The sequence below is a fragment of the Microchirus variegatus genome (genome assembly GCF_963457635.1).
Source record: "Microchirus variegatus genome assembly, chromosome: 6".
NCBI lineage: Eukaryota > Metazoa > Chordata > Actinopteri > Pleuronectiformes > Soleidae > Microchirus > Microchirus variegatus.
In genome coordinates this window covers 9970152-10080440 of record NC_139807.1, presented here as the reverse complement: position 1 = coordinate 10080440, position 110289 = coordinate 9970152, and the positions used below count along the sequence as shown (strand labels likewise).

At 41.1% G+C, this 110289-nt stretch overlaps 9 protein-coding genes and 1 long non-coding RNA gene across 12 annotated transcripts; 5 read left to right on the top strand and 5 right to left on the bottom strand.

Moving 5' to 3' along the window:
• Positions 1-4727: 4727 nt before the first annotated feature.
• map1lc3cl (microtubule-associated protein 1 light chain 3 gamma, like) lies at positions 4728-6011 on the top strand. Its single transcript, XM_083890768.1, has 4 exons — positions 4728-4874; positions 4962-5017; positions 5122-5228; positions 5329-6011. The coding sequence occupies exons 1-4, from the start codon at positions 4817-4819 to the stop codon at positions 5516-5518; spliced, it is 411 nt and encodes a 136-aa protein (XP_083746894.1). The 5' UTR covers positions 4728-4816; the 3' UTR covers positions 5519-6011.
• Positions 6012-8364: 2353 nt separating this feature from the next.
• On the bottom strand, positions 8365-20653 carry ehd1a (EH-domain containing 1a). The gene is made up of 6 exons (XM_083890680.1): positions 19926-20653; positions 15624-15721; positions 11624-11865; positions 10792-10962; positions 9690-9854; positions 8365-9448 (listed from the first exon to the last, which is right to left on the bottom strand). The coding sequence occupies exons 1-6, from the start codon at positions 20312-20314 to the stop codon at positions 8915-8917; spliced, it is 1599 nt and encodes a 532-aa protein (XP_083746806.1). The 5' UTR covers positions 20315-20653; the 3' UTR covers positions 8365-8914.
• A 3975-nt stretch (positions 20654-24628) lies between these two features.
• On the top strand, positions 24629-29053 carry ubxn1 (UBX domain protein 1). 2 transcript variants are annotated; one of them, XM_083891083.1, is made up of 10 exons: positions 24629-24656; positions 25134-25198; positions 25415-25468; positions 26211-26338; positions 26737-26818; positions 26997-27188; positions 27448-27499; positions 27622-27744; positions 27903-28086; positions 28482-29053. In XM_083891083.1, exons 2-10 carry the CDS (start codon positions 25140-25142, stop codon positions 28520-28522), a joined length of 915 nt encoding a protein of 304 aa, XP_083747209.1. In that variant the 5' UTR covers positions 24629-24656; positions 25134-25139; the 3' UTR covers positions 28523-29053. The 2 variants fall into 2 exon arrangements, with proteins under 2 accessions (XP_083747209.1, XP_083747210.1); XM_083891084.1 differs by lacking the exon at positions 24629-24656 and adding an exon at positions 24927-25025.
• Positions 29054-30776: 1723 nt separating this feature from the next.
• On the bottom strand, positions 30777-39024 carry LOC310928218 (pre-mRNA-processing factor 39; the record flags this gene model as incomplete). The annotated part of the gene is made up of 15 exons (XM_083890722.1): positions 30777-31042; positions 31179-31350; positions 31563-31637; positions 31737-31921; positions 32721-32992; positions 33460-33586; positions 34016-34170; positions 34269-34386; positions 34501-34605; positions 34689-34869; positions 35029-35196; positions 35351-35469; positions 35576-35701; positions 35821-36071; positions 38967-39024. The coding sequence occupies 15 exons, from the start codon at positions 39022-39024 to the stop codon at positions 30968-30970; spliced, it is 2187 nt and encodes a 728-aa protein (XP_083746848.1). The 3' UTR covers positions 30777-30967.
• Positions 39025-39236: 212 nt separating this feature from the next.
• LOC310928476 lies at positions 39237-40631 on the top strand. The gene is made up of 3 exons (XR_014592856.1): positions 39237-39278; positions 39446-39599; positions 40114-40631. It is a non-coding gene; the product is annotated as an uncharacterized lncRNA (long non-coding RNA).
• A 1569-nt stretch (positions 40632-42200) lies between these two features.
• Positions 42201-54702, bottom strand: ganabb (glucosidase II alpha subunit b; the record flags this gene model as incomplete). Of its 2 annotated transcripts, XM_083891520.1 has the most annotated exons (25): positions 42201-42310; positions 42540-42640; positions 42889-42998; positions 43105-43218; positions 43343-43417; positions 43527-43603; positions 43814-43878; positions 44397-44640; positions 44949-45050; positions 45336-45432; positions 45663-45803; positions 45985-46064; positions 47586-47712; positions 48186-48421; positions 48764-48917; positions 49013-49193; positions 49314-49410; positions 49500-49581; positions 49667-49724; positions 51312-51377; positions 51539-51718; positions 52397-52524; positions 53139-53247; positions 53339-53440; positions 54683-54702. In XM_083891520.1, 25 exons carry the CDS (start codon positions 54700-54702, stop codon positions 42201-42203), a joined length of 2856 nt encoding a protein of 951 aa, XP_083747646.1. The 2 variants fall into 2 exon arrangements, with proteins under 2 accessions (XP_083747646.1, XP_083747647.1); XM_083891521.1 differs by lacking the exon at positions 51312-51377.
• A 1401-nt stretch (positions 54703-56103) lies between these two features.
• Positions 56104-60490, bottom strand: ints5 (integrator complex subunit 5; the record flags this gene model as incomplete). The annotated part of the gene is made up of 4 exons (XM_083891201.1): positions 60389-60490; positions 59274-59526; positions 57129-59102; positions 56104-56820 (listed from the first exon to the last, which is right to left on the bottom strand). Exons 1-4 carry the CDS (start codon positions 60463-60465, stop codon positions 56104-56106), a joined length of 3021 nt encoding a protein of 1006 aa, XP_083747327.1. The 5' UTR covers positions 60466-60490.
• A 1083-nt stretch (positions 60491-61573) lies between these two features.
• On the top strand, positions 61574-65349 carry LOC310928427 (phospholipase A and acyltransferase 3-like). The gene is made up of 5 exons (XM_083890965.1): positions 61574-61653; positions 62555-62626; positions 62750-62858; positions 63034-63302; positions 64100-65349. The coding sequence occupies exons 2-5, from the start codon at positions 62612-62614 to the stop codon at positions 64223-64225; spliced, it is 519 nt and encodes a 172-aa protein (XP_083747091.1). The 5' UTR covers positions 61574-61653; positions 62555-62611; the 3' UTR covers positions 64226-65349.
• Positions 65350-65892: 543 nt separating this feature from the next.
• On the top strand, positions 65893-68882 carry LOC310928260 (phospholipase A and acyltransferase 2-like). Its single transcript, XM_083890782.1, has 3 exons — positions 65893-66137; positions 66969-67231; positions 68567-68882. Exons 1-3 carry the CDS (start codon positions 66038-66040, stop codon positions 68855-68857), a joined length of 654 nt encoding a protein of 217 aa, XP_083746908.1. The 5' UTR covers positions 65893-66037; the 3' UTR covers positions 68858-68882.
• Positions 68883-79713: 10831 nt separating this feature from the next.
• On the bottom strand, positions 79714-93613 carry scyl1 (SCY1-like, kinase-like 1). The gene is made up of 18 exons (XM_083891782.1): positions 93495-93613; positions 91787-91927; positions 90780-90902; positions 90447-90673; positions 90230-90320; positions 89393-89548; positions 89113-89271; positions 88842-88949; positions 87602-87715; positions 87354-87509; positions 87084-87272; positions 86240-86315; positions 85930-86127; positions 85626-85777; positions 85031-85120; positions 84574-84894; positions 80342-80420; positions 79714-80262 (listed from the first exon to the last, which is right to left on the bottom strand). Exons 1-18 carry the CDS (start codon positions 93600-93602, stop codon positions 80138-80140), a joined length of 2613 nt encoding a protein of 870 aa, XP_083747908.1. The 5' UTR covers positions 93603-93613; the 3' UTR covers positions 79714-80137.
• Positions 93614-110289: the final 16676 nt, after the last annotated feature.

The window sequence follows — 110289 nt, the reverse complement described above, 5'->3', positions numbered from 1 at the left end:
CCATCCGTAAAAAAAAAAAAAAACGCGCCACGCAGCTTGCCAGGTTCAGACTGCGCCAGCACCAGGAGAAATGACCGCAGCGTTTGTAACGTGAGTGGACATTAACTGTCCATGTGTGTCATCAGCGCAGGCTTCATTTCCTGTTGACATTGTCTCGGCTAATAATGTCACTTTAAATGGAACCCGGCGCGCCGGAGTCGCCTCGATGCCTCTGCTGCTGCTGCTGCTGCGTCTGTTGCTCCGTGCGCAGCCTCCGTCTCCAGTGACTGAGACAATGCAACAAGAAGGAGGAGGAGGAGGAGGAGGGCGATAACGTTACATGTGGGAGCACAGAAGACAGTCAGCGGGGAGGAGGAGCCACTGCAACAGGCCTGCGCGCTGATTGGTGGGTGAAGTTTTTCGAACGGACTCACGACAGAAAAATCTTCCCCATGTCCAAGTTGGTGCCAGAGGACAAACAGTCCCAGTGTGGAGGAATGTGCGCAAGTGCGACTGTGAATCAAGTAGAGACAGTTACCATAAAATCACTGTAAAAGAGAATTCACATTCACTCACACTTTATATACATATATATATATGTTGTACTATAATATTATTATTGCATCATATACTAACCCTAACCTGGAACATCAGGTGTACATATTCCAATAATGATGGCCGAGTTCCATTTAGCTTCCTCAGTTTCAGGATGCACCAACACAACCAAAGGGAGGGTCTAGTTTGGACCAGTCAAGTGAAAAATAAGTCGATATAATAATAATAATAATATTTATGACGATATTTAACATCATTTCAAAATAAAAGTGTTGTTTTTAATTTGGAAGATAAATATAGATACTAGATATTAAGTAGAGCTGAAACAGTTAATCGATTATTAATCGATTACTAAATTAATAATTTTAATAATCAATTAATCGATTTGAAGCTATTTTTTCATGATTAAAACAAGATTTCTGGTTGTTTTAGCTTCTTAAATGATTAACAGATTCTTCGTTTCTTTGCTCCACATAACAAAGAAATCATTAAAAGTTTTAAAAACTGAATCATTTTGGTTTGTGGACAAAAGACATTCGAGAATGTCGTCATTTCCAGGTTTGACAAACACTTATCAATGTTTTTTAAACATTTTATGACATTTTATGAACCAAACGATTGATCGATTAATCGAGAAACTAATCAACAGATTAATCGATTACAAAAATAATCAATAGTTGCAGCTCTAATATTACTGCGGGCCACGAGTTTGAGCCCCCTGCTCTATGTGCTCAGTAACTCCCGTGCCTCTACTGCTGAAAGGTCAAAATGGCTGCTGTGCAAAGAGACAATTTCACTGTTTACAAAAGGGGGGAAAAGGCACAGGAGTAATATCAAATTAGGGGCTTAGTTCAATTAATCTGCCTCAGTGGATGTCAGGGTGCATGCTGGCTTATTACAACAGGACAGAGCCACTTTTAAAGGGGTCCTTCAGGTATTGTTCAAGTGTGGTTGTATGTGAGTATGCACTGACTTTGCTGAGCACACAAAAAACACAATTCAACCACTTTACAAAAGTAAAGGCTCACCCAATGACCAATCTACACCAGCTCAATTCAATGAGATCTTGATATATTCACATTTTGTTCCCATTAGAAAACCCTTTTCCAGCTGGACTTTGAAGTCCATAGAGAAAACCTGTGTTTAAAGCGGCCGGTCTACTGGTGCATCATTTGGTAAGTTTGTGTCACTATATGGGATGTCTAAATGTATTTTAAAAGAAAATACCAAATAATAAATGCATCAAAATAAACGACAAAATACAGCAGCCACACCATGCATCAAAATAAGTCCAGGCAAACACCATGACATCCAATTGGCAGCAGCACCTCATGTATTGTATTCTTATGAAATTCTATTGTATATTAGTATTTTACAGTATTTAGTGCACAAATACATGGCATTGAAGTATTTTTGATCATTTTGATCATCTCAATGAAATACAAAATACAACATAACATGTTGTATTTCAGGTTGCGATGACAGGTGCATCATACTTTGGTGTTAACTTTTAACTTTCGACCAGCAGAGGGAGACCTTCACCCATAGAACAACCATAATAGTCTCCCTCATATGCTTAACCAGGGTGTGTGCAAGTGATAATTGAGTCCATGTTATTGTCTCTGGAATGATCTTTAAATGACTTTGACATCTTAAACAGCAACATTTAAGTGACTTTATTATACAGTATGTACTAAATAAACTGTATAGCTGTAATAAGTTTATAGAATGAAAGAGACTGTGGACTTTCTATATTATTTCAGCGGACACAGAGGAAACACTGATAGACACGCAGCTATCTGTAAAACGCCTTTAAACAACGATAATGTTGGAACTCTAACCTTTCAACCCTCTGTTTTCCAGCTGACGAAACAGCTTCCTCTCACACTCTCAGAGGAATTACATGTTCTTCTCCAGCAGATGGAGTTTGCACTGTTCTTATCTGGTGCCAAGTATGAAAAGTGACCATGGGAAAAGAACATTTGGACACGTACTATCCAGTCACAGCTGAATATAGACGAAAGATGCTGGTTTGAGTCGTCAAGCAGAAGGAGCACACGTGACATAGTAATAGTACTGTATTAAAAAGAAATAAATCAGTCCTTTATCAGTCCCACAGGGGAAATTCCTTCTCTGCCTTTAACTTGTCCTCTACTAGAAACTTTCCTAGAATTAGGAGCAGCAGGCAGCCACTGAGCAGCGCCCAGGGAGCAATGGGGGTTGGGTATAGAGCTGCAACTAACGATTATTTTCGTAATCAATTAATCTGCTGATCATTTTCTCGATTAATCGATTAATGACGATGTTCTCAAATGTCTTGTTTCGTTTTGTCCACAAACCAAAATGATTCAGTTTGAATGATTTCTTTATGTGGAGCAAAGCAACGAAGGAAATATCCACATTTAAGAAGCTGAAACAATTAGAAATCTTGTTTTAATCAAAAGCTTCAAACCAATTAAAAGATCATCAACATAGTTGACGATTAATTTAGTAATCGATGAATCGATTAATTGTTTCAGCTCTAGTTGGGTGCCTTGCTCAGGGGTACCCCAAGCCAAGTTCTCTTTCCACTTGGCCATGGGGTGCCCTGTGTTTAACAACACATATACCCTGGATCTTCATTAAGTAAATGAAACTAAGGCATCCTTCAGTTATAATCACCAGCAAGTTGTGTAAAAATTTAAACGTAATCAGTCAATCACATGAGAAGACACGACGTCATGAATGTCAGGACCCAAGACTCAGAACGAAGGCTTGGTTGTTGTCAGGCGTGTTAGTCTGAGTGTTTCGCTGACCTACTGGGACTTTCTCTAGGGTTTACAGAGAATGGTCTAAAAAGGAAAATGAAACTATCCAGCTCTCTGGACAAAAATGCAGTAACTTATGACTGGTGCATCCAAGTGGAAAATTAAGAACGAAACTCGGCAACTTCCATTAAACTAAGTGATCTTGAAGAGCAGTTACTGTTATACATTATAGTAGCTAATGGAGATATTAATAATCCATTCATCCATCCATCGTTAACCACTTATCCAAGAGTAGCAGCTCTAGCAGAAGGCCCTAGGCTCCCCTTTCCCTGGTCACATCGTCCAACTGTGATTCAGGGATCCCCAGGTGCTCCCAGACCAGTGAGGAGATTATAATCTCTCCACCTCGAGTTGGCATCCTATTTTTTTTTATACTTCAACTGGCTCCTTTCCATGTAAAGGAGCGGCAACTCTACACCAACGCATCAGACACACTTGTAGAGACAGGCTCATGAAAAGGGAAAGCAAAGCCTTGGAGGTTTTACACCTCACCCTGAATGTCTGCAGATGAGCATCTCTGCAGATGAGCATCTCTGCATGCACAATTACAAGTAAATGTGCTACAGCAGCGGAAGACCTGAGCAGGAAGTTTGTGGCACCACAAACTTCTACTTTACTTCTACTGCATATACCGAGGTATATGTGATCAGAGCGGAGCAAGGAATTTAGACCAGAGTGCGTAGAAAACGAAACAAATACGAAACAATTTTGTTAAATGAATAATAATAATTAGAGTTGCTCCATCGTAATCTTATTTCACTATACCAGTGTGTGAAGTACATGTGATGATGATGAGATCATATCATATTGGGAAAAGCTGACTTTGCCTATTTACACTACTGTATTTTCGTCACTTTGAGAGCTCAATATTTTCTCCAGGTGGTGCTTGGTAGTAAAAGTTTGAGGTGCTCTAGGCCTTGGTGGTGCATGAAAATAAAATACAGTGGATGTAAGGCAGCAGCAGATTTAACACAAATAATGTGGCTTGCAAGAGCCCATCTCGACAGAGGCCCCAGCTGTGTTTTGGAGTCCTTGTCATGTGCTGTTTGTGCTCTTGGTTGGTGCTCTCACTGCCCTCATTACACTTGTGTCTTCATGTTTGTTCTGCTGTGTGTGAATGTGTATGTGTGTGTGACAGCAGCACCGATGTCTCAAGTGGACGCGAGAATGCTCTCCGTGAAATAACCAGTACGTGTGAGTCTGAAGCAGTCAGGAGGGATAGCACACACACACACACACACACACACACACACACAGCTGCATCCACATGCTACTCACCAGCATGAGGAGTGTGTTGTTGTTTGCTTGTGTCACATTCAGACTCCTCCCTGCGCTGCCTCCCTATAAAACACCATCGGTCACAGGCTTTCATTGGGGTTTACCGACTTCCAAGCCTGAGGGGACTTCACCGTCAGCCCAGCCACCACCAGCTCCACCAGCCTCCGTCTATCCACCCGCAACAAAGAACCGCACACATGGCTCCTTTTGAGAAATCCATGGAGATGATGCCCTTCAAGCAGAGGAAATGCCTCGGTGAGTGACATCTTCACTAGATTCTTTGGCGACTGTTTAAAACATGTGGCATGATGCAGCCTTTATTCATGTTAAATATCTCCTTAGCAACAAGAAGAGATGAAGTATGCAGCATTCGGTCTAAATTCCCCAACAAGTTACCCGTGAGTGTCTTATGAAATGTGTTATGAATGTGTTATTCTTTTTTTGTGGTGTGTGTGTGTGTGATTGCACCGTCAGCTGAACCCTGGTGTGTTTGTGTTGACAGGTAATTGTCGAACGTTACATCCAGGAAAAGACTCTCCCTTTGCTGGACAAAACAAAGTTCCTGGTTCCCTTTGAGCTGACCTTGGGTCAGTTCCTCTGCCTACTCAGGTAAATGAGTGTGTGATTCTGTCAACGGTTCTCTCTCAGCTTCTCTGCGCTCCCTCTTTGTGTCTCTCATCAACAACCATCTCTCTTTTTGTCTTCTCAGGAGTAAAATCAGCTTGGACTCCACCGAGGCTCTGTTCCTCCTGGTGGCAGAGAAGAGCATGTCCTGCATGTCCTCCAGCATGGGAGAGGTTTACTCCCTCTACAGAGACACAGACGGTTTCCTCTACATCACCTATGCCTCACAGGAGATGTTTGGAGCAGCACAGAAAGCAGCCAGCTCGCCCTGCTGAACCTGAAACACGCATAATGAACTGAACCCAGACCAAACCGAAGCCAGGCCAAGACTGTTTTGTCCAGCTAACTGCATCTCTGACTACCTCTTGAACCTTTATGGTGTTTTGAGCACAATACATTACAACAAACAGTCCCATCACAACAAACCAAAAATACACTTACACTGTTACAAGCAGATTGACTATTTGAATTACCGTTAAGTTATCTCTGATCATTTTACTGTTGCTTGAGCTTTGGTGCAAACATACCAATATTTTGACACAATTGCACTGCCAGTTCAGGTTTAAAAACCAAACTCCACTCTACAAAAATGGAGTCAGTGACTCCTTTTTTAGCACTTATCTCTCCTTCATCCTCTTCGTTTCTCATCCTCGCCTTCCCTTAAAAATGTGAATTTGTGCTCTTGATGCGCACAGATGATCACGGGGGACTTTTGAGGCTGTCGTTGCTGCTCCGATGTGTTCCATCCCCAGGTTTTCCCCCCAAAAAAAGAAACACTAAATAAACGACTTCTTGTCCTTTTAATTAATCGACTCTGTGTGGTGTTTTCTTATTTTGGGGAGTATGGGGTGCTGTTCATGGTATCATCGTCTGTACAAATGTTGATCCTCAGATGTGGGTCAATGTCACCGAACAGTTTTCATCAGCTTCAAAACATTCACAGAGACGATTTTGTCACTTTTAGCTTCGTCTAATAAGGACCTGCTGCAGAGGAGGTCATCCCCCTGCGCACTTACACTCATGTGTTTCGTACTTACGCACACAGGTGTCTCATTCCTCATCGGCCTTTGAGAAGAGACCCTCCCTCTGCACGATGGCGTTATATAAGCCTGGCCTGGTTTGTGCCGGGGTCACTGTGTCAGAGGGCTGTTATTTTTAGACAAATGTGACCCCCGAAACACACTAAGAGACACCAAGAGGGCGGGCGTAAAGAATAGAGTCGTGGGGAGTGATGGGAATAATACAGATGAAAAACAAAGAAACCCCAAGATGAAAAACCTGAGAGAGAACCTGCTCTCCAAAAACAGCAGAAGAAAAGGAAGGAAGAGGGACAAATAGCAACGTCCTAACAGAGGACGGAAGGAAAAAGGAAACAATGTAAAGGAGATATATATATATATATGTATGTATACACGAGGAGGAGGAGGAGGGCTGTCCAAACACAGTGTACAGAAACACAGGGACATGACATGTAGTCGTGCAGCCTTTCACTTCACACCACTGTGGTCATTCCAGCAGCTTTCTGTCAATACATTATCATCACCACAACAAGAGGGACACCCGAGCCACATGTAAATGATCTATTTTGAGTCGATCGAGATCAGGAGGTGATTTTACACTTTCAGCGTTTTGAGAGTCTAGAGGGTGAATCTTCATTTAATGTCGCCCAAATGTTAATTTTGCATTAATTTAGATGGTAACTATAATTTTAAACCTTTCCGTGTCATCCTTAAATACAGCGTAGTCTTCTTTTTAAAATCTCCTTTATTGTAGTATCCTGTATTACACATAATACGTGTATTTGATGGTGAAAATAACAACAAAACCTAACTTAAAAGGTGATTTTTCTTGATGGATGGAATCCTGTAATAGGTCATTTAAATTAACCAAGATGACAAAATGAAAGGCCACGTTCATAGGCGCTCTATTAAAATGTAGACCTATCTTTACTAATGATAATTATCAACGCCTTAATGAGCATTAAAATTATATGGAGTTTTGTAAAATGTAATGTGGATTAAATGCAATTGAATATTAAACAAAAAAACAACTGACCTCGAAAGCACAATCAGAATAGAAAATTCCCTCTGGTCTAACTTCTCACATCTCATGTTGGTGTAGATAGTAGGAGGCAAGAGGACTTCGGTCACCTATGGACAAAAAAACCCAAAAAACTGTTAAGATCACACAGCATTCAAAGGTCAAGGACAAACGATAAACATCATTACAGATGACAAGTTAAACTGCTTAAACTTAAAAAGGTCCATCGTCGTGTGCTCTCTCTCACCTGTCTGTGATTTGGCTGCGATCTCCAAAACCATGGATGATAGAATTGTGTTTAAGGACACATTGCAGTGTGTTGATTTAATTCTTGGCCTTCCATCACTCACCTGGCTGTTCTATCCATTAAATCACATTCATCACATGAGAAAAAATATCATATAATTATCTCAAATGTGTTGATGCAATATCGTACAAAGAGAAATTCACTCGTTTCAATGATTGCCAACTATTGCAGGTTTGAGCTGAATATAAATCATCTAAAAAGAAGCCAACTTCATTTTTGTTGAGACACAAATGAGTCTCACATGTGAGAGTTTCCTGTTTGATTTGTGCTCGTCTGGACTGAATTTAGTTGTCCACATCGTCTCCATGGGTCGTGTCCTCTAAAGTGTTGCACGCAATGTGACGAGAGTCTGTCTACAGCGCTGTTTTCCAAATATGCAGCCTGATGCCACTTTCATGGATTAATTGCTTTACATAACATGTTCTCCTGAGGCATCTGGTTGTTGTCTTCCTGTCCTACAGAGGGCAGTAGACCACATTAAAACCATCAAAATGGGGACATTAGAAAATAAAAGTCTGACTGAATGACCTCTGAGTGACACACAGTCTTTGGCATGACCCTGAATGGCAAACTACTACAAATTAAAAGGAAGTAAATTATGATTTCTTCACCACGTCATTGCTGTAGTAGCTGTAAACAGCTTCTTCCTGTCAGGCAAACCTGATAATATTAAAACATTATAGCATATGAAGAATCCATAAAAACCAACAAAAGCACGAGCCGTATTGTACTGTACTCCTTTTTATTTATCTGGCAAAATAATAAAAAGGGGAGCATTTGGAAAGAGTCAAATTGAACAGTCAGGAAATACAAAAATATAGATAAAATAATCCTAACAGTTGTTTTGATTTAATTCCTCTTTCTCTCTCCAAATGACAAAAAAAAAACTATATTTCTTTGGATCAACATGTAATAATAAGGACTGCACTATGCTTTTGAGACATCTTTTACACAGGATGCACATATCCATGTTCAGCCCCATCATGCAACCTCCTGCTGCCCTTCAGTTCAGAATACAATATTGTCCTTTTATCAGGTGGTACATCAAACCCCACTCCACTCATGATTATTTCTAATAGATACCTGAATGTTGTTCCCTAATGCATACAGATGGGCCTACCCCCCCCTCCCACCTCCCAAACAAACCCTCCAGTCTGTTTCTGGTGAAATAGATCACAGCGATACCTACTCACGGTGTGTCGGAAAGCCTAAAGACTCACAGCTTGATGGAGGATGTTGCTGTTCATGCTTGTGGTTGGACTTTTTGCCTTGAGTCCAAACTATGACGCAAAGTGCTGACAGCACTAGGTTGCTACTCCCTTCTCTAATCCTGCTCAACTAACCCACGTTTTGACGGAGGCACTAGGTGATTGGGTAGTGTGGGCGGCAGCTCGTGACCCTCCAGCTTGACCTTGATGAGGTGGTTGGCGAGGGCAAACTCCTCGTCATCAAGGAGGCCGTCTTTATCCACATCAGCCAGCTTCCAGATCTTTCCTAGCACAGAGTTTGGCAGCTTAGATTTCAGCATCTCCTTCTTGGCAGCACCACCACTCACTTTGTTGTCGATGGGAGAGAGGGTGTAGAAGATCTCATCGTATGTAGGCTTGTCGCGAGCCACTACCCACTCCAGCTCATCGATGCCTTCACCGGCACCTTCTCCGTAGCCATGACCAAAGGGACCACTCATGGTTCCTTCAAAGGCTCCGCCCTTGACAGTCTGGCTGGGCATGGCAGCCTCTTCCTGGCGCACCAGGGCCATGAGACGGGCGATGTCATTGGCGAGCATGTCCTCCACTGCCTCCAGCAGCTTAGGCTTCAACACGGCAAACTTGGAGAAATCTTGGGCATTCAGCAGCTCCTAAAGAGAAAAAAAACAGGAATTAGTGATAGAAATAGATCAGTCTTCAACAGCTACCAATGGGAGTAGCATTGAAGAAGCAGGATTTCCTGACAAACCAGGGAAAACAAAAAAAACCCTCCTGGCCCGTCCTGGAGGGCAAGAACAGGAAAGAAGGGAAGAGATGTGAAGAGAGTAAAAGTTGGAAGGTCATTCAACTCTGAACTAAGCACTCCATTATCTGGATTTATCCTCATCTCACCTGCATCTTGCTCAGCTTGGGGAAGTCTCCGGGTGAGATCTGGTGCTCCTTCTCAATCTTAAGGTAAATCTCTCCCAGGTTTGCGATCAACTCCTTTTTCTTGGAGTCCTTCCCAAACACACTGGGCATCTCTTTTTTCAGGGAGCTGATAATATAGGCTTGCACCTACAAACAAGAGAACGCAGGAGACATTTTTAACTTCAGACAAAATATTCACAGCAGATTCATTTGTCTTAAAACATGTCTAGAGGCTATTTCTTGAGACAGGGAGTCATTTGGTATAAATGGACAAGCACAAACAGAAAATAATGCCCTTTTCTCTTTTTGTAAATGTTACTTTATATATCCAACTGCTCTGATCATCAAAAAGTCTGGTGCTCACTTCTGCCAGAGGTTAGTTACTTCTACTACTTAACTTCCTCTTATGAGGAAGAAGGACAGGTGGGGGTAGTGACAACGAAAAGTGAAAATAAACAAACAGCGCAACAGTACATCAGTTCAGACCTGGCAATAAAATATGTCCGGATGTTTCTCCTGCAACTAATTGTGGTTGAATGTCACATCACTGCTCTATACACAAATGCAAGTAGGGCTGAATAGTTAAAAAAATTGAGACAAATAGCAAAATGTTATGCTCCTTCTTTAATTTTGACTGTTCTGTACTCTATTCAAATTAAAAAAAAAGTAACCCAAATGTACACCATTGCTGTTCTTTGTTAAACTGAAGCAGCTGATAGGAGGTCTTTTTTTTAATGGTCCCTGTAGATGCATTTGCGTTCACACATGTAAAAGAAAGAAGTCACATGAATTCTACAACCAAATCCAGATGTGGTGTAACTGGGTCAGATCACACACAGGGTCACACTGTGGACACACTTGGGTGTGATCTCACTTCACACCTGAACTCAGAGCTATGGGTTATCATATAGCATCACTCAGGACAGACGTTAACACCCAGGTCTATTTTTAGAAATGTGGTGAATATATCAAACTTGTGCAATTGTGAGCATGTTAGCCTGTTGGTGTTAGCCTTTAGCTCAAAGCAATGGTGTGTGCCTTAAAGAGCCACAAACATGCATGCCTGAGACTCATTAATACTGACCTTGGCGAGGCGTGCACGTTTGATGAGGTCATTGAGTTTACGTAGTGCTGCGTTACGTGGCAATGACTGGATATCCAAGAACAGGTCTTGCTCCTCCGCCTCAAACAACTTCCTGTTGTCTGGGACCAACAGGGGCTGTGCCCAAAATGAGCCAATGTACACCCGCACAACCTAGAAACAAGTTTGAACAAGTTAATCTCCGATAATCTTCACTGTCATTGTGGTTATACTTGAGAGAGGTATTTCTTACAAGTTACATACAAATCTGAGTAAAATGTGCAAAAAATAAACACACAGGATACACAGAAATGTAAGACAGTTCTGTGAGAATGAAAGCGAAGCAAAAACAAAACATTAAAACATGAATATTGTGTTTTCCTCATGCAGAAAGACAAAAGACAATGCACTCTCAACGTCAATGAATAATTGTCTCTGATCCAAAGGTTTCTCTGGGATTGGTTTATGAATATGGCCCTGAATCAAACATTAACAAGAGTCCGGGGGGGGGGGGGATCACGAGACAAGAAAAGTCAGATGAAATCATGGAGAACAGACACTGGATTTGAGACTTGAGACTGCGTTTCACTTTCGTTACATTCACACAAGACGTTTTTGTCTGCTGAGCTTTTTTTGTCGTGTCATGCTGAGTACATTAGCTGTAATTCTAGTCTTTGGGAACAAAATAGTGTCCTCGGATTTCTGTGCAGACCTGCTGAGGATGGCCACACCTATTATGTAATAATAAACAATAATGTGATGCAGGTTTTGTCAATTTAAGTTAATATATGCATTACAGAAAAAGCACAAGTGTGAAAGATAAATATTGTTTTACCTCAGGTGTGTTGATGATTTTGCCCAGAGACCACATCAGTGCTCCATAGACCCTCATGAGCTGCTGAGTGCTGATCTGGTCTGCCTTGTTCAGTACGACGCGCATTTTGTCCTCGTGGTTCTTCAGGGCGCGGATCACCTCAGAGAACTCGTCAGATATGTCCAGCTTGTGGGCGTCGAACAGGAGGATGATGCGATCCACGCGCTCGGCAAACCACTCCAGCACCGCAGCAAAGTCGTAACCTGGAAAGAGAAAAAAGTCAGAATGAAAAATCGGATGACTTTGAATTGATGTGTTTACAGCCGATTCAAAAATATTCCCCATGGTTTTAAATAATAGCTTTAGGCTGTTGACACTTTTGAACATTCTCAACACTGAGGTAGCAGCAGTGGGAGGCTCCTCTGGCTAATCATTTTTTCAAAAATATCTTATTTCTATACCTGAAAGGAGCAGGAATAACACAGTGGCAGACAAAATAACATCATTCCAATGTCCCCTGTTCCAGTGAATGTACACTCAAAATGTTCTCTGTGTTCATTTGTTATCTTCATACATTTTGTAAATCGATACTAGATCCACATAACAAATTTCACTTTGCCCCTTTCCCCTGAAATAAATATAAATAGATAAATATTAAGGTACCTTGAGTAATGCTCTCAATCTTGTACCCGTGCAAAATCTTTTCAAAACTGAAAGCATCCGACACATTTTCTGATATGCTCATAAATAATCTGTATATGACGTTTGACTTCACAAAGAGCACTACATTCATATTCCAAGTCAAGTTGTTCCAATAATGTTTAGATAAGGGCTTGGTTACTAAATAACTAGCTTTACTGAGAGAGCAGGAGGGAGGCATGTGGAGGTAAAGAACATTTGAAACTTAATTCTTTGGACAAAACTGAATTGTAGAACTGTGGCATCCGTTTGTTTTCGGGAATGAAATTACCTCTATCAAGGACAGTGTTCTTTAATAAGCTGACCAGGCAATTGAGTCAACCAGTATGTGACTGACTGGTATTAGAAACACAATGTTCTGCCTACGCAATCTGGGTTTACTCAAATTTCTTAAAGTGGGACTTTTCCTGAGCTGCCATTTGCCTTGAGGAACTGTACAGGCACGGAGGAAGAACAGAATCATGGTTTTGATTAGAGTCTGTGTGTCATCTGATCACAGAAGAATGCAGTTACCCTAAAAGCTCATCTCAGCTGCTGCACAACAATCACTGCCGATGCATTCTATGTATCTGAACAGGGATACAGTCAATATGTAGAGAGATAAAAAATAGAAGACAGAAGGAAAGAGAAACAGTGAAGGCAAGAGAAAGAGAAAGTCGGGGATAAGTAAAAGAAAAAGTAAGAGTCATGTAATAAGAGATGGTGTGTATAGAAGTTGTAGCTGTGCCCATGAAGTTTACATGGAGAGGGGATTAGAGTATTAATAGTGTTTTAGAGAATATTGAGATCCTTTTGGAACTCAGCTGCACACATTCTCTCTTAAATCTATTTTTAATCTCACAGACTAAAGAATCAGACTCAAAGACAGCTGCTCAGCTTAGACTTACTTAAAGCAAATAGCATTAACAACTGTCTCTAACCAAAGACATTGTGCAATACACACAGGCACTTGAGAGACATTTTGACAGAAATATATGGGTGGCTATGACGTGCATGAGAATTCAGTCCTAACAACTGAAATTTAATAAACCACACAAGGATATTTTAACATGTGTTAATGAGTGAGCTTTAAATGTGCTTTTAGTCGTTTAGATCAAGGCGGTTACAATTTGGTGCCACCTGTCAGTGAGCGGTGTGACTTTTTGACTAAAAAATGACCCAACACACGTTTTTTGAACTCAAGAAATATTGCACAGATAATGTGTAGAGCTCAAATATCAACAAACATGTCAAACTTGTTAATAACTATAATGATCCATGCTTTAGTTTTGGTACAGACTCGTGCTCTCAGAGCAACTTCTTGTTGATTTAGTGACGTGAATACAAAGTTGGTCTGGCCGCTTTCCCTTGTTTCCAGTAAGTGAAGATAAACAAAGCTGACTGTGACCTGTGACGTCATATTTAGTACAAAAAAATTGATGTTTTTTTTAACTTCACATAATTTGTCGAGCTATTTGTCTAGCTCTTTAAACAAATACCACAGAGATTCAACTTGGCTTCTTTTTTTATGCCTTATTTGCTAAAAGGCCTTTAACATGTAAAGACCCTGGCCACTTCTCTAAAGTAAATGCTGACCTAATCAAAACCAAATCCATAATCACAAGGTTATGCAATAAAAGTGCTCAGTGTCAGTGAAAACTGTCTGTCAGTGGAACTGTACTATTAATGTTAGTTGCTTTTTTCTGTCAAATCTGTTTTAAACCTTGGGTTAAATGCTGATCCGAGCGCTGTCCCTGACCGATGCTATTCTGTTCCCAGCTCTCGGCAAAAATGACACGAATGTTTGTCTATGATATTTAACAAGTCACATGATCTCATTCGGAGATTACAGAACTGAGGGAAAGTGTTGGATATATCAGCGTAGCTTCCTGTACACATGGACACGCACATATCCCCGCCACACCTCAGCTGCGGCAGCACTACCCATTCATTCTTGTTTATATATGACACAGTGAGTACAGTATGTGTGTGTAGTTGGTACAGTATTGTATCCGTGTTTATACAGCAACAGACCAGAGGATAATGTGTGTGTGAGAGAGTGTGTAACCACGAGAAAAGGAATAAATGTGGGTAGGAACATCTACGTCTATGTGTATATCATTTCATCTGACCCTTCTGTCTTTAAAAGAGGTCACCTCAACATTTTTCCCCATTCTCACACTCCCACACAAAAACTTCCCTTTGGTTTCTCAATCAAATGCAATCATAAATGCAAAAAATAAGCATGTCCAAAGACTTCTTCTTTAGAAACCCATTTAAATTAATAATCAATTACAAGAAGATGAATGTCACTGAATATCTACTTCCTTGTGTTTTTCTTTTGCTGTGACTTGTGAGAAATCACACAAAAAAAATGTATGTGTGTCAGCCTTCTGTGAATTATTAGCAGTAGTGACAGCGGGGGGTGTCTTGGGAAACTATGCTTTACTCCATTTCCGTTCCCGGAAGTACAAAAAAATGCAACTGCTTGTATCTGCGCTTCCTCTAAAAATGACTGAAATCAAGTGGAAAAAGCAGAAGCTATGTTGGGACGCACTGTTATCTTCTGCTCTTGTTCTGTAAGATCATCAAAAGTCAAAGGAAAAATGTGTATGTGGCAATTCTGAGATGACCCTACGGGTCCCAGCATTGTTGGAGCATGTGAAGAAACAGATAAAAATATGATTTGATATATTATTTTCACAGAGCACAAGGAAATGACTTGGATGCAAGTGATGGGTGATAAATGATAGATCATAGAGCAGAGGGGACAGAACATGACATAAAGCAGCTTCACAGAAAAAGTTTTTACAGGCACTGGTGTTCATTTGACCTTGTTGACGTATAAACTTAGCAGCAGGCTAATCAGAAAGCAGCGAAAAGGATAAACAAAAAAGAGGGAAGGAAGTGAAAGGGGCGGAAACCTAGAAAACCACAGGTACAGGAAATTAACATCATATTGCTTTTGCACCCTATCTGCAACTGTCAACCTCCGTTAATTTACAGGACCTGTTAGGTTGGGCTTTGACCTCAGGGCCTTCACAGGTAAATATAGGTTTGACATAAGCGAGACTGGTGTTGACGAGTAGAGCACATTCCAAGCACACCATATCACCATAGAGAGAAGTGAGAGAGTATGCAGTTTGTTAAAGCATGTTTCCTTTATGCATAAGAACGTGCAGCTTCCTGTTGGTCTATTTTATGTGTGTGTCTGATTACATTATTTCACAGTTTCTGAGATGAGAGGACGTGGCTATAGTGATGCAGCAGTACAAATAGAAAGTAAGCAAGTGACAAATGTCATGTGTGAGTGTGTCTTTGTGTATGTATGCGTGAAGCAAACCTCTGCTTATCCTTTGTTTCTCCCCAGACAGGATTCCAGGAGTATCAATGATACTGATGCTCTCTAGGACGGGGTTTGGCATTTGAGCACACATGAACCTGTCAAGAAAAAAACAGGAGATGAGCATGGGGACAGTATAGTGCACAGAGCAATAAATTGAAGTCTTGAGAGAGAGGCTGGAAAAACCAGTTGGTTGAGAGTATTTATACTAATAACAATATGAAAGCTCCCCATGTGTGATATTTAATGAATTTGATCACCAATTGTTTTTAAATGTTCTTAAATGTTAAGATTTCAGGTTTTCAAATGAGTTGAATCTCTTGGACTTTGATTGGACACATAAAATTGAACTGATGACATCATCTTGGCTTTAAAATGTCCTTAAAATGTGGGGAAACCTTTTCACTTTTGTAAACACATTTTATATAACATTCTTAAAACAACAAATCGATTAATTGAGAAAATAATCAACAGTTTCATCTGTGATTAAAAGTATTTAGTTGCTGCCCAACATAAATGTGATGAATGATGAAGTCTGTTTATTTTGTAATTAACATTTTAAGGCCACCATTGACATAGTAATGTTTGGGGAAACACTGGAACAATACTTTGAAGTTTTTAAATTGTAGGCCTGGGTCATTACCAATACAAAATAATACACAATACAGTGTAGTTAGTTTAAACTTTAAAGAGGAGTTCCACGCTGCAACAGAAATGAAGCCAAGACACAGCTATGCACACAAACACAGGCAGATTAAACACACTATAAGGCAGAAAAAGAAACAATAGTGGTTTTGCATAAACCCACAGTGTCCCACTCTGGACAAAGAAGGGAATTGTTTAGAGGCCACAGCCTGAGGCTGAGAGTACTACTGCTCTGCTGCCTTTTGAGTCAATCTGAACCAATACTCATAACATGAGCTCAGAGGCACAAGGTCATAAGACTGAGAAAATCATGCTTTTACATTCCTCTTACAACCGCACTACAGCTAGACACATCACAGACCTTTAACAGAGGTCTCATCCTGCACGCAGAGGGGAAAATGGAACATTCGGAGGACAATGAACAAGTAAAAAATAAGATCACTATTTCTTGCATGGGGATCCTATGGATGATATTATATTACAATAATAGTGTAAAAGGGACATCCAAAGATAACAAACATGCAGTGTTTCCCTTTCATAGTTGATGGTCGCGATATCCAGTTGGAATTTTTTCCATTTAACTATCCATCTCAACATTTTCCACACAGTGGGGGGGGGGGGGGATGCTCCAGTGAATTTGAGCTGGAATTCTTAGAATCAGAGCAGGACACTACCAGGCACAAGGGCCCCAAGAGCTAAGAGCTCTGTTTCATTACGTCTTTGAACAGGAGAAACCAACGCTCTCGGGTAGGGTATGAACCTGGTTTGATTTTTTAACATTCCGAGACCTGTACAGTGGTACTGGAAGTCTGGTTCTAGCTTTTAACAGAAGGTCTTCCTCTTCTGCCCCACTTTCTAATCTGGAAACCCCCCACATCATAACCTCTGCTTCCTACAGATAAGAAGAAACAGGGTGGCTGTCAGTAACACTTGGCTATGGATGGCCACTGGGATGTTACACTAGTGTCAGTTTTCCCACATCTGCTTCCTCTTTGTGTATTTGTGAGTAACTTGTGTACAATATGGACATCAAGACATACCTTTGAGTATATTTGTTTGTTGAGTGCCCTGCAGAGCCATGCATATGTCAGTCCCATTCTAAGCAAAACGCATAGTCAGTGTCCTGGAATAACATGCCATGAGCGGGACAGGACGGAGTAGGGCAACATGGGCTGGGGTGCGGAACTTCAACTTTGCTGACTCTGGTATAACTGCTAATGGCTTACAGAGAGCACAGGCACACTGAGGGCCTCTGCCTTCAGCTCAGTGACATTTTAACTAAAAGGGAACAAGAGCTTAAGAATGTGCAGGTTTAGAGGTGGAAGGGGAGTATCAAGTTACTTGTACGGAAACACTTGGTCCCAAAATCAATGTACAAACAGAGGGAGTCAACCCTAAAAACCTCAACACAAAATACAAATAATTGACAGTATAGCCATTAGCTGGTGTACTGAACTTTTTAGGTTTGTAAAAGAGCAAACAGTCAGTGTGAGAATCCCCTGACTGATTTCTGTTTACTATCAGCCTAAATGACTGGTTGCAGTGAGGGTAAAGTCAGTAAGTCCTATCTGAGTCTGGTAGTTAAGGACTAATCTGCAAGTTCAATGACTATGATTTAAGAAATGCACTGCGGAGCTGCCCTATCCCATTACCTCCAACTCAAAGTACCGTAGTCAGTACTCAACCGGACCATCTTCGTGTCCCCTTTCTGCATGTATGAGGAAAAACTTAGATTAATAGATCAATCCAATTAATTTTGGCCTTGTGAGTGGAATAATGGCCTGATCTAGGCAACAAGCTCCCAATTCCAAATGTCTGCTTGGACTTGGTACATGACAAAACATTTATAAACTGTAGGCCTGCTCTATGCTCCATACATGCCATTACAACTGATTAGCTACCCACTGACTCAGAGCTTTTTCAAACAGATCATATACCTCTGACCATCATAAACATACATCCTGTTACATATAATCATGTGAGCTTTCCCAGAGTCAGTGTAGGGCCACTCGAGCCTGAATATGCCTCTGAGACAGAGATACAGACTAATATCAAAGGGCACCGCATTACATGATCATATGCCTGTGTTCACCAGACGAGTTGGGCTATGATGGACAATAGCCTTTGTTTATACACAATCTTATCTGTTTTCCCCTCAAGTCTCTAATAAACTCCAGAGCAGTGAATTGTGGCTTGTGTCTAACACGCCCAAACACACGCACACACTCACTATTAAACTGTCATCTGGAATGTATTACTTCACTTCACGTTTGGCAAACGTTCGCACTCATGTGCGATAAGGCAAAACACTGTGCATAATTGAGAGAAAGGATTTCAATGGATAATAGGAAATGGAATTTATCAGGGGAAACAGCAACTTGGGTGTGAGTACTAGTGCATCACATGCTAACCTGAAGCTAAATGGAGTAAGAAAATGACAAACCCACAGTTTAGTAACTAGTTTGTGTGTTAATCGTCCACCTACTCAACCACAGTGGCTACCGGAAAGAGAAGGGTATATACCCATCATTTCCTCTGACGGAAGTGACAGCTTCCCTTGGTTGGAAGTGACAGAACGTCATCGCAGCTCCACACAAGCACACATAATTGAATGAAGATGTTTTCAATACTTCATGGATTCTTTCATATCTTTCTCCCTGTTCATTTCACTTCCCAATGTTTTATGTCATTTATGATTCATTGTCATTGACATCAGGCATTAATAGATAAATGAGTTGCCATATGGGAAATTATACTGACTCTGACTTTGTCATCAGAGTGAATAAGCCACTTGTCATCCTGAGTAATTCACAGAACATTTCATCCCAGGAACTCACTGGACAAGTGGGTCAAACCCCAATGAACTAAATATTTTAGAATTATAGTCTCACTTTCATGACGCACGTGCTGACTCAGTGTAACACATACTACAAGAAGATACGCCGTCATTCCAAATCCTTGAACTCCTCAAGATAAAATGTCGCAAGACTCACTCACAGGTACAGGTACTGAGTGAAATAAAGGCAGTGGCTTGTCGGCTTCCACTGATGTGGTAACGCCTAATATATGGCACAAAAGTCAGAGTACAGGGCAAAGTCCGCTTACTGCCTAGCAACATCAATCACAACTTTTGCTGTGTCCTAGAATACTTGCTGAAACGTCAGCATAAAACAATATCTGTCACGTGTGGCAGGTGGTTTTCAGTGTAAGAGGTGCATGGTGAAGGACATGTTAACTGTCAGAATTTAGGCTCAGTAATAAAGTGAAAGTGACTTGTGTAAAAGGTGCTGGCAAACACCTTCCAGTCTTTCCCTTTTGCATATACAAAGACTGGATCTTCCACATTATTGTTGACACTGGCTCAACACCTGTATTCTGTAAGGACGATCAAAGAGGGACAACCTTTGCAGGGAAGATTATGCAACAGGGTACACTGATTACTATCTTGAAATACAGGGTACATGCAAGGACTTGTGAGGGGGCATTTAAGCCACAGCTGGGCTGCTGTTATGACACGTGAGTAAACACACAGGGAAGCATGACATTGGCATTTACTTTTCAGTACTAAGTACTAATAAATAACCTCGAGGCTCATACAAACCAATCTCTAGAATCCTAGTGTGTTAAGTGGCCTAGGTAGCTTGGCAGTGGATTTACCTGTTGAGGAACGCGTTGCCAAAGGCGTTGAGTTTGCGGAAGGGCTTCTTGGGGTCGACAACCAGAGCATTACCCGGTATCACCCCATCTTGATCCCCGTGCATTACCGCGATGAAAGAGTCTGTGGTGGGCTCCGGGCCAATTCGCATTCCGGGGAAGTCCTGCTCCATAAGGTGCCGGATGAAGGTCGTCTTCCCGGTGGAGTACTGACCCACGAGGAGGACCATGGGCTTGTTGTCGAAGTCGGCATCCTCGAGTGCAGGGGAGTGGAAGTCGTGGAATCGATACGTGTCCTCCAAGGGGAATAGCTTGGTCCGATAGAGCCGTCGCAGCCCCTCTGACACGTTCTGGAACAGCTCGGGGTCCTTTTTTAAGTTTTTCCTGAACATGGTTACTGTTTCTACTAAGTTGAGACCGCCGTGTCAGTCTCCCCTCGATTAATTATCTGGTTTAGTGGTGTGTGTCGGTCCTTCACACCGTCAAGAGACTAGCTGCCTGCTGGAATGAAGCAACGACTGGGCGAGGTCTTGGAAGTTTTTTGTCCCCACCCCTCCTCTTTGCTAGCTAGTAGCCACACACTCAGTCATTCGCGGAGGACTCCCTCTGCAGCTGACGTTGGCTCCCCGGACACAGCGGCCACACCCCGGCACGAATATCTAGCTCGAGGTGGGGATATATAACCCGAAGCTAAACGAGTGACGCCGAAGTAACGTAACAACTCCTGCTGACGGTTGGCTAGCCGGCCGACTGTCAGTGGAAGCACTCCACGGAAGAATGCTGACGGGCACGCGCGCACCGGAAGTGGGACATTTCACAATAAAAGCCTCAAAGATTAACCTTCAAAGATCCAGTGCGTAGAATTGGCCTTTTATATGTACTTTAAGACATACTTGCTTCACATAAACTGTCATCTTGCGCCACTATGTTTTTACATCTTGCTATAACAGATAAACAAGATAGCATGGGTTTTGTATTTTGAACCTCAGACTTACTACACGTAACACAGAACGATATTCTTTCAGATGGAGGCTGCATGCTTGGTAAAGAAAGGGGTGAGTGGAAGATTCCTCTGCTTGTTTCCAACATAAACTGCATATAAAGTCTTTTAGATTGTTTAGATTGAACGGTGAACCCCAATATGTAAAATGGAAGTAGCAATTAACCACCAGGGGGCGACTGCTAGTTACAAACTGTTTAAATGGAAGTTTATGGGACAGTGGGTCCACTTCTCACTTTCCTGAGGATTTAATGGTCTCAATTGTAAGTTTCATGTCTTCTTCAATTACACATGATGTCAGTTTTGTAAATTATGTTAAACACCTAGAGGGAATATTAGGTTAAAGCACCACACCTGTGTCATGGCAACAGTCAAATCTCAAGGCTTCAAAACTGGAAGATCCATTGTAATATAGAGTCTATGTTTTCTCACACACACACACACACACACACACACACACACACACACACACACACACACACACACACACACACACACACACACACACACACACACACACACTTCATTTAATTGACTAATTGTACTGCCTATGAAACCGATTGCCTTAAAAAAGTCACTTGTGGAGTTTGTTGAATCCCCAGTTTAATTGAACTAATTTTGTCAATGTGGGTACAAAACAAAGTGCCCTATTAATTATCCTTAAATTGTTCAAATGCATCAAGATGAAGGAAGAAACTAAATTGCTATCATCATTTCTATTTGTTTCTTTTTTTATGACCTTAATTTTACCTTTTTTGTTTACCATTATCAAAAATGTTGCTTTCATTCCCACATGGTGGTTGATGTCATTTGTTTTATCTTGCCAAAGATGCAGTGTATAAGTCAAACTGGGTGACATTATTCATATATTCTGTTTGGGTGTATCACACTTGAACAGTCATTGGTGGAAACATTGCCTTTATTGTCACCCGATGTTGCACAGTTCAAAAAGAAAACAGAAAATGAAAGCGCTATGTGATTGACAGGATTAGCTTTATTTCATTACAAAGAGCAACATGCACGGAAATAACCTTGAAAGTGAAAGTAAATGGGGAAAAAAACAACCAAGTGGCAGAACTATAAGTACAGTAGAGTCCCAGCAGTATTTTGATGAGAAATGGTGTCCCTCCAGACATAACAGCAGCTCCACTGGAAGCCAGAGTTTTTTCCATATGGAGATGCTGTTACAGCTGGTTAGACCCACAGAAACAACATAGCTGACAACACTCCTGTAATTGTGGGATTCATTTTAACATAAGATTGCTTGTACTGTTTTCTACTGACACCTGAAGACACAGAGATGAAAGTTACTTGAAGTTCTTGGGAATAATTTGAGATGTTTTAATGTGATTAAAAGCATAGGTATTGAGCATATATTGTGTAAGATGTTCAACTCCCCAGCACAGGCTAGAATCATAGGATTCTTTTTTTTTTTTTACTATACTATCATATCCCAACAAAGTCTTTTAGAAGCTACATATGTCTTAAAGGTTTCACACATTTGAAATAATGCTGCCCTCTTTTGGTCAGGCATTGCTGACCCCACAAATTCAAATCATTTTACAACAGCTTGTATACCCAAGTCCTCATGTGATCATAAAAACCGTCACCTAATAAAGAGTTGGTTAAGTATCATTCAGCACAGCCTCGTGCCTCTTGATCTTAGTTTTTACTGCTTCTAAGGTTACATGTTGCCATTATGACTCCAATAAAATCAGGGTCATTCACTCAGTTAAAATGTGCTAGGAGTCAAGACCATCAAAATTAATCTTTTACAGATCGGTATTGATATGGCTTTGAGGACAAACAGTAAACAGGAGCATGCATCATTTCCTTGTGCATGCCTCATATCGTCCGAGAGTCTCTTAACTTATCCTGAGTGAACTTTGACACTTACCTCTCTCCTTCTGTAAAACAGAAAAAAACAGAGCCATAAAGCAGTTTAAGGTTAGACCTTCATCCCCTAAAGTGTCCTTTGACTTTACCCCTTGTTTAACCAGATGATTATATGGAGTGCATTTAGAGACCGCGTCTTCTTATCATCAGATTAAAATTCATGTTTTTTGCCTTTTTTAATTGAAAAAGACACAATTCTTGTGCTCGTCATTTTGCAACACCTGTTATGGGTTTTATCCTGAAATGACAGGTGCAATAAATTTTTGACCTTGTCTCGTATGTAACTGAAGCAAAACGTTAACATTCACAGTTGTGGACTATCATTTGTTTTGAATGATGACGTGTCTGGTAAATAATAACCCAATCAGGAGGAGGCATTTGGAGGAAAATCAACGTTTCTGTTTTGTTTTTCTGTTCATATGTCAGGTAATTTCAATGTGTTTTGAATGGATGATGCATGACTGTGGAGTTTAACTAATTAAAAACAGGATTAAACTATACAAAATACAAATGATTATGTACAAGTGTATAGACTGTCCCAATCTCAATGATTCATTAGCAATGATGAAATGTAAAAAAGTTTATACTCACCATGTAGACACTGCACACGGAGCTCATCTCATTGATTCTGAAACAAAAGAGGAGAATGATGAACACAATTGGAAAGTGTGAGGAAAAACAGCTCAGCAAACAGGAGGAGCAACAGATAAAAGATGTGGAGCCAAAGTGAGCAGGCAGAGATAGATACGAGTCAGTCGCCACCTGAGAAATGAAAGACCTTCGATTGCGGCCTGCTTAAGACTGTGTGGGGGAGCGAGAAAAATCAATCATTACACTTACTGTAAATATGTAACAGAGCTCTAACCTGCACCATAAAACTCAGCAGATTGCGTTCTGTTTGAACACGAGTGCGGAATCCACAATCAGACAAGATGTAAACCAGCAAATAAGTTCCGCCTCAATCCTCTACAAATCAGGACCTTCCCTCTGAGGACCCTCAGAGATGTGGGACACAAAAACACACCATGTCATAACAGTAAATTCATCGTTTCATATGAGGAAGTGATCAATATTTAAATTTGGAGACAGTCAACGTCAGGTGATTCATTCAGATTATTTAAATTTTTATAACATATTATTTATTCCTTTTTCTAAGTTTTGACTAAATGTCATTCAAAATAAAATATTGCCAGGAGCATACATATATTTGTGATTATTCTCTTGTTTAAGAGAGTCTCTTAGAGGTTATTGATTTTTCACTGATGTATTGTATATATATGTATATATATGATTGCAATATATCGATCATCACAGAATCATTGTATCATGATATTTTTGGTATCGTGGACAATGTATTGTGCAGTGAGGTACTCTGTGATTCCCAGCCCTAATAGCTGTGTAAATTGTGTTGGTGGTCGGAATCAGGTTCGAGAAGAGGTGGTCGGTGCTGTTTTTCAGTTTATTCTTTTTGTGTTTCGAATGTTGAACAATGTTCTGGTGTGTGTGTTTTGGACAAACTATATAACAATGTATTTTTTATTTTACTGTTTGGGCCTGAGAACCACATTTTGGAAACAAATATTGCCCTTTACATAATTCATAAGTATCATAAACTAGGCATAAACATTCTAATTTACTAAATAAATTAATAAAGCAATTGATAAAAAGGGTTTAACAAAACACTATAAACACAAACCTTTAATCTACATTATGTCCCTAGTTTAGGGTAAACAGAGAATTTCTCTGGTGTTCGACATTCATCACCATTATTCTTACTCTTTTGTGTCCGATTTGACCTATGAAGGCTTCCGTACTGCTGAGGCGGTGCTGGCTGATGTGTGAGTAGCTAACTAATGTTGTGTCCACGAGCATACATACTAATATTATATCTGAGAGAAGTAAAAAAAAAAATAACGCCGTACCTTAACGTGTGGCTTACGAACAAACGTTGACGTTTAAAGTGATGGAGAGCGTATGAGAGTTCCTGCTCGGTTTCAGTCGCGCTAGCTCCACGAGCTAGCAGTCGCAATTTGAACGTTAGCCACGTTATTGCTAATTTTAGCTCTCAGTATAACGTCTAGTTCTGATATTGAGTAACTAAAACGAAACGACGACGACAGAGTCGGTGCTTTACACAGCACGAAGTCAAAGAGAAGTGCTGTCTGAGCTGCTGTGTTGACTTCCAATGCTAACTTAAGTTTGCTAAAGTGTGTGTCATAATGACTCACCATCTGTACCAGCAATGTAACATATGGCAAATTAAAATATAATGAGTCTATTGTTAACACAGTGGCATGTTTATAATCCCTTTTCAGGTCAAAATGGCAGAGCTAACAACACTAGAGAGCCTGCTGGACATGGGCTTTGGCAGAAACAGAGCGTGAGTTGGTCCATATGGATATTGTGATATTTTATATGATCCTGAGGATCTAACTACTTGTTAATGTGAGATGTTTGTTACTCTGGTAAATGAGTTGCTTACCGTCTTGGCCAGCATCCTCTTGTATGATCTAATTTTAAACATGAAATGTTTCCCAGCTAATGCAAGTGAAAGTAAAACTGAATAACAATAACCATAATCTGTGGGTGTTTCTAGAGAACGAGCAGTGGCAAACACAGGGAACCAGGGGATAGAACGAGCCATGGACTGGTGAGTTAACATTTGAAACTCGATTAATTGGTTTAAACTTTTGATTCCATCATCCTAGTCTTAGATCTTAGGTTTAAATGATGTAAATTCAATGTAATACCCATAAGTATGTTTGCATAAGTGTATCATTGCTTTTTAAATAATTATCATTTAGTTTTGTAGACTGAGAATTGGCCTTTTATATACTTGCGCTGTAAGGAGCCTGGCATTCTGTGCTGCCATGTTTCCACAGCACCACGAATGGACAAACATGATTTGAATTAGGCTAAACAAATGAGGAACGACATCCTTTCTGGTATGTGAAGGCCTCCATGGTTACCTTACATGAAACAGATGGCTGAGAGGAGGAGGGCAAAGTTAGACACACAATCTCACTATTAGATGTCGCTAATCTTAACACACTGGACCTTTCAATGTGAATATGTTCTCAAGCCTTTGCTCCTCTTAGATGGTAAACTGGGTAGTTTTTGTTCCTGAATAAAGCAAAACATTTGAGCCAAGCCTGGATAAATGGGAGGGTTGTGTCAGGAAGAGCATCCGGCATAATCTTCATCAAATCATATATGTGGATCGCAGATAAAGCAGGTGATCCGCTGAGGTGACCCCTAGAGTGGGATTAATTGCGCCGTTCAGAAAGTATTACTAATGAGAAATGACAATCGCGAAAAGATCAAGGACAATGAGACAATCCAGTTCCAAGCTTCTTCTCATATCAATCATGTACTATATGTGCTTCCCTCAGGTTAATGGAACATGAGAACGACCCCGACATTGATGAGCCGTACGTGCCGCCTGTGGGCAACGTCCTGGGCGGAGAAACAAAGAGCGAGTCCAGCGCAGAACAGCCAACACTAGCCGACACCATTGAAGGTCAAACTGCATGTTGTGCTTTTGTAGGGGGTGTAACTAGTTTTTAAGTTATCAGATGTTAAACTGTCATGATCAGATACAATCAAATGTTAATTTTTGTCTATAAGTGTTATGATTGAATAAAGGATTTTAAGTGGACTGACACTGTGGGGAAACTGGGCGACCTGGAGGTTTGCATTCTCTTAGCCCCTTTTCTAGTTTCCATTTGTAAACATGGCATAAGCTCAAACACTGACTGTATTATGATGCGAGTTTGTTAGTTTCACGAGTGTCTCTTTCTTTAGTCTCTCTTTTGTTATTTGGTTTCCACACTACATACAGCTGCTTTGATGGTCAACAGCAAAACATTACAATTTCGCACAACAACTCGTGTCCCTTTGCTCTGTCGTTCCTAACAGGTGGAGACAACAGCCTCAGTGAGACTGACATGAATTTAAGGCGACCACTGACAGAGGATGAGAAACGTGAGCAGGTTAAAAGGTCAGAGTCTCCACACTACAGCCCATACTAATGATACAGGTTTAATCTATAGAAACAGGGCTATTCCTGATAATGATAATATTCCTTCAAACTCAAATTCTCTTTGCTAGAGATAGTGACGGAACAAAAAAAGTCTACTGTAAGTTGGCTCATCAGTGTGTTGATGTGTCCCCTTCAGGCTAGAGGAGCTGATGCGGATGAAGCAGGCAGAGCGAAGAGAGCGAGAACGGGCAGACGAGGTGGATAGGGAGAAGCTGCGGAGGAGGCATGGCCAAGAACTGCAGCAGGTCCGACAAAAAATACAGGACGATGAGATGAAGAAGCTCGCTGACCAGCGCATGAAAGAGAAGATGGAGGACAAAATGGCACGGTAAAGTATTAATAACGAACATAGTCACTGAACCTGTTTTTATCCTGTTTAAGCTGTGATTCAGGAAATATTTGACTTAATTTATATCGTCTATGTTTTCATGCACTTTCTTTTGAATGCAGTCAAATTGGGTTGTTTTAAAGTATTTACATATTAAAAAAATGGGGTTGCATTGTTGAGGTCATTCATTCATTTGAAAGTCCTCCTGAAAAAGAAAAACTGTCAGTGTTTAAAAATGCTCATCTTTATTCTCTGCCAGACAAAGGGTTAAAGATAAGATCGCACGAGACCGAGAGGAGAGGGCGCAGAAGGTACAGCTGTCACTTTAAATTGTCTTGTTCCAATTCTCTTTCTCATACTATTTTCATTTCTGTTAGAACCTGTAACTTAGTTATAGCTTAGCCTTTTTTTGTCCGTTTGTTGTCCTCTTCAGTTTGGAGGCGGAGGACCGCCGAGCACAGCTGCGTCATCTCAACCTGCTCAGCCCAGCCCCACTTCACCCACCGGTCAGGGTCCTCCACCCAATAAGAAAGAGTACGACGAGTCCAGGATACAGGTACAGTCTTCACATCATCATGTTAAAAGACCATCTAGTTATGAATGTGAACTCTCAAATATGAGCTTGTAATGAATTGGAAGTGAAATCAGTGGTTGGTAATGAGAACATAGCAAGATCGTAAAAGGTCCCTTTCTTCACCCACCTGCTCTCATCAGATTCGTCTGCTGGACGGCTCGACCATCACGGCAGTCTTTAAGGCCCAGGAGCCGCTGGCGGCAGTGCGCGTCTACGTGCAGGTGAACGGCAACACACCTGAGGGCCAGGACTTCACGCTGCTGTCACCCTATCCCCGTCAAGTCTACACTGAACTGGATATGGAGAAACCGCTGAAAGAGCTGGGTGAGCACAGTGTATTTGAACAAAAGACAGTCACATCATAAAGCATTTATACTGGTCTAAGATGATTATAACATGAACAACAGTGACCTGTAGCAAAACATGGAAGGCGTTAACACTGTGTTCATACACATGCATAACATACACGGTCCTATTATTTTATTTCTTATAAACATTAAACCTATTTTAATAGATGGCGATTTCAAGAGAAAGTGCAGGGGATAATTATTACATATCATGACAAGGTGACAATAAAACTACGTTGTATACGTTTAATATCGGCAGACAATATGTTGGAAAGTGAAGTAGGGGCGGGGTATCCGTTTATATTGTAACAAATCTCCACTGCAGACCCTCACTTTGCGTCTTTTTCTACAACTTTTTTTCTGTCTCTTTAGGTTTGGTGCCTTCAGCTGTTCTAGTTGTTTCCAAAAAGTAAGATCAGGAGGATCTGCTCTATGAGCCTACCTCACTTCTTCCACTACATCATCACCAGATCCACCAGGAAATGACTGATCCAGGAAGAGAGCCCCCCCATGTTTTAGTATCACTCGGTAAAGCTGGCTATCTGAACGGAGGTTGAGATGGAGGTGAAATGGGATTTTTTTTTTTCGTCTTCCCAAGGACAAACTGAGGGCAGCCCTTCTCAGTCATTCTCGGCTGATTTTGCTGACTGGATAGCTGACTTCTGACTGATACTGCTTCGAGGAGCACCGCTCGTGGTTTCAGCGACACATTTTACAAGAAAAAAACTATAAAAATCATTCAGTTTTCACCTGATCCTTACACAGCAAAGCACCACAGAGATATTTGATTGGTTCTGAAAGGGCCTTAAATTGAATCCCCTCTATCTTCTTGATTTTGTGACATTCTACTTTTGACATTTTTTTTTATATCGTAAAGAATATTACCTACAGTTGTGTCGACATAATCACCAAGAATCTACTTACAATAAAACTAACTTGGAGAATTATGTTGGTGGACTGGATTTTCTGAACGACACTAATTATAAGACTAGGGATAATGGTGATATGAACTTATTTATTAGGATGTTATCAGGGTGTTGATTTAAAAGAGGGGGTTTGAGTCAAGAGAAATGTAACTAACTAATTTATTGTGCTGATTTCATTTGGAGTGGGTCATAAAGTAAGTAGCAAGCATCTAAAGTCGGGAGTCTGCACCTACAGACTGAACACAACACCACCACAGTGTTGCACATACGAGATTGTAGTGAAAAAACAAAATAAACGTCGGCTGGATTCCTTTTAGCAACAGTTTGAGGGTTCCAATATGGTGCAGATCGACTCGCCTACAGAGGCTGTTGCTTTTGAAACTACAAAAACTTCTGTTATTGATCACAAGAGATGAATTCAAAGGACATTGACATATCTTTTAAACTAAGTATAATAAGTTGCACATTATCATCAACCTGGAATAGGGCTGGATTTCTAACTTCTAGTACTTATACACATCAGTACATACGTGTTTGTTTTAACTAGTTTAACATGACCATGCCATGATACTAAATGCCTTTTTAATAATTTAAAAAGGGAGCGCCTTTGAGTTCGATGTAGTTTCCCATTTTAAGAGCACCTCTTACCTCAGGTAACCCAAAAATGCTAAACTAAGGAGCTACATCTCATCTCTGATGGTGAGCCAGTAACCACGCAGCATGCTGTTTGACTTTGAAATCCAACAGCGCTTGTGATTGGCTGTCTCAAGGCGTGCAGGAAGCTATGACCAAATAAGGAACTCATTCCCCCAGAGGAGAGGAGGATGGGGCTTGTTTTGAGAAAGATTTAAAGTGCACGGAATAAATATGAGAGCAGATATAAATCTTTTGGTAAAACGGTTATCTAATATGGAAGTTGGTACTGAAGACCAGATATCAAAATCAATACCGTGTTTTTTGGTGAAAGCAGTTATGTTAAGTTTGTGTAAACATAATAAAATGAAATAATTGTCTACAAACCCCTAACAGAAATGTTTGCTCCACAGAATTTAAATTCTTCTGACTGTGCACGTCTGAGGTGCTGAGCAGGTTTTTAGCGCCATCTACTGGGAGCTCGCTAAACACACTGAAAAGCTCCATGAGGCCAAAGGTCGTTGCAGATTATGGTAAAAATACAGTTTAAAATGTACCAATAACAGTGACATTATTCGGATTATGGGGAAAAACTAGGAGAACGAGGAGTTCTGGCAGTAGCCAGGAGTTAAGTCAAAAATACTATAAATTTACAGACCAGCACTGCCACATTTCTTTCATGAAACTCAGGAAGCAGAAGCATTATTAGACTCTGGTAATAATCTAATGCTCTTCCTACTTGTAAATGAACACGAGAGCCAATGAGAGAGGGGCAAGGCCATGATGCACAGAGATCTCCAGACTCTTTCCAACTTAAAAAAGTCAGTCCCCAGACAAATAAAGACAACTCAAAGGAGAGCTGTTGTGACACACTATAAAACACCTTTATATACACAAGAAAAAAAAACAAACGGCCTATTGTGTGGAATGGTACAAAATGTCAATGATACAGCACCTGTAAAGTCGTGGATAATTTGAGTTACTTTTAAAATACGGATCCGGGGGGACGGGGGTTGCCTTGCAAACAAATACAAAAGAGTTCTGGTTAAAATGTGCAGACGGCGAGAACAAATGTCTCCGTTTCCTTTTGTCATCTCGCTATCGGCTGCTCAGACTCAACACTGAAATGACACCGACGCGTTAAAAAGAGCTCAACTCCTGCTGCCTTTTCACAAATCCAGGACTCGGAGGAAAGGAAACGCGGAGGGAAATTTGACTCGGCTCTTTTTCCAGCTCTGACGTCGTCTGCGGTCAGCCTGCTTCCTGTGGTCTCTGTCCTCACCTTCGCTGTTGCTCTCTTTAGCTGGGAGGGTAGTAGCCCTGGTTGTAGTTCCAGGTGTTATTACCATAGCCATAGCTGCCATACTGTGATTGCTGGAAATGAACCAACACAGACAGGAAATCAAGACGTGTGGAACTGTACCTCGTCAGTGTACACTCACCTGAACCACGAGGACTCCTTTAGCTTGATCATTTACAAATAGTTTTACATCCTAACCATCATTTGTACCTGGTACCAGCTGCCGTATCCTCCGTAGCCGGTCTGTGCGCTCGTGTCTGAACCTGCCACAGGCGGAGGGGGCGTGGTGATGGGGATGTGTGGCATGGTGGCTGGGACTTGTGCAGATACAGCAACAGCAGAGCCGTCTTCACTCTTGCTCAGTTTCTCTGGATCCTCCTCCCTGGAAATAAAAACAGTGGATCAGCAGCAAACAGACACTTGAGCCACATCTCTGACCTTGCACTCACTCATTTTAGGAAAATAAGATTTGAGGACAATACACTCTCTAACATACATATGCTATTAGAACGGCCTCAAATGACGACCTATGGTCGACCGAGAAAAACTCTTAGTCGTGGGCGGCCCTACATCAGCTGTTCCCTTTTCTCTCACCCATTTTCTGCTTCTCTCTTTGTTCCACCAAGGTCCTTCAACAGTTTCTGATGCTCTTCATACACAGACAGCACACTGCAGAGACGGGGGTGAAACATCATAAACAGTTTGTTATATACTGCCTGGAATTTAAATGTTTTGTTTAATTATGTCAGCTGTGAGTTGAACTCTGACCTCTGGATGGAGTTGCTGTAGTCCTCTGCAAACTGCAGGCCTCTCTGTGAGAGGAGGATCTTGGTGTGGGGGTTAAGAGGCGCTGCCAAAGCTCGCGTCACACACTCCTGCACTGCCTCAGCTGAGACCCAGGGGTCTCCTGATACTTCCAGCTCCAGCAGGTTCAAGTGCAGTTTATCATTATCCTGAGGGAAGAATGGACATTTAAAAACAAGAGCATTTGCTTTTTTACAACGTTAGGCACAAGCACGATCATTCACAAGAATGAGATTTTAAATCAGTCTGAAAAATGACATTTATACAGCAAATGAGATGATTAACAGGCATCTACAGTATATTCATTAGAAACTGAGGTGACGCAGACTCTAAAGATGAGTGTGTCCAACAGCTACAAAAGTTTTGAAGCCTTAAGATTTACAATTTCACAGTCAATGTTGAAGTTTTGCAAATGGAAATTCATAGACACCACAGTGCCAATACCAGAGGTCAATAATAAAGAAAATGGCCACTGCAGAAGAACATATCACACTGGTGTCCACTCTTTATGTGCCGTGCTTGTTTTTCCTCTAAATGGGAACCTAATTTACAAAATTGACATCATTACATTCTCATGACGAAGACCTGAAACTAGCAGACCATTAACTCTTCATGAAAATATTAAATGACGTCATAAATGAAGTGAGAAGTAGAAAAATTATTCCATAGACTAGACTAGTTGTAGGGTTCTTTTTTGAAGCTAGTGGATTTGTGACCTGTGTGCGCTTCATGGTTACTAATAAAGGTCTAGTATGCTACTTATATATGTTAGTAAGCACCTAGTTAATGGTGAATATGTGTTCCCTAATTTAAAGTGTTACTATACTTTTTTTTTTTATCCATATTACAGCAAAAGTACTTTCACCTTTAACTAGAGAATAGATAAAACCCTGGTAACTCTATTACAGGCTGAATAATGTTACAGTGGGTGTTTGAGGATTGTCTCACCGGACTAATCTCCAGCGCTTCCTGTAAAACCTTGCGGGCTCTAACGGGGTTCCTGCTCAGTTTCTGCAGCATGCGTGCCAGCTTGATGGAGTAGAAAGCGTGCATTGTGGGCTTCTCTTTGGATTCAGCCACCGCCTCCTGCAGCAAGGACTCCGATAAGTCCAGGTGGCCTGCTCGTCTCTCCAGAGCAGCCCGGCGGATGCGGACCACTGCCAACCCCGGCAGAGTCCTCTCCAACGCCTCCAGCACTCGCCGAGCCTCGGTTAAGTCGCCTGATGGAGAAGAGTTTTCAGACAGGTGGTAGAATACAAATGTAGGACACGGTGATATGGCTTAAAAATGCATAATTTGAAACATCTTGCAGTAACGGAGTTGAAGGGACTTCTGATCACTCTAAACCACTTTCTTTGTGCTAGAGCATGCGTTTCCCTTTTGAAGTGGAGGCTTAGTGCACATAAATGCATAAACCAACTTTAAAACATCTCCATCTATGGGAATCTCATCAGCAGATGAACACCCAACAAGAATGTTTATAACAACAACCTTTCCAGTACATGAAGGCCACTATAATTTCTGTTTCTTGCAATTAGCAGTCTTGCCACTAGATGTCACTCACTCTTACACACTAGAATTTTTGATAGGTTCGGGTGAATAAAATGTAAATGTTTTGAGGGCCTTTAAAATCATAATAATTCAAATCATGACAGAATTTCACAACCAAAGTCAGTCAGCGTCGTACCGTGCCTCTCCTCGAAGGTGGCCCAGTGCATGTGGATGTTGGGTTTGTGCGGCAAGTGGATCTCACAGGCTCGTTTGTAAAGAGCTCGGGCCTCGTCCACGCTCTGCGGCTCCAGAAACTGAATATACTGAACAACGCACATATATGAAAATGTTAGGCAAAGTAATGCATTCACACCAATAATCACACATGCTTTTCTTTGTTTTCAAATTGATCTTTTGTTCTTAAAGATACGTGCCGGTAGAGAAACCCAGGACAGTATGGACTGGTCATTTAGTACCCTTCTCAACATTTGGCACTTGGTGGAAACAGGGCAGAAAATGCTCTTGCAATTTTCTTCTCCACATGTGTGTGCAGGATTTGTAGTGAGGACACTCAGACATCATGCATTCCCTAGCTCCTAACCTTAACCATCACAACCAAATGCCTAATCCGAACCTAAGTACTAAGTCTTGACTCTCAAAAAGCCCATTCAAGGAATAACAGAATGTGAGGACCAACCCAAATGTCCTCACAAAGATATCCATACAAGAGCAAACACACACACTTTTCTTACCCTGGTCCAGAACTCCTCATAGAGAGCACAAGCGATCAGACAACGCTCAAAGAGTATGCGAACCCTGCGGTCATCCTTAACAGCTGTAGTGGCTTCTGACACTTCCGGAGGCTGAGCCGTGTCCTCTGACCCCTCTGTGGCTACCTGGTTTAAATCTTTGAGAAAGAAAGTGGTGTCAAAACATATGCAAATGAATGAAATGACAAGACTAACAGGTGAAAAGAGGCAACAGCTCCATCATGTACTCGTTTACCTTGGTCATGGGCTTTAATGTCTGTGTTTAGTTGAGCGATCTCCCAGTCCAGGTAGGAGTGCCAGGCTCGGAGCTGAAGGCGATCCAGCGACTTTACGTGGAAGTACGGCCGCTTAATCTGCCCAATGGAGAGAGAAAGAGGGGAAATCAAATTTGTTTCACAAGGAAAAACTCAACAAGAATAAAAAGAATAATTAATTATAATTAATAATAAAACTGAGGAGTGACTTACCGAATCTTCCAAGTTCCATCTCTGGCGGACTTCTCCCTCATTGTCCTGGTAGACTTTGTCTCTATGAAGCAGCACTTGTTCCCTAATCTTCTGTATCAGTTCCTCCTAAAATAAAATGACGTAATTAATAACTATAACAATAATCATAAAATCAACTCTCTCTGTTGCGATCATCAGATGTTACTCACCGAGTCTGTGCCCTCAGGTGTGGCCGGCTCTTCCTCCCCCGGCGGCCTTTCCTGCTTCTCCTCCTGGGCCTGTTCAGCGCGCTCTGCCTTCTGACTCTGACGGCACAGCGTCCTCAGCTCCTCGTACTCCTCCGAGGACAGCACCTCTTTGGGCTCGTGGTTGTTCAGATGCTCCTTGAACCTGATGAGGGACACGATGGAGAACAACAACACGTTGAATATTACTCAAACTATTATACAAGGTATCGACAATAATGCATTTACATTTTTCATCTTTTCTGACTTTATTTGAGTAAGTTCTGATTGGGCACAGCTCAGACTGTGCCGTGTGGGGTCTTACTTGTCGTAGTGTGTGTTGTAGAGCTGAGTGGGCACTTTGAGGACCCTGTCCAGGACGGCTGCAGCGTTCCTCATGTTTCCCTGCTCTTTCTCCCACTCAACATATAAATCCCAAAGCCGGTCTGAGTGGAACTCCAGACCTGCTGCCACAATTGCATCCTCAAACACACTGAGGTCAGGAAGCCATAAAAGAAAAGTGGAAAAAAAACAACAACAATTAAAACAAAGACGAGTCAGTATCCAGGTGAATCAGTTTAAACTATTCTGCTTTTTTTAACATTTACATACATTTAGATATTTAATGTGCATGTGCGTTTATCTACCTGCGAATCTGCTGTGGCGACTCAGGCAGGTTCATATCCAGAGTGCCCAGCAGCAGATTGATGTAATGGATCCACAGATCTACACTGAGTGGAATTGCTTGGAGACCCTTAACACAAACCTAACAACCACACACCACGCATAAATTAGCATGGGCTCATGACAAATGTGAAAAACACTTCAAGGTGTTAGGAACAAACAATTCTAGTCTCTGGCTCATGTTTTACCTCCTCTGCTTTGCTGTTGTATCCTGCACGTCGCTCCAGATCTGCAAATTTCTTCCAGTAGCCATAACAGAGCGGGTAGCGGGTGAGGAAAGCCTCTAGTGCTTGGCGTGATGCCGTGATGTGATTCTGAACAGGTGAGAAATCGTAGGCCAAAAAGTTACATGAAGCCACTGCAAGAATCCTGAACAAACATGTTTCGCAACGTGTATATTTTATCGTTGGATCTCCTTTGCCTCACGACATACCTCTTGCTCACAGTATTGCAGCAGGTCGGTCCAGCTGGTGAAGTCTTGAGGATTGTCATTGGCAGCCTTCCACAGACGCTCAAAGTCAGCAGGCAGTCCTCCCTCCTCGTCATCTGCAGCCTGAGGTATAGAAAAGGGAGCAGGGTCGAGGCCTGCGGGAGCCTCAGAGGCTGCGGTGGCACTGCTGTCCTCTTCAGACATCTCAACCATGTCAATCGGAGGCGGTGCAGGAACTTCAGAAGCCTCCATGGCTAAGATGGGAGAAGATCAAAGTTTATGAACTCCCTAAATCTCTTAGGTAATCTCCATCTCTTCTGCTGAAGCAACCTGATTCTAAATCAACATTTTTCACTTAGTTTTATTTATTATTAGATCTAGTTTAATCAATTAAGTCATGAATGAGTTTATCATTCCTAGTGACAGATGTTTCAGTTTGACTTTATCTTCCCAACAATAACCAGATTTTTTTTTTTTTTTTTAAATAAATCCCTTATTTTTTCAACTGTAGAGCTAGTAATAAAAAATAGTGAAATTTCACTTTAGATTATTTTCTTTTATTACAATTTTGTTTAATAAATGTCTGAAAATTGTTAGATTACGGTTTCGGAATTTCTTAAAACACATTCAAGTGCCTTTGTCCAACCAACAGAGATCCAGTTGACACTCGCATAAAACACATAGACAAAACTTCATAACAACTTAGTAATTGTTTTGTATGTTTGGTTGAGAAATGCCTCTAAAACACGGGTGTCAAACTCATTTTCACTGGAGGGCCACATCAGCATCAGATGTAACTGTCATACAGAATAAATGTAACCAAATAAAATATAAAATAAAGGGAACGACTGTAACATATTGCTAAATAACTTTCTGTATTTATTACTTATTCAATTTCACTCGTCGCATGATGCATATACAATGATACACTGCGATCTAGTGGCGGTGCCGTCACTTTGTGGGTAACACAATCACCATGCATTGTGGGAAATGTAGTTTATGGTCAACATACGCCTTAAAGGATCATAGACCTATTTTAACACAGATTTTTAAGACCAATTAATCACTCACGGGCCACATAAAATGACGTGGCGGGCCACATCTGGCCCCCGGGCTTTGAGTTTGACACATGTGCTCTAAAGACTGACTGTTAAAGAATTAGCTTTGACACTAAACCACCTCATTATCCTGAGGCATCCTGCCTTGACACTCACGTCAGCCATAAATCAGAAAAGCCCAGCTCGATTCATCGTCTCCCCACAGAGCAACTTCAGAACTAAGAACCGGAAACTGTTTTTACACTTTCTTAAACCCTCCGTCATAAATGTGCCTCATTGTCATTGTTCATGTGACGTGACACAGGCTCTCCATGTCTTACTATGTGAAAAATGTCAACAAAAACAGGTGCAAAACCAACTCCCTCTGTAGTAGCACTGGACGTGATCAGATGTTCAATTATTGTAAGTTAGAAACCTGCACTGGACGCCTGCAGGAAAATGACATTTGCTAATTAAGTGCAATGTGGAAACTTGAAACCTTACGCCATTATGTTTCACGTCTGTCTGCTTCCTGCCTGGTGCTTGATACCTGATACATTGTGCACTCCAGTGAACTAGTCGTGGTTAGTAGTAGTAGTAGTGGAAATGATTGATTCTAAAGGTCTGCCGAAAGAACCCTGTGTGGTGTGACAGTCAAATCAGTTAATAAGCTAAATATAAGAGTGAAGTAACACACAATCTGCAGCTGGTGATCTATCCACACATGATGATCATCTAGTTAGACACAATTTGCAAAGCTGAATCCTCTTTTTTATCAACACTTTAATCACATTCTCACTCACAAAGCACATTTAGCAGTGATCCAGATTAACATCCAATCTTCTTCGATGCAATGATTCAAATGGGGGATGAGAATGAAGGGGAACTTTGATCTGCTTTGGAGGGCAGCATTGCATCCCTTAGTGCACAGCATGCCAAAACTTAGTAGTGGAAGAAGAGGATATTATGGTTTAATTTGTTTACCATTGTCAACAATACAGTTTGAGGACACATCCTGTTAGAGGTGGTGTAGAATATTATCATGTCAGTACAGTCATTCTTGTTACTAGTATTACTACCACCATTGTTGTTATTACAATAATAATATCATCATAACTGTTTTCAATGCTGCTGTGATTGCCGTGTTCAGGGTTTTAAGTTAGTGTCTCATGTCACTGTTTTTCCACACTTTACTGAAATGTACTGGTTTGAGAATCGTGGGACTCTGAGAGGAGTTTGGAGGTGTATCAAGTCACATAAAGATGTTGGGGCCAGCACATTTAAAAGGTTCAAATCAATCCCGAACCAAACAGGAAGCCAGTGTAGGGGGGACAAATCTGGTGTTATATGGTCACATGGTCTCTTTCTGTCCAGAAGACGAGCTGCTGCATTTTGCACTGATTGTGCAAAATGAGATGACTGATCCATACCCACATTTTACAGTAATCCAATCAATCGTGACATAATAAAAACAATCACTGTGTTATGTGACTATAATCGACGACGTTCTGTCAATTGTGACATGTTCTTATCAATGTTCTTCAATTACCAAAGGTTTAACACAACGACCTGTGATAAAAATGAGCATACACATGTCTGATGTGTACTACACTACAGCATGTACAGGTCTGTACAATGACCTTTCTGCAAAGTTGAAAAACAGCCACATGAGCTTAGTGCAACCAACCTTTAATTAATGTTTGACCTCAGGTTCACTCCAATCAAGTGATTTATGGTGAGTGTTTCTAAAAAATGGGAAACTTCCAAGAAATGTGTTTCAGTATTTGAGTAAAACTGTAAAAAACCTCGTAGTTGCGAGTCTAGACTCTGGTATTTGTGAATGAAATTCAGCTTATTTATGGTGGTTAGGTGCCTTACTTAAACAGAGGACGCTTGACTGATGGTGGTTACAGTGAGTACACACAAACACACACACACACAGTGTAGCTGAGTTCACGTTAGCCAAACCTAGCACCTCACGCTTGCAGTCAGACCCGGTGCAGCCTGAGCCTCTTACTCACAACACCTGCACGCGAACCCGGGGCCCAGAAACACGGGTGAAACTAAACGCGTGTGTGTATTGTAAGGCTGTTCCGCGTAATTCGAACTAACCTGAAGACTCTTCGAAGTCCCCGTTGCCGCTCAGCTCCTCACCGCCTTCCGCCGCCATGATGGAGACGTCTGCCGTACGTCATTCAGGTGCGACCACTGGGGCCGGGTGAACGCTCGAACTGTGGAGGGCAGCATTGATACCTCTGAAGTTTACAGCCTGTCGGAAGAACGAAGAAGAACGAGACTTGTTAGGAGACACTCCAGCCCAGTAGGTGGCGGTAATGTGCCGCTGTCCCGCGTAAACAAACCCAACGGAAGAAGTGGGAAAAGGAAAACGAAGACAACACAGACAAAATGCAACGGCCGGAAAAGGTGAGAGTATATTGAAAAGACATTGAATATGTTGTATTTAAAGGCTCCTGCTTAAAACTGTGAACAGTGTCTTATTGGCTAATATAGTACATTACAGTGTGGCTGTGGATTAATAATTTTTACGATATCACTCACAAAAATATTTACTATATTCGACTCTCGTACAGCTCAACAACACGACCTTTGGTGATGGAGTTCGTCCTGAACTTATAAAACTGGACTCGGAAACCTTCCAGTGTCCATTCTGTCACAAAGTAGGGGAGTATCCTGGCCTTGTAGCTCATCTGCAGGGCCACCAGCGATCTGCTGTAAAATGTCGTGGTAAGTTCATTTATATTCTCATATATTTAATGTTGAGGTTAATACATCACTTTCAAGTCATTATTTCTATTTGTCCTGACCATGGGCTAGTGGTATTTAAAGTAAATACTTGGTTACATTTAGCTTTAGGTTATGCATTTTGTGTTGGTTATGCATTGAATTTACAATTATTATTTTTTTGCCATTCTGTCCTCATTTACCTAATTTTCCATCTTCCATCTCGTTTGTGTGGTTGAGTTCACCCAAGCATTCCATACATGCAGTCAGTATTTCACCTTCACATTTGGTGACTGTTAAATATTTGTCATTTTCTCAATTCATGCGTTTTATTTTGACCATCGCTGGGAAATATTATTGGAAGACTAAAGAGAAGTTTCCTGGCATTATTACATTTTATATGATATGCAAATGTATTGCTTAGAGACACAGCTTCACAAATGATGGGTTTGAGAAAATGTCATTCTTCTGCATGTTTCTGGAAACTTCTTAATCTCATTTCCTGTCTGTCTTCTAGGATACACCGTCTACAAATGTCACATTGGCTGTTTGACCGGCAGCCATTATCACTGTGGATTTTGCCCTCGTGTATTAGTAAGAAAAATCTCTTTCCTTAACCACTTCAAAACCTGCAGCACGGAAAAAAAGGACGCTACAGTGATGGCACCATTGCCTGCTGTCAAGATAGAGACTGAAGTCACTGTGAAAAATGAAACCATAGAGGCCGTGTTCATAGCTGTGGCGCCTCCTGAAACTGTGGCAACTACAGAAACCGTCGCAACTACAGAAACCGTATTAACTACAGAAACCGTATTAACCAACGCACTGGCAACTGCAGCAGCCACATCTACAGATTCAGTGACTGTGGAGCCCACAACTATGGCTCCAACTCAGGCTTCAGCATCTGCAGCAGGCTCGACAACGACAGCGACATTGGCAGACCCAGCAACAGGCCATCGTATTCACACAGCCCAAAAAACACTGGCATCAAGGCGTAAAATCACATGTAATTTTTGTAACACAATGCTCCTGAAAAAGAACCTCAAAGTACATATACAAAGGCGACATGCCTCCAAAATATTACACATAACAGGAAATCGCTACCTGAAGTCATTGGGTATTGAAAAAGGGGACACTGTGTTACTTGTTGTACAGTGAATTAAAAAAAGTTTTGTTGATCATCTCTTACATTGTGATAGATAATTTCAAACCTATTAAATGGAATTGTAATTTTCAACACACGCATACCAGTATTCATGTTATCCAAACAAATGTCCATCTGGGTCTTAAGAATAAGCGAGTGTATATTAATAAAATTAAAGGATGAGGTCTCAATGAAATAATAATTTAGCCAAAACAAGTGACTTAAATTCACATTTGGTCAACTTTATTTTCACTTTGTCTCATCTTTTAAAGTACATTTGATATTTGTTCCTTCACTTACAGTATCCGCCAGTTCAAGCCATCACCAACAAGACTGTAGCAACACATAGATTTATATGAAATCTCTATAATGGACATATCGTTTGACTAGATGGGACATAAACTGGAGTCTCTGAAGAATCGTTTGAATATTTATGAGTGCTTAGTGTGCATTTGGGGTTGATTTTCATGTAAATCAGAAGGTTATAAACAGATACTTGCAAGAGACATACATTTTAAGGATTAGAATTCCAACATCAAAATAACACATGAAAATCTATACAATGTTTAAGTTTCACTCTTCTTCAAGTGCATTAAAATATTCTAGTGAACAAGAAAAAGCTACAAAAAAATTGGGGTGATCCACACCATCAGTGGTTCAGGCCTCTGCAGTGATTCTGCCACACCTGAAAATCCCATCAGTGCAGCAGCTGAATGACCTGATCAAGTTAAGAGACGAGTGATTTCCATGCACATTATTCATTGAGGAATTCAGGGAGAGGCTAAACAATGAATGAAGCGGTCGATATTATTAAGAAATTATTATTTTTTTGTTTTTTGTTTTTTTTTACACTAACATTTTTCAGAAAATTTAAGGGGAAAAAAAAAACTGCATAGAGCCATAAGGAATGGTGTTCAAGCCCCATGATTTAAAAGAGCAAAGTGGAATGAATGTATGAACAGTATTGATTCAAAAACAAATCAAGGGAATCACCAGCAGGTGGAGCGAGTGTGTGAACCGTACATAGTTTAAATGGCAAATAATCCCTGCCACAGTGATTTTTCATTCTGACACCGACAGGGTGGAAACGTAATATAAAGAGAAAAAGTGCTAGAATGTTTTCTTTCTTGACCCAAAATATTAATTACAAGGACCCAATTCTGGTTGCTCAGTCTTCATCATTCTGAAAAAATATCACAAACAAATTATCTATCTACTAGTAACCTTTTCTGTTAGGCATTATAGTCTGACAGAAATGAAGGAAGAGGGACATGGCAAAGACATTCTAACAGTTCTAAATGTGTGTGTGTGTAGAAAAGTTAACTATGTTTGTCCTTGTTTTCCATGGTGGTTATCCTGTTGTCCATCTGTTGTTAACCCGGCATCCGTGCCTTCCCTCCCTCCTCTCTTCTGTTCAGTCATTTTCTCCTCCTCCTCCTCCTCCTCCTCCTCATCTGTGTTTATTTCAGAGTCACAGTCCAGTCTGCCCCTGCATTCATGCCGGGCTTGCGAAGCGTCAACACAGACATGGAGGCGTCAAAGTCAAATTCAAGCTGGCTCTCCTGACCATCTACAAAACCAAGAGAGACAGTATTAGGAGGAAAGTAGGCAGTTAAATATAACATTTCAGTCATACATGTAAAAGAAAGAAGAAAAAAAAACACCTCCAACATCCAACATGAAAATCGGCGTCTTTTGACATTTTATTCATGTGAAGTAAAGAATAATCAGAATAATCACAATTATATATTTTACCCAAATCAATTAGCCTCAAGTAAAATTGTGTGTGCAACACTTACCAGCAGTTTTAAGGGTAACCTTGCTGGGCTTACTGGCTCCCAGTATTACAACACGCTCAATCCAGGACTGGGTAGAAAATTGGGCATCTGGAGCCATGTCACTGTGGAACAAGCAGAGGCGTGGATTTAAGTGAAATTAAAAATGTAAAGTAAGACGTGTATGGCAGACTGAAAATAGTTAAGATTATTTATAGTCATAAACTTGATAACAATCATAACTAGCGATGTAATTTAGTTCCAGTGCCAACTCAGCTGAAGCATTATTATCTTTATCTCATCTATATTCCCACTGCCGTTTTTCTTTTCTTCAAGTATTCAGCCGTCTTAATGAGGAGTATGTATGACTCACACAGAGGAGAGAACGTTGCTGACAAACGACAGCCTCCGGTGGACGAATTCCTTCTTTTCATAGTTGAATGTGTGGCCGTCGTCAATGTAGAGCTCACCCTCTGCAGTTCTCTGTCAGACAAAAGGTCAAAACTTCAAGAATGACAATTACATGCTACGAATGTGACAAGTCACAAAAGCAGGAGCCGACAGCTGTGTGCGTACACGTTTGAGTTACCTGGGGATTGAGAGCCACAAATAGAGTGTAGGGATCATTCTCCATGCAGGTGGAGGACCTGCGAACTCTAAGCTTCCTGGGAATAATGGAGCCGCCGCGCTGGAAAACAGGGATCTGACAAAAGATAACACAGCTTCATATTAAAACCTGAAATTATTTAGAATGTAAAAACAAATAAAATCACTCAGATGAAGTGGTGAGTAAAAAGGACTATACAGTATATCTGTGAGCAACGTACAGAACTCATGGTGACGGGAATGTAAAGGTTCTGGGCCCCGTTGTGCTTCTGGAAGGTGTTGACATCAAACCAGACCTAATGGGGGGCAAAAAATAGATTAACACAACATATGAGCACTATTTAGTACTAATAAATATGCACATATGATAATAACATTATGTACTTTAAGAAAAACTCCTCTTACCTCGTTTTTACCAGGCAGGTAGGCGGTGACTCCCCTGGCTCCTTCCTCTGTAACTGGGTGCACTAACAAGTCTCTCCCTGTGAAACAGTTCAATGAATTCAGTGACAACTAACAGTGTTTTCAACTACGTTTGTGGTTTGTAGTGCTGGTTCTCTTGTATCTGAACTGCTCTTACATACACCTACAAATATATTAAATATTTGTTTTGCACCACATTGCAGAGATTCTCAGGTGGATGTGATCAATAACTGGAGGAAGTGAAGAAAACAATTTGTTCTGGGTCTCACCAATCAGAAACTCGTCATCGAGTGCGAAAGTAGCAGGATCCTGAGGATACTCCACCCACAGAGGTCTGCAACAGAGATGCACATGTGAGCAGAGAAGAGTAAAATCAAGGAACCTTAGAACATATCCATTCTGTGGCCAGCGAGACAAGATGGAATACTTTACACCTACAATATGTCATGTTAAGTCAAGACATTTGTGGTGAAGTCAAGCTAACCCCTCATTTTATTTTGTGCTCACAGGCTGCATTATTAGATTTTTTTCCATTTGTAATGTGTAATTACATGCAACTATTAATACAGCTATACTTCATGATCTGTTCAGTCATATGTTGAGACGTGCAGAGGGCATCAAATCAATGACACGGATTATAGGAATCAGCTCGTCACTGTACTTTTTTGTTCCAAATTATTTTGGCAAAGGTTTTTCTTAAATTATGTTTTGTTAATAATAATATTAATAATAATAATAATAATAATAAGGCTACAAAGTAAAATATTCTCTCCTGAAACATCAACACAATGTCATTTAAATGCAATATATGCAAACAATGTTAATGCATAATCCTGCCCACTCTCTCCTCACCTCATGACAGGCTCTCCAGTGCTGTGTGCTTGGTAGAACTGCAGGTACCAGTAGGGTAGGAGGGTGTATCGCTGGCGCACCGCCTCACGGATCAATGCAGTGTTTTCAGGACCAAACAGCCAAGGCTCACGGCGGGGTGTGTCCAGGTGAGCATGGGCTCTGAAGAACGGCTGATACGCCCCCGTCTGGTACCAACGCACGAGCAACTCGCTGCTGGGCGTCTTGAAGAAGCCACCAACGTCAGCTACAGAGACAAAGAAGGGAACACGTTTTAACTTGAAGTAACAAAACAAGAGCGTGTTGAGATGTTGGCTGGAGCAGACAAGGGAAATTGTGTGATTTTCATGTACAAAATTTACTTTATTTAATACAGGAGCAGTGGAACAAAATAAGCTCTCCAATCACATATACAAGTTCCGCACTCTGAACAATACAAATGTGCATCCTGTACAATAATAAAAACAGAAACAAATACTCCTCATAGGTCGTTAAATATAACAGCAGCAACATATATATTGATGACTTGGACAAAAGTTTTGATTAAAAACTCACCACCGCAGAAAGAGATTCCAACCAAACCCAGACTCAGACACATGGGGATAGAGATCTTCAGATGGTCCCACTCAGCGGCGTTGTCTCCTGTCCACACAGCACCTACGGACAGAACAACAGACATGCTGATCGAAGCCTTACTCTACAATAGCCTCCATCAACACAATAATCAATATAATTTATTTTAAACGGCAACATTCAATTTCAGCTTTTAAATATATATATATAAAAAAAGGTAAATGATGATGATTTCAAATGTATAAACAAAATTAAATGACCTCTGTCCCGAATTCAATGTAAAGCAAAGGTGAATTAATGTGTGTTGCCAAGATAAGAGAAAAGTAAAATATAGTTATGTGATAAGTTGTGAAGAAGTGAAGGGCTCACCATAGCGCTGTGACCCAGCAAAGAAGGCTCTGGTCAGGACAAACGGCCGCTCAACCCCTCCGGATCTCTGGATCTGACCTTCAGCTGTGGCCATTTGCTGCAGGTTGTACAAATGAGCAGATTATAGTGACCATTTGGGGGACTGTTTTAAGCAACATCCCATTTTTAAAGCTTGAAGTCTCTTTGGAAAAATATACAGATTTATTCATGTTCCCATTGCTGGAAAATGGTAACAAAAATGTAATTTGTCTGTGAGGATTCTTATTCATCGAAGTCATTCTTCTCTGTAGTTCACTGAATCATTATTTTGAAACAGTGTGCACTCACCACATAGAAGCCATAGAGGTTGTGCACATCTCGGTGCTCCCAGTCTCCATGCGTTGCATCCTTGTGCATGGTGACCTCAGGCCCATTGAAAACCGATGGTTCATTCATATCATTCCACGTGTAAAGGTTCTCCATAGAGCCCTGGAGAGTGGACAGACTTTGTTAAAGTCTCAAAGGCAGACCGACTATATAATGGGGCGAGAGTCAGTGGCCAATAGCAGAATATTTAAAATATGGCAATGCCATGGAGCGTTGCGATGTCATGTTTATAAGAGTGTCTTTATTACTACAGAAAAGTCTTTAAGGTGGTCTTGACACTGACCTCATACTGATCGTAGGCAAACATGCTGGCCCACCAGGCCCTCATGTCTGCACGGGTGAAGTCTGGATAACCGGCGCTACCTAAAAAAATACATTACATATTCCCAAGAGAAAGAGGAAAAAGTGAAAGAGAGGACTGATTTATCTATGGCGTCATTATAGTGCCATATTCCGCGAGCATAAAAACATAATCAGCGAGCAGAAAGACCACTCTCCGCGCGCTCGCGAACACTCTCCGCGCGCTCGCGAACACTCTCCGCGCGCTCGCGAACTCTCTCCGCGCGCTCGCGATCTCTCTCCGCGCGCTCGCGATCTCTCTCCGCACGCTCGCGGTCACTCTCTACGCTCTCGCTGTTTCTCTCTGTAACTTCTGCTCGCTCGACTTTGCTGACTTTTGGCACTGGGGGGCGGGTATTGAATAGACGCCCCGTAACACCCCCCCTTTCTGATTGGTCACTTAAACGCCTGGGTCAGAGCCAATCCGAGGCAGAGTAGGGCGGGTCATCATTGCAGTTGGTGGCAGAAGAATGTGATTTAGAACGGAGAAAAAATAAGTAAGTAGAGGAACAGACAGATATTTAAATTAAGAACTTGCTTCAAGGGAGGATGGAGGCTCCTTGAAATCAAAGCACATGGGTTATCAAAACAGACTAGACTTTCATAGTTCCCATAGTTTCTGTAGTGGCCGTTTGTCAAACAAATAATGATTTCAAATCAAACTTCAAATTATGTGAATCAAAAGGCCACTGTTGCACAGAATAACCAAAACTAACTACTCACTAAACAAAAATACTAAACTAAACAGCACTAAATAATAACAATAAATAAATAGCTCCAACAGTTTCTATGGAAGCAAAACGTGTCTAACATTTAAACTGAAATGCATTTGCATTTCATGTTAAGAATAATAAATCAATCAATCAACCTATTTTATTAAAATCTCCTTGTCTTTTTCATTTTTATTAAAATGTCCTTTTCTTTTTCATTTTAATTAAGTGAAAGAATGAGTAGTTTTGAAAAAGTCAATTTTATTTATACTACTCATTCTTTCACTTTTTTCTCTGACATCTCCGTCCGCCGTTCTAAATCACATTCTTCTGCCACCAACTGCAATGATGACCCGCCCTACTCTGCCTCGGATTGGCTCTGACCCAGGCGTTTAAGTGACCAATCAGAAAGGAGGGGTGTTACGGGGCGTCTATTCAATACCCGCCCCCCAGTGCCAAAAGTCAGCAAAGTCGAGCGAGCAGAAGTTATAGAGAGAAACAGCGAGAGCGTAGAGAGTGACCGCGAGCGTGCGGAGAGAGATCGCGAGCGCGCGGAGAGAGATCGCGAGCGCGCGGAGAGAGTTCGCGAGCGCGCGGAGAGTGTTCGCGAGCGCGCGGAGAGTGGTCTTTCTGCTCGCTGATTATGTTTTTATGCTCGCGGAATATGGCACTATAATGACGCCATATATATCAGCTGTAATGGTGAAAATCTCTGCACACATAAATCATATTACAATAAATGTAAAGTTACTTAAATTATATTATAAAAGAAAAGACTTGTACATCATTTTTCACACACTTTCAAGTGAATGATGTTAAGTGATCAGTCTCTTACCAGGCCAGCACCAGCCCTCATAGTCTCCACCATCTTTATTCTTGATATAGTAACCCCGAGAACGGATTTCATTATGGATCTTGTAGTTGCTGTCTACTTTGATATGAGGGTCCACAATGGCCACCATCTAATAGGAAAGAAATCATTTTGAACAGGAAATTCAGAAGAAAGTCTTGACAGACCAAGAAAGTAAACACAGGGAGGTTGTGCATCTTGACACTAGAAAGGTTTCCGTCACAATTAATCACAGATTTTAACAGAATTTTGAAAGATTCAGTAAACGAAAATGTGAATTTATCTGCGTTTCAATTAACTGCAGTAAAGCGACTATTGGTAGTTAGTTCACTGTTCATTTTCTTCTAGCGCTAAGGTGAGAAATGTTGACTCATCATACACAGCTTCCTCTTGCCCTTTTGAACATTTCTACAATCTTTCCAGTACAGAAGTGGGAGGGAAGTTTGCATCATTTGCATCATCTATTTTTAATCAATATGCCATAATTATAAAATTTAATGCAACATTTTTAGACTTTTTCAACATTTCTGTGTTTCCATCAGTCGGTTTTAAGCGCAAATCTAAATTATTTATCAGGACATGTACCTTGCGTTTCTTGTCCATGATACTCTGCAGCATTTCCTTTGGTGTCGCAAACTTGTGTGGATCCCACGTGAAGTAGCGCTTCCCATCCGTGTGCTCAATATCAAGCCAGATGAAGTCATAAGGGATGTCGTGCTCATCAAAGCCCATATCGACTGCCTTTACGTCTTCCTGGTCATTGTAGTTCCAGCGGCACTGGTGGTAAGCCAGGGAAGACAGGGGAGGAAAAGACTGGGTGCCTAAGGTATGACAGAGGAATAGATAGAATAAATGCCTCAATATAGAATTTGTTAGTGAATTTAATTCTGTTAATTATTATTTGCACATATGATTTGAAAGGTGAAGGTTTAAAATAATGAATCAGTGGTATATCATCTTTTTCGCTTTTTACAGTCAAGTCATTGATTTTGTTTCTTCAAAATAAGTCAAATTATTTCTGATATTACACATTAATATAATTATTAGGGGGTGCAAAGACATTTGCATTTTCTGGGTGATGTCAGAGATTATTTAGCACTTCAGAAGGAGTTTCCTTTGTCAAATTTTTTTTATGTCAATAGCAGTAAATCATTATTTCCTACCTGTAAGGGAGGCATACTGAGCGAAAACATCTTTGGGTGTTGGTCCAAGCATAATGAAGACGTCGATGATGCCACTTTCAGAAATCCAACGCACATCTGTCTGTGGTGTCTCACTGGAGCCCTGAACATAATCCAGCATTTTCCCAAACACGGTCTGTGGAGGGACAAAGCAGATAAATTCAAGTTCCTGCAGTCAAAAGTTCCTCATCTCCTGGCTGTGTGAAAATACATGCAGTGGAGAAGAAATACCTTTCCAGCCGTGTTGGAGCTGATATCCACCCAGGTTTCTGCAGCATTGAGCCAGAAGATGCCAGTGGTCCGCTGGACGTTTTGGGCCAACATAACAGGAACAGCCCCATACAGCGCCATAGGATTATACAGCTCATACTGGAACACATCCAGGTTGTAGAGCCGATACGGATCTCCATTACTGGAACACACACATTCAGGCTTGATCCGGTGCAGTGCACACTACATGTATGTACCAACCAATGTGGAGGAAAACTCTTACTTAAATTCTATGTGTGTAATATGACATGTTGCCACTCACTCTGTCGTTTTGAGCCTGAGGGTATCGGCATGTTCTGGGATGCCATATACGTGCTCCACCCCTGGCAGAGAAAAGTCTAAACTTACAGCAGATGGGCCTGTAGAGTGAGAACAGCCAATATTCAGATGAAGAAGACAAATAATTAAATTGCACTTTAAATATTTTAACACACATGCACAAACTTACCATGAGGTTTGCCGTCTGAGTGCGATTTAAAGGTTTCCTCCCACATCCCATCATCTACTTTCTCATCTTCTTCTTTTGCCACCTGACACACAAACAGGAACATCAGTAATTAGATAAGTAAAAACTTGAGTCTTCAAAGTAATGAGTGGAAGAGGGAAAAGCTGTACCTCAGCTTGGTTAGTTGGATCAGCCTCTTCTTTCTTCTCGGCTTCTGACTCAGCTTGACTAATAGAGGCAGAGGCAAGGAGGGGACAGGAAAAAGAAATGAGCGTCACTCCCAATAACCAAACAAAAATAAAACAATCAACTTTTTGTGAAAAGAAGCTGACGGGAGTATGATTTAATTATGATAGAAAAGGAAAAGGACACAAAAAGAGGGAGGTTGACGTCTGTCTCCTGACTTGACATCGACAACTAACACGTATACTCTGACAAGGTCTTGATTGACTAAACTTTAAGGATAAAGGGACTGAGCAATTCCGTACCTTGTGGCTATTATGACTTAGGCCTCGTGAGACAGAAGGTCTGAAGGCTGCATGTAACCGATTTAAAAAAAGAACCAACTGATGCCCAGAAGACCCAACATATACCAAGGTGTATTCCAGGCCATGGTGGAGCACCAAGGACCTTTCACACAAGCCTTGCACTGCAAATGTTTTTGAAGTCGCCTTCAGTTATGGAGGTGCATGAGCTCTAGCAACACACATGCAAGAGTCAGTGACAAAGATTTGTTTGTTTTTTTACATTTACAAGGAAGCACGCTACACCATAGTGAAATGTTCCCTAGTAAAGAAAATTCTTAAAGCTAGAAATTGCAGAAACATAACCACAAAGACAGAGATGTTGCTGATGGGTTTGGGAAATGGATAACGATGCCCTAAAGGCTAGGGCTGAACAAATTACGAAAATATTTACTTGAATACAAATTTCAAACTTTCAAACAGTTAAATATTTACTGTGTTATACATTTAAAACAATATGCCATAAGAATATTAAGCAATACACTCTAATGCTAGGACGAGAACATATTATTTGACTGTAACATTTATGTCCAGCATTTTTAAAATTGGCATAAAATAGTGAACAATAAAGAAATAGAATGATGAATTTGCAGTCTTTGCCGTTTGCTAACTGCGAAGTATGAAAATGTTATTTTGATTTGATTCCTTGTTCAGCCCTAGTAAAGGCACAAAGTATCTGTGTGAAAGCAGAAATACGTCTGTAGTCAGGACTAGCATGGTTTGTCTACTTCTACAGTTAGCACTCTCCATTAACTGAACAAGCACAGCTTAGTCAACATAACTAATAAAGAGTGAGACTGGGTCAGTCATGCAGTTTCAGTGTTAGAATCAGTTTATAAGACGAGCTGCCTCAGTGACACAATAAGTGTGTGTGTGTGATTTAGTAATTGGACAGAGAGGTCTCTACAGTAAAATCATTACAAAGCCTAAAGCAGAGCCTGCGGGGACATATTGCAGTGAATATGTTTTATCGATGATCAGGATGATTTTTTTCTTTGTTTCATGAAATAAATAGAAAACAATCAACATATTTAACGTCTGTCACTGTTTACATGATCCATCAAAATTTCCAGGACAGTAACAGTCAGGGCCAGACTAATCTCTTAATTCTGGATCAAATCAAACACTGCCATGCACACACTCACCCACAACCCTCTGTTTCACTCTCACTCACATTTATTTGAGGATAAATACAGTTCTTGGTGTGATGGGAGTCCCTAAATTTTATGTCACTACTGGCAGCATTGAAACAGAAACAGAATACACACTTACAAATCTTAATGGACTTTACCTAGAGAATACCCTCTTGATATTATCCCACACACTAGCCACTGTGCTAGTTACTTTATAGGAGAAACTAGGATGATAGGGAGAAGAGGACAGAACAACGAGTCAGAGACAGTACTCAAAAACAAACCATTTCATGGGAACAAAAATATAAATCATCCACTAAGTGAGACCATGGATTAAAAGAGAGCTCTTGCATTTGTGAAGGTGTGTGAATAGGTGGTTTCTCACGTGTCCTTGCGCATCCTCAGGTGCTCAAACGCGAGCAAGCCACGCGAGTTCAGCGACATCAGCACTTCACTTCCCTCCATGATGTCCAGTCGGAAGGGACGGGCGCTGATAATAACCCTCTGAGACTCTGCCCCCAGAGACAGCACCACCCCGTTCTCATCCTGAGACAACAGAGACAGGCTGAGGCAGAGAGAGGAGGGAAAGAGGACATGAGGGTCAAGGTGGAATTATCATTATTTTGGGAGGAGTGAGAACAAAAAACACAATTTGTCGATTATTAACTTGAAACTTATGAATACTGTCATCAATTTGAAGTCTGAAGTGAAATAGAAAGATTAAAGTGACCTCTTTTGTTTAATGAAATTTCCAGACACTTTTTTAGTCCAGCTATAATTCGAACAGCAGCAAAGAACACATTTGTTTCCTTTCAACATTTACAACCACATAAAATTCTGGTGTTTTTTTTGATGCATTTACTTAAATAATTGGCATTTTTACAGACAAGTAGGCCAAGAATGTGGCAGCAAACCAACAACTACTGGCAGCAGTCATTAATTTGATTGTTTAAAATAGACACTGCAGCACAAAGGGCAACAGAAAAAATAATAATTTATAAATAAAGAGCTGATACAATTTGTAGGCAAAATATAGCTACTATATATACTATATATACTATAATACTATACGACAATATGTGATGTACATGTAGACAGTATAAATGCTACCACATATGCAGGGTTTTTCCCTTAGTGTAGTATGTGTACAAACAGAGATTGCTTGTCACGTCTTATTCAGACAGCCACTATCAAAACCTCCACTCACCCACCCACATCACAGTAACTCCAAAGGGAAACTTACGGCTCGGTAGGTGGCTCCCTGATGAGCACGTCTGGGACCTCATAGCGAGGTTTCAGTGGCTTCAGCTCATTAATCTTCACCCTTGTTATGTTTCCCTGGAGACGGTAGAGCTCAAGCAGTAGACGCACCTGAGAACCAAAGACACAGAAAGAAGTGGAAAGGGAGACAAAAGATGAGAGGAAAGGGGGGAGACATCCGGGAGAACCAAAGGAAGGTGCAGAGGAATTGAATTTTTTCTCATATTCCTTAATCAGAAAGCAGCCATCTTTTTTTCAGCTTTACACTTGTCTTGCCTTAGTTTTGATTCTGAAAGGTGTGTGTGTGTGTGTGTGTGTGTGTGTGTGTGTGTGTGTGTGTGTGTGTGTGTGTGTGTGTGTGTGTGTGTGTGTGTGTGTGTGTGTGTGTGTGTGAGAGGATGAGACTGAAGAGACGAGAAAGAATATGGCAGACTGGGAAGTTGTAGTTTTCTAGTTCCAGAAGATGGCAGTAAAGCAAAATCATAGATGCAAGCAGTCTTAAACCTCATAGAAGAGGAGGAAGAAAGGAAACTAAGAATAGGTTATCTGTTTATATGGCAAATTTAGATTAAAATATTATCAATAGAAGTCATTCTGGGAAAGGGCTTGATAGAAACTGTGGGTATATTTTCAGTGATCTGAAATTTTGAAGGGAAGAAGGGGTCTGGGTCTGATCCCAAGAGACCAAACTGTACCCTTAGAAATCGCACTCAAGTGTGACTAACCTTGTTGTTGTCGTTGATGAGTTGCAGGGTGAGTCTAGTGTTGGTCAGCTCCATGGTCTCGAGAAGGGCTCGATATGGAGACTCAGTGGGCTTCAAGGCTCGCTGACGCCTATTTAAATTTTAATAAGAACAATTTTTATTTGGCAATATTGACTTGTATGCAAGTTCAAGTATTATGGTTTCCCTCATCTTGCACTCACTTGCAGAAGGCACTCTGGTCACAGGTCTTGAAGTTGCCCCTGTCCACAGCCCACGACCCACTGAGGCACACAGCCAGCCACAGTATGAAGGCAGATGCCATCCTACAAAGCGAATGAAGCACACAATTTCAACCAGTGTTTTCGTATTGGGAATCACTTTCTAATGATGATAAAGCACTGTGATCCAATTCACAATGGAAAGTTTTTCAAACACATTCTCACAATAATCTTAACTTGGCTGAAAAGCGATATACTTAATTTACAAAAAGGACCACCCAATCCTACAACCGAGGTATGCAGAAGAACATTTCTGACATGTCAAACTTTGAAGCAGATGGGCCATGTCAGGTGAAGACCACACCTGGTTCCACTCCTGTCACTTATTAATGTGTCCTGCAAACCCAATAAAATGGCCTGTGATCATAAATCGCAAGAAGAGCAAAATGTTTGCAGCCCTTTCCAATAGATATGTTCTACAAATCAATCACCACTGTATTGTTGGCATGCAACTTAAAACAATTAAGAGCCTAGGACTGTTTGACTAAAACTAAAATATATTTGGGAATGACTGGCACAAATTACCTCTACTCAAACTACCCACCAATCCATTTCAATGTTTCACAATCACACTTGGTTGAGCAACGTCGTTGTCTAACTACATTATATAGATAAGCCAGGGGTTCACAAACGCACAGTGAGATATTGATTTCGCTCGCTCTCTCTCGGTACGTGGGCAAACACATTTGTAAAAGAAAGAGTACAGTAAACCACTTCCCGTTTCCTCACACAGCTGAAACTACACCCTGTCGATTTTAAACAATTGAAACCAGACCCGTGCTTCTCTTAAATCACGCAGAGAGAGACTTAAGTCCAGTTCCGACTGCTCCGTCAAAGTCCGGCGATATAATGTGCTTTGACATGAAGCCAAGCGACGGAATTAGCCAACGCATCTGCTAATCCTTGCTAGCTCGCATGCTAAAGACGTTCTGGGAAATAACAACACAACGACACGGCTATGAACCTGGCAGCAGTAGTGTATATTCGTTTATATGTGGATGTATTAACACGTGTCTGTCTGACAGCGACGTCTGTTACATTTCCACCTTTAGGAGACTTTAAAGGCAACATGCTAACAGGCTGTCAAGCCGCTAAGTCAATTGAAGGGGAGTTAGTCTTTTGCTATATTTTTTCCGTCATGGCGACCGATAATCTCCGAAATATGTTGAATTGTGTTGAAAGTGTTGATTATTCACCCAGAGTGACACTAGCCGGCTTCCCCACCACTGCAAACGTGTCAAGTAGACGACAAATTCGAGATGAAAGAACGGATATGCTTTGTCTTACCTCTCTGTGAAGGAGGCCATATTGATTATGCTCCCGCTAGACTCCGCCCATTTCAGTCTGCGCCAAAGATCGTTAAAAAGTAAGAGCCGCCACAGCACGCCAAAAAAATAATGAAGTTGTTAAAAACTATTTAAGATTTTGGAAATTAACTGGACTTTCCCGTTAAATCCCACATATATATTTTTTTTATGCGACTGTTAATAAAGATTATATGTGAACTACGAATGAATGGATTACACGTCATCTTCAGGCTCCAGTCAGTGTGCACCATTTGTCCCGGATTTCCACGTCTGACCAATCCCACAGTCAGGCGGCGAAAACACGAGTGCACTGCATTGTGTCCCACGTCATCCGAGCCCTCAAGTACAAAAGCCGTCATTTAAAACAGTCATATATACATTACATCCGCACAGTACGTGATTCATTTATTTATTTTTAAAATGAATCAATCGAGATTGTTTCAAGATTAGGCTCATCCATCACCAGTATAATCCTTAAGAATTATGTATGTATATATTAAACTCATTAAAGTAACACAATCTAGTGCATATTCAAGCATAGTCTGTTAACAATATTGGTGGTTATACGCCTGTATTCATTCATTCATTCATATATTAAATTCACAATTTAAAGCCACACAATATAGCAAATATTCATACATTAAAAGCAAAATTAGTTGCTCTCAAATCCTTCAGATGACCCGTTAATCTGGTTTTGCATGAATATTTGTTGTAGTGCCATAAGAACCTTCCTTTTTGGATGCTTGTATACACAGGGAGTGATACAAACCTTGTGTCTTATTCATATGTTGTTGTTTTCCTTTATTTTACCTGTGGCTGCCAGCCCAAGTCACATTCCCTGGATGTTTCTTCTGTTCTAGACTTTTAAGAGAAGAAAACATTTTTGAAAAATCTGATCCATGACCGACTATGGCTATAACGCCTGGCCATCGATATCCTCTCCTACTGTAATAACTCAGCTCAGTTTTTGGCAAATTGAATGAACAAATGAGAATTTATTCTGTGAAGTGGTGGCATGTGAAACAAGAGATGCAGATGATGACTGCAGCCATAACTGTAGAACACGAGGAATCTGAAGATGATACAAAAATGTCTATGAGTGGAAAATTGTATGTTCCAACCAAATAAACATAGCAGGGCTCTCCTCTATGTGGGTGGAATTTTGTATTAGCACAATGTACAATACATGCGACATATCTCCCGTTAGAAAAGTTGAAAAATATGATACAAAATGTACACACACACACACACACACACACACGTGTAACTTGTACGAAACTGAAATACAGTGATAGCAACTTTGCAGTCCACTCTTGGAGTAATGTAACAGTATCACATCTATTTTACTGCATCCATTCGTTTCCTGTGGTCCGCTCTTCACAATCTGCTCCTTACTACTTTCTAGAGCTGGAACCGCCAACACAGATGTCCTAATCTGTCAATGTTTTTATGTAAGACGCTGTGAATTGGCACCACATATCTTGCCACGTCACCGTCCCGTGAGAAATCCCGGCAGAATAGGCCCTTCTCTGAGCTGAAGACGAACTTCTGGGGCATCGGTCCATTGCCCCTCACATACTCCCATACAGCCAGGAGAAGTAGGCGCACCTCGAAGGGAGTGAGGTGGGGAAAGGCTTCATGGACGTTGGCCAGCACAGGAGGCAGGAGCTGGCCTTCTCCCATGCAGGACACCAGGAGGCAGGAGGCCTGGAGGTGCCACGGGGAGTCTGTGGATGAAATCTCACGGGACGCTTCCCAGTGGGCCAGCAGAGTAGCCAGGAGGCCTCTGAGCACAGCCGAGCAGTAGCAGAGAGCCGGCCGTCCAGCTGCCACCACCTGAAGTAGAGGAAAAATCACCGGGTGGGCTTCAAAGCAGCGTCGAATGTGGATGTCTCTCTCCACTGTGGTGCGGGCGTGCTCCTCTGGGGGCCAAGACAACTCCCCGTTGGCCACGTCTGGACAGACACTTTCTACAAGGGTGATTGCAACAACCTTGGCTGCCTCGGCATTGATGGGTGGTGGTTCATCAGGGTCAGATGGTCGTGAGCCGTTGATGGAGCCGTTGAGACCAGAGGAGCTGCAACACTGGACTACGACGACAATCAGGGTCTGGATGTTCTACAGAAAACAACAAAAAAAAAACTTAATTCATGAATTATGGCCTTCTGCTGCCAGGAACCAGTGAAGGAATTAAATAATTAATGTATACAAATGTATGTATTTCTACAGTTCTGTATATGTACCTACACCCAACAAGAGCAATTATCTCCCCTGATTTTATTTCAAAAAGACAAAAAAGAAAAGTTTATGCATTCTACAAATGTGACTCCCTTCTGGTATACTGTGGTGAAAGCAGAGATATTTTTTTCTAAACTACACTTTGCTTCAAACTCTTTTATCTCCAGTACACAAAGTGTCCATCTCACCTGGATGACCCCAGATGGGTCAGGCAGCTGTGTGGCAGAGCGGGCCTTAAGCCCCTTCCCAATTACCCCTGCATGAAATACAGACCACACGCTGCCAGAGAAGTTGACAGTGGTGCCGAACCGACAGTTGATGTCCAGAAGGGAGGCTCCAACATCAGGGGACACAGAGGGGGCAGGCAGGGGAGCACCAGACATGTCTGCGATCTGCCCTCCAAAGAGGTCAGCATTCCCTTTATGAAGTGCTCCCTCGACCAGCTGCTGAAGCACTGCCTTGAGAGAAAGCGGGGAGTACGCAGCTAAACGAGACAGGAGCAAGACAGAATAGTTCACCGCTTCAGCTGCCTGTCCGCCATCCCTCCCTCCCTTTGCCCCTTCTCCCCTTCTCCGAAGCGCCAGAAAGAAATGACTGACAGCAGCCCGGGAAAGCAGAAGCAAGTGTGCTGGGGAGGAGGTGCGCGGGAGGGGGCTACAGGACAGTAGGCGCACTGTGGCATGAGATACAGCTGGGTCACCATGGAGAAGAAGTGGGCCAAAATCATGGAGGTGTCCTGAGACAGCTGAGCACACCTGGATGGCCATGGAGGACTGCGAGCCCACTGATCCTCTTCTCTCCTCATCCTGACTCTGGATGGCTAGAGCCAGATTAAGCAGCAGCTGTCTCAACTGCCGAGGCCCCAGGATGTGTGTGTGGATCTGGGCCACACAGTGAGTTATAGCGGCAGGAATAAGTCCAGTCATGCATGAAGAGAGCGTACTGTGAAGCTGCCAGGCCAGAGCCAGCTCCTCTAGGTTGCGAGCCTGCGTGAGTAACTGGCAGAGGGCCTCAGTGGCCACAGTGGGACCCCCATAGACGGACAGGAGACACAGAAGCTGATGTAGCCATAGATGACGCTTTCTTTCCAGCCGCAGTGTCTCAGCACAGAGCTCACCCACATGAGACTGCAGCTCCTCCAAGAAGGGAATCACCCTCTGGGGCTGAGAGAGATGAGACTTATGGGGATTTCCTTCTACATCTGAGCGGTTGAAGACCAATTTGTGGAGATGCAGAAGCAGCATTTGAAGGAGTCGGTCACAACCCTCTCTGACTCCTTCATGTGGGGAGGGCGTTGGGCCAGAAATGATGACTGATGCGGGAGTTGCAGTGTCGGCCAGGAAACGGAGCACCCGGGAACCTCCTGATGGACTCTGACTAATGAGGTGAACAGCAAGACCCAGCATGTTATCCAGTTCCTCTCTGGGAAGGCCCTGCAGTAAGGCCTGCAGCTGGAGAAGGATAGGGGGGTGTAAGAGCTCTACTAGCTCTGCAGAGACAGCTCCGAAGAGGTTGGGGGACATTGCAGCCAGCTGTAGCAGAAACGGTACTGCAGCTCGGCGAAGCTGAGGGGAACTTTCCCAGGAAGTGGAGGATGAAGTGGGAGAAAGAGGACTGGATGGATTCAGGCTCTCCTGGAACATCCTGAGAAGTTCCTTCCTGATGCTGTCTGAGTGATGTGCTGCGAGGTGTCCAAGGATTCCCACCACAGAGCCAATTTTGGGCACTCTGTTGCCTTTATCCACTCCCATCACCATTATCCCTTGGTCTTTGGCACCGTGCGAGCAGAAATCTTTGAGTCCACATGCCAAGACTCGGCTGATGATAGTACCAGGGAAGGCAGACCCAATGTGAGCCACCACCCAGTCAAAATGTGGGGAGTGTTGGACTGAGGTATCCAACAGTGCATCCACACAGGCGTCTGGGCACCAGGCCAGCATTGCAGCCAGACACTGTGAGTAGGCCTCCATAAGGGATCGGGTGGCAGCACAAGACATCCAGAGCTGGAGAAGCTCGTTGAGGCTGGAGGAGTGGGGGGCCACCCTGCGGCCAGCATGCTTGCTGCTCAGCTGGCCCAACAAGTCCACAGCCCAGGAAGACACCAGGGGGGCCCAGGCCCGGGGGTTGAGGCGAATGAACTCTAAAAGCACACCATGGACCTCCTAGAGACAAAGAAAAATATCTGTCACTTTCACTTCATCAATTATTTGACCTTAAATGTATCCCCCAATCTATAAAATTGCCTATAATCCTTATTAACCTGACTATGTTTAATCATTTTCTCATTTCCAATGTAAACTTTGAGTTTACAAGACTTCATGAGTATCTTCTACCTGTATGATGTCCTCCAGGTTGGCGCTGACCGCAGAGCTGGCATCCCCCTCCGTCTCCAGGTTGTGCAGAAAAGCGTTGACATGTTCGTCATACACACTCCTTAGATGCTCCAGCACAGCACCTCGACAGGCCGGGACCGAGCGGAGCAGGCGCACAGCGCAGCGAGCGTGTTCCCGGACGCTGAGCTTTCGGCCCTGAACAGCATCGACGCCACTGATGAAAGACTTGATCTCCTGAGAGAGTTCGTGTGTACTAGATGAGAGCGGGGAATGAGAAGAAAGGCTTTTTAAAGTGGGAAGTCATCGACATCAGAAGGGAGGGATTAATATACATGAAAAAGTATTATTACACTGACAACAGTAAATAAAAGCATAAATATTTCCATTGTTGATGATCTTTTATGGCTTTGAAACATGAGAAGTAGCCAAAAGTGGCATGTTGAAAAGCAGCAAAGGTTTGCTATTTTTTGTCTTATCTTCTCAGTCATGTGACCGCCCTGTGTATCAAATGTGGTTGGGATTCAAACAGGGGAAAAAAGCTTTCCTGAGGAAGTTCCAGGAAGAGCCTGACTGTCTGAGTAAATCAGGACTGATATATAATTGAATAACAACACACATTCTTTGAGAAACAACACATGACTGCTCTATTTCTCCATCAAGTGGTTTATTTTCAGTCCATTCACTGTTTGTTTGTTTTTAACTTTTACTCCAAAGCAGTGTCATCTTAAATGATCTGACAGTATACTGACATAATTATTAATATTACGTTATTTAGATGTTGTTCTTCATGTTTAATCGTGATAACGGTTTTTCCCATAACGCCCTGCCCTAGCTGACCTACAGATACAACATACTTTTTAGTTTTGAACCGGGTTAATCCTTAAATCATTGTCAAACAAACCGGACATGAACAAAACACTGTACATTTATTAGCAGATAGTGGTGCTTTACTGTGTTTATTATTGTACTGTGGTGAAACCTCCAGCCACTTTCTTGGTCAGCTGGCTCTGCAGAACAATGTAATAACACTTTGAACAGCTTATGTTTTATAAAAACTTAGGACAAACAACGTGGACTTTAGTGGGTAAAGTGTGTCGCGGAACTCCAGCACTCACCTCAGCGCGGTCTGCGGGGTATGAGCGTGTGAGCTCTGCATCGCTTTCAGCGGGTTCCCGTCAAACACCGCGGACATCGCTCGATCTTTGAACAGCAAATAATCGCATCAAGATCTTCCCTCGACTTCGGCGTGAACAATCGTGTCAGTTCTTTGTTATTTCCTCCAATTTCCAATGTCCAATTTCTGGACACAAATACAGGGAAGCGGCGCTCTGGAGCCGGAAGGTGGCACTTGTTCGTCGCTGAGGAAAGCAAACAGAACACAGACATCAGGAGTCAGTGGTGACACCTAGTGGTAGAAACACAGAGCGTTTAGACCGCTTTTTTTAATATAGAGGACGATAAATGACATAATAATAATAATAATAACAATAATAAAAAAAAAAAAAATAATAATGATAATAATAATAACAGAAAGAAACCCAAAAATATGTACTGTGTTTTTGTCGATTTTGATTTTTTATTCATTTCTTAATTCCTTTATTAATTAATTAAATCATTTAGTCTTTCTTTTTTACTTTCTTTTATTTATTATTATGTAATGTATCATCCTCTGTAGTTTTTTCCATTACCATGTTAAAACGTGTAAACAGAGGCTACAGGTGCAATATAGAGTGTCTTATGTAATTTTTTTTCAGCACAAACTATTGTACTATTGTACCGCGTATTGGGGTCACAGTTGGATCAGTATCACGTATAACGTGATAATCATATAATAAGCAATAAACAAGCAATGCTCCTTTGTTAAGTTTTCTTTTCTTTTCATACTGAGGCAGTGCAGTGCTTTCAAAATAAAAGCGCGCTATGTGCAGATAGTTTCATGACACTGTGTTACGATGACGTTATTATTACTAATACATATTAACAGAATTATGTCAGAGCATATTTTACAACCGAGTGATGTAATACCATGTACAGTAAGTGACGTTTACAGAAAGTTTCATGACACTACACTGCATTATGGTGTAGTTTTTGAACATTTAAAAAAATAATCTTTGTAGACGGTCCCTGGTAGAGATCAATGTCGTTTCGCCAGCTCTTTTTTTGTCGACAACACTATGATTCAAAATATTCGTTATCATCACGACTATAACTATTCCACCACCACGACTGTGGTAAGTATGAGTTGTTATAGTGGCATAGCGCTGCTTTTATTGTGAAGGTGTGACAGAGAGCAACAGTCATATGATTAAGGCTCTGTCGTGTCACCACCGGGAGAACTCTTCACTTCACTCCGAGGAAGCGATCGAATCGTGCGGTGAAGGTAAGATCTAATCCGGTCACAACATCACTGAACCGAGACGGTTTTACTTTTGTGTGTTTACGACGTAATCGCTGACGTAACGCCGTCAGCACTGCTACAGAGTACAGAGATGCTAATAAAACTAGCATACTTGTATTTCTTCACTGTTTTCTTAAAACGTTATATGTATATGCGCATTTTCCTTTTTTTTCGCTAATAGTGTAGTTTGTGTCTTACCTGATGTCAAACACAGGTGAGGTTTTTTATTCTTTTTATTCAGATATTTAAAGATCAAAGGTTAAAAAAAAAGATGCTTTTGAGTTCTCCCTGCTGCAAACTATAATGTACGTATAGTTTCACCATGTTATGTCACAAAATGTGTATTTATTTATCTGCTTCTATGGAAACGCAGATTCCACTTGTCTGCAGCTTCATTTCCTGTCTTTGTTTCGTTTCAGGTTTTGGTTTCATTTACTTTTGACAGGCCTAACCCAGGCTAAATATACACTTATACTCCACCCTTGTTTATTCTAAATGGAGATTTAAGCTGTGGATTTAATTGGAAACTAGGATTTATTCTATTTCGTTGTATGTAAATTAGTTATAAGAGGGAAAACAAGAACTTGTTTTTCTTTCTTCTCCCTCTATACTGATGCAGATTTCACTTGCTTTTACTTTAACTTTCCTCATTATGTGTCTTCAATTTCAGTTTTGGCTTTGAGTGACTCATGCTCCTGACATGACAAATACATGTAGGGCAAAATATACACTTATACTCCACCCTTGTTTAGTCTAAATGGACATTTAAGCTGTAGAAGTCATTGGAAACTATGACGTTTTCTCTTTTTTGTGTGAAAGTGAAACATAACAAGGGAAAAGGTTTGTTTTGCTTATTTTTTTCTTTGTTGATTTGTTCTTGCAGGTGCTGTATGTGAACCACTGAACCAGTTAAAGGTTTTCAGACGAAGCAGATACTGGAATGGCACCAATTCTGGTGAGGAAACAAAATAACTGAACATACACAATTTCTATTTTGGTGTATGTGATAGTAGTTATGTGTGTTTTATGTCTAAAGTATTGTTATTTTAACTGTTTTCTCTGTGTCTTCTCACCCAAGTATGACTCGGAGCCACAACCTGGAGATTTAATAGAAATCTTCCGTGGGTACTACCAGCACTGGGCTGTGTACATCGGAAAGGGCTATGTCGTTCACTTGGCACCACCCTGTAAGTCCAACCTCATCACTGACTGTTTCATGAGTCCTAATACAATATGGAACAGAAAGCACCTTGATTTAGAAATAATCCATAAACCACTTTGAAACAAAGGTCAAAATACATTACTTAGTGAATATACCCTTCACAGATCATGTCTTCTGTGCTCATTCCCTTTTTTTCACAGGTGAGGTTGCAGGAGCAGGTGCCAGTAGTTTTATGTCCGTCACCTGTGATAAGGCCATAGTGAAGAGAGAGCGGCTGTGGGATGTGGTGGGAACCGACAAATGGCAAATAAACAACATTCTGGATGACAAGTATGAGCCTCACTCAGCTGCGGTTATTATGGAGGAGGCTAAGGCACTGGTGGGCAGTGTGCAGCCATACAGCCTCCGCAGTCAGAACTGTGAGCACTTCGCCACTGAGCTGCGCTACGGCAAGGCAGAGTCCCGCCAGGTACTGTTGGTCAAGATATGATTTACATGCAGAACATGCAGACATGTGTATACATACATATATGTATATGTATAGTATACTGTACATATATATACAGATATGTGTATGTGTATATACGTATATGTGTGTATATGTATATATACTGTATATATAACACCAGTCACTGAAGGTTGTGTCGCTTTGTAAACACTCTTACACCAAAGTCCATTGAGAAAATCAGCAATTTTATATCACAACATCACAGCACACATAGCTTGTCGATCCATTGCTACCTCTATCAGTTATTATGTGACATAAGTGTTAACCTGAGTGTTTGCCTAAGTAACATAGTATTTCCAAACGGGGAAGCTGTAGACCATCATCTCCCATGTCCCTGTGAGCTACAACTGCAGGTTTCTATATAGACTTTGGTGCAGGAAAGTGAGAAGGTTACCAATCTCAGTTTCTAGTTGAAAAGTCTGTCAAGGGGTTAGAAAAAGAGGCTAAAGAACCAGAACTATCCCTGTAAGACGCTATCAAAAATGATAACAACACAAAATAAACACACGTGTAATCTGATGTAAACATGCATTTGATATTTTGTCAGAAAATATTACATCTATGTAAATATCTTCAACACCATAGCCTAGATGTCTCAAGTCTGACACATTTAAAAGGTCATTTTTAGTGATGTAAGGATTCTCTAAACTAAAGCCCCAATCTGCTAGTGTGATACATTTCCCTATATTCAACTCTTGTCATCATGTTCCATGTTCCTGCTCACTTACTGGAAGATGTGATTGTGTTTGTCTCTGCAGGTGCGTGATGCTCAAAATGCGCTCATAGCTACTGGCGCGGTAGCAATCGTGGCTCTTGGCGCTGTAGCTTTCATACGACAGCTGTCGGGACGCAACAGACACACCGAGGACCCAGACTCAGACTGATCAAAGTCTGGATTCACCTGTTCTCTTTTTATTAGTTTTTTTGAGAATATAATCACCTAAATGTGGGAATTATTCAACAACATGAGCCCTCTGTATTTACATCAGAAGCAAGTCCTCACCATGTTTGTAATGGTCAAACTAAACACCTTTTGAGATAGAGGTCGCTTAATTCGACACACTGTGCCTTTAACAGATCACCAGCAGCATATCAATTTAAATCACATGCATACACTGCATGCACAGTTAATAGGCAAGTGAGTGTTTTGAGCTTATTGTTATTTTTATGCTTATTTTCCAAACTCCAAGCTATATGAACTTGAAAGCTAGATTGACTTTAAACATTTTTAGGTGAGGGAGGGTGGGGCCTAAAGTGATCAACACCCTATATCAAGGTGTGCATAATTATTAGGCACATACGGATTTACCTCCAGTGGTGTCATATTCCGGCAATGCAACCTGCCTGAAGTGTTCAGTTCTCAGAGTCGTGGCCCAGGTACGGAAGCCTGAAACACGACCAACTCTGAACAAGACTCCTACGTTTTAAACGTCAAGACTGGGCCAAGAAATACCCAAAGACAGATTTTTCCAAAGGTTTCATGGACAGATGAAATGAGAGTGATTCTTGACTCTTTGGAGTACTGGTATGGGCTGCTGTCATTAAGGATGAACTAGATACACCTTGAAATTCCTAAACTTACTGCCAGTTTTTAGGAGATACTTTCTTGAATCAGTGGTACAGGAAAAAGTTTGCATCATTCATGAAGGCCATGATTTGTATGTGACAACACATCTCATGCATCCAAGTACTCTTATGCTTAGCCAGCAAAGGCATTAAAGATGGCAGAATATTGACATGGCACCAGTTTGGATTAACTGTATTTGCTCAGGAATACAACTTGCCTATTAATTGTGCACACAGTGTATAATACTGGCTATTTTGTATTTAGTATTTTAATCATATTTATATGGAGAATGATAACTGATGATGTTTTAACTACTAGGAAAAGCACTGCGGGAGCACAGACGTACACCACTGTTACACAACTTAACACTAACTCAACAATTCAACGTGTTGAGGTGTGCTACAAACAAAGGCTCAGAGGTAGTAGGTTTTTGAAGGGAAATGCAACAAAATAACTATCACACTTAACTGTTTGTATGCGGTTGGAATAAAAACAAATACTGTATCTGTGTAATCTTCTTCTTTGCCAGAGAAGTCCTCTCTTAAACAAATGCACCCAGTGCCATTTTCACCTGTTTTTCTGTGACTGCTATATGTGATAATACAATCTGACATATAATTACACCTTTATATTAAGCTATAACTAGTTTTAACTCCTGTATACAGTTCATTTTTATCAACTCTTGGGTCAGGCCCCTCCGGGTTGTGCTACACAAATGTGTTTGAATGGAAAATACAGTCGTAGTTTTTATATAATTACTTAAAATAAGAAGTTTGGCTTTATAATATTGCAGATGTATTTGAGGTATTTAACCTCCTGAGACCCAGACATTTGTTAAAATGTGTTTTTCTATGTGCTCTCGATATACAGTATGTCAAACCGATGTCCGCATATGACATCACAGGGTCGTAGGAGGAGTTAAACAGCTCATCAAGACTAGACTCTCTCTCTTTCTCCCTCCCACTCACAGACCTTGAACTTCTTCTCGCCTGAAGCTGTTCATCAGAACAGACTTCATCAAAACCGCTACAACACAGGTCACTGGGATTATCATCAACCAGGACTAAAACCAGGACCAGGATTTATTACTCAGCTATTGTTGTTTTTCCGATTCTTCACAAAGTTCAAGATGCCAAAGCGTGGCGACTTGATAGCATTTAGTCGTGTCGGTTATCAGCACTGGGCTGTGTATGTTGGCCATGGCGACGTCGTTCACTTGGTGAAGGACGGTAAGTACCAGGGCAGGCTTTAACCACGTAACTGATTTATTAAACCAATCAACATTTTATCCAAATTGAATTAATTACTTAAATTGTAAATGGATAGGGTGCTTGTGTAGGTCTTGGAAGTCTTAAAGTATGGAACTTTGTGTAAAAGTCTTGAAAGTCTGGGAAAAAGTTTAATTCCTTGTAGAATTTTAGTTTATATTTGTCTGACGCAACCTACAGAAGTCTGTATGTCAGTCCTGAACGATGTTGGTCACAGATGCTTCCTGTTTTTTGAAGATCATGAGAACAGATAGAACAGGCTGACCCAACTTAGGATAGGAAATGGGAGCGACCATCTCATGTGGAGTTTAAGATAATGTTCCGAGATTTCTCTCAAGCAAACCTCAGTGCTTGATTTGATGCTCGACTTGTGACAAATAAAATTCTCTTTATTCGATACGTGTCCTGTGCCAGTGGAGTTTCTTTCTACACCATCAACTAAACTAACTAGCTTTAACCACGTAACTAATTAAATCAACTAAACTAACTAAACTAGACGACAAAATGTTTTGTCAGTAAAACGTACTGTGAATTCTGCATTATTCATTCTGTCATTCATGCTTTGATTTAAGTTAACTTTTCCACTGAACACAACAGGTAAAATCTCAACAAGAATGTTGGCATACAAATGTAAAAACTATTTGGGAAAAAGACAAGCACCCTAAGGGAGCATATGAGTAAATGCACATCATGAACATATTACAACTATAAAGTCCATAAAATGTTCAGTGTAAAATGAAAAGGGCTCTGTACAGTTTGTGTACCTTTCTTTTTTCTTACCCTTTTTCTTAGATAATTCATCCCTGCCGATATACGACATCGATCGATGGATTCGCAATTGCAAGGTTAAGAAAGAAAAGCTCAAGGACGTGGCTGGAGGCGATAAGTGGGCAGTGAATAACACACATGACAAAAAGAAAAAACCTCTGCCCACTGAGAAAATCCTGAAAAAAGCTCTTTCGCTGGTGGGAAGCAACGTGTACTACAGCATCCTTCGATACAACTGTGAGCACTTTGCCAAAGAGCTACGATATGGAGAACCCAAATCTCATCAAGTAGGTAGACCCACTCTTAAGCTGTCTGAGAAGGGTAGTTAAAAAGAACAGTTGACTGTTTTATTGAGGTTAATGTTACACTCTTAGAAATAAAAGTGCTAAGTAGAACATATAAGGATCTTTGGCTTGTCCTCATAGGAAAAGCCTTTTTGGCTCCAGGAACCCTTGTCATGGAATATACATTCCCTCATACAAAGACACGTAACAAATCATCACATTATTTACATTTGACTCACGTTTATTCACATTTATAATCAGCGTTTATACAAACTTTCCACATCTTACTCATGCAACTTTAAGTGCTCTGCCACCTACACAGGAAGATGTGAACCGCAACTGACAGGAAACTCACAGCCCCTAACTTACGCAGCTGTCATTTCACAGAACGCACACACATATATCTTTTCTCCTAAAGACAGCAGGCCCCCCCACCCTAAACCGTAAACCGCTGACAACACAAAGGTCACCAAACAGTAGCACACGAACATGCGCCAAGAACACCTGTGTCCTGACTTCCTGCTCTCATCCTTTAAGAACCTGTAAACTCTGCAACCAGTTCAGTCGAACACTTTTGCAGACCGCTTAGCACTCTGTAAAACTCTGTTTCACTCTGTTCAATAAACTCTTCAAAGACAACTTTGAACAAACCCTCGAATTTCTTCTTCTCACCCGGGCTCACACGAAAATTTCCACTACACCCTTTACTCAGGAAAGGGGTTTTAAAGGGTTCTCTGGATCAAAATGGTTCTTACCAGAACCCTTAGTGTTACCAAGAATCCTTGAAAAACCCTTTCTTCGGGAAAGGGGTTTTCAGAAGCAAATGGTTCCAGGTAGAACTTCAGCCCTTGTAGAAGGACCCATCTGGAACCCTTATTTCTCAGAGTGTATGCAGTCATTGATTAAACAAACAGTGATGATCTACAGTCTGTAACCTTTCATGACTCTAATCAACCTTCTGATTACATGGAGGTTGTTGTTGTTCTTTAACCCTGAGAACACAGAGCGTTTTGGCTCGTTTTTAGGAACAAAAACAAAAGAAATGTTGTAACTCCTGCAAAATTATAGCTACTCCTGTTTAAAAAAAATGAAAAAAATAAAATAAAATATATTTTTTTAAAGCCTGAAGACCTATAAACACATACCCACATGATGTCCATATAAGGAGTTGTGTATTATTCCCGCTGCAAGTTACCAGGGGTGAGCCTGTGGCACTGCTCCGTGGCTGAGCACTAAGAGTTAAACAATGTCGCAATATAAGTGGCTCAGGAATAAATACCAGTATTTGTCTGAGTCAAATAATATGACTTTGTTTGTGTGTTTTCAATCTCTGCACAGGTGATAAAAGCGGTGGTCACAGTTGGAGTGGTTGTTGGTGCAGTAGTGTTGGTGGCATACATTGGACCAGGCGTAATAGTAAAGGCAGCAATAACGGCAGCAGACATGATCTTCACCACACTAATGGCAGCACTGAGGGCAGTAATCGCACCAACACTGTGGGCAGTCCAAGAAGCACTGACGGCACTATCACCGGCGCTATCACTGGCACTATCACCGGCAGTATCACTGGCACTACCACCGGCAGTATCACTGGCACTACCACCGGCACTACTTTTCCTCATAAACTGAACAGTGGTGTGATCAATTCTTGCACATGCCCTTTAACACAATGATAATGCTTACACACACTGTACTATGAGCACTATAGTATAAACACAAATGACCTAAAATAAAGCAAAATTATGAAAATTAAATGTTATCTGAGCCTTTATTGCCCCCCCATTTTTTTTCTAAAAAAAAACTAGAAGGTTTTAACCAGTGCGAAATTAAAACTCATTAAAGCGGACCTAGACCGGAAGTTCCCATTAACCCTGTTGTTTATTGTGTATCTGCGCCATTACCTTGTTTACGAAGCCCTGAAGTTTCGAAACAAACAGTTCAGCCATTGCTGAGAATGCTGTGTTTTATTGTAATCTCGGGCTCTCGCGAGATCTCTGAAAAAACCTGGTCCGGTTACATAAACAGCATTTCTCCCGAACAGCAAATCGTCCTGCTCCGGGCACTAGTCCGGGCACATCCGGTTGCGTACATTGAACCGTAGAAGAAGAACATCCGTTGTGGAGGTGTTTCACGAGCCACAGTGTCTTCTGACTCTGGGTCTGACTCCGGGTCAAAGTCTGAGGCGGGGAGTCGTGAAGAAGCTACTTTTAAACACTGTTAAAACAATGTTTTGATCATGAGTAGCAGTACATCCACCGTTCCAGAGGAGGGAGCTGCGCTTCTGAGAGCTGGTGTGCTGATTATGTCACTTCCAGGTATTGGCCAATCACAAGACACTCTGTCTTCAGGGTGTGAGATTTCAGTCTGAAATATCGCGGCTGGAGAACAGCGCCAGAAAAGACAGATTTCTATCGGCTCGTTTACAGCAACTATGAGGTTTTTGACCATAAAAAACTTGTAAATGTATGTAAGTAGACCTCCATAACTAACATAAATGTGCGATAGGACAACTCTACTCCTTTAATAATCGGTGTATTATGTATGTAGATCATATTGTGCACAGTGGTTTTACTAAATTTTAATTAGTTAACTTTAGTTAGACAAATGTTCAGATTGTAACTGAAAATTACAAAGACTGACAAAAACAACCAAACTAAAAGAACTACCCAACTAAAACTGCAAAAATGAACAAACTACCATCAAAGTTGTTCACGAACCCAATAAAAACACACACACTAACAGGAAACTATAAATATTTGCACAGAAATATGTATACTAACAATACAACCTACTTGGCAGTGTTGTAATGTAACAAAGTGCAAATACTTCATTACAGTACTGAAGTACAACATTCATGTATCTGAACTTTACTTTATATTTCTAGCAACTTTTACTTTGATTCCACTACATTTCCTCTAACTATCTTTGTTACTCCATCCATCCATTTTCTACCGCTTTATCCACCCTACAATCTTTATGTGCCCGACAGATTAGTGCAAAAGTCTGTTTTTTATTTGTTTATTGCTTGTGGTGAGTCAGGAATAATGGCTTTGTTATTTTTTTTTTAATGTATATTTTGGGTGGAGTCACCAAGAAAGACTTCTAGTAAATTGGTCAGAGAGCATGAAACGAAAGAGAAAGTGCTCTGTGCTGATGTTCTGAAGCAGAGGAAGTTATATAAGGCAGTGGCAGATGTTTCTCTGCCTGCTTTGACACGAGCACTGTTAAGTACAGTTTTAGGAACAAAATAAATATTTCTATTTAGACCTCATACACATATTCAGTGTTGAAATGCAACACAAAGTAAAAATACTTTGTTACCGTACTGTACTTTGTTGGTACTGTACTTGGTACACATGTTAATCATGTCAGGACGGTCCAAAAAGTCAGATGTAGTGTTGCCGTTACTCCTACAGGAAGGCCGCCATCTTGGACTGAACAGCCATTTTTGGCTGATTTTGGCGATTTCGTACCAATGCTATAAAATCTATCTAGTCCTACAGTTTTTAAGCGATCACCTTCAAACTTGGTGAGGTCACTGTGGACTACGAAACTCTTATAACTTTGCGATGGAGGATCCAATGTCCTTCCCTGGATTGATGCCCTGGAGAAGTCTATATGACAATATTCAATGTCTAGAACAGCGCCCCTGGTGACGGCAGACTATGCCATTCACTGTGCAACAAAAACAAACTGTTATAACTTTGCAAATCCTGTTCCAATCTGAACCAAACTTCCTTGATTTGATGACAGTCCGACCCTGAAGAAGTCCATATGAAAATATTCAGTTTAAAAAACAGTACCCCCTGGTTGCTGGAGATAACATTACATTTCACACTTCTTTATGCTGTTATAACAGGGATTGTTGTATCCTCCTAATACGTAATATGTGAGACCACAAACCCGTTCTGACCATGTCAGCAAAACAAGACCTCCTGACAGGAAGTGGAACCGCAGAAACAGGAAGTAAAATGTAACTTTACCATACATTAACCAATCTGCACGGAACTTGATATGTGAGACCAGGGACCTATCCTGAACATGCAAAAGATGACCTCCCAACAGAAAGTGTAACACACTAAACACAAAGTAAAACATAATTTTGCCTCCACAGCGCAACATCCGCGTGTTCAGTTCTCAGAGTCGTGGCCCAGGTACGGAAGGATGAAACACGACCAACACTGAACAAGACTCGGTTTAAACGTCAAGACTGGGCCAAGAAATACCCAAAGACAAGTTTTTTTTAAAGGTTTCATGGACACATGAAATAAGAGTGATTCTTGACTCTTTGGAGTACTAGTATGGGCTGCTGTCATTAAGGATGAACTACTGCCAGTTATTAGAAGATACAAGATGGAAGAATGTTGACATGGCAACAGTTTGGATTGACTGAGAGAACTGTATTTGCTCAGGAATACAACTTGCCTGTTAATTGTGCATGCGCCTATTTTGTATTTAGTTTTCATATATTTTAAAACATATATTTTATATAGGTTTTTGAAGGGAAATGCAGCAAAATAACGATCACAACCTGAAAATATGATGAAATTGTTCGTACAGCAAAGCCATGTATACTACATGTTACACACTTAACTGTTTGTATGCGGTTGTAATAAAAACAAATACTGTATCTGTGTAATCTTCTGCTTTGCCAGAGACGTCCTCTCTTAAACAAATGCACCAATATATATACTATATATATATATAATACAATCTGACATATTATTAGACCTTTATATTAAGGTATAACTAGTTTTAACTCCTGTATATACAGTTAATTTTTTCAACGTTTGGGTCAGGCCCCATTTGTTTGATGTGCATTTTCTATGTCTTCTTACTATTTGGGATTAGTAGGACCTCATTTTAGTTGAAATTAAAATGTATTTTGTGCTCTAGATATACAGTAAAACCAAAGTCCCCAAATGACGTCACAGGGTGTTAGAAGGAGTTAAACTATCATCAAGACTAGACTCTCTCTCTCCTTCTCTCTCTCCCTCCTGCTCACTGTTCTCCAGCTTCTTCTCGCGTGAAGCTGTTGATAAGAACAGACTTGATCAAAACTGCTACATCATTGTAGTCACTGACTATCATCAACCAGGACTAAAACCAGGACCAGGATTTATTACTCAGCTATTGTTGTTTTTCTGATTCTTCACAGTTCACGATGCCAAACCCTGGTGACTTGATAGCATTTCGTCGTCTAGGTTATCAGCACTGGGCTGTGTATGTTGGCGATGGCGACGTCGTTCACTTGGTGAAGGACTGTAAGTACCAGTGTAAGATTTAACCACGTAACTGATTAAATCAGCTAAACTAACTAAACTAGACGACAAAATGTTTTGTCAGTAAAACGTACTGTGATTTCTGCATTATTCATTCTGTCATTCATGCTTTGATTTAAATGTTCCAATCTTTTCCACTAAACACAACAGGTGAAAAGCCAACACTAAGGATCCTAATGGAGCATATAAGTAAACGTTCATCTTGAACATATAACAACTATAAAGTCCATAAAATGTTCAGTGTAAAATGAAAAGGGCTCTGTACAGTTTGTTTACCTTTCTTTTTTCTTACCCTTTTTCTTAGATAACTTATTCCTGCCAAAATGCGACATGGATCAATGGATTGATCCACAGATTATCAAAGGCAAGGTTAAGAAAGAAAAACTCAAGGACGTGGCTGGAGAGTGGGCAGTGAATAACACATGTGACGAAGTAAAAAAACCTCGGACCACTAAGGAAATCATGAAAAAAGCTCTTTCACTGGTGGGACGCAGTGTGGACTATGACATCCTTGACTACAACTGTGAGCACTTTGCCAAAGAGCTACGATATGGAAAAGTAGGTGGACCCACTCTTAAGCAGTCTGAGAAGGGTAATTAAAAAGAACTGGTAATTGTTTTATTGAGGTTAATGTGAAAGTAGTTATCTAAAAATCCATTGTGGGTCTTGACAGAAAACTGACCAACAGATGGACACAGATTAATGAAGCTTTAAGGTGCCATATGTAAGAATGTGGCCAAAAACGGTTACTACATTCAAATTCAAAATACAGAGGTCTTTTAGGTTTGGTTTTCTGACGTAACTGGCAACCCGTGGTTGCTCGGCAACTGAGACCCTACTGACTGCAATGATTGGTAGACGGCGGTAGGTGGCGCCACATGCCAAAACATGATTTGCAGTATTCAAAATATATTTTTTAATGCAAATATTTTGGCTGTACAGTTTGTTATATGAACATTATTCCTGAGTCTCTGTGACATATTAGGAGGATTTTATGGCCAGTTGCTTTAGATTTATTCCATAACGCACCTTTAATATTTACACCTGTGTCAATCCGTTTCACAATATGTACATTTACACTGCTTTCTGTCCAGATGGCTGCTGTGAAACCTAAAAAGCAAAAAAAAAAGAAAGAATAATAACAAACTACAGCCTATATGTGATTCTGTTTTCGCTTATAAGCTTGCATACATGTGCACTAGAGTCATACTGTACGACGGGCTGTGTGATCACACAGACGCCCAGCAACAAACACAAGCGTCCGCCGCGCCCGTAGAGCTGCAGTCTCTCCACCCGCAGGTGCCAGGGAGAAGATATCAGTCAACACTTACTGCAACCAGGATAAAACCGCAGTGTTCAACAGAGTCAATGGGCCGTTAGTGGGAAGTTCGAGGATAAGACTGTGACTGTGGGACTGCGGTAATGTGACGAAGACCGGAGCCAAGAGCAGGCTTTTAGCCACGTTTTCCTCCCGTTTCCTCCCGGTAACCACCCAAACGATGTTGTGATGACGCGCGCAAAAACTGCGTCCAGTGCGCACCTGCAAACAGCGCAGATTATGAACTCCCGTGCGACAGAACTCTCTTCTCTCTCTCTTTGATCAGTTAACTAAAGAGATCAGCTCATCTGACGTTATCGGTTATTCCCATAATTACAGCGTTAAAACATTTCTACACAAAGATTGAGACCACAGAGTGAAAACAATGAACGGCGCGCGCTCTTGAGAGTTTGTCAACACGTTTAGTAAGATCTACTGATCCCCTGTATTACTGTACTCGATCCTCGTCATTAAGATCATTATGTATGTGTCATATATGGATGTGTGGATAAAAACTACGCATAGAGAAATTATCCATTCTGCATCGCGGAGAGCCGTCTTTGAGCGGTGCACAATGCAGGAGAGGGAGAAGAGCAGAATCAGCAGGGGCGTTGCGGAGAAAAAAAAGGCCCGACCAGATGAGGGGCACCCTCTATAATTGTAATGCCTTGACTTTAGTGAGATAAGTACACACAGTCCTAGCAATAACAACAAAATAAGATAAAAAAAGTTACGTTTTGAGTTACTTGCCCTTACTTCATGAGTTACCATAATGGTCCTTCAAAAAGCCTCTGAATGCCCCGAGCGTCAAGAATCAGCCAATGTTCTGAAGAAATTTTCATGTTCAGAACCGTTATTAACAGTTATTGAGACTGGACAGTTGTACTTTTTTTTTTTTGAGTACTTACTTGATGCGGCCCAGCCTCACCCAGACTCTAACTCATGCGGCCCCCATGCAAATTGAGTTTGAGGCCCCTGATATAAAACATACCTGCCTATATAAAAATACACCTGCTTCTCCAGCATGCATTCCACAGCTGACAGACAGACAGACAGACAGATATAGTACTTCATGTTTACAGACGTTGATCAGAACAGACTTGATCAAAACCGCTACATCACAAGTCACTGATTATTGTCAACCAGGACTAAAACAAGGACCAGGATTTATTACTCACCTATTGTTGTTTTTCTGATTCTTCACAGTTCACGATGCCAAAGCCTGGTGACTTGATAGAAATTAGTCGCGTAGGTCATAAGCACTGGGCTGTGTATGTTGGCGATGGCGACGTCGTTCACTTGGTGAAGGACGGTAAGTACCAGGGCAGGCTTTAACCACGTAACTGATGGAATCAACTAAACTAACTAAACTAGACGACAAAATGATTAGTCAGTAAAACGTACTGTGGATTCTGCATTATTCATTCTGTCATTCATGCTTTGATTAAAATTTTCCAATCTTTTCCACTAAACACAACAGATGAAAAGTCAGCACTAAGGAGCCTATGGGAGTATATAAGTAAACATTCATCTTGAACATATTACAACTATAAAGTCCATAAAATGTTCAGTGTAAAATGAAAAGGGCTCTGTACAGTTTGTTTACCTTTTTTTTTCTTACCCCTTTTCTTAGATAACTTATTCCTGCCAACATATGGTAGACAGATTATCAAAGGCAAGGTTAAGAAAGAAAAACTCAAGGACATGGCTGGAGACGATAAGTGGGCAGTGAATAACACATGTGACGGAATAAAAAACCCTCTGACCACTGAGGAAATCGTGAAAAAAGCTCTTTCACTGGTGGGAAGCAGCGTGGACTACAACATCCTTCACTACAACTGTGAGCACTTTGCCAAAGAGCTACGATATGGAAAAGTAGGTGGACCCACTCTTAAGCAGTCTGAGAAGGGTAATTAAAAAGAACTGGTGATTGTTTTATTGAGGTTAATGTGAAAGTTTAGCTTTCTACAATAAGTAGTTATGTAAAAATCCATTGTGGGTCTTGACAGAAAACTGACCAACAGATGGACACAGATTAATGAATGTTAATATTTACACCTGTGTCAACCCATTTCACAATATGTACATTTACACTGCTTTCTGTCCAGATGGCTGCTGTGAAACCTAAAAAGGAAAAAAAGAATAATAACAAACTGAATAGTACCTGGGAAACTATATAAAACATACCTGCCTATATAAAACATATACCTGCTTCTCCAGCATGCATTCCACAGCTGACAGACAGACAGACAGACAGACAGACAGATATAGTACTTCATGTTTACAGATGTTAATCAGAACAGACTTGATCAAAACCGCTACATCACAAGTCACTGATTATCGTCAACCAGGACTAAAACCAGGACCACGATTTATTACTCAGATATTGTTGTTTTTCTGATTCTTCACAGTTCACGATGCCAAACCCTGGTGACTTGATAGCATTTCGTCGTCTAGGTTATCAGCACTGGGCTGTGTATGTTGGCGATGGCGACGTCGTTCACTTGGTGAAGGAATTTAAGTACCAGGGTAAGCTTTAACCACGTAACTGATGGAATCAACTTAACTACCTAAAACTAGACGACAAAATGATTAGTCAGTAAAACGTACTGTGAATTCTGCATTATTCATTCTGTCATTCATGCTTTGATTAAAATTTTCCAATCTTTTCCACTAAACACAACAGGTGAAAAGTCAGCACTAAGGAGCCTAATGGAGCCTATAAGTAAAGGTTCATCTTGAACACATTACAACTATAAAGTCCATAAAATGTTCAGTGTAAAATGAAAAGGGCTCTGTACAGTTTGTTTACCTTTCTTTTTTCTTACCCTTTTTCTTAGATAACTTATTCCCGCCAAAATGCGACATGGATCAATGGATTATCAAAGGCAAGGTTAAGAAAGAAAAACTCAAGAAAGTGGCTGGAGACGATATGTGGGCAGTGAATAACACACATGACAAAATGAAAAAACCTCTGACCGCTAAGAAAATCGTGAAAAAAGCTCTTTCGCTGGTGGGAAGCAGTGTGGACTACAACATCCTTAAATACAACTGTGAGCACTTTGCCAAAGAGCTACGATATGGAAAAGCCACATCTCATCAAGTAGGTGGACCCACTCTTAAGCTGTCTGAGAAGGGTAGTTAAAAAGAACTGTTGACTGTTTTATTGAGGTTAATGTTATGCAGTCATTTATTAAACAAACAGTGATGATCTACAGTCTGTGCAGGGAAACTTTCATAACTCCATCCAACCTCCTGATAACATGGAGGTTGTTGTTCTTTAACCCTGAGAACACAGAGAGAGAGTTTAGGCTTTTCATTTTCATTTTCATCAATTATATAAACTCACCCGAGCACAAAGTACTCAAAATCTTTAAAATCAGATTGAATTTGCTAAATTTGGAGACATGCCACGGTTCAAAGTTGGTTTGGCTCGTTTTTCGGAAAAAAAAGAAAAGAAAAAGAAATGTTGTGACTTCTACACAATTATTGTTACTCCTGTTTAAAAATAAAATAAACATTAAAAATAAAATACAAAAATACATTAAAAATCTGATAACCCGATAACCTGGTCTGTGGCTAAAGCACTAAGAGTTAAACAATGTCACAATATCAGTGGCTCAGGAATAAATACCAGTATTTGTCTGAGTCAAATAATATGACTTTGTTTGTCTGTTTTCAATCTCTGCACAGGTGATAAAAGTGGTGGTCACAGTTGGAGTGGTTGTTGGTGGAGCAGCGATAGTGAAATACTTTGGACCAGGCGCAGTAGCAAAAGCAGCAATAAAGGGAGCAAACATGATCTACACTACACTAAGGTCAGCACTGACGGCACTAAGTCCAGCACTGAGCGCAGTCCCAGCAGCACTACCACTACTTTTCCGCAGAAACACACCGACGTGATAAATTCTTGCACATGCAGAATAACACAATCATACCGCTTACACATACTGTAATATGAACTCTATGGTATAAACATAAATTACCTAAAATAAAGCAAAAGGATGAAAATTAAATGCCATGTGTGTTGAGCCTTTATTTATTTTGAGTGGTCACCAAGAATGACTTCTGGTAAATTGGTCAGAGAGCATGAAACGAAAGAGAAAGTGTACAGAACACTCAGATTCACAGGGTCGTCTCTGTGCTGATGTAGCACAATTTCCTCAAACTATCTTTGTTACTCGTTACTACCAAATAAAATCAGTAGAAGAACAGTTGGTATTATGGTCTGTATTTATATAGCGCTTTTCTTGTCTTATTGAGCCGCTTTACAACTATAGTTCTGACATTCGCACATCTTTCATACCTGTTCACACGCTGCAACATGGGGTTAAGGGTGCTTTCACACCTTCAGCGTTTGGTGCGCACCGAATGCTGTGGTTCGGTTCGTTTCCGTGGGTGCGTGTGAATGTAATCTCGGTCCTTTGGTGCGTACCAAATCAACCAATCCAAGACCACCCCTTGAGGCAGGTCTCGGACCAGTTGGTTTATCCGCCCTACTTTGGTACGGTTCCTCTGGTGTGAAAGCAACCAAACCAAATGGGACGAAATGATCTGGGCCGGCGCGTCTCTTTTCCCCTGGGAGGGTATGGCGGTGGAGGCGTGGGGGAACCCGGGGGCTGGGGTCTTCCACAATGTGGTATAAATCTGTTTTTGAAAGTGTTATTCAAACATGAGGACCAACTAAAACTTAAAACCTTTTAATGTACACACAAAAAAACATGAGTTCATGTTTCCGTCAGATTTATTTAACAACAGTTCTCATGCTACATCATTTAGATTCACTGTAAACCAATAACTGCAGTCAAAATAATGCAGCGCATTTCTTAACCTAAGCAGATCAACCCCGACCAGGAAGTTCGCTCCAAGGGAAACCGTTTTGATTGTGTCAGCTGTTTTTTTTTCTGTGCATGATTTATGTTTTAACACCAGATATAATAAGACCATGTCAGACAGGAGACCTGGGTTCCTCCAATCTGTGTTTCAGTTTTTCTGTTAAAATGCAGAATGTCTAAGGTGTGGTCCTACAGAGCAATTCTGCAATTAAATAAAAGGCACAACATTTTTTTGACTAAAATGACTGCAGTGGAAATCTGAACATCCTTAGATAATCCCAGATGGATGTTTGTGAGCTCTGTGGGATTGAGGTTCAACTGTACGACAAGAAAAAGATCAACAAATAATTTCAAAATAAAACTACCCTCTAACGCTGCACTAAACCTCACTGAAACCAGGTTTTCAGCTTCCGTTCACCGCGTATTTCTTCAATTACAGATCTGAAAGCAAGTCAAATGAATCACCTGTCAGACATGTACAGCAAAACGCAGTGTTGTATGTGCAAAGTAAACCCAGCACATTTATCATTTGTTCCAATGGAGAAATCTGCTTTTGCAACACGATTACATGCATGCGTTGTTTTAATATCTCAGGTCTGTAATTAAGCAAATGTTGGGTAACACTATAGTACACACTATTAGCATTAGTTAAGCATTAATACATATTGAATTCATCATTTATAATGCATGCATACTCATTAGTAACAAGTTTATAACAGTTATAAATATTTTACTTAATGGGTAATTCATGAGTATTAATGCATTATAAATGATGAATTCAATATATATTAATGCTTAACTAATGCTAATAGTGTATATAGTGTTACCAAATGTTGAACTAAAACATAATTTCCACTATGTGTTCAGTGTGTGTGTGACATACTGACAAAAAACATTTTCATACAATAATTCTTCTGAAATGTTGCTCTATATATATATATATATATATATATATATATATATATATATATATATATATATATATATATATATATATATATATATATACGGTGTTTCCAAGTTTTGTTTTGTTTTTTTTAAAAAGTGATATTTCTCTGTGTCCTTAATGCACCATTTATATACATTTACTTTACAACTGCAGGAGTTATGATTAAAAAGAAGAAAAAAAAGAATAGGACATTTTGCTGAGTTGCTTCTGTTGGAGGGAATGCTGCTCTCCGTTTTCCACCATTTTAGCTCCTTCATCATCACCACTGCCATTTATAAAGCAATGGAATGTTGCTCCCCCAACACTCCCACCATCTTGTTCCATTTCCATTAAGGTCAAGAGTCTCAACTCAGCAGAAGTTAAAATGTCTCACCCAACATACCATTATAGCAGCTTTTCACAGTTTTCACCGCCAACACTTCTCTCTGGTCCTTTACTTGTGGAATGGTGAACCGCTGTCCGTCGCTCAAGGTTCAGTGACTGCAGTCTACGGTTCTTCCTGCTCCTTCACCGCCCTCGTCCTCGTCAATCCAGTTTGCGTGCGCCCAGTTTGAGAGGACCTTTGGCGGCTTTGCGCTCTGCCCGTTTGGCCTCAAGCTCCTTCCTCCTCTCCTCCCTCTTCTTCTTTGACAGCTCGGCCTTACTGAGACCTAAACGACAGTTATGCGTAATATGAATATGAAGAGTTCAAGTGAAGAGTTTCAAAATGACACAAAGCGAGAGACTTACCCTGGCTTCCATCGAGTGACTCCCAGTTTTCCTCAGCTCCCCAGGTTCCTGTTGCCTCTGCATCCCAACCATCTCCAGCCTGAGAGGGAGAAAACACTCAAACCATCAAGTTTCCTTGACTCAACGAATCCATCTAATCTTGCCATGTTTTCATGATTCTTGATCAACTTCTTTTAAAATAATGCAGCATTTTCACCTCATTCAAAAGGGAATTGTCCTCATTTTACACAAAACTACGTCATCACCAGAGGTGGATAGTAATGAAGTAGATTTACCTGTACTTTTTTTTTGAGGATCTGTACTTTACTTTTTTTTTTATTATTAAAATAATTTTTACTCTACTACATTTAAAAAATAAAAAATATACTTTTACTTCTTTTACTAATAGAAATATACACGTACATCGTACCAGATCTGTTTCATTTACCTGAAAATGTTTTGCTTCTTTTTATGCATACTATTATACTTTTTTTAACAAGATACTTAAAGGTGCATTATGGAATAAATCTAAAGCAACTATTTCATAAAATCCTCCTAATATGTCACAGAGACTCAGGAATAATGTTTATATAACAAACTGAACTCCCCAACAACAACAGTACAGCCAAAATATTCAAATTTAAAAAAATCTTTTGCAGACTGCAAATCATGTTTATGTTTTGAAATCATGTTTTGGCATGTGGCGCCACCTACTGTCGTCTACCAATCATTGTAGCCGGTAGAGTCTCAGCTGCCGAGCAACCACGGGATCGCCAGTTACAGTACGTCTGAGCCACAATGACGGAGAAACCTATCAAACTATCTTTGTTACTCGTTACTACCAAATAAAATCAGTAGAAGAACAGTTGGTATTATGGTCTGTATTTATATAGCGCTTTTCTTGTCTTATTGAGCCGCTTTACAACTATAGTTCTGACATTCGCACATCTTTCATACCTGTTCACACGCTGCAACATGGGGTTAAGGGTGCTTTCACACCTTCAGCGTTTGGTGCGCACCGAATGCTGTGGTTCGGTTCGTTTCCGTGGGTGCGTGTGAATGTAATCTCGGTCCTTTGGTGCGTACCAAATCAACCAATCCAAGACCACCCCTTGAGGCAGGTCTCGGACCAGTTGGTTTATCCGCCCTACTTTGGTACGGTTCCTCTGGTGTGAAAGCAACCAAACCAAATGGGACGAAATGGTCTGGGCCGGCGCGTCTCTTTTCCCCTGGGAGGGTATGGCGGTGGAGGCGTGGGGGAACCCGGGGGCTGGGGTCTTCCACAATGTGGTATAAATCTGTTTTTGAAAGTGTTATTCAAACATGAGGACCAACTAAAACTTAAAACCTTTTAATGTACACACAAAAAAACATGAGTTCATGTTTCCGTCAGATTTATTTAACAACAGTTCTCATGCTACATCGTTTAGATTCACTGTAAACCAATAACTGCAGTCAAAATAATGCAGCGCATTTCTTAACCTAAGCAGATCAACCCCGACCAGGAAGTTCGCTCCAAGGGAAACCCTTTTGATTGTGTCAGCTGTTTTTTTTTCTGTGCATGATTTATGTTTTAACACCAGATATAATAAGACCATGTCGGACAGGAGACCTGGGTTCCTCCAATCTGTGTTTCAGTTTTTCTGTTAAAATGCAGAATGTCTAAGGTGTGGTCCTACAGAGCAATTCTGCAATTAAATAAAAGGCACAACATTTTTTTGACTAAAATGACTGCAGTGGAAATCTGAACATCCTTAGATAATCCCAGATGGACGTTTGTGAGCTCTGTGGGATTGAGGTTCAACTGTACGACAAGAAAAAGATCAACAAATAATTTCAAAATAAAACTACCCTCTAACGCTGCACTAAACCTCACTGAAACCAGGTTTTCAGCTTCCGTTCACCGCGTATTTCTTCAATTACAGATCTGAAAGCAAGTCAAATGAATCACCTGTCAGACATGTACAGCAAAACGCAGTGTTGTATGTGCAAAGTAAACCCAGCACATTTATCATTTGTTCCAATGGAGAAATCTGCTTTTGCAACACGATTACATGCATGCGTTGTTTTAATATCTCAGGTCTGTAATTAAGCAAATGTTGGGTAACACTATAGTACACACTATTAGCATTAGTTAAGCATTAATACATATTGAATTCATCATTTATAATGCATGCATACTCATTAGTAACAAGTTTATAACAGTAATAAATATTTTACTTAATGGGTAATTCATGAGTATTAATGCATTATAAATGATGAATTCAATATATATTAATGCTTAACTAATGCTAATAGTGTATATAGTGTTACCAAATGTTGAACTAAAACATAATTTCCACTATGTGTTCAGTGTGTGTGTGACATACTGACAAAAAACATTTTCATACAATAATTCTTCTGAAATGTTGCTCTATATATATACTATATATATATATATATATATATATATATATATATATATATATATATATATATATATATATACGGTGTTTCCAAGTTTTGTTTTGTTTTTTTTAAAAAGTGATATTTCTCTGTGTCCTTAATGCACCATTTATATACATTTACTTTACAACTGCAGGAGTTATGATTAAAAAGAAGAAAAAAAAGAATAGGACATTTTGCTGAGTTGCTTCTGTTGGAGGGAATGCTGCTCTCCGTTTTCCACCATTTTAGCTCCTTCATCATCACCACTGCCATTTATAAAGCAATGGAATGTTGCTCCCCCAACACTCCCACCATCTTGTTCCATTTCCATTAAGGTCAAGAGTCTCAACTCAGCAGAAGTTAAAATGTCTCACCCAACATACCATTATAGCAGCTTTTCACAGTTTTCACCGCCAACACTTCTCTCTGGTCCTTTACTTGTGGAATGGTGAACCGCTGTCCGTCGCTCAAGGTTCAGTGACTGCAGTCTACGGTTCTTCCTGCTCCTTCACCGCCCTCGTCCTCGTCAATCCAGTTTGCGTGCGCCCAGTTTGAGAGGACCTTTGGCGGCTTTGCGCTCTGCCCGTTTGGCCTCAAGCTCCTTCCTCCTCTCCTCCCTCTTCTTCTTTGACAGCTCGGCCTTACTGAGACCTAAACGACAGTTATGCGTAATATGAATATGAAGAGTTCAAGTGAAGAGTTTCAAAATGACACAAAGCGAGAGACTTACCCTGACTTCCATCGAGTGACTCCCAGTTTTCCTCAGCTCCCCAGGTTCCTGTTGCCTCTGCATCCCAACCATCTACAGCCTGAGAGGGAGAAAACACTCAAACCATCAAGTTTCCTTGACTCAACGAATCCATCTAATCTTGCCATGTTTTCATGATTCTTGATCAACTTCTTTTAAAATAATGCAGCATTTTCACCTCATTCAAAAGGGAATTGTCCTCATTTTACACAAAACTACATCATCACCAGAGGTCGATAGTAACGAAGTAGATTTACCTGTACTTTTTTTTTTGAGGATCTGTACTTCACTTGAGTTTTTTTTGTTTTATTTTTTTATTATTAATGAAAATTATTTTTACTCTACTACATTTAAAAAATAAAAAATATACTTTTACTTCTTTTACTAATAGAAATATACACATCATACCAGATCTGTTTCATTTACCTGAAAGTGTTTTGCTTCTTTTTATGCATACTATTATACTTTTTTTAACAAGATACTTAAAGGTGCATTATGGAATAAAACTTAAGCAACTATTTCGTAAAATCCTCCTAATATGTCACAGAGACTCAGGAATAATGTTTATATAACAAACTGAACTCCCCAACAACAACAGTACAGCCAAAATATTCAAATTTAAAAAAATCTTTTGCAGACTGCAAATCATGTTTATGTTTTGAAATCATGTTTTGGCATGTGGCGCCACCTACTGTCGTCTACCAATCATTGCAGCCGGTAGAGTCTCAGCTGCCGAGCAACCACGGGATCGCCAGTTACAGTACGTCTGAGCCACAATGACGGAGAAACCTAAAAGACCACGCTATTTTGAATTTGAATGTAGTAACTGTTTTTGGCCACATTCTTACATATGGTGGCTTTAAGTGCATTTAATGTGAGCTACTCAAGTGATTTTCTTATAGGTGACTTTAACTTTTACCAAAGTAATTTTCAGTTATGGCACTTGCACTTTTACTTGGTTATTTTTTTTAAGTACTTTATATACCTCTGATCATCACATTCTCACAACTTTTTTCTATGTCAAAGCATCGTCGTCTACCTCCAAGAGTCCACAGTTTAATCTAACCTGTGTCCTCACCGTGGTGGCAGCAGTGCTGGCTGTGTTCCTCTGGGACACACTGGCGAACAGGTCGTTCTGGATGGCTCCCTTCGACGCGCTGCTGTTGTCCCAGTTGTACTCGCTGGCTAATCGCACCCCTTCTGGCAGTGGGAGTGTCTTGTTGGTCAAAGTTGTGTCGGTCTCCTCCTCCGCCCAGTCGTTGCCCCAGCCTTCCTCGCCTGCAGAGCTCTGTCCCTGGCCTTCCTTCTCGTTGGACCAGCTGTCGTCAGCGTCCCAGCCCGAGCTGCTCCAGTCAGAGCTCTGCTTTTTCACCGTCACGGAGGATGTCGACCGGCCCACCTAGACATTGGAAAGATGAGGAAAGGACTGAAATGTTGCTGTTTTAATTCTACACATATATGGATAACCAAAAACTGAATTTGAAGACTAAGAAGAGAAAATGTATATTTAAATTGATCCAAATTAAGGCTCATACTCCTCTCTCACTGGCCTTCTTTTTGGATGATGACATTCCCGACCAGTCACTGGTCCAGTCATCAGGTTCTGTGTGAGCTTTCGCTGGCTCCTTTCAGGAAAATAATCAAAAGTCAATAAGAGTAAACAACAACATCTCAAAAATCTGTTCATACGGCATGTACACAAAAGTTTGGGGTCACTTAGAAATGTCCTTATTTTTGAAGGAAAATAACTTTCATTCAATGAATATAACATTAAATGAATCAGAAATACACTCTATATATTGTTAATGTGGTAAACGACTATTCTAGCTGCAAATGTCATTGTGTTTGCTAATCGTGTTAGAAGGCTATTGGATGATTAGAAAACCGTTGAGCAATAATGTTAGCACAGCTGAAAACAGTTTTGCTGGTTCTTTGACCAAGCAAAAAAAAATTCTAATCTTGTAATTGTCTTGACTATATTTTCTATTAATTTTGCTACCCTTTTGATGAATAAAAGTGTGACTTTTAATGGAAAACATATAGGTGACACCAAAGTTTGAACGGTAGTGTATCTAAATCATAACTTTTAATTCTCAGTCAAGTTTCATTAAAAAGGTGTTGAAATCAAACCTCCAAGCTTCCCCAGTCCTCTTCATCCTCCCAGCGGTCTCCTGTAGCCGGCTCATCATTATTGTCTGTTACTTCAAGACTCGGTGACTGGTTGGCACGACTGGAGTCAGACTGGTGACTCGTGGAGGTTTGTGGTGTTTTATCCTCATGAGCTGCGATAAAAGCAAACGTGTTTCAGAATCCAGAAAGACAATCACCTCGGATTAAGTAAAACTTAGATTATAATTCATGGCCAAATTATGGACACACATAGAGGAATCATCCTTTCCTCTATGACTCTGTAAATCAAACTTAATATCCCTACCAGGAGCAGGTGCGGCGTCAGTGGCACTCGTAGGGTCAGTGGTGTGTGTGGGCCCGCCGCCCTCTGCTGTGGCACTCCCTTCTGTTCCAGGAGTGCTGCGAATCAACTTAGAAGTCAGCGAGGACACACCGGTCACAGCCCAGCCTGTCCAGCTAGAAGAAGCACCGGCAGGCTGAGCACTCGAGGATACATCCTTTTCTGCAGGGACAGATGGGGGACAAAAACCTTTTTGTTTGCCATTTTTGCCAATTACATACAGAAATATCCATCATGACACCACAATATCCTTGAAATACTGTATGTCGCATACCTATGTCAGCCAGCTTGGTGGGATCGTCTGACACAGTCTCAAGCTTGGAAAGAAAACTCTTGATGGCTTTGAACGCCTGACAGGGGAAGACATTTGCATAAGCAACAACAAAAAGTTTATACAGAGATTAAACATGAGTAGTCAAGACTGCACTAACTGGCCAGACATTGATGTTTTGCTTTGGGACAACAAAACCAGCTAAACACTAAATCTTGACACTCTCTCAACCAAGAATTTGCCCTCTGGTGGAGGATAAAGAGGTAGATAATGGATGGATGGAATGTACGTAGTGCACAAGAAATGACAAAGTACACCGTCAATGCCGTTTAACGATGCATGACGCGTTTCCATGACGACTGACCGGAAAAAGACGTGCGTGACTCCCGATTGTCTCTAAAGTAACGCTAGATTTTAAAAACAGAGGCACACATACGCAGGACACAGGTATGCTGGTTATTTGTAGCGCTGCTCTTTTCGTTTAATAAGCAGACCGCTCCAGTTCGACTGAAGCCGTGCTAAGGGCGCTAAAGGAGCTAACTGGTAAACGGTGACTGGACTCTGGTGCCTCGGCACGAAAAACTGTGTTACTTTAAAGACTCATTTTAGCAATCGCAATCGGGAGTCACGTAAACATGACGTCACGCATGTCTTTTTTTCCGGTGAGTCGTCACGGAAACGCATTAACTTGCCTAGCACTACAATAAAGAAATCTAAATCTTGAACGGGGCATGACTGTGATTTTGTTTTCCTGTCACATTTTTACCTTTTTAATCACTGTAAACAAACTCCTGAGACAAACTTTTACGACCGTTGTTGATTTAGTGTTGTGTACCGTCATGTTTACCTGGTCCCTGACGCTCTTATCAGGATCAACAGTAATGGCACAGAGGGTGGGGAGGATGCGGGCAGCGATCTCTGTTACGCTGTAGTAGTTGTGCGTGGCGGCAAAGCCCAGCACACCTGCGGAGCGCGAGGCTGGGAAAGGATCCTTCGTGGCTCTCGAGAAGGCTGAAACCAGAATGCGCTGTCGAGTCTGTGAAGGTAAGAATTACCACAGTCTTATATTTGAACAGATCCTGAACTTTGGTTGCACAACGGTGTGGATGTGCTTTACCCCGGCGTTGAGGTAGGATGCGATCTTGCCCAGGCAGACGGTGGTGTTACACCGGATTGGGCCTTGTTCATCTCGAGCCTGCAGCCGGGCGAAGTGACGCATGAGCTCCTGGTTCAGGTTGGCCTCGTTCAGTTTGGGAGCGAGCAACAACATGGACTGGAGAGGGCGGAAAAGAAGAGAGCAGCAGGTTGACAACATCCAGGGTATAAATAATACGTAGTAAGATGTGGGAGTTTTGCGTGCACTACCTTAACAGTCTGTTCTCTGATGGCAGGGTTGGTGTCTGTGAAGCCGTGAACAACATGAGGAAAAATCTGGGAGTTGACTGCTGCTTCGTTCAGATACTGAATGAACTGCTCCATCTGAAATACAGAAAGAAAGAGCGATACACAGAAAAATAATAAACAATGCTAAAATGAATAAATGTTTTGTCCTTTAAAATAAGCAAACAGCAAATACAATTTCCAACTCGTCTACTTTATTGTATGTATGGTTACATACACTACCGTTCAAAAGTTTGGGGACACCTATACAATTTTTTTTATGTTTTCCTTTAAAACTCACACTTTTATTCATCAAAAGAGTTGCAAAATGAATAGAAAAGATTAGAAATAACGATTTTTTATTTCAGTTGTGCTAACATAATGGGAAATGGGCCTCTAGACACCTATGTGCACACCTACACCTACATATTCCATTAAAAACAAGACGTTTGCAGCTAGAATAGTCGTTTACCACATTAACAATGTATAGTGTGTATTTCTGTTTCATTTAATGTTATATTCACTACTGTACAGTAGTGTACATAGTGCACGTATATATATACAAACACACACATAGTATACATTTTGTTATTGACATATAGATAGGAAAACAAGAGACTTGGGGGAAATAAAAACTATATAGACCTTATTTTTAGCAGTAGATGTGGAAGCAGAAAAAGATGTCCAACATTATTTATGTGCAAGACATCCAATTTGGAATTGGAGCTAGGTAGCTTTATGATAATATGGCTTCTAGAAAAGCAGGCGTCATATGTGCCGTCATGAGTTGCATAATACGTGATATATGTCATGTATGAGTATATCACATAGTAATTAATTACACTCGCTTTCTTAAATTCGAAGAAGCCAACAAAGTTTCACTGCGTCGGTCTGTTTCACTTCATTATCCGGTACTCGAGAAATGACTGGGTTATGAAACACTGCTGATACTTGAAGGAAGCAAACACCAGAAGTGCTGCACAAAAATAGGATGCCTGGCCCCAAGTTACTTCCACGTTAAAAATAAATAAGGTCTATAGATCCAAGAGATTCAATAGAACTCCATTGTCATGTTAAATTAATACAATAAAATTCAGTGCACTGGTTCAAGCTCAATATACACATGGTTAAAAAAAATCATAAAGAGAGAAATATTATAACACAACACACCCACAACACCCATTTGTAAACAGCATTAGTGCAGAGGAAACAGACAAAGACTCACCTGCTGCAGCAGTCGTATCCTCATGGCTCGGTCTGTGGAGGAAAACATCTTCACGATGACGGGGATTATCTTCTGCTGGTACTCATCTGCCGAGAGGAACTTCCCTACCTGCCACACAGACAGACAGCAATGAGATTGGAGAGATTGTGTGCTCTATTAATACCAGCATTAACAGATATTCATATAAATTTGTCTTGCATTGACTTAAATGAAAGTGTTTTTAATGCTTTACTGTAGAAATGATCTGACCGGGTGTCAAGGTTGGATTTACCTTGAAAAGTGGTGTGAGAACGACAGCGCCCGCATTGCCAAACTCGAAGGCGGTGAGCAACTGAGGCAGGACCTTGTGTTTACAGAAGTCTTCAGGAAAGGAGTCCAGGTTGTCACTCAGATCCTGAAAGAACTGCTGCTTTTCTGCTGCCTCCTTGATCTAGACAAAGCCATTTGAATAACACCGTCATGACAGTGCCTGAATCTGAAAACCACATCAACTGCAAACATGTTAGGCCGTTACAGCAAGCTCTAATGTGTTTGCTCAAAAGTCTGTGTACCTGGATCTCTTCCAGGAAAAGGTTGCTTTCCACAAAGCTATTGCTAAGGAATCCCCCAGGGGCTCTGCAGTTCTGGAGAAAGCGAGCCGGATTGGGCCGAGCCCGAGGGTTGGCCCCCACCAGTTCACAGTAATGAGGGACCAAGGTTTTTGGGATCTGTGGGAACAAAGAGGGCAGGAAAGAGGACAAAAGTCACGGAAACCATGAAAGAAATGGGAGGCGGACCAACTGACTAATAAGTGCAAACTGTTTTTTTAGACAGTAGGTTAACAAGGAAAAAGGATTGTTGTAGAGAGAGCTGCAACAATGTACGGTATGAAAAGAATTCAGCATATTTTGAATATTACGTCATGAAAAACTATTTTAGTACTCCCCCAATAAACGGTAAAATGTTTAAATAGCAAATGATGTGACAAGAAATCGTTGCAAATATACAATTCAAAAAACAACAAGGCAATCAGAGATGGCAGACTTCACCCCATTCATGCAATGTGCCTCCGACGCCCTCTGCTGGCCATAGTGGCAAGTGCAAGTGGAAGCGTGGAAACACAAACACACAGAGCCGCCAAAAACACTTCACTTCCACTACGTGTGGTGAAGTAATAATGTCATGTTTATATTTTTTAACTTTTAATTATATTGTACACAATTCTTCTACAATGACTTCACGGCACCTCAAGTCAAAAATAACTGAGTAACAGTAGTGGAAAGACGCACAATCAATCTGTATTTGCATTTATTTGATGGTTATTTGATGGTAACCTACATTATACTACTTACTTTATATCAACCTGGAGACAGTATGTAAAGTAATTGCTTTAAGACACAGTGATTTACCTTTCCCAGTGAACGAAGAGAGGACGTACGAGGTAGTGGACCATTGAACACCTCCCAGATCAGGCAGCCAAGCCTCCACACCTCTCCTGCCCTGCAACGCATATGCAAATCTTTCAATACAAAAGTTATTACAGAACATTTCTACACACTATCCAAATACTAGACAACCTCATCGCACTTTTAGAGGACCGAGAAAACCCTTTTTTTTATTTTTTACCATTTCTCTCCATTGCTGTTGGGCATCTCTGGTGGGTCATATTTCTCCATGTCTGGGTAAACATCCTTCGGGGCAGGAAGCGAGACTCCACTCGGGTCACCCTGCTCAGGGGACACATGGTCGAGGGCCCCTAGTTTCCACTCTCCAGCTCGATCCACAAAAACGGAACACACACCCAGGTTGTTATGGAGGAGGTGGCAGTCGTTGACCAGGAAACTAAGAGCTTTCTGTGGTGGGAGATGAACAGCAGAGGTAAACATCCTCACAGCTGACGGCAGGTAAAATGATGGCTTCCCTGACGCTTCAACTCGTACTGCACAGACTCGTCCTTACCACAATCTGGTGGAGTCCCCAGGAGATCTCCAGCTCTCCACACCTTCCCTTCTCTGACTGAGCTTTCAGGTGGACCGCAAGAGGTGTCACTTGCTCTGTAACAAGGTACAGGCTCTTCTCTGTCTATCACAGTCACAAGAAAGATGAAGTGTTAGTCAATGCCTTTTTATTATTATTACACCAGCATCAATGTAAAAAAAAATATTATGATGGTAGTAGAATTATAACAGTGCTGATAGGGTTGGAAGGGCTTCAGAAAATACATAAAACATAGGGGGATAAGACAGTTAACAGGGACTAAATCCGATTTCAAATTCCTGTATTTTTTTTTTCAGATTCCATGAACAATGGTAATTAATGATCTGACATAACTGACTATCTACTCATACTGACAATCTGCATAAATTATGTACTACACTTCGGCTTATTCACTATTGTACAACGACACATAACTCATACTAGCACGAGTACACTCACCTCTATCTGTAAACATGCAGAAAGGAGCAGAATTATGATACTAATTAGTCTAATAAAACTGTAAAGTTGGAAATGCAAGCCATCACTAAGCTGGCTAACAATCGTTTCCCCCTCCTCATTACAGGACAGTGGCAGTATGTGTTAAACTCATGATAAATACAAAAACTGTGATCCATCTTTAAAAAAAAAATTATAATAATAATAATAATTTGTGGTTCTTTCACTACGCAATGGTCAGAAAAATAATAAACAAATAAGACAAATAGAAATGCAAATGTATCAGTCTGTAATGGACTTCCCACAGAGCCATCCTTAACTGTACCAACGGTCTGTATCATGAATATGATGACATAGTTTTCCCTCACTTGCAGTAGGTACAGCAGATGCAGTAGATGAACTTACCTCTAATCCGTCGACATAGGCTAGAATGTTGGGGTGACGCAACTGTACCAACGGTCTGTATCATGAATATGATGACATAGTTTTCCCTCACTTGCAGTAGGTACAGCAGATGCAGTAGATGAACTTACCTCTAATCCGTCGACATAGGCTAGAATGTTGGGGTGACGCAAGGTCTTCATTCGTTTGAAGGCAGCCTTGGCCAGCTGTGTCTGTTGCTCCGTGCCCTGGGTTACCTCGTACACAAACACAGACACCGGCTCGCCATTGGTCTAAAGGGACAGACAGGAGAGAAATGAATCACTTGTATGCCTTCAACAAACTTAAAAAAAAAAAAAATTATGCTCTGTTATCAAATCAGAAAGGAGTTGGGGGGAAAACACCCAAAAGCAAGCTTGTACTCTCGTGAAACAACGAGGAGCTTAGACCCCATGCAGTTGTGACTTTACCTCCCTGTGTAAGCTTTGTGCAATTAAATGCCTACTTACTAACCCTATGCCAACAAATGCCTGGCTTGAATGCATGCAACTATAAAAATATGATCCACAGACAGAATGGAAACAACAAGGGAGTGCCAGTCAACGAGAGGATTTCTCCCAGCTGACTTTGATGAATTTTGCGAATCGTTCATCAATGTAAACAATATTCAGGATTCTGCTACTTTTATTTGTACGTACTGTAAAATCAGTCATTCCCAGAGACTGGGTCTGGACCCTCAAATGGGTCACTGGAGTTTTAGTTTCGGGAATGACAAATAAATGTGCAGTTTTTTGTTTATGTTTTGAAATAGTGAGGCACAATATATTTATATTTTTTTAATTTATTTTTTAAATTGGTGCGCTTGGGCCAATTATTATCTTTAGTCAGAAACAAAAAAAACACACACTTGCTGCCTAATAACCAGCTTGAAGACAAATGCGTGTCAGAGACATACTTATATTGCTAATATTTATAGTGCAGGTATTTTACAGACGTTTACTCCTGGCTGTGACAACAGCAGTGTTTTTATTTTTTAGTTTAGGTTAATTGTCAATCCGGAAAAGTTCATATTTCAGAATAAAAGCTCTGAACTCGATAAGAACCTCTCTTTTTTTTGTTAAAATCTGCAAATCATTTTTGGTCTAGGGTCAGATTCTGATGCTGGCGGGCCACCACCAATTGCTGAGTATGAAAACATGCTCTCCATATTCTCACAGTGCACATGCAGTGAGTTGTGGTGTCATACAACATTATTTAGTACTGGGAGCAGTATTTGATAAAGGTTATGAGGCATACTCATGAAATCAAAATATTACTCCGCATATTCTTACACTACACGCACCTCCATATTTTTCAATAGAGCAGCAAAACTCGACAGAACACCTGACCTGTGTCACCTTATCACATTTAAAGGACTTGGTTCAGGACGATGAAAACAGGAAGTTGCTACTCGACTGTCATGAAACCCTGCAGTGATGAGGATGACTGTCCAAATTCAACGTATAGTCGATAATAATCACGACATTATGTGAGCTGTTGTGGTGAACACCGACACCTTCGTTCACGTGAAGAAGCACCAACGTGAACACGACTGAAATAAGAGCTGTCATCTCGCCTAAAACCGGGTGACGTGGCGAGAAATGCGTGTCTGTGTGAATAAGCTAAGCTCGAGGCCACTTCACGAGCGAAAAGTGATCGCGAGCAGACCAAACACACAACATCGACATATAAACAGTCACTAATACATGACATGTGCGGTTACATTTGACACTGGACAGTGAATACAGACGGTTAACTGACATACGGGCCTCCGCGACGAAGCAAGCTAACAACTAACGTAGCATCGACACCAGTTTTTACCTTCCGCTTTCCCCGATGTATACTCCATATTCCAGACTTTTCGTGTGTGTCTGGAAGGATTTCATAGGCAAAGTCTTTGACAGGATCCCTGGCGAAAAAGGACCACATCTCCTGTTTGCTCCACTCCTCATCAAACACAGAGAAAACACGCAGGACTACACACTGCTGAAGGAGCAAGCTAACAACTGGTACGCATGTGAAATGGCTCCGTGGAATCTTTGTTGCTGCAATGTAGTTCCACAGTAAATTGAATAATCGAACCAAACCTATTTCCGTATATTTTCAAATATGTAATGTTTGCGTATATGACGAAAAACGTACCAAAAGTATAGACGTATAAACAAACGAACTGACATGCGTACAGAAACAACAAATTGATTGCATTATTTGGTTGTCATTTTCATATCCATGGCTCGTTCTTTGTCTGTCCAAAAAAACACCCAGTTGTGTTTGTCTGCTACAAAGAATTTGTCCAAATTAAATTGTGAAAACAAGGATCATAGAATTGGTATTATCAAATAATCCTTTCCAATGGGAATCCTAGGTACATACTAATCTAGTATACACACATAGTATGGTAAGTACAGTCCAATCATAATATAACAAATTATATACACAGAAATAACAGTATTAATACACAATGATTATAATGCACCACAATAATAGCACAATAAACAAATGTTATTATTATTATTATTATTATTATTAATAATAATAATAATAATAATAATAATAACAACAATAATAATAATGATGATGATGATAATAATGTATCATTATTACCACTACTATTATTATTAATAGTAGTACTAGTAGTATAGAGCATTATTTTCACCATTCACATAAAAGAAAAAGAAAAACAAGTGCTCAATGAATGAAATGATATGATAATCTAAGTATCAAGACATATATCGACAAACTGCTCAAAAATTCATAAGAAAGTGTGTCTGTACTTTGTCCAATACAGTGCTCAGCTGTATTTCAGGCTTTTTGTAACACAAGTTATCCTAATTTATTCCTTTGATACTCTTGCTTTTATCACTTTTATTTATTTGATTATTTACCTTTAATCTTTTCTTAACTTAATGTTTTTCATATTATAAACATCTCTTTTCTATGCTTTGTAATGTTTATGTAAAGCACTTGTTGAAAGGAACTATACAAATAAACTTGCCTTGCCTAGACTCTGATGGGTCATTTCAGATGAACACATAGAAGTTACATTTTACTTTGGAAACAGCTGCAGGGTTTTGATTAATTTGCTTAGTTTATAATCAAGGACCCAATGGTGTAGTACTCATATCCTCAATGTAATGTTTCACGATCACCATTTGACATTGCTCCTGAATTGTAGGTGATAAATTTAGGGAAATCCTCATTATAATGGCCATGTTATTTTTTTTGGGTGAATGACGTTCTGACTTTTAATGTACAGCGTGTAAAATTTTGCATCATTTATTCAAGTTGCATGTTCAGTGTGTGAAGTGGGAAGAAGTGCTAGTACAGTCCTTATCCATGGGAGGCATGCATGTCACTGAACACAGGTCTTGTCCCCACGCAAGAAAAAACTTACAACTGCAATATTTGACAACTTTGTTTTATTTTACGAATAAAATGCTGTGCAAAAATTAAGAAAACCAACAATAATTTGAACAGTCCATTTGAAGTCGTGTTATTATGCTGTCCTCCAGGACACATCAGTGAATACAACCAAACATTAGTGAAACATTGAGCTTTTTTATTTTACAGCTTCTCTTTGTGTCGCTACAGCAGGATTCCTGCCTCAAGGATATTGTTCTTGTTTAACAATGATAAATGCCAAATGAAAACACCACGTTTAACACTCTTACTGCCACAGTAAGAGGGTTCTGCCTTCAATTTTTAGGGGGAATATGACTATAATATTGAACCATTACCTTTATCCTCTCAGAGAGCATTTTAACAAAAGCAGGACACCGCAGGGAATTGAACCCCGTCCGGACAAAGCCAGGAGTGCCACCACCGGAGTCTTTTGCTTTTTGTTTTTGCTACAATCAAGGGTGAAAGCAAAACCTGGAGGAACAAACCCAAGAGCTTGTTCCCCCAAGAAAAGAAAACCCCTCAACCACATGGACATTTCTCATGGTCATAAGGTTGAAACAATGACATTTTGAAATGAATTATAATACACGTGTCCTTTAACAGCAGTGGTTAAAATTGCTATGAACTGGCAATATTTAGTTTACTACATTCGCTCAAGATGTTACCATGTTTTAAGAACACACAATTCTTTGTTCTGCCTTTGTCAGATGTTTAATTGTGTTACTAACCAGGACATTACAGTCTATGATACTTAAATATGACCACAAAATGTATGCCTTTAACTTTATCCTCCCACATACAGCATATTCAAAAGCAGGACACCGCAGGGAATTGAACCCCGTCCGGACAAAGCCAGGAGTGCCACCACCGGAGTCTTTTGCTTTTTTGTTTTTGCTGCAATTAAGGGCGAAAGCAAAACCTGGAGGAACAAACTCAAGAGAATGTTCCCCCAGGAAAAGAAAACCCCTAAACAAGTGGCTGCTATTTTTCTCTGTCACGACACGGGGAATTTTCTCTTGGTCACGAGGCTGAAACTACAAGAAAAAGACAACCGGTTTCCCCAATCCCCAGCATCCCCAACAAAACTGCATTGTGTATGACGGATTTCACAATATCGTTTTCTCCACATTAAAGCCACGATACCAGCATCCCTGATGATATTCAAGGCAGTGTTCCGCAATTCGGCAGGACTCGAACGCTCTTACTGTTAACACTGTGTGGAAAGAAGACAAAACAATGTAAGCCTGCCCACCCCTACCCCCCCACATTATTCCCACACTGAAATACCAATACTCCAACATGACAAATGGTCAATAGTTATTGTTTACCACCAGTAGCGTAGCAGCATTTACCACAGCTAATGTTCCTCAGTGACACTCATTCCTTCAAACGCAACAAAGACGGTACCCTAGACGCTCGCTGTACCAAGACATCCCAGATTCCCAGGAAAGGTTAAAGTCACCTGGCTCAGTAGCAAGTTAAGCTGAACAAGAAATCTGAAAAGAGAGAGAAGTGTTGCCCCCCCACAAGAAAACCCAACCTAATACTACTGCAATATTTGGCAACTTCATGTTATTTTACAAACAGAATGTTATGCAGAGCAGATGTTCATGCAACGTGTCGAGTTACACATGTAAGCCATGATGTTTAAGAAAAAATTAGGAACCGAAATCACTTAACTGGGCACCCGTGAGACTGAAGTGATGCAGTATTAGCGAGACAAGCTTGTAGCTCTTTATCTTAATGTGACTGGATTCTCAAGTGTTCCATCACAGGTTAGGCCATCCCAGATAACCGATAATTACAATTGGGGGAATTTGACCTGGGAAACCAAAGGGAAAAGAAAAAAAGCACAAACAAGAGAGCGGGGCTTCTGCGAAGGACGTCGAGGGTTGATTTTAAGCTCAAGCGCACAGGGGGTTGTGGTACTTCATTCAGGGGTCACACTCATAATCGCTGACAGCTTCCACAGACGGCTTTGCATTCAGAGGCAGGCGGTATCAAGTGGACAGACGAGAATGATCTGAAACAAAGAGTGATCTACACAACACACCCACCACACACAATACTGAAAAGATTTGCATTCTACTCTTGTGGTTTAAGATGCAAAGCAATAGGGCCATGTGGCCAAAGAAGAATGCGAGTAAAGCATCGTTACTGATGATTTGAAGTTAACATAGAGCCAGTTCCAAGATGTCATTTTCATCTACAACAGTGCAGAGGTTTCTTTTAAATTAAGCCAACGTCTTACTACATGTTCCGGGTTAGAGGACTTCACTCGTGCCTGAACAGTCTTGCACGCTTATTTCTGTGAAGAGAAGTGAAGGAATACGCCCAACCAATCCCAAATACAAAATATAACTGCAACACATTTGCACTGCATTTTGACCAAATTAAAGCTGCACAATGCGCAGCTTTCCCCAGTTACTAAATTCAAAGACAAATTGCACAGTTGCGCAATTTAAAGTATATGCAAGTGACCAAAATGCCTCATGCACATTTGCGCAAGGGCAAGTAGCTGGGGGAAATTGTTCCGTTTCATAAATCAATGTAACCTGACTCCGATTGTTCGAACTGGGTGTTGGGACGAGGTGGTTCTTATGTTGGTCTAGGTAGACTGCATTCTTCCTTTGGACTGTTCTGTAAGATGAGACAAGAGGCAAACAACATACACCCCTATACCCCCCAAACTATCGTAGAACTGACTATATTGTTATCCTTACCAAAATGCTTTACAGCAAATATCAGAATAAATTAAGGTCCATCAAATCACCCCATAATCACAAGTCTCTTGTTAAGAAAGGAGGATAGCAAATGGTTTTCATTTCAGGATCAATGAGGGCAGCTGAGCCCATTCAAAAATAAGTGGCACATCTAGGGTCGAAAATGTTCTGCTTTCCAACATCAACATTTGATGGATTCAACTTATCTGCCTTCAATTTCCACTTTGTAAAGGGGGGTTGTCATTCGAGCCCAGGTCACATCCGTGCTCTAAAAAACTCCAAGCTTTAGTCATACCTGAAAAAGCACAAGAAAAGCTCCCCCCACACAAGCCCCCCCAAAAGAACAAATGCATACCAAAAACTGTATTCAATCACAACAAGCTATGCATTTATTATGCAAGAAGAAAATCCTTTACAGATAGTTCACTCATTGTATTATCAATACAAGACATGGTAACTAATTGCAAAGGAATTGCAATGGAGGCATCTAGCCAGACAATGAATGGTAAGAGAAATGTGAACACAGCAACCTTACGTGATACTCGATGCGCAAGGAAAGTTGTACAAACAATGAGTTAGGGGAGTTCCTGATGATCTTGGAAAGCGCACAGGACACAGCACACTGAAAAATGCAAAGGAAAAAAAGCCTCTCTCCCCACAATTCCCTTCCCACAAAATACAATGAAGCTTTACAACACTTACAAGACAAACTGGTATTTCAATTATCAGTGCAACTGCCATAATGGGAATAACCAATTATGAATAAACTTCAAAGATAAAATCTATTTTCCAGAAGATGCTTTTAAATACCACTGGCCTGAATGAGGGGGTTCCTTCCTTATGAACTGAAGACATGGCCTTGAATGAAGATTTTTGAAGGACCGACCGTACAACTTTATCTGCAAGAGTGACAAATACACAACCCCCTCCCAACCCAACAAAGCAACTTGTAACCTGTACAGAATTGTGACGAGTTCTAATAAAGAGACTTGTTACCACACTCCCTGGAGTTAACAACTTGTTGCTACGTCAGAGGACAAATTTCGGAGAAGCTATCCTGTGGAGTTAAGAGTCCACTTGAATCCTGTTGGGTACACCTGGATGTTGCCTACTCAAGCCTCTTAGTGCTGGTAACATGGAGCTGTAGAATCTAGGGAGAGACAGATTAGGGTCCCACAACCCACCCTCCCTTAACCCAAAGCATGTATACGAAGCCCAATTTACAATATGTTCCAAATACTCTGTAAAACTCTGATACAGTGGTAGAAATACCAGATACTTTCCTAGATTTCTTTGAACTGCAGAGGACGAACATGACTCCGATCCATAGCACTATATAAATAAGCGGAACGCAACTTGCAGCTAGCAGAGGGGAATCTTGATGATCGGCTTAAGGGGGCCAGGCCTGTGAAAAGAAGAACTCCAAAACAGGTTTTAAATACCCCCCTCCCCTACTATTAAACCATTTTTAAAAATATTTATTATTTTAACATTTATTAATGCAGAGACACTGCTGCAATATGCACCATAGGCATATGAGTCCATGTACAGGATAGTTACACCCACATGTACATTTCATGCATTAACTCACTGCTGGGTTAAGAGGTAGATGTAGCTCATCTGTACCAATAATGCGCTGCTGCTGCCGAGGAGGAGATGCGGCACACACACCCGTCAATCAGTTGCACGGGAGACCATCCACTCGCACACTCGATTGCCGAAACTTCTCTGGGGGAAGACCTATTGAACAACAAGAGACCACTTCGCGCTCCAGATGGGGGACTACTTCTGATCGTGGCGGGTCAAGAAGTCCGATAAGATGTTCCTCCTCCCAGCACAATATCAAGGCATTCACCACAGCAGACACCACCACACTTATGTCAGCGCACAACAGGAGGGGCGACTACGATTTACATGGCTTGCCTGAAAAGAGGAAGAGAGAACGGTGCGAGAAATTGTGTTCCACAGTTTTATATATCAATATTTAAAGATAAAAAAACTAAATGCCCAAGTGTGTTACTGAGATACCGCTACCCAACATACAAACCAACACTTTGCTTAAAACTTTTGATGCTAGAAGACACGCGTGGCCCTGTCACACCCTCTCATCACTGGCTGGCTCACTCAGGAACTGCTGCTGCTTCTGTGTCGATCACTCTCTGCTGCTACACTGCCCTGCGCCTCTGGCTCCCTCTGGTGACCACTCGCCGACTGCTGCTGCTTCCTGAGCTCTTGGACACCATCTGCTCTTCCCACCATGCCCTCTGGTACTGTCCTGCCTGGTTCCACTGTGATCCACCCTCGCCCTGTGGTCCTGTCCTGCCTGGCACCACTGCGGTTCTCCCACGCCCTCTGGTCCTGTCCTGCCTGGTTCCACGCTGGTCCTCCCACGCCCTCTGGTCCCGTACCGCCCGGTTCCACTCTGGTCCTCCCCATGGCCTCGCTCCTCGCTGGTCCTGTGATCTTGCTCTAATAACTAAGTCCATTCATCCCCGTGTTAACTCAGTCCATTTTCCCCCCCGACAAAAAAAAAAGAAAAAAAATCTTCCCTAAGTATAATCTTCTGTCTTCCCTAATGCCATTTTTTCCCAATGCAAATGAATTCTTTAAATCGCTAGAGAACACGCCATTGAAGTGAAAATTGCAGAAAAAAACCTTCCTGATTATTAACAAACTAAATTGCTGTAAAACTGATAGAAAATGGCTTTAAAATAGCCATTAAATCAACCCAGATTTCCTGATGCCATAGGAAAACGCATCCTGGATAGACAAAAAAAACAATAATTTCACTACTTGAAGCGGTCTATTACGTCATTAACGATAACCACGACAACGATAAAAAAAATTGTTGGTCTGAACACAACCGTGCTTATCATTTCCGAATAAAGGGCCGAGCATTGGCCGCCATCTTTTTCTTATTACGTGCTAGCAGAAGAACGAGCTAGGCCACGCATTGTTCAAATAAACCAATAGCTAACGTTTACAGCCTGCTACGTCACTGCTCTCGTCTTTAGCCAACAACCGTTGCTAATTAAATAACTAACCAGATTTAGTTTCATTAAATACAATACGTTCTTGTAATTATCTACATTTGTCTTACTTTTTTCATTGTAAATTTCGACAGCCATACTTTTAATAAGTTGCGTGCCGATGCTGGGATAAATATTTGTCTGCGTCTTTTTTCCGCTAATCTTAATGCTAGCCCAGTAGTGTCGTCGATCGAAATACATATTTACAGTTTCGGTCGTGGCATATTTACGTCAAAAGTTGCGTAGATTGCAGTTATTCTCAGTAACTCGGTATCATAAGATAATACTCAATAACACCGAAAGAGTTTTCTAAACACCATAAATGCCCTCAAGGCAGGGCCTACACCTCAGTTAGTCTTGTCAGTATATGCTAGATTTTAACACCTCACAAATACTACGACATTATGTAGCTATCAAAAACGACACATCGTCGTATAAAAAGATTCGTCTTATATTAAAGGATAAAGTAAACGAAAAGAAAAGTGAAAAGAAACGGTTTGCGCTAACGCGACTCACGACCCGACGATGTGGTGTAGCTGGTGTGTTCTATCGCCGCGTCACTGGCCTTATTTATACAGCTTGGGTGATTCGGTTACGACAACCCAACTCATCCGAGAGAAAAAATAGTACCACTCTCGAAACAATGAAACGCTTATATATATGCTACCCGGGGCTTTATACTTGAGTTCATAACAGTGAGGTTAACGTATGTATATATGTATCAAATATTTGATCATACATAATCAAGATACTATTAAAAATCGCTCTGACACGTGGAATTCTAATCATGTTTGATATGCTCAAATGAGACCTTCTTTATGGTCTTGTCGCGATTGCTGGTTGAATCAATTGTATATGCATTTGAAAATGACACTTTAAATACATACACATCTCAAATCGACACTATTGAGATAGTGTGAAGTCAAAACAGCTGACGTAACAGTACAGGCATCGCGTATTAATCCCTACTTGTGTGTAACGCGGCCCCACAAACCGGATCGAACTGGAAAGTACTGCGTCGGATCTACGTTTCACGTACCGCAGTGACGTATTGTTTGTGATAATAATAATAAACCAGCAAAAGGAACAGTCAAGTAATGTCTTTTCATTTTGATATCTTGTTTTAAACGACGCCTTTCCCACATATGCTATTAGATGTGGTTGTTGACGCCGCTGGTGCTTTCAATATTTTCTCAGTTGATGGTATATGTCATATATCATGGTATATCACGTAGTTATTCAATAATTTCACAAACCTTCATAACGTTTCTGTGAACCGCAATGGCGCATCCAACGCAAACTTAATTCTCAGCGTTGGGTGAATGGCGTATATGATTAAACTAGAAATACCCAGAAACATCTCGTTCCATGTGGTAGGGGAGAGTGGAAATTTACCAGTAGTGTTTGTGTTCACCGGCAGGGGGTGCAGTACAGTTACATGCCGTTTGTCACGTCTTTGAGTGCATGCTGCCCATCCCTTTGTTTTTATTTGCAAAGTTGTTTTTCAACTTTGGTAACTGTGATTTGGACAAGTCTGGGCATGTATTAACATACCTATTGTCATGATAACTTTGCTATTGATTGAATTGATCAGCAGCACCACCCTGGTGCTCCTCAGGGTGAGTTTCAGCTCGTCCCATGATCTCTTTCATGGTGTCTGCTAGGTCTCTAAGAAAGGCATCTTGTTTCATGTGTTAATTCATGATGCCTTGACCTCTACATAATGATCAATACTCTGGTGTGAATCAAGGAGGGGACTGTGTTTAATTTACACTGAATGACCCATTAAATTGTTATTTTTACTGACTGAAAGTTTGTTGAAATACAGTATCAGTCCTCACAAGGGATAGTAGACACAGGAGAAACAGAATGATTAGATTAGATTATTGCACGCCCTAAATGTAATAATGAAGGCCTCAGTTGAACGATCACAGGAAACCCTTTGTAAATCAATGGGTAAACACAAGGCAGTTCAATTGCATACGTGCATTTTCTCTTTTAATGGTTTAAACCAGGGCTATTCAACTAACATTTCCGGAGGGCCAGCTTTTCGGAAGGCTCTCCAGCCAGTGGGCCGGTAAAAACCCCTACTATTTTGTGTTGCATGTACAGTAAACGGATACAAATAGATACAAAATGTTATATATAAGCTCTTACAAAATTAGAGGTAATAATATAAACAACATTAAGGTGCGATGGCCACAATAGGCTATTTTTGCAGAAATTTAAGTAACAGTACCAATATTATTCAGGTACAACTGCTACAGTTGGCTCATAGTGCAAGATATTCTAGTACATGCGTAGGCTGCCTATACAATTACAGCTGTACTAGTATTTGCCAAAAGGGGACGCAAAGTGTCACAAAGTGCCAGAAATAGGTGAAGCCACGGTTTTATTGGCTATTTAATAATGCATTAATTATTTATGGATTAATGGGCCATGGGCCGGTCCAAATTGCTTGAAGGGCCGGTTCTGGCCCCCAGGCCTTAAGTTGAATAGCCTTGGTTTAAACTAAATGAAATATATTTACAAACATACATACATTTACATGAAGCTGAAGAATGAGGTGTAACAAACACGTGAGCAAATTCAAATCGACGACAGGTTATACCAGTGGGTTAAATTAACTCCACTATAGATTCTGTCCAGAGGGCTTGGTTCGATTGCCTCCTGTGTGAGGACATAGGCCCCGCTTTTTTAGCTGGTTCAGTGAGCATGCAGCTGTTAAATCAGGCATCATGCAAAATCAAACCACCCTTCAGTCAGTCATACAAGCCTGCTCATGAGCCACAATGCCATTATTCTGTAGCCAGACACTGAGGGAGACAAACGTGTTCATGGTAGACATACAAACAATCCAACAAGTGGAGTCTTTGCTAAAATGCTTGGAGATTTCTATTTAATTGAGACCTTAAGAGACAGGAACTAGCTTATAACACTAACTTTGTGTGATCAGAATGACAGATTATTGCCAGGTCTGAAGTGATGGACTTTACAGCTCACATCTACAGATAAGTGGTAGCGTTGCAGAGAAACATATTGTTCGAAAAAGCTGAGCACCAACACGGACCACGATCACTGCTTCCTGTACGCCAACCAATACGGCATTCCCAGCATACCATCAGGAACGAGACAGGTGATGGAGATGTTTTTTAAGCCTGTTCACAGCCCTTCTACCGCGGAAGAGATCAAGCCAAGGAGGCACCATCACCATCACCAGTATCACCACGACTCACAGTCACACAGGTCGGATGGGTCATCCCAGTTTGCTAGGTTTGTATTCATTTATATTCTGAAATTTGCAATGAGAAGAGATTGTGCGTTAAGGTATGGGGGTGTTTTTAATAATAGTAATACATAAAACAGCCCCATACATTAATTTATAATGTTTTATATCATCATCTTGAATAATGTTTAATAATCAAATATGCAGGTGCTGGCAGTTGCTATAAATTCAAACATAAGCACAATTCATGTTTATATGGTTTAATGTACACTTATGGTTACTCAATTGAAGTTTTCCTCTGCCACTTTGCCACTTTCCTCATGTTCATTGTATTTGCTGTAGGTACATGCAGTTTGATGACACAGACAAAAATACAAATGAAAGCCATGAGCACTCCCACCACCATCATCATGGTCACCATCTCCATGACAGCCCTCACCACGAGGCTCACCCTCGTCATCACTCACACCAACTTGCCCACAGTGAAGAGGATGAGATACATTACAACCCCCACACCCCAGTAACCCTCTCTCGGACCTCATCCTCTTCCCTTTCGTCATCTTCTTCCTCCACCTCCTCTTCTTCTTGGTACACAGAGGCAAGCGCAAATAATCCCTTCTCTGTGCGCCATGCTGCGCGGCCACAGCATTCCCTATCTTGCTCCAACATCTTAGATGTCCGCAAAGGTTTTCAGGAAGATGACAGCAGCGAGCCCCTTGTCTTTGCCTCCATTAAACATGGCACAAAGGGCAGTGTTTCTCATGAGATTCATGGACGCTCTCTACAAGGGCATGTTTTTCCTTCTCTTGACCGAGGTCACAGCAGAAGTGAAGAAGGCCCTCTGAATGAAAAAGAGGGTGATCTTGGGGGAGAATACTCCAGGTCGTCACAGTTGAACGGGCCGCTGTACAAGACAGCTAGTCTAAACCGAAGTCTGGCTTTTAGTGAGGAGGACATTCTGCTCGGGGTCTCCAGAGGCCCCAAAAAAGCTGTGTCGTCCAGTCAGCTACCCAGCAAAGGGATCCTCAAGAACAGGGAACCTCCTACACACGACATTCGCAAGGCAAAGTCGATGGAGGTGCTGTCGCCAAGAGTTTCCAAAACACAAGATCTGAGAGGACAGAAAGATAAAGGGGTCGCTCAAGCTGAGATAGAGCAAGCCAGGTCCAATTTTGTGCAAGGAAAGTTGCAGTTCTCTGCCTTTCTAGATGAGATAACAAAACAGGTTATAAGTCCGTCAAACCTCACCATATTGGGTGTGAACAAAAGCAAATCAGCAAGGAAGTCGCTTGCTCCAGTCCTTCAGACAGATAGTCCAATCAAACCTCAACTCCCACCAAAGAAGCACAGAGAGAGCTCAGAAGATGAGAGGGAGCAGCATCCAAAACATCACAACAGACAGGAAAAAGTGGCTTGCACTGGCAGTCAGAATCACTTAGACTTCTCCAGTCCTGATAAACTAATCTCTTATTCACCCAGAATCCATCATGGTAGTCCCCCACCTCATACCCTGCCTTATTCCACCAGCCATAACTCTCACCATGGAAGCAGGCATAAAAACAGGAAGCCATCGCCCAGTGGAGGTTCTGTGCAAAGAGACAGGTTTGGTAGATCTGGATCTCACTTTACTGATGGCACCAGCAACAGCCCCGAGCTCAGCCAACCCGAACAACGCCATCACCACTACCACCACCACCAGCAGCAGCAGCATCCCACTGCCTCCCACCTTCCACACACTCAACATTTTCACCAGACCCCACCTCAGCATGTGTACCCAGACTCTGGACACCAAAGACCTGCCAGTGCCTCATCATCCTCAGCCCAGTGTGCAGGAGCAGGCCTTGGGTCTGAGTCTTCGTCTAGCAAATCTGATTCATCCAGGGCCAGAGACACAGGCTCCACAGCCACCAGTCACAGTTCAGAGAAGAACAGCAGACACCACTCACACATTGGCATGGGGCACTTGAAACAATCCGGGGTGAGTTTGCGTTAAACGTTTTTTAATTATTTTGTGAAGAGACATACGTGAATATAGGTCAGATCATAGACCAGTTCAGAGCATATAGCTTATTATTCTGCCAGGGTCGCGGGGGCCAATCCCAGCTGACATAGGGTGAAAGGTGTGGTACACCCTTTGTTCAAACCACCCTTAAGGGCAAAACATGTCAAAAGAGTTATAACAGAATTATTTATTATCCAACAGTTATTTAATCAATCCAGTCATTTCTATGCATTTGTGGGAAATACATATAGCACCATTTATGATAATTTAAAACACAGAATTCATTGCTTCTTAAAAGTCAGTTGCCACTCTACCTGCCCATGTTATTACATTACATTCACATTATACCACTATACTATTTTGTGGTCTATGGATAGTTTTGCTGTCTTGGAAAAAGAAATCATGAAAGAAAGATGAGTCAGAAGTGAAGGATCAGTGTAGAAAGAACAGGACGAGCATTATAAATGGAGAGAGCTGCTCTTCTCTTGCAGAGGCAGTTCAGCTGAGTCACAGTCTGTGTGGGCTGTGTCAAACTGCGCATTGCAAGCTGAGTCATTCATCAGCAATGCAGCAGAGAATAGTTCTGTGCTTGCAGGGGGGTTGATTCTATCTGAAAGTACCTGAGTTATTAGTTTTAATGGTTTCATTTTGTTTGCATTCAAAGTGCTGCTTGCTCAGAGCTATGGTTTGAACATGTGAACTGAGAGGGAAAAAGTGGAGGTGAATCAGTTAAATAAGAGCTGTGAAATGTGTCGCATGTTGAGCTTAGGTAACTATGTGGCTTGTGTACAAATAAACACTAAACATTATATAACATGGCCTTTTTCCAATGCTGTGGCTGTAGAGAGAGATGTCTGCTCATTTTGTCCTGGTCACGTACACACACACACACACACACACACATACACACACACACACACACACACGCTGGCTACAGTTTCCATTCACAGAATGAATTGATTCTGGTAAGTTCCATTTCCAGGCTAGTCAATAGTTTATAAAAATCCATCATGTCCTCATTAATAGAGTACTCCCCCTCCCCCCTCATTGTGTGTGTATTTGCTTTTTACACATTTTAAGCTGGACCAGAGCCATCTCTCACAAGAACAAAACTATTGTTGTCCTACTATAAATGATGAGATAAATGTGGATATATTTCAGTGTGCTGGAATACTTCTTATAGTCTGTGTCAAAGCCAGATCTTGTATATTAATATGAATGTTATTCACTTTTCTTTTTCCACCCCAGGACACACTGTGTGAGGCCAGTCATCTCCAGTATGTATCATTTATGCTTTCTGTCTGTTTTCACATATACTGTCAGCTTTTCAGTTACTTTCTTGCTCTGGATCCAGTAAGGCTCCAACTCCCTCCCTCCCTCCTCTGCGTTTAGGGTGTTGCAGGAAGAGAATGCAGATCTTCAGCAGAACCTGCTGCAGACAGTGGTTTGCATTGAGAGCCTAGAAGCGGAGTTGCAGAGAACCAGGGACGAGCTCAGTCACGTCAAGGAGAAATATAAAAGGTCTGGAACAATGAACAGAACAACATTCAACCCGTGTGATTGATTAACACAGATTATACCCTGCAGTGTGTGTGCATAAATAAACACGGAACATTACATTGGAAAACATTTCCATGCATAGAGTGAGGCAGGATCTTTATGTGAGAGCTGTGGTGTCACGTATGAGGACACCAGAGCCACTGCTAATCAATAAAACTCAATATATGGCTTTACATAACAGTTTCTATAGATCAACTGACGATATGGAACGTACTGCATGGACAACACAGGCCACACACACGTGCCATTCTCTGCGTGTTTAGGTTAGGCAGTGATGTATTTTCCTCAGGCAACAGAGACTGGACAGACTGTCCTTTCAGTTCACACTCACCGCTGAGGTCCTGTCAGGCCTGTTTTACATACCACACTTTCTGCAACAGACTGGAGCAACTGCAGCAGTGAATGTCTTTTCACACTGGGCTGCAGTTTGGTGTCAGTTGTTGCACAAGCACCATTTGTGGTCACCGCTTGTCCTGGAGAAAACAGCTGCCTCTTTCCCTTTATCCCCATCTGACTCACATCCCTATCTGACAGTAACCTAGAGGCGTGAGAGAAGTGTTATTTCATTAAAATAAAAATAAATTTTTTGCTTGTTACAGTCTTCTGGAGACGCACAGTGGAACCAAGCAGGCCAATGACCTGCTGGGTGAACACCTTCACATAGCGGTGAGAAAACTAGCGTATGGAGCTTATATCATACATGGAATCCTATATTTGACCTTCTGCCACCTTCTCTCTCTCTCTCTGTGTGTGTGTGTAGTCAGAGAGTCTGAACAGTGAGAGGAAGTTCCTGTTAAATCGTGTGTCCCAGCTGAGTTCAGAGTTGGAGGCCGCTCACAGGACCATCTCTGCCCTGGAGAACATCAATGTGAGCACACTGCCATCTAATGGACACTTATGCACACTTCCACATACAGCACATTGAACATGCAGGGGCCTCAGGTCAGACACTGTGCCACTCAATTTCTACCGCTTTGTCCTCAGCTGACATAGGGTGAAAAGTGGTCGCCAGTCCTTCACAGGGACACATAGAGACAAACAAGCATCCACACTCTCACTCCCAACCACAGTGAATGTATAGTGTTCAATTTGCCGAATACCCAAATCTGCATGTTTTTGGACTGTGGGAGGAAACTGGAGAAGCTGGAGAACACATACACAGGGAGAACATCAACTCCATGCTCATAGCCGTATGAGTGTGTGTTTGTTGTCAGATTTATCTCTGTACTGGAACTGCATGGAACACATGTACTGTACACCTAGATTCAGATTGGTAAAGCAAATTAAATACAACATGTTTTCTAGAATCTAACTACTTTAACTAAAATGTAATCTACTTGACATGTTTTTAGTTTGTACTGCATGTACTCCACAGTATCAACTCACCATGGATTTTCTGAGCCAGCAAACAGTATCTCTTGTACTGCAAATGTCACACTAACCTGAAGTACCAGGTTAGTGTGACATTTGTTGGATGTTCAGTATGTCGAATAACTATTTCACAAGCACTGAATTTGGAGGAAATGTCTGCGTTTGGTGTCTCAACCTCAGGTGCCGTGCTTGATAAAGGGTTTATTAGAGAAGCACTTTTCCTCAGCGGAGTCCATGCAGAAGTTTGTGAAAGCCTCTGCTCCAATCAGCTGTTCTGCCACCTCTCCACAAGGAGACGGCCGATCCCAAGCGACAAAAGTGGATGGAGAGTCACATGATCGGCTGACAAACCCAGAGACAGGTCCTCAGAGAGTCACTGCTTTCATGCCATTTAAACACGGGGAGCCAAAAACAACAGCTGAGGCCAGTCTCTTAAATCAGCATGAGTCCACCCACAGCCAACCTGACATCACTTCTGCCCTGTATAAGAAAATGGCTGCTGTTTATGCAGCGGGACCACAACCTCTTTATCCCCAAAGTCAGCAGCAGCAGCAGCAGCAGCCTCATGTGGGCACTTACCAATGTGACACCCCTCTAAACCTTCAGCCAGCCAATGTGGGCGGTGAATGGTGGGGCGGAGAGGGAGGAGTCAAGGTAACACTTTTAGAGCATGACATTGTAGACGTGACCTCCATGTCGGCCCAGCAGATCTTGAATGATTTCATGGAGCAGCTGCAGGTCCATAAGGACGTGGGTGGGGGAACAGAGCCACATGTCAAGCACGAGTGGGTGGGAGGAGCGGAACAAACAGGCAAAATGGCAGATTGATAAATTCAGCCAACAACGTGGCTGAAGGATTATATATTCCTTATTTATATTAATTAAGAAAAAAAAAAATACAACTAAAATAGTGTGGATGTGAAGGTTGTATTATTATATTGACTTGTTCCAGCTTTTAAAGGATAAACTAAATCTAAAGAAAAGATGCAACAAGCCCATTTTTTTGGTAACACTTTAACACTTTGGAAATATAGTTTAATTTCAGTCAGGCATTCAAGAACAGTTCTCTCTAAAATTGTCATTCTCTCCCATATTTACAGAGAGCATGTTAATCATGTTAGATCAGGGGTCTCAAACTGGTGCCCCAGGGCCACATGCAGCCCCCCAATCGATTACACGCGGCCCCCCACTTAATATCATGTTATAATGAAAACATGGCCCACTACCGCACCGTCTTTTAAACACAGTGTGTAGCTGAGGCACAGCTTCCAGCGAGGTGAGAATATAATAATAACACGTTTGC

Coding starts and splice junctions, on each gene's coding strand:
- LOC310928427 (XM_083890965.1), top strand. Junction 62,859..63,033: donor CGTTCACTTGGCACCACCCT/GTAAGTCCAACC, acceptor TTTTTTTCACAG/GTGAGGTTGCAGGAGCAGGT. Junction 63,303..64,099: donor GCAAGGCAGAGTCCCGCCAG/GTACTGTTGGTC, acceptor TTGTCTCTGCAG/GTGCGTGATGCTCAAAATGC.
- ehd1a (XM_083890680.1), bottom strand. CDS start 20,314: ATGTTCAGGAAAAACTTAAAAAAGGACCCCGAGCTGTTCCAGAACGTG. Junction 10,963..11,623: donor AAATCATCAACACACCTGAG/GTAAAACAATAT, acceptor ACTTGTTTCTAG/GTTGTGCGGGTGTACATTGG. Junction 9,855..10,791: donor AACGTGCACGCCTCGCCAAG/GTCAGTATTAAT, acceptor TCTTGTTTGTAG/GTGCAAGCCTATATTATCAG.
- map1lc3cl (XM_083890768.1), top strand. CDS start 4,817: ATGGCTCCTTTTGAGAAATCCATGGAGATGATGCCCTTCAAGCAGAGG. Junction 4,875..4,961: donor CAAGCAGAGGAAATGCCTCG/GTGAGTGACATC, acceptor ATATCTCCTTAG/CAACAAGAAGAGATGAAGTA. Junction 5,229..5,328: donor CAGTTCCTCTGCCTACTCAG/GTAAATGAGTGT, acceptor TTGTCTTCTCAG/GAGTAAAATCAGCTTGGACT.
- LOC310928260 (XM_083890782.1), top strand. CDS start 66,038: ATGCCAAAGCGTGGCGACTTGATAGCATTTAGTCGTGTCGGTTATCAG. Junction 66,138..66,968: donor CGTTCACTTGGTGAAGGACG/GTAAGTACCAGG, acceptor CCTTTTTCTTAG/ATAATTCATCCCTGCCGATA. Junction 67,232..68,566: donor GAGAACCCAAATCTCATCAA/GTAGGTAGACCC, acceptor ATCTCTGCACAG/GTGATAAAAGCGGTGGTCAC.
- ubxn1 (XM_083891083.1), top strand. CDS start 25,140: ATGGCAGAGCTAACAACACTAGAGAGCCTGCTGGACATGGGCTTTGGC. Junction 25,199..25,414: donor GGCTTTGGCAGAAACAGAGC/GTGAGTTGGTCC, acceptor GGGTGTTTCTAG/AGAACGAGCAGTGGCAAACA. Junction 25,469..26,210: donor ATAGAACGAGCCATGGACTG/GTGAGTTAACAT, acceptor TGCTTCCCTCAG/GTTAATGGAACATGAGAACG.
- scyl1 (XM_083891782.1), bottom strand. CDS start 93,602: ATGTGGTCCTTTTTCGCCAGGGATCCTGTCAAAGACTTTGCCTATGAA. Junction 90,903..91,786: donor CCTATGTCGACGGATTAGAG/GTAAGTTCATCT, acceptor TGACTGTGATAG/ACAGAGAAGAGCCTGTACCT. Junction 88,950..89,112: donor TTCTCACACCACTTTTCAAG/GTAAATCCAACC, acceptor TCTGTGTGGCAG/GTAGGGAAGTTCCTCTCGGC.